The 141897-nt window shown below is 44.1% G+C and overlaps 5 protein-coding genes, 1 long non-coding RNA gene and 2 pseudogenes across 16 annotated transcripts; 1 reads left to right on the forward strand and 7 right to left on the reverse strand.

Moving 5' to 3' along the window:
- Window positions 1–19059: 19059 nt before the first annotated feature.
- LOC105482603 (uncharacterized) lies at window positions 19060–27503 on the forward strand. Its single transcript, XR_987726.3, has 3 exons — window positions 19060–19118; window positions 26799–26871; window positions 27368–27503. It is a non-coding gene; the product is annotated as an uncharacterized lncRNA (long non-coding RNA).
- LOC105482604 (butyrophilin subfamily 2 member A1) lies at window positions 25105–41000 on the reverse strand. Of its 4 annotated transcripts, none has more exons than XM_071097465.1 (8): window positions 40605–41000; window positions 40028–40142; window positions 38919–39266; window positions 35234–35515; window positions 33335–33556; window positions 32767–32787; window positions 32645–32671; window positions 25105–26936 (listed from the first exon to the last, which is right to left on the reverse strand). In XM_071097465.1, exons 2-8 carry the CDS (start codon window positions 40110–40112, stop codon window positions 26806–26808), a joined length of 1116 nt encoding a protein of 371 aa, XP_070953566.1. In that variant the 5' UTR covers window positions 40113–40142; window positions 40605–41000; the 3' UTR covers window positions 25105–26805. The 4 variants fall into 4 exon arrangements, with proteins under 4 accessions (XP_070953566.1, XP_070953565.1, XP_070953564.1 ...); XM_071097464.1 differs by having other exon boundaries at window positions 25105–26939; XM_071097463.1 differs by lacking the exon at window positions 25105–26936 and adding an exon at window positions 30060–30807 and having other exon boundaries at window positions 40605–40981.
- Window positions 41001–45200: 4200 nt separating this feature from the next.
- Window positions 45201–58028, reverse strand: LOC105482605 (butyrophilin subfamily 3 member A3). 4 transcript variants are annotated; one of them, XM_011742804.3, is made up of 11 exons: window positions 57863–58025; window positions 55099–55158; window positions 54882–54971; window positions 54275–54622; window positions 52587–52868; window positions 50136–50336; window positions 49935–49955; window positions 49814–49840; window positions 48889–48915; window positions 48464–48490; window positions 45201–46946 (listed from the first exon to the last, which is right to left on the reverse strand). In XM_011742804.3, exons 3-11 carry the CDS (start codon window positions 54964–54966, stop codon window positions 46240–46242), a joined length of 1725 nt encoding a protein of 574 aa, XP_011741106.2. In that variant the 5' UTR covers window positions 54967–54971; window positions 55099–55158; window positions 57863–58025; the 3' UTR covers window positions 45201–46239. The 4 variants fall into 4 exon arrangements, with proteins under 4 accessions (XP_011741106.2, XP_011741110.2, XP_011741114.1 ...); XM_011742812.3 differs by lacking the exon at window positions 45201–46946 and adding an exon at window positions 46953–47389 and having other exon boundaries at window positions 57863–58028; XM_024793016.2 differs by lacking the exon at window positions 45201–46946 and adding an exon at window positions 47396–47651 and having other exon boundaries at window positions 57863–58028.
- A 6987-nt stretch (window positions 58029–65015) lies between these two features.
- LOC139363478 (butyrophilin subfamily 3 member A1-like) lies at window positions 65016–68709 on the reverse strand (annotated as a pseudogene).
- A 7206-nt stretch (window positions 68710–75915) lies between these two features.
- On the reverse strand, window positions 75916–106637 carry LOC105482642 (butyrophilin subfamily 2 member A1-like). The gene is made up of 10 exons (XM_071097462.1): window positions 105599–106637; window positions 105154–105180; window positions 86814–86902; window positions 86240–86357; window positions 85120–85467; window positions 81424–81705; window positions 79524–79745; window positions 78641–78661; window positions 78519–78545; window positions 75916–76661 (listed from the first exon to the last, which is right to left on the reverse strand). The coding sequence occupies exons 3-10, from the start codon at window positions 86832–86834 to the stop codon at window positions 76060–76062; spliced, it is 1641 nt and encodes a 546-aa protein (XP_070953563.1). The 5' UTR covers window positions 86835–86902; window positions 105154–105180; window positions 105599–106637; the 3' UTR covers window positions 75916–76059.
- LOC105482606 (butyrophilin subfamily 3 member A1) lies at window positions 101847–116006 on the reverse strand. Its single transcript, XM_011742813.3, is given in 13 exon segments — window positions 101847–102943; window positions 102946–103017; window positions 103019–103587; window positions 105154–105180; window positions 105599–105625; window positions 106642–106668; window positions 106759–106779; window positions 106939–107139; window positions 108747–109028; window positions 110444–110791; window positions 111655–111799; window positions 111872–111932; window positions 115840–116006. Coding segments are annotated over 11 exon segments (1728 nt in total). The 5' UTR covers window positions 111740–111799; window positions 111872–111932; window positions 115840–116006; the 3' UTR covers window positions 101847–102874.
- A 7478-nt stretch (window positions 116007–123484) lies between these two features.
- On the reverse strand, window positions 123485–135127 carry LOC105482607 (butyrophilin subfamily 2 member A2). Of its 5 annotated transcripts, none has more exons than XR_987727.3 (9): window positions 134890–135088; window positions 134307–134418; window positions 132842–133189; window positions 129919–130200; window positions 128013–128219; window positions 127523–127543; window positions 127401–127427; window positions 124610–125864; window positions 123485–123950 (listed from the first exon to the last, which is right to left on the reverse strand). XR_987727.3 is itself a non-coding variant. In XM_011742818.3 (9 exons), the coding sequence occupies exons 2-9, from the start codon at window positions 134386–134388 to the stop codon at window positions 125861–125863; spliced, it is 1026 nt and encodes a 341-aa protein (XP_011741120.2). In that variant the 5' UTR covers window positions 134389–134418; window positions 134890–135087; the 3' UTR covers window positions 125730–125860. The 5 variants fall into 5 exon arrangements, 4 of the variants coding, with proteins under 4 accessions (XP_011741117.2, XP_011741116.2, XP_011741120.2 ...); XM_011742818.3 differs by lacking the exon at window positions 123485–123950 and adding an exon at window positions 126719–126773 and having other exon boundaries at window positions 125730–125864; window positions 134890–135087; XM_011742816.3 differs by lacking the exon at window positions 123485–123950 and adding an exon at window positions 126719–126815 and having other exon boundaries at window positions 125730–125864; window positions 134890–135086.
- A 4927-nt stretch (window positions 135128–140054) lies between these two features.
- The window catches only part of LOC105482616 (butyrophilin subfamily 3 member A3-like), a 9993-nt pseudogene continuing 8150 nt past the window's right edge, over window positions 140055–141897 (reverse strand).

Genomic DNA, 141897 nt, shown 5'->3' on the forward strand with positions numbered 1-141897 from the left:
TTGTTTTTTTTTTTCAGACGGAGTCTTGCTCTGTCCCCCAGGTTGGAGTGCAGTGGCACAATCTTGGCTCAATGCAACCTCCACCTCCTGGGTTCAAGCAATTCTTCTACCTCAGCCTCCCAAGTAGCTGGGACTACAGGCGCACACCACCATGCCCGGCTATTTTTTGTATTTTTAGTAGAGACGGAGTTTCACCATCTTAGCCAGGCTGGCCTCAAACTCCTGACCTCGTGATCTGCCCGCGTTGGCCTTCCAAAGTGCTGGGATTCAGGTGTGAGCCACAGCACCCAGCCAGTCTTTTTTCAAATACAAGAATTTGGTATTTGCTTTTGGCAATGATAATAAAGATAAGGGTATAAAGGCAGAAATGGAGTTCAAGGAAATGAATTGGAGGAGAAGAGAGAAAAGATGGGAAGAGATGGCACAGGAAGCAGGAGCTGAAGCAAGCAAAAGGGCTTGAAGAGTAGAGGGCTAGGACCAAGGAGAAAAGAGCTGGAGAGAGAGAACTATGCTATGCCCTCCTGGCTTCTCACTCCTTCAGGGAACTGAGAGTAATGGCACATACTGACCTGGGTGATCTTGGAGAAAAAGGCACAAGAGGCCACCGCTACCAAGTGAGAAAGTGGCCCCCCGGGCAAAAGTTAAAAGCCAACAGGAAAAGGAAGGGGGAGGTGCTCTCAGGAAAGCCTGCCTCCAGGTGGCCTGGTATATTCACTTTGAGAAAAAAAAAAGGATATGAAAAATTTTTCAGAGAGATGGAAAACTGGATTTGTGGTCTTCAGCTCAGTAATCAAGATATGCATTGATGAGCTGGACCAAATGAAAGGGGGAAAAGAGAAAAAAACAAGAGAGGCAAGGAAACACACAAATGAGATGTGAGGGTGTCAGCCAGTTATTTCCTCTTTCCAAGCCTCAGTTCTTTGATCTCTAAAATGGTAATAATGTTGAACATACCTTTCTTGAAGAGGTGTTGGGAGGATTAAATGAGATTAAACAGGTAAACTGCTTAGCACATAGTAGGAACTCAGCAGAGGATAAATTGTTATTCTATTATTATTTATGTGGGTTGAACAATGAAAGTCCAGAGGCCAAGGTAGCAGTAGCCTCTGGCTATAGCCATCTTCGTTACTGGAGTGTCCACTGAAGGTGCTGTGTCTGTTGGCACAACTCCATTAAGGGCCGGTCTTAAGGGTAGGCTGTGAATGTGCCAGCTCATGAAGTGTAATTCTGTTTATAGGGCCCCAAAGTTGCCTCCCTGACAATTATTTCTCTTGAAGCAACTGATCATGAGACCCACAATTCCTGAATTTATACTAAACCTACCTCTCATTGTTATGAAAAAAATTAAAAATACAGAAAAATATTTTTATGAAATGGAAGTCACACTTAATCTACCAACTAATGATAGCCTCAATTCACATTTTGGCATATTTCCTTCCAAGATTTATTTTATGCTTATGTATATCATAAAAACAATCAATTAGACTTTTTGTGTAACTCAAAATATTGTTAATAGTTGTAAAATTGCCATGGTTGTGGGACATTTGGGATTTTTGTCCTATTATAAATAATACACTTTATATATAAGTCTTTATTTACAAATTGGATAATGTCCTGATAAGCTGTTTGATAAATTTCCAGAAATAGAGTCATCAGATCAAATGGTATAAGAATATTTCTTTTCTCTTTTTTTTTTGAGACGGAATCTCTCTCTGTCGCCTAGGCTGGAGTGCAGTGGTGTAATCTTGGCTCACTGCAACCTCCGCCTCCGGGGTTCAAGGGATTCTCCTCTTGCCTCAGCCTCCCAAGTAACTGAGATTACAGGCCGTGCCACCATGCCCAGCTAATTTTTGTATTTTAGTGGAGACGGGCTTTCACCATGTTGGCCAGGCTGGTCTCGAACTCCTGACCTCCAGTGATCCACTTGCCTTGGCCTCCCAAAGTGCTGAGATTACAGGCATGAGCCACCATGCCTGACATGGTATCAGCATATTTCTACAGTCCCTTCCTGAAATGTTGAACCCATCACACCCTCAATGTAAGTGCCGTCACCTAATCCCTGCTAGCACTGAGAAGTTATTATTTCACATCCTTACTATTGGGATGGGTCAAGTTAATTATTGTTATTTATTGTGCCTTTATATGATAGCGAGGCTGGAGTCTTTATGTGTTAATTAGACATTTAATACATTCTAGAAATGAGCTTTACAGGCCAGTTGCCCATTGTTTTCAAGACTAGTGCTGGTGCTAGTTCTTAGCAATCTGTGTGAACTTTTAATAACTTAAAAATATCAATCCTGAATTATAGTAACAAACATTCTTCCCAGTTTTGTTATTTATCTTTGAGTTGGAATTGTGATTAAGACGAAAGACAGTTACTCCATTTCACCCACAAGACTGCCAGGAGAATGATCTTTCTGAAATGCTAATCTGATCATATTGCTTTTTGCCTAAAAATCCTTCCACTTCTCCCTAGTGACTTCAGCATCAAGTTTATGCACCCTAATCTGGTTAGGAAAATGCTGTAGGTCTAGCTTGATCTGGTCAAGAAAATACTCTGGCAGTCTCCCTGCTTCTTTCCTGAGGGCCTTTCATTGTTATGAAAAAAATTAAAAATACAGAAAAATATTTTTATGAAATGGAAGTCACACTTAATCTACCAACTAATGATAGCCTCAATTCACATTTTGGCATATTTCCTTCTCCTTCCCTGCCTATCCACCCACAGGCTGAATTTGAAGTGGGTGTGGTTACCTCAACCCACAATGCCTCTCAGGCCTCCAGATAGCAGTGCTTGCCTTCCCTCTTCCTGAATATTCTGTCCCCTCTTAACTTTTTTTTGTTTGTTTGTTTTTTTGAGATGAAGTCTCATTTTGTTACCCAGGCTGGAGGGCAGTGGCACAATTTCGGCTCACTGCAACTTCTGACTCCCAGGTTCAAGCGTTTCTCCTGCCTCAGCCTCCCGAGTAGCTGGAACTACAGGCGTGCCCCACCACACCTGGCTTTGTTTGTATTTTTTGTAGAGGTGGGGTTTCCCAATTTTGGCCAGGCTGGTTTTGAACTCCTGACCTCAAGTGATACACCCGCCTTGGTCTCCCAAAGTGCTGGGATTACAGGTGTGAGCCACCGCGACTGGCCTGTTCCCTCTTATCTTTATGATGAACTTCTATTCTTCCCTCAAAAGCTCATGTAAGGGCTGCACCTTCTGCAATGTCTTTCAGACATTGCATCAAGCAGATGCAACCTCACTTCTAGGGCTTCTCCTGATTAGCCTTTGTCCCCTCCAAGAGAAGTAGACTTTCCTGGAAGATGGGCCAGGTGTATCCTGTGACACTTGGTCCCTTTCTCATGGCAGACACCTGATCTGAGCCCTAGTTTCAGAAGCAGATGTGTTTATTGTCATCTCTTGTTTCCAAGCTTATCTTCCCCTCTTAAACTGAGCTTTTCTAGTTCTTACTCCCTGTCTTCTCATCAGCATATAGACTGAAATATAATTTGTGGCTTTATTCAAACCCATCATTCCTTAGGCTTCCTAGTTTGAGAGGCTCCTGTCCCATTTTCCTCTTCATGCTTAACTTGCTGATCATATCATCTATAATCTATTTCCCCTTCCTCATCTCACTTCTCTTATCAGCCCCTTTCAATGAGATTTTTGTCTCATGCTTTATATTCTCATAAGAGATTGTTTTCAGGGGGACAAAAGAGCTTTTACTTGCAACTTAGGGAGCCACACTGAAAAGAAAGGGTCTGGGGGAAAGAAGAAAGTACTTAGAGCTCAAGCTATTGCGTAACAGACACTATTTTGATTGGATAACATCTGGGTCATTTTGACAGAAACCAAGTCATCATCTTACACAATGAAAGACAGGATCTCTGAATTTCCCAAGGTTTAGAGAACAGAACCTCTAGGATGCCCCTAGAATGCCCCTGCCTGTCATGGTTCCTGACTGGGAGAGGCCTTGTGAGGTGGGGCTGCTCTTAGGAAGTTCCTGCTCTTCCCAGGCCCACTGGGAGATGGAAACAAAAACTTCTTCCTTTTAGACATGAAATCATTTGGGCTGAGGAATATAATATGCTTCATATGGAACCTAATGATAAAACGTCAGCATTTATTTCCCCTCCCTGCTTTTCACTATAATCTGTTGAAATTTCTCAGTGTTATCCTCTTGTCAAATTCAATGGTTACTCTCATTCTCATCTTACTTGACTTTCATCACTGAGGCAACCATTTGTGTTTATTGATTGATTGATTGATTTAGAGACAGAGTCTTACTCTGTCACCCAGGCTGAAGTACAGTGGCACAATCTTGGCTTACTGCAACCCCCTGGGTTCAAGCGATTCTCGTGCCTCAGCCTCCCAAGTAGCTGGGATTATAGACATGTGCCACCATGCCCGGCTCATTTTTGTACTTTTAGTAGAGGTGGGGTTTCACCTTGTTGGCCAGGCTGGTCTTGAATTCCTGAACTCATGTGATCTGCCCGCCTTGGCCTCCCAAACTGCTGGGAATACAGGTGTGAGCCACCACGCCTGGTCAATGTCTTTTCTTTTTAAATGTGGTTTTTAAACAGTTTACTGTAGATCAGTTGTGTTATGTGGTACTTACCTACATATTTCTCAAGACAGTATCATATTCTGTCAAAGTAATACATACAAACGGGGTTTTTTTTTTTTTTAAAGGACAAAGAGCTTTTAAGAAATGTCAATCCCACTTCCCACTTCCAACCTATTACTCCTGAATCCCCAGAAACAGCTTCTTTAAGTGCTCAGTTGTTTTATCTGGTACTCATCTGCATGTTTCTAGAGACAATACCATATCTATGCTGCTATTTCTCTATATATACATTTCTAGATATTACTTTTCTATACCCTATTATGATCAATTATGATTTAGCTCTGTTATACCACCAGTAGTATACATCACAACTTCTGTTCCATATTTCCAATACTGTGGCTATGTAACTATAGTTTTACGGGACCAAGTATCATATATGATTACATTTATTTTCATGTACAACGTCTTGTTTTTTTAGGAGTAGGGAGGGGGTGAAATGAATCACTTTTGTTCCTTTGTTTAGTATTCTTTATTCCCCTCACAGGTTTTTCCCACTCCTCTAATTGACTCTAAGCACAGTTTCCATAGTCAAGCATATCAGGTAATTTATCAATCCTCTCTCTTCATTCTTCCCAGAGCAGCACTTCGGTCTTACTTAAAAAGAGATTCTGATTTAGTAGGTCTGGAATAGGACCAGGATTCTCACTGCTGGTTGCTCTGGTCCACAGGTCCACAGGGCAAGATCTACAGCCTACAGCTCTTTTTTTTTTTTTTTCTTTCTTGAGATGGGGTGGGGGAGGTGTAGGGTGCGAGGTTGGGGGGTGGTCTTGCTATGTTGCCCAGACTGGACTCAAACTCCTGGGCTCAAGGGACTTCCCACTTCAGCCTCTCCAGTAGCTAGGAATACAGGCACATGCCACTGCACCCACCCAGCTATGGCTCTTGATCTTGCTCCTTATTCAGAAGCTTTCTGTGAAGAGGCAGCTACCAGCTCTGCATAAATTATGGAGATGCCTCTGAGGGATGATTCTGGCTCGAGGTCTTAGGCTTGTTTTACATGTGGCCATGCTGAGCCAAGACAAAGGACTGGGGTGAATGGGCATCATGTAAATACTGTATTCTTCTGTGGCTTGCTAGTGAGCTTTGTGGTCAGCTGCTCTTTCTTGGGGGCACACACTATTGATATGGTAGTAATAATCAGATATGACCTAATGGCACTTCAACATTATTATAGTGACATAATTCAGCTATTTATCAAGCCCGTGTTAAAATTATACATACAGAGTTTATATAATGTTATAATTATAATTTATATAATTTATGCACAACAGTTTGCGTATGTGAAGGTGGAGGGGAAGTGAAGTGAAGATGGTGTGGAGATGAAGATGGTGGACTTCTGTGTGGAAGAGGGGTTAGCAGGGGTTTGCCCTGGGGAAGCAAAAGGCTGAGATCTGGTGGAGTGTGGACATCCCTGAATTATATTCTTGGAAGTGCTTTCGAAATGGAGAGTTCCTAGAACAAGAGAGGTAGACAGGGAACTTACAGGAGCCAATAAATTGAGGTTGGATTGAGCAAGAGAGAAAGAGTTCAGGGAAGGGATCAAGGTTTGTGGACCACTGTTTGAGTTCTGCCCAGAATTTATCCCATTGCAGCCTCTGAGCTGTCTTCCATATCTGTTCATCTTAGTCTTTCTTCCTGTTACCTGGTGGGGTAGATCCTTCCAAAGCAGGTGTACATTCTCCCGCGGGAGGACAAGCTATGATAAATGTGAAAATGCAAGACTTAGACATCTTAGGAGCCGCCTACGAATTCATTGTTGTCCTGACTTCATCCTACTTTCCTTTTTTTGGTAGAGACAGGGTCTCAAATATTCTCCATTTTCATATATCCTGAGGCCTTGAGCCCTTGGGAGGAAGGAGGTCAGAATCCTGGAGAAGTGAAGAGCCTCTGACCTGGACACAACTGTGCTCTTTTCCATTTTGCAGTAACAGAGGGGTTTGTAAAAGGTTTGTTGTTTGTGGAACAATAGGGGGAAAAACTCAGAATTTTTCAAGCCCTTTGATGAGTGTATTTAGAAAATGAAAAAAAATACAATTATCATTTGAGTTAAAGACGTGAGAAGGGAGATGGAATGTGTGCATGAAACATACAGTGAAACAACTGGTCCCTTCTGTGAATACCTGATTACTGAAACATTTTCAGTAAACCATGAACATGCTTTTTGTTTCAGTTTTTGTTCTTAGAAATCTGTGGGAAGTTCCTTTTGGCTTTAGATGCTAGGAAATTTTGCTGTACCTGGGAACGAAAAGTCTTAGGGCCAAGTTTGGGGTGGGTAGAGTGGCACTGGGAGGATTATAGTGGGCACTGAGCTGTGGCCATGCTGAACCTCATCAGCCAGAGCCCCCTGGAACCCAACCAAGTGGGTTTATGGATACTTGTTACAGCAGCCTGGATTCCACACCCTGTGGGCAGATCGCACACACCATGGGGAATTGGAAGGTGAAGCACATCACCCACGAGAAAATATGGGAGGAATTTGTTGTAAGTGATTTGGGAGATGTTCAAGGAAGCAATGGATTTATCTGGATGAATATCATCAAGCAGTAGACAATTTTTTGTGTGTTTTTGTTTTTGAGACAAGGTGTCACTTTGTCACCCAGGATGGAGTGCAGTGGCGCCATCTCAGGTCACTGCAACCTCCACCTCTCAGGCTCAAGCGATCCTCCCTCCTTAACCTCCTCAGTAACTGGGATTACAGGCGCGTACCATCAAACCCAGCTAATTTTTGTATTTTTGGTAGAGATAGAGTCTCACTATGCTGGTCTCCAACTCCTGGGCTCAAGCGATCCTCCTGCCTCCGCCTCCCAAAGTGCTGGGACTACAGGTGTGAGCCACCGCGCCTGGCCCTATTCCAGTGCTTTTTATTAGGAGGTGGGAGAACAGAGAAGGCTCAAGTTGTAGTTGGTAAAGAAGCAGCAGTTACTCTGGTTAGCCAGGAGAGGGGGATGTATGGTCATTTTGTCTGTGCTCTGGAATGGTTATGAAGTGGTCTTGTTTTTATCTCACTCAATCACAGTCACAGAATAGCCTTGTTTGATATTTAGTGCTCTGTGAAGTTTCTTATTTTCAGTAGGAAACACACAGCCTAGCTGGGAGTGCCTGACCTGTTCTCAGCTGATAGCTGTCAGGCCTGCTTTTTTTCTTTCTCAGTCAGAGCCCTCATTCTCTTTCAGGTCTAAAAGGTTTTGGCTTTTTTTTTTTTCTTTCTTTCTTCTTCTTCTTCTTTTTTAATTTTTTTAGACAGTCCCACTCTGTACTGCAGGCTGGCGTGCAGTGGCTCGATCTCTGCTCACTGCAACCTCTGCCTCCTGGGCTCAAGCGATTCTCCTGCCTCAGCCTCCTGAGTAGGTGGGATTATAAGCGCCCGCCACCACGCCTGGCTAATTTTTGTATTTTTAGTAGAAATGGGGTTTCACCATGTTGGCCAGGCTGGTCTCAAATTCCTGATCTCAGGTGATCTGCCCACATCGGCCTCCCAAAGTGCTGGGATTACAGGTATGAGCCATTGAGCCTGGCCATATTTGGCTTTTATAACTTTTATTGTCCCTTCCAATTTTGAAAAACTTAGAATCATTTTCTAGATTCTAGATGTAACATTTAGATGACTTTTGACTGGAAATCATCACAAAGGGTATGAATCCAAGCACATGCTTAAGGTTTAAATCCCCACCAGGATGGAACATTCCTGACAAATAGCCTGGTATGGTGAAATGGATCAGGAAGTAAATTCATCGTTTCTCTGTTTCCCCCTCATTTCATTTCTGAAAGAAAAATTATTGTCTAAATGGGAAGTCTGAGGCATGTTACAGCCACTGAGCAGAGAATCACTCTTAGAGTAAGGGAGCTAAAACAAAATACCCCAGAAAAGTTGATGAGAAACTCTGAGGAAGCATTTTCCCCCTAACTGTGTGGTGGTGTGGAGGTCGGGGGCGACTCAGGGCCTTCTGTGCCTGCTGCATCTGTGCTCCAATCCATTCTTCCCTCCTACAGCAAGAAACAGTGGCTCCAAGTCCAACCTGATCATCTCAAAAAAGTTTTGAATCTTTCTGAGAGACAGAAGGAGGGAGATAAGAGAGATTATGAGAAAGGACTTGTGAAAAAAAAAAACAAAAAATGAAACCATTGATGTTTGGTGTTGATGTTTAAATCCCTCCAAACTAATAAATATAGTATGGGAAATGAGGAGAATCAGGAAAGTGAGAATAAGGGGAGGTGAGTAGGAATGGGGAAAATGTGACATGAAGTGGGAAGGGGTCTCGCCTTTGGAGATTCTTCTGTCTTCCCTTTCTCTACCTTTTCAAGAGTCACATAGAATCAGGAATAAGTCAGCTTCCTGAGGAGCCCCTCTCTACTTTTTAAACAGGCACTATTGAGATGTTACTTTCCTTCGGGTATTGGTTATTTATTTATTTATTTATTGAGATAGCATCCTGCTTTGTTGTCCAGGCTTGGTTACTGCAGCTTCAACCTCTAGGCTTAAGTGATCTTCCCACCTCAGCCTCCAGAGTAGCTGGGACTACAGGTGTGCACCAACACACCCGGCTATTTTTTTGTTTGCTTTTTTAAAATGGAATCTCACTCTGTCACCCAGGCTGGAGTACAGTTGTGATAACCTACCTTGTTCTAACTTGAATTGACTCTTCCTTAGCTGACAGAGCCAGACAAACTCCATTTTGGCTCCTTCACTTGCCGCCCCTTACCCAGCCCCCTTCCTCAAGGACTTAACTTGTGCAAACTGACTCCCAGCACATCCAAGAATGCAATTAACTGATAAGATACTGTGGCAAGCTATATCTGCAGTTCCCAGGAATTCACCCAGTTGATAGTACCTTAAGCCCCCGCATTTGTATCCGGTTGATGGTACCCAAAGCCCCTGCGTCTATCACCTTGTAATGGATTTAAAGCCTCTGCACCTGGAACTGTTTGTTTTTCCGTAACCATTTGTCTTTTTAACTTTTTTTGGTCTGTTTTACTTCTGTAGGATTGCTTCAGCTAGGCTCCCCCTCCCCTTTCTAAACCAAAGTATAAAGGAAAATCTAGCCCCTTTTTGGGGCTGAGAGAATTTTGAGCACTAGCCGTCTCTCAGTCACCAGCAATAAAGGACTCCTGAATTAGTCTCAAAGTGTGGCATTTCTCTATAACTCGCTCGGTTACAACACAGTGGTGCTATCTCAGCTCACTGCAACCTCTGCCTCCTGGGTTCAAGCAATTCTCCTGCCTCAGCCACAGGAGTAGCTGGGACTACAGGCATGTGCCACCACTCCCAGCTGATATTTGTATTTTTGTAGAGACAGGGTTTCACCATGTTAGCCAGGCTGTTTTCTTAAAATTTTTAGTAGAGACGAGGTCTCACTCTGTTGCCCAGGCTGGTCTTGAACTCCTGAGTTGAAGTGATCCTCCCGCCTTAGCCTCCTAAAGTGCTGTGATTACATGCCTGAGCCACTGCACCCAATCTGTGTTTTTTGTTTTGTTTTGTTTATTTCTTAATTTTCAGTTTCTTTAAATGGAGATTTTTGGAGCAAGTTTCATATCTTTAAAAACTCTGGAATAAGTGGCTAACTCTGGCCATGTGGTCACCGCTAAGAAGGTGTTGGTTTTGTTTTGTTTTTTAATTTAGGCAGGTGTTGGAAGGGGGGACCCTGAAGGCATTAGAACTCATCATCAGACTAGATCAGCCACACTCAGCTGAGACCCAGAAGATGAATAATAATAAGAGTTGTTGTTGTAAGTCAGTGAGTTTGGAGTGATTTTTTACTCAGCGATAGCTATGCAATACAGAAATTGATACTTGAAAGTGAGGTGTTACAATATTGAAAACCAAAAATATGTGGCATTGATTTTGGATAGGCGGGAGCTAAAAAAATCTTAATGGGAAGCTGAAAATGGTTGGAAACTGTTATGGAAGGTGTGGTATAATACGAAATATATTTGGTCTTTGTACTGAGCAAAAAACCCTTGAAATGTCCTGAGTGAAAATTCATATGAGTGTCTTTCGTTATTCATAGCGAGCCAATTAGATAACACCTGAGCTATAAAATGCGATGTTAGGGTAGGGCCCCTAGATAGCCTCAGGACAGGGCCAATCACCAGAAGGACTAAGTGATCAGAGGATTAGAGGGTTAGAACTTTTAGCCCCACTGGCCAACCTCCAGGAAATGGTATGGGGTTTGCAGACAAAGCTCTATACAAACTATACAACTATATAACTGTCATGCCTGTCCTCCGTGTGAAGAGACCACCAAACAGGCTTTGTGTGAGCAACAAGGCTATTTATTTCACCTGGGTGAAGGCGGGCTGAGTCCGAAAAGGAGTCAGCAATCATTAGTTCTTATAGGTTTGGGATAGGCATACGAAGTACATTCTTAAGGGTGGGGGAGAATATTACAAAGTACCTTCTTTTTTTTTTTTTTTTTTTGAGACGGAGTCTCGCTCTGTCGCCCAGGCTGGAGTGCAGTGGCCGGATCTCAGCTCACTGCAAGCTCCGCCTCCCGGGTTCATGCCATGCTCCTGCCTCAGCCTCCGGAATAGCTGGGACTACAGGCGCCCACCACCTCGCCCGGCTAGTTTTTTGTATTTTTTTTAGTAGAGATGGGGTTTCACCGTGTTAGCCAGGATGGTCTCGATCTCCTGACCTCATGATCCGCCCGTCTCGGCCTCCCAAAGTGCTGGGATTACAGGCTTGAGCCACCGCGCCCGGCCAACAAAGTACCTTCTTAAGGGCCGGGGAGACTATATTGTATAAGTTAGGGTGGGGCAGGAACAAATCACAAGGGTGGAATGTCATCAGTTAAGGCTATTTTCACCTCTTTTGTGGATCTTCAGTTGCTTCAGGTCATCTGGATGTATACGTGCAGATCACAGGGGATATGATGGCTTAGCTTGGGCTCAGAGGCCTGACAATAACTATACAACTACAGCTCTCTGTGAGCTTCCAGACTGTTTAGCACATGGAGGTGCTTAGAGAGTGGTATGCCCAGAAAGGGCATGGACACTCCGTGTCACCCTCCCATCCACGCGCATACCTTGTCCTGTCCATCTCTTCATCTGGCTGTGGAGCTTATCCTTTGTAATATTCTTTATAATAACCCAGTAAATGTCTGCAAGGAGATGTTCAGCAAAAAAAAAAAAAAAAAAAAAAAAATTTAGAGAAATACCTCTTTCTCTAAATCTTATTTGTGGTATTTTGGGCACAGCAAGCTGTTATGGGTCCACACCCTTTAAGCTACCCAGAAGCCCTCTTGTACATCACCTTATTCCTTTCAAGGGATTTGAAAAGTATTTTGGTCTATAAACAAGTATATTTTGTCTATAAACAAGTGAATAAACAAGTAAATGTAAGTAACCATTTCTCTGAGTTTTGTGAGTCATCCTAGCAAATTTATGAACCTCCCCCCTAAAAAGAGGTCGTGGAAACCCTGGTTTGTAGCTGTTGGGTCAGAAGTATGGGTGGCCCAGACTTTAGAATGGCATCTGAAGTGGGGGCAGTCTTATTGGACCCAGCCCCCAACTTGTGAGATCTGACACTATCTCCAGGTAGATGGTGTCAGAATTTAATTATAAGATACCAAATTGGTGTCCACTGGATAATTACCTTGTGGTTAGCAGAGGCCAACCCCATAGGTCTGATCACAAAAGTGTTCTGTGTTTGAGTGTGTGAGTAGAGGGAGAGAAAAACTGCTTTTTCCCCAGAGAAGGCTAGAAGAAATGGCGGCCTGTGTTATGTATTTACCAAATATTTATTCAAACTGTTACCTGTAGAACTTGAGAGATATAAAATGTTACCTAATGAACTTCTGGATTTAGGCAAAGAAATTTCCAGGCAAAATGTTGGACATGTGAGTTAACTGCTTTTAGTTGCATATAAGATACTGCAGGAAAGAGATGGGCTCAGGAAAGAATGGGCAAGTTTTTTTTCTTTTTTTTTTTTTTTTTTGAGACAGAGTCTTGCCCTGATGTCCAGGCTGGAGCTCAGTGGTGCAATATAGATCTCTGCTCACTGCAACCTCTGCCTCCCAGGCTCAAGTGATTCTCGTGCCTCAGGCTCCCAAGTAGCTGGGACTACAGGGATGAACCACCATGCCCACCTAATTTTTGTATTTTTAGTAGAGACAGAGTTTTGCCATGTTACCCAGGCTGGTCTTGAACTCTTGGCCTCAAGCAATTCCACCCTCCTCGGCCTCCCAAGGTGCTAGGATTACAGATGTGAGCCACTGGGCATGGCCCAGGCAAGTTTGTAAGTAGAATTTATAAGATGAAGAGCTTTGCGCTTCTGGGTTGAAAAATAAAACTGTTTTTCATCTATGAGTGTAGATGAGACAGTAGATCTCCAGCCAGCAGTTGACATACTCTGGGAGCAAAGATGAAATCCAGGGACTGCCATGTAAGGCATGGCTTCTGGCTTAAGATCAAATGATGGGTGTGACTGTAACATACTTCTTTATTATTATTATTGTTATTATTACAGCCCAGTGTAGACCAAAATACTTTTCAAATCCCTTGAAAGGAATAAGGTAATGTACAAGAGGGTTTCTGGACAGCTTAAAGGGTGTGGACCCGTAACAGCTTGCTGTACCCAAAACACCACAAATAGGATTTAGAGAAAGAGGTATTTCTCTAAAATAATTTGGGTGTTGCTTTTGACATGTGAGTGAACTAAAATCAAATACAAAGAAAACTCACAAAGGTTTGAGAGAACTGCATTGACAGTCAGCCTACATTAGAAGAGACTGAGATTGTTTGGATCCCCAATTTGAATGCCATGAAGCTGGCAGAGAAAGTTACTCGGCAGCCCAAAATGGTTTATTCTCCAAAGTTCTCTTCAGAAGGGGCTAAGGAGGATGGAAAATGAAGACCCTCCCAAAGGGTGGAACCAAGAGCTGTGGAGGACAAGGACACCAGAGCCACTCCCAGTGAACAGAACCACAGCCTAATCAAGGAACAGGCTCTATCACAAAGTAAGGAAGAATGGCAACATTTGCCCAGTGGGATTTCATTTCATAATTGCTGTGGAACGGTGACAGCTATGGTTCTCCAATAATTCTCTCTCAAATGGAAGTTAATGTGGTAATTCTACCTCTATTCCACCATTGTACATTGTGTGTGTGTGTGTAATGCAGGGATCCAAGTTGATGGTGGGTGGACTTATCTTTTTTTTGTTTATTGATCTCCAGATCAAGAGAAGCTGGATCAAGCCTCAGGTAGAACATGAGGTGCTGGACCTTAAGAATGATGACAGGATGAGTAAGACTTTTGAAGGTCCTGTGATTGGGATTGAATGTATTGATATTTTTGTATGTGTGAGAGACATGAATAATTATGGCCTGGAGATACGTTGTGGTTGAAGGACTTATTGGCCATCCCTGAAACCTTTACGATGCTTCTTCATGGGTGAAATGTATGTCCTACCTCTTGACTCTAAGCTTGCCCATATGACTTTTTTGGCCAGTAACATGTGGGTGAGAATGATAGTGTACCAGTTCTAATCATAAGACTTAAAAGCCTCATGACCGTCACTTCTCATCCTCTTCTGTCTCTGCCAGCAGCATGAGAAGTAGATACCTTGGCTTGCTTACTGGTCCCAGGTAGATTCATAAAGCAGAGGCATTCCAGTTGACACATAAACTGGCAGGTGAGAAGTAGAGCACCCTATCTGAACTCCACTTAGATTAGCTAACCCAAGTCATCTTGTAGAAATGTAAGCAATAAATATGCTTGCTTTTTAAAGCCATTGAGTTTTTGAATAGTTTACTAAGCAACAATAACTAATTGATCTAGATGAGTAGGATTTAGAAAAGAAAAAACAAAAGTTTATTTTTTATTTGATCTGGAAATATTCAGAAAGGAAAAAGACTTAAATTTTCTAGACCTCAGTTTTAACATCCACAATATGGACTTAATAATCTCTATTTCAGCCTGGGCAACATAGTGAGACCCTGTTTCTACAAAAAAATAAAAAATTAGCTAGGTGTGGTGGCATGCACTTTCAGTCCCAACTACTCAGGAGGCTGAGGTGGGAGGATTGCTTGAGCCCAGGAAGTTGAGGCCACAATGAACCGTGATTGTACCACGGCACTCAAGCCTGGGCAAGACCGAGACTCTGTCTCAAAGAAAAAAAAAAAATAAAATAAAATAAAAAACTCTGTCTCACAGGGTTGTCATGAGAACTCTAACAGAGTGATAGAAACATTTTATAACTTAAACACATATGCACACACAAATTCATTTTAAAAAGTCCTCAGGTTTAACTCACTCTTTGTACAGATGAAGAAACAGAGGCACCATGAAGATATGACTGATATTGTTTGGCTCTGTGTCCCCACCCAAATCTCATCTTTAATTTTAATCCTCATGTGTTGAAGAAGGGACCTGATGGGAGGTGATTGAATCATGGGGGCAGTTTCCACCATGCTGTTCTCATGATAGTGCATGAGTTCTTAAGAGATCTGATGGTTTAAAAGTGTGACACTTTCCTTTTCACCCCTCCCTCTTTCTCTCCTGCTGCCTTGTGAAGAAGGTGCTTGCTTTTCCTTCACCTTTTGCCACAATTGTAAGTTTCCTGAGGCCTCACAGCCATGCAGAACTATGAGTCAATTAAATCTCTTTTATTTATAAATTACTCAGTCTCAAATAGTTCTTTATAGCAATGTGAAAATGGTCTAATACAATGACTTTAAAAAAATACAACCAGTGAGACCACGGCTGAATTTCTCTCTTCCTGAAACTTAGTGTTGTACCTTTTCTTTAAACAAAACTGTTCAAAGAGTATCAGCAATACCACAAATAAATGTAAAAAGCATACAACTCCTCTAGAGCTGCAGCCATAAAAGATCTATTTTTATACTTTCCTATCAAATATTTCCAGATCTGACTATCTGAATTAATGATGGTTTTGACCAACATTGATAAATGTACTTTTTAAAAACTTTTTCCTGGTCATTATTACAAAAATGAATTATTGAATTGGCTTGAATCCAAACACTACCCTTGAAGTCATCATTTTAGATGCCTGGCTCACTTTCAGTCCCCTCCGGCTACTGAGGATTCACCTAATGATAGCCCGGGTTCACTACTTACTTGCTTGCCAGTAAGCTCAAACTCAGGTCATGGGTAACCATGCCTACAGCCTTAGTTATTCTAGGAGCACCTGAACCAAGTCAGCTTATCATGAGTTTGTTCTCATAGAAACTTAGAATACAATATTTCTTCATCCCAGTTCTAGGCCTGGAGATTTCCAGTGTGGACTGGAAATCTTTGAAGTTGGGTGGAAATGGGCTGTCAGCTCCTGGGCCTCATAGCTGTCACAATGGGATTTAATCAGGCTCACAGCTGTTTTTCCCTTCCCAGCTCTCTGTCCACTTCTGTCTCTGACCTTCCTTTGTGGTTTCCTCTTCTCCTTAGGAGGCCCCATAGTTCTCTCTCTGTCTCTCTCTCTCTCCCTCTCTCTCTCTCTATATATATTTATCTTCATATGTCCTATTTTCTCCACTCTAAGTCCAAGCATACAGTGTCCATCAAGCACTAGGTTGAATGTGCCACCCTGATGTTAAAGCAAGTAGTTTACAACATGTCATTTTCTCACACTTTTCTCCTTGGTTGACAACCCTGTGGCAGCAAGAGTTTCCCTGAGACCGCCCATAGGATTCCGCCCTATGGTTATAAGCTAATGAGCTACTAAGGCAACAGTTTAATTAGGAAGAGAGGTGGGTTTCGGGTCTAAAATGGGTGTCAATGGGAGCAACTGGAAGAGGTCCTTTTATGTGACCAGAGGGAAGAGCTCATTTACCACCAGGCATGGGGTAGAGTGTGCTGTGCTATGGTAGTCAAGATGGCCAGGCCCTCTCTACATTACTCTGAGACCAGGAATTTGGTAGTGGTGGCAGTGGGTCCCCATCCTGTGAAGGATGAGGGCACACAGAGCCTCAAGATCAGCTAGAGTGAGAACTAGGGCCTTCTCAGGTCTTTCCAGAGCACGCACACGGCCCTGGGCATGGGCACAACCCTATATATATGTGTGGACTTCTAGAATCCCAGAAATATGTCAGAGATTTTCAAAGCCCTCTGTATATATTTCACTCCTCAGCCTTTCTTATTAAGCTTTTTAGCTATTGTTTGCTCCAATGATTATCCACCATCTCAGACAGCTGTGATGTTAAACAATTGTCACTGATTATTGTCAACAAATGCTCCCAGAGAAAACCCTGTTCACACTTGGTGAGCTTTGAGTCAGATCAAATAAGGACAAAGTTTGCAAGTGACGTCTTCTGGGTGCTGAGTTTCAGGACACACCATCCAAAAATATGAGTGCAGGAGACCAGAATATGCCATCTCAAAATATGCCACCCTGGCATATTGATCTTTTTGAGCTAAAAGAAATTGAAGACCAGCCAACATAGAAAAAGCTCTTTGCCTTCCCTTCAATCATCTAAAATGAAGTCTAAAACACCCCTTTTGTAGAGAAAAATTTACATCTATAAAAGAAATTTTTACTAGTAGAGGTATTTATACCAGGAAGAGAACTGCCCTGAGACAAGTTTTATCACTTGAGGGACTTTTATCTATAACAAGGTAACCTTTACTCACCATACATTTTCTCCTCTCACCATCCCATAATTTGTCTCCATCATTTCCCAGAAGCCCTGACCCCTCCTTTCTGTAGCTCAGGATGCTACATTAGCTTCAATCATCTGGCCCTTCTTTGAGTCTCATATTTTGAGATTTGAGGGACTCCTGTACATACACATGTAATTAAAATGGTTTTTCTCCTGTTAATCTGTTTTAGATCAATTTAATTTATAGCCTAGCCAAATAACCTATAGGGGTAGAGAGAAGCAGATTTTTCCCTCCCCTACACAAAGAATGACCAGGCAGGTCTAGTAACAACAATTCTCTAGGAATGGGGTTTTGAAGGAGCCCTAACCCCTTTCTATTCCTTCCAGTGACTGTCAGGAGCTGTTTTTCATTGTAATTGTGGGGTGGTTTCTAGGCTACAGAGAAACCACCAGAGCTGTGGTTTCTCTGCAGAGCTGTGGTGGGGTGGTGGTGGTGTAATAGGACATGTTAAAATGTCTATAAAACTTACTGTTCTTACTGAGGTTCAGCCATTGTTCTTGAATAAATTTCACTCTGATTGCTGCAAGCCTTAGGTTAATTTACAGAGTTCTGAGAAAGTTGATTCTGGCAATTTTTTTTTTTTCGAGATGGAGTTTCGCTCTTGTTGCCCAGGCTAGAGTGCAATGGTATGATCTTGGCTCACCAAAACCTCCCCATCCTGGGTTCAAGCGCTTCTCCTGCCTCAGCCTCCCGAGTAGCTGAGATTACAGGCATGCACCACCATGCCTGGTTAATTTTGTATTTTTAGTAGAGATGGGGTTTCTCCATGTTGGTCAGGCTGGTCTTGAACTCCCAACCTCAGGTGATCCGCCCGCCCTGGCCTCCCAGACGGCTGAGATTACAGGCGTGAGCCAGCGCACCTGGCCTTTTTTGGCAATTTTTGCCAGTGTTTATTGTTTTTATGGAGGGAGGGATTTTCAGAAGTCCTCACTCTGCCATTCTCACTGACTTCTCTACGTGTGTGTGTGTGCACACGTGTGTTTAATGTCTAAAAGTATAATTTGAAAATAACTTGTGCTTTAAAACCTAAGCCTTTTCCTCCCAGGGTAGATTTGGTTATCTTAGAGCAACAATTCTCAGATGCTTTGGTCTCATGACCTTCTTATACTCTTGAAAGTAATTGAGAACCCCAGAGAGTTTTTATTTATGTGAGTTATATCTATCAACACTTAGCATTTAAAAATTAAAACTGGGCGGGGTGTGGTGGTGCACATCTATAATTCCAGCACTTTGGGAGGCCAAGGTGGGTGGATCACTTGAGCTCAGGAGTTCGAGACAAGCCTGGGCAACATACAAAAAATGCAAAAATTAGCTATGTGTGGTGGCATGCACCTGTAATTGCAGCTATGTGGGAGGCTGAGGCAGGAAGATCGCTTGAGCCTGGGAGGTGAAGGTTGCAGTGAGCCTAGATGGCGCCACTACTCTCCAGCCTGGGCAACTGATTGAGACCCTGTCTCAAATAAATAAATAAAACAACCTTGTTTTTTTTTTAAATGAGACAGAGTTTCGCTCTGTTGCCCAGGCTGGAGTGTAGTGATACAATCTCGGCTCACTGCAACCTCTGTCTCCCAAATTCAAGTGATTCTCCTGTCTCCATTTCCTAGTAGTTAGGATTACAGGCACGCACCACCATGTCTGGCTAATTTTTGTATTTTTCATAGAGACAAGGTTACACCATGTTGGCCAGGTCTCAGACTCCTGGGCTCAAGTGATCGACGTGCTTCGGTCTCCCTAAGTGCTGGGATTACAGGCATGAGCCACCATGCCCAGCCCTTAAAACACAGCATTTTAAACACAATAATACACATTGTGACATACATTCCAATAGGTGTCAGAGGGATGATGTCATCATGTCTTTAACATCTGGAAAACTCCAATGCATACATGTGGGATTATGTGAGTAAAAGAGGAAAATAACTTTAAAAAATTTATTTATTTTTAAAAATAGAGATAGGGGGTCTCACTATGTTGCCCAGGCTGATCTTGAATTCCTGGGCTCAAGTGATCTTCCTGCTTCTTTTTTTTTTTTGAAAAAGAGTTCTCACTCTGTCACCTAAGCTGGAGTCTAGAGGCGTGATCATGGCTCACTGCATCCTTGACTTCCGAGGCTCAGGAGATCCTCCCACATCAGCCTCCTGACTAGTTGGGACTACAGGCACTTACCACCACACCCAGCTAATTTTATGTATTTTTTGTAGAGATGGGGGTTTCACCATGTGCCCACGCTGGTCTCGAACTTCTGGTATCAAGTGATCTGCCCACCTCGGTCTCCCAAAGTGTTGGGATTACAGGCATGAGCCACCATACTCAGCCACAAATAACATTTAAGTATCATTATAAAAATTGTCTTGGCCAGGTGCGGTGGCTCACACCTGTAATCTCACCACTTTGGGAGGGAGAGGTGGGTGGATCACCTGAGGTCAGGAGTTTGAGACCAGCCTGACCAATGTGGTGAAACTCCACCTCTACTAAAAATACAAAAATTAGCTAGAGTGGTGATGTACACCTGTAATTCCAGTTACTTGGGAAGCTGAGACAGGACAATAGCTTGAACCCAGGAGGCAGAGGTTGCAGTGAGCTGAGATCACGCCACTGCATTCCAGCCTGGGCAACAGAGTGAGACTCTGTCTCAAAAAAAAAAAAGAGTCTTCACCTCATGAATCCCCTGAAAAGATCTTAGGGTGAGACCACACTTTTGAGAATCCCTATCTTAGGTGGTTCCAGAGAAATAGACTATAGGACGTTCATTGGGGAGCTCCTCAGCATCAATACTTTGGGGAAGTTAAGGAAAGAGGATAGACAGAAGTTGAAATATAATGCAGTCTCACAATGAACTCTGGAACTGGGGTGACCCTTCAGAGTTGTGCACCTTGTGCAAGGGGTCCAGGCCCTTTACACCTACCTTGTCCAGTCACTGGATGTGGTCCACTCACTGAGAGGTGGAATAACATTGGGCAACAGGGCTCTCTTTGGCTCTTTAACAATTCCATGATATGGAGTCAGTTGAGGGCCCTGAGCCACCAACACTCTCTGCAGCTGGTTGACTGTGTGTCTCAGTCCAACATGGAGTGATCAGGGCAGTGCTTCCACAGCATCCACCTCAGTGGGGAAATGAGAATGGACTGCACAGTTTGTGTGGAAGGGGGCAGGCAGAGAGAAGAAAAGGTTTTGGTGCTGGAAATAGCATAAAATGAAGGAGGAAGGAATATTTCTCTGTTTCTTAGGTACAGCTTGCAGTTCTATCCAAAGTTGGCCCCTAAGTTCATGTGAGAGAAATCACATTATTTCTCTTCCTCTGCATAAGAATTCCTTGAACCAAAGGGGACATTCTCGTGGATTTCCCTAGAGAACTTTCTGACAACTCTGGCTCCAGATTAGTTTAATCTGTTCTTATTCCCATTTGTAGTTCAGTCATTTTACTGCATGAATAGCTGGGAGACTGGTTTACTTGCAGCTCAGTCTCTTACTATGTGTTTTTAACTAAATACTTTCACTTTTCTTGGCCTCAACTTCCCCTCTAAAAAAAAAAAAAGATGCTTAAAATTCTGGAACCAAGCATTTATCCAAGCATTTATGGGATTTTAGAGAAAATAAAGTATGTGTTTCCACAATAACCCAATATATTATTTTATTTTCCTGGGAAAAAAAAACCACCAAACACTTTGAATTCTTCAAAATCATGCACCAAAAACACCAGGGCTTATAAAAAAATAGAATTGGGCTTAGACAACTAAAAACCCATGCAGGTTTGTTTTCAAAACACTAATAAAGCCAACCAATCAGGCAGCACCCATTCCCTAATGCCTACCAAATTGTCCATAAAAACCCTTAAAAAGAGAAAAAAAGAACACTAATAAAAACATCAGTAATAGTAATAATTTTAGCACAGTTATCCAAACTCCTAATAACTAAAGGTGTTTAATAGTAAATGTAGGGCTTTACCTGAAGGTAGGTGAATGTAGCTTAATAGAAAGTATACTGGCCGGGTGTGGTGGCTCACACCTGTAATCCCAGCACTTTGGGAGACTGAGGCGGGCAGATCACCTGAGGTTGGGAGTTCGAGACCAGCCTGACCAACATGTGGAAACCCCATCTCTACTAAAAATACAAAATTAGCTAGGCATGGTGGCGCACACCTGCAATCCTAGTTACTCAGGAGGCTGAGGCAGAAGAACCGCTTGAACCCAGGAGGCGGAGATTGTGGTGAGTCGAGATCACGCCATTGCACTCTAGCCTGGGCAACAAGAGCAAAACTCCATCTCAAAAAAAAAAAGTATACCAAAAAGATGAGTTTGCCGAATTTGGGAACAAAGCAGTGGTGGGCTAATAAATCGTATGCAGGAAGAAATGCCTTGTTTTGTATTGTTTGGCAATTTCTGTGGTGTAAATACTCCTACTATGAGTGATTTTTGCTCACTACTTTCCTGAAAATTTAACAATCAGCTCTCTTAAACTGGTGCAAGCTGGCTGGCTCTAGGACATCAACAGGAGTAAGGGCTGAGTAACATTGTGACAACAGGCTAAAGGTGGAGAAGTTGTCATCTTTGTACAAAATGTGATCTACAAAGCTATGGTCTTGTGTTTCTTTTAAGCCAAAAGGAAAACCATGGGGCTAAAAGGCATTAGATATGCTAGCGCATTTCTCTGAGGTTTGCTGAGCTCAGCTATTGGTGTATTTTGTACTCAAATAACTCTTCCTCAATGGCATAAAACATTAATTTGGGAGAAAATTGAGTGTGAGTAAAAGGAACACTGACATTATAATGCTGTCATAATTCCAGGATTAACAAAAAGCACATGAGCTAATTCCTATTATAGAAACACAATCTGTAGGTAGAAGAGGTTTTGTATATGTGAAGGGTGGGTTGGGGATGGGTTGTTTGAAAGATGGTGACTAATTTGATAGCATGTCTGTTGGAGTGGTGTAGCACAGGGATGTTAGGCTAAATTGGCCTAGGGAGCAGGAAGCTGAGCTCTCATAGTGATGATGCATTGCAAAAAAATTCCTGAAAATGCCTCTAAAATGGAGCGTTGCTAAATCCACAGGCAAAGAGAAGACCAGAGAACTTCTTGGACACAATGAAGTGAAGTTAGATTGAGATCTGAGCAAGGGTTGGACAGGCAGAAGATGGGAGGGATCAGGGTTGGATATAAATTACACAGATCACTGTGGAGTTTTGCTCAGAATCTCTTCAACACTGTTACTCCTGAGCTCCTCCTCATCCCTGCATCTCCCAACCCCTTGTCTTTCTGTTAGCCTGATATGGAGACTCAAAAGAAGTCCTGGATTTTGCTGCTCTGTTGGACATAGAACCAAAAACTTAAGAATGCAAGTTCTTGAAATTCCAAGGCGACTTCCTAATTTCACTGTCAGCTGGGTTTCATGTCATCTCTGCTAACACAACTGTTTCTGTGTTTCCTCTGTGTACCTTTCTTGGACTTCAGTTTGGGATGCTTCCTTTCCCACTAATGATTTTTTTTTTCCTTTTTTTCTTTTTACGTGCATAACACAGAGAATACTCCTCCACATCAACCCTGTTCTCAACACCAAGATATTTCCTCTCACACTCCTAAGTCACTCAGTCTCAATCCTTTATATGTCTTCAGAATTATTTCCAAATTGCCAAAACCTGTTTTCAGAGATAAAGCAGCAATAAAAGCACATTAAGAAGTCCCCCATAATATGCCAATCTAGATGTATCTCCATTTTCTCAAGCCTAATCCCTGCTCATCAGAAGTAACTGAGGGTCTGACAGTAACAGCTGAAGCCTCAGGAGAGGAAATGGACTTTGGACGAGAGAGGTTAGAGAGCAAAGACTATCAGTTGACATGAGGTGGCTGCTTAAGGGAGCCTGTGGCTACATTGTGTTGTCACTTGTTTAGAAAAGAGCATATTTGTATTTCTGGAGGCAGAATTTTCTGAATTCTGGATAACAGAATCTCCTTAGGCCCCCGGCTTCACAAGACTGACCCCTAGAAAGTCCATCAACAATTGGGTGGGTGGTCAGGGGCTTTTTATCACATGACCACAAGAAGAATAAAGATCGAAGGGGGCCAGAGAAAGAGCCTTTGGGGAAAGCATAGATAAGGGGTTCTGTCATTCATGTTGTAGAAGGAGATGCCTCCTGCTTCACAGTCCAGGAAAATCTCAACCTGGGGGCTGGGCTCTGACAAGAATACAAGGGTCCTGAGAGGATAGAGGGCCCAGTACCCATTTACAGATGACTCCACAGCCCAGATTCCATTCTTAGAAGCAAGGAGAATTTTCTTCATATTCTTCCTACAGACTCCAACCAACCATTATTTCCCATCTCCCACCTCCACCTCCTAGTAATGTCTCTCCGAGGTGAAGGCTTCCAGGCCTAGCACACAGGGCCAGGAGTCACATCTCTCTGGTTTTTCAGGCAGTTTCTGACACGAATCTTCCAGTCAAACAGATTTGAATCCTAATAAAGAAAGAGGTGAGGGTGGGCTGTGTTTGGGTCAAGAGTCACTTCAACTGGAGAGAAAGACAGAAACAAAAAGTCTGACCATTGGTGAGTGTTAGTGGTTACAGGACTATTTTGCTTCTAAGAAACAGCACTGCTGTAGGATTTTTTAGAGATGAAGTCTCACTATGTTTCTCGGGCTGGTCTAGAACTTTTGGGCTCAAGTGATCCTCCCACCTCAGCCTCTCGAAGTGCTGAAATTACAGGCGTGAGCCACTACGCCCCGCTGATCCTGTACATTTTTCGAGCTCATTGTACCAACAGTTCCTCCATTAGTTTGGTTAAACATTCACAAAACGAAACGAAATGCCTCCAAATATGACAACTGAGTCCTTGTAGGAGAAATCCTTAAGTGAAGCTTAGTATCATGGAGTTCGCTGCATATTCATATATACATACTTGGGGACCCATGCACTAAAAAGACAGACTCCTTTTGTTTATAATAATTCAGCACTTGCTGTTAAGGTGATTAAGGCAAGTGGGTGTGGGTGGCAGAGATAGTGACAAAGGAAGTGAACTAGAGGAAGAAAGATCAAGAGATGGGAAGTCACAGTTAGGCAAGGGAAAGAAGGCAGGAACTGGCCCTGTTGCACTGATATACGTGGTTACCTGGGCAGGGCGTTGACAGGCTCTTGGGGGGATGTTGGGGGCACCTAGAAAATATGGAGTTGAAAATTTACAATATACATATGAATCTTTAAGGCACATCTCTTTTTAGAACCTTTTGGAATACATTCCTAAACATAACCAGGAGATATTTTAGGAGTCTTTTCCTCTCCTGGCTGGGGGCAGTGGCTCATACCTGTAATCACAGCACTTTGGGAGGCCAAGGTGGGCGGATCACTTGAGGTCAGGAGTTCAGGACCAGCCTGGCCAACATGGTGAAACCCCGTCTCTATTAAAAATACAGCAAATTAGCCAGGTGTGGTGGCGTATGCCTGTAATCCCAGCTACTCCGGAGGTTGAGACAAGATAATTGCTTGGCTGGGGAGGCGGACATTGAAGTGAGCCGAGATTGTGCCACTGCACTCCAGCCTGGGCAACAGCGAGACTCTGTCTGACGAAAAAAAAAAAGAAAGAGTCTTTGCTCCTTTCTGATCGTAATTAGTTCCTAAGAACATGCAGTTGGAAGGTTTCTCCATTCAGGTTGTCCCTCTTCAGCCAAATCTCAGCCTCTTCAGTTCCTCACCCTATGCATTCTACCCTCTCCATCCTCACCCCTTTCTCTGTGCCAGTTCCCCTCTCAGCTTTTCAGTCCCTCTTCTTCCAGGCCTTGCAGCCCTGGCTCTAAGCAATTTTCCCCACTTACTCCTTAATATTCCTATCTGAAAATCATAGCCCACAGAAAAAAGGTAATCAATAGTTCTCTGTTGTTAATGAAAACTTTAGACAAATTAAATTTAGCAGTTTAATTTGAACAAAGAACAATTTGCAAACCATCAGAATGATCAGGAAGCCATCAGAGAGGTTCAGTAAGCTCATTCCACAAGGGAAGCGACATACAGAAACAGCTTAAATGGTTACAGCTCAGAGTTGGCCTTATTTGAACATAGTCTGATCACTGGCTGCAGGGTTGACTGGAGCCGACTGAAGTTCGGCTACTGGGATTGGCTGAGACTCAGCTATTTGTTACAAAAGTATACTCCTGTGCCTTAAGCTTTCAGTTAGTTTACATACTAAGTTAGGTTGCAGTTCATTATTTAAGGGCTCAAGTAAGGAGCCATCCCTCAGGCTAAATGTAGGTATTATCTCATACCAAATTTAGTTTAATTTAACACAATTATTTCTGCTTTAGTTAAGATTCTCTGATCCAGAATAAAGGAAAAGAAAGCATGTGCTGTACACTCGATCTGAGAAACAGTAAGATAATCCTCTTTGTAGGAATTTGTGTTTTGATTGGCTCAGAGTTACCATTTCTCATCAGTTGCTGGGCAGAAGCCACTGGGGAAGGTTAGAATGAAAACTGAAACTATATTGAATTGTACACATTGATGAAAAATTTCAGCCCTACCTCTCAAAGTGTGTGCAGCTCTCTGTGTTTACCTATTTGAATCATTAATGTGTGTGTTATGTGTAAAATCAGTGTTTCTTCACATTCACCTGTCTTTCATATCGTAACAGAAATATCAGGAGAACTGGGTGGAAAAATGAAATGATTTTAAGAAGAGAAGATAGGTATTAATTAAAATGATACTGTGGCAGTTTGCAGACATCCCCTTGCATGTAATTGTTACATAGAGGATATTATCATCCTTTTTTTTTTTTTTTTATATTACCATCTTTTACCACAGAGCCAAATGAAAGTATGAACAGAATGAAAACTAGATCTACTGAATCTATTTTAGTACCTCCAAAATTCAGGTCTCAGATCCATTACTGAATTATAGAATTTTCTGGTATCCAGAGTTAGTGCTGTCAGTAACTGCGTATTTTATATTTTTCACAAAATTATTTTGGGTGTGACTGAGCCTTTCTTCACCTCTTGCTCCTTTTTTGTGCCATACTGTATTTTCACGTGTATTTGTTTCTCACTCTGACAATGAAATACGTTCTGAGGTTAACCTTTGGGTAGACTGTGGGGGATGTCTTTGTAAGGGGTCCTTGCTACAAACCTTGGGACCTAGTGATAGCAGACAGGAGGCAGTCAGATGCAAAGGCAGGTAGCAATGGGTCCCTGGTGAAACCCCACCTCCAAGCTGAAGACAGTTTAAAGCCTGAAAGTCAAACTACAAGGTAAATCCTCAGCCCTGATTGAGAACTTGTTGAGAACTTGTCTTCATGTTTGGTGCATTTTCCTCTTATTGGTCCCCACCCTTCAACTACTTTCCATATACTCACCCTTTCCTAATTGGTTTTTTACAGCGTTGTGGCCACCTTTGAGTGGTGTCTTCACTTTAACCTTTTTTGCATACTCACAAACCAATCAGCACACACTTCCCATTATGAGTCCGTAAAACAGGCCTGGACCCAGCCACACAGGGGGAACTTTCCCGCCTTCGGGTAGGGGTGCCAGCATCCCCTCTCTGCTGAGTGCTGTTCAGTCGCTTGATAAAATTCTTCTCATCCCTCCTCACCCTTCAATGTCTAGTGTATCCTCATTCTTCTTGGGCATGGCACAAGAGCTCAGGAACTGCCAAACGTGGGTACACGCTATAACTCAGGTGAGCTGGGGCATGCCAGTGTAGCCAAGCAAGGCTTGGGTGGGGTGTTGCCGGCCAGAGGTCCCCTGCTTGCAAAGTGATAAAGAAGAAAAATCCTACATCACTAGCACTTGCAACTTTAGTTGGGTCACAAATAAAATATAAAGGCCTATCATTTGTTTATGACATAAAACAGACACTTAAAGTAATGAAAACCCCTAGGACTTAGCTGAAACCTTGACTGACAGAAAATGATACTACAACAGTTTGAATTGAGGCTCTTGGTAGAGTTGGCTGGCTGCTTGCTCAATACCAGATCCACTTTTCTCAGTAATAAAATCCCATTTTCTTATTGCAAGGTATCCATCTCATTTGTAGACAGGGCAGGCCAAGGGACTAGGTTTGAGCCAATTGCTTGAGGGTGGAAGTTTTGTTTATCAGAGAGATTATTTAAGGGGAGGCTAAAACAGCTGGTAGACCCTTACACTCCCCCTATGTTCTACTTCCTCTTATGTAGAATATGGACTTTGGAGTTGGGCAGCCCTTTTGTGACCATGAGGCAACACTGAAGATGCAAGCCACATGCTAAGACAAGAAAATAAAGACAGAACTAAGCTGGGGCATGTATGACATTTCAAGTTCTCAGATCAGCCCTTGATGGCCACCATCCATATTTATTGACATGAAAAGCGGTCCTCATTTTGTCAAAGCCAATGGTATTCAGGACTCTGTTATTAATAACAAAATGCAATTCTTCCCTCTACCCACTACAGTTTATCATGAAACTCTTCAAACACATAGGAAAGTTGAGTATGGAATTTCTATCTCCAGCCTTGAGGTCTCACCTGGACTCCTGGTTATTCAATGGACTACTCTGCATCTCCATGTGCATCTCTAATAGCCTCCTCAACCTTAATGTATCCACAACTAAACCTTTGGTTCTGCACCACCCCCATCTTGCTCCTTGTCTCTCCATTTCCCCATCTCAGAAATTCACAACTCCATCTTTCCAGTTACTTTTTCTTCCTTCCTCCCTCCTTCCCTCCCTCCCTCCTTCCTTCCTTCCTTCCCTCTTTTCTTTTTTGACAGATTCTCACTCTGCCACCTCAGGGCCACTGGTGTAAGTCTCAAAGACCAGAGGCTGGAGACTCTGGAGTTGTGATATTGAAGAGCAAGAGAAGAGTGTTCCAGAGAGAGAGAGAGAGAGAGAGAGAGAGAGATCACCTATCCTCTGCCTTTTGCTCTGTTGGGCCCACAGCTGATTGGAAGGTGCCCAAAGATATTGATGGCAGATCTTTTCCACTCAGTCCACTGACTCGCATACCAGTCTCCCCTGAAAACACCCTCAGAGATACATCCAGAAATAATGCTCCATCAGTTGTCTAGTATTCCTTAACCCAGTCGACACCTAAAATTAACCATCACATTGATTTATTTCCCAAATCCTCTATCCCAACTCCCAAATATGGTTTGAGGATTCCTGGGGTGGGGTGGAGGGTCTCTGACATACGTTTTTGTCCCCCGACCTTTGTTTGAGACGTGAGTTTCACTCTTTCACCCAGGCTGGAGTGAAGTAGCGCAATCTTGGCTCACTGCAACCTCCGCCCCACTGGGGTTCGAGGATTCCGTCTCAGCCTCCTGAGTAGCTGGGATTATAGGCGACCACCACCGTGCCTGGCTAATTTTTGTATTGTTAGTGAGACGGGGTTTTGCCATGTTGACCAGGCTGGTCTTGAACTCCTGACCTCAGGTGATCCACCCTCCTCGGCTTCCCAAAGTGCTGGGATTACAGGCATGAGCCACCGTGCCTGACGCGTTTTTTGTTTTTTTTTGAGACAGAGTCTCCCTCTGTTGCTGAGGCTGGAGTGTAATGGCAGGCTCACAGCTCACTGCAAACTCCAATTCTTGGCTCAAGCAATCCTCCATTTTAGTCTCCTGAAGCAAGGACTACAGGTGTGCGCTACCACACCTAATTTTTTGTTTGTTTTTGGTAGAGACAAGGTCTCACTTAGTTGGCCAAAACTGTTTTAAGGGGCCTGCAAGGTTAATAATCTTATTTTCATATTAATAATAAAACACAGTTTGTGGTTTTTAATCTCATTCTGTCACTAGGATAAAGTTTTTTTGAGCCTATATAGTCTATGATATCTCAACAGAGTGAGTATAAAGGCAGATATGAGAATCCAGTCATATTCTTTTAAGCCACACATTAGATTTGAAAAAAGTTAATCAATGCCACACTTCTCAATAAAATTTATTTTGCTTTGGATACCTTACTTATTTTTTCACAAACATTCTACTTATATTAACCTAGAGTTGGCTTATTCATGTTACTTTAATATAAATTAATAAACGTTGTAAATGTATATAATATAAATAACTGTTGTAAAGGTAATAAATTACAACATTTCTTAGTTTCATTCTCTAATGCCTTAAATACCAACAAATATTAACTCAAATAAACAAAAACTCTTTGGAATCCTCCATCATTTGTAAGGTGTCTAAAGACATCATGAGACCAGGAAGTTTGAAGCCACTGGTGTCCCCATTGAACCTGAATGCTGAGGTAGACCTGGTCCATTACTCCTCGGCTCAGCCAAGACCTCAAACTTCACCCACACTCAGGGACTGAGTACTGACTCCTTGCCAACTACAGAGACACCTGAGCCAAACCACATCCACATGAGTCCATGTTCTTCATTCATCTTTGTCCCAGGTCCAGGCCTGTGGCTGTGTGCTCTGGAAATCCTGGGGTTGGGTGGAAATGAGCCATCATTTCCCAGGTTCCCTTGGATGTTATGGTGGGACTTAGCCACCCTTACAACCTTGGTCCCTCCCAGTTCTCTGGTTCCACTTCCTCTATCTCTGACCTGCAGATCTGGTTCCCTCTCCTCTCTGGTGGTCCTGTGGATTCCTCTCTCCTCTTACATCCTGATGAACCCTGTTGGCCTCATTCCAAGTCCATATCATCTGGTGCCAACTGGCATACTGGACTCAGTGTGGTCACCCTGATGTTAAACAGCAGGTTTGCTGCCCATCAACTTCTCACACTTTTTTCTTGGCTGGGAGCTATGAAACAACTAGTTCCCTATGTGTGGATCCCGTCCCATAGTTACAACCAAAGGAACTACTGAAGCCACAGCCTAGTGAGGAGGAGAAAACTGGGGCTGAGGGCTGGAGTGGGTGTCAAAGAGGCAGCTGGAAGCTGTTCTCTTACCAGAGGGGAGAAGGGCGTGTCTTCCACCTGGGACGTGACCAGAGGGGAGGAGGGCGTGTCTTCCACCAACAACATTATGCAGTGGCTGCTGAGATGACCAGGGCTTATCTGCACGGCTGTGAGACCAGGGAATTGATTCTACAGGCTCTGATTGGTCCTCACTCTGTGAAGTGTCAGGCCCTCTTCAGGCACCGTGACCCCATTGGCTCCTGTGAGTGCAGGGCAGATGAAGATGGGGCTGTCATCAGACCCTATCCTGAAGAAGGGCCTCACAGGCACGGAAAAGGGTGAACGGGGACACGTGTAGATGTGCGATCTGTCCCTCATGTTGTAGAAGGAGACATCTCCAGCTTCATAGTCCAGGAAGATGCCCACACGGCAAAGGGACTCCTTCAAAGGGAGAATCCTCTTAGGTGAGGACAGGGCCCGGTATTGCCCTTTATGCATGTCCAAAGTCCAGAAGCCATTCTGAGGAAGCAGCAGGACCTCCTCTTTCCTCTCAACACTGTCTCTGCAGACCCCCACAGTCCACTCAATCACGTTTTCCACCTCCACCTCCCAGTAATGTTTCCCTGAAGCGAAGCTCTCCCGGCCCAGGACACAAGGCTCACTGTCGAATCTCTCTGGGTTGTCAGGCACCCTCTCCCCTAGGTGCCTGAGGGGGCACCTTCGCACACTTCTCCGGTCCTCTGACAGCAAGAGATCAGGATGAGCAGTGTCTGGATCCAGGACCACATCGACTGCAGAGGAAGTTTCAGGTTTAGGCCTGGGGTCTCAGGAACCCTGGGGATTGTGTGGTTCCTGATCCCCAGAGAGGTCTCAGATATCTGTGGGGGGATCCCCAGGTAGTGGCCACTTCCATGAAGGCTCTCTGATCCTAGGCAGCTCACACACTGAGAATTACTGAAGCTGCCCTTCTATCTCTCCAGCAGTTCCCTCAGTTTGAGAAGAATTGGAGCTCTAAGAAATCCAGACAGTTTAGCAAATGAGGCAAAATTAATCATTCTTACTTTCTCTCAGCATTCTAAGATGTGTTCCCTTTTCTATTCAAGACATAGGATCTCTGGCCGGGCACGGTGACTCACGCCTGTATCTCAGAACTTTGGGAGGCCGAGGCGGGTGGATCACCTGAGGTCAGGAGTTCGGGACCAGCCTGACAACATGGTAAAACCCCATCTCTACTAAAATTACAAAAATTAGCCCGGCATGGTGGTGCACGCCTCTAATCCCAGCTAGTCAGGAGGCTGAGGCACAAGCATTGCTTGAACCCAGGAGGCAGAGGTTGCAGTGAGTCCAGATTGTGCCTCGGCACTCCAGCCTGGGTGACAGAGCGAGATATCATCTCAAGAGAGAGAAAAAAAAAAAAACAACCCAAAACAAAGACCTATGATCTCTGGATTTTCTTTAGTTAGAAACTTTCCAACTTGGCTCAAACCAGCACAGAGGCTTTATGTTCTGCTCCTCCTCTCCCCAGTGGATCAGGTAAGGTGAGTGTTTCCCTTTACACTATCCCCAAGGGTAAAGGGTCTCTTCATTGGTCCTATGTGTTCCTTTTACCAGATCACAACTGACTTAAATGACTGACAAGGGCACCCTTCAAAAAATAAAGGAGAATAAATGTCCCCAAAAGAAAACCTGCTTCCTGAGAGATCTGTAGGCAAATGTGGGGAGGAACTATTCCCATCCAGTTTTGCTTCAACAGTGTGGGTCTGATGTCTTCAGGTATCACTTCTGTAGGTATAAGAAATGCTCCGGATACTGGGCATTCTGCAGGCCTCTCCCATCTGTATTTAATCTTACTTATTCAGTCTACCTTTCTATTGTGTTAAAATGATTTCCTCCATTCCCCAAGTTAATAGGTCCGGCTGTGACAATTTGCTATTTTATTCCACATTGACAGTGGCAATTCTGAAATTCACCTAAAGAGGAAAGGTCCATGTGCCATAGCATCTGGTAAAGCCTGGATTCTGTGGTGCTTATGGGCAGAGGGGCAGAATCACAAGATGAAAAGTGCTCACTGAGAGTGGGCAATTGGGTTCTGTGCTCTCCCACTCACCGGAACCCCCTCCCCCGGCAGTCTGTACACAAAGTATCAGTGCTCTCTTAGGAGCAGAAAGGCATTTCTGGCCACATACTGGTACACCCTTAGGTCAGGCTTACTAGGGACCCTCATGGCCTCTTCCCCACATGGGTCTGCAACTTAGCACAGTCTACACCATCCCCAGGATATAAGCTGCTAAGACAGCAATGTCTATTTTCAAATTTATCCAGGATCAAAGAGCAACAACTACTGAAACGTAACTCTACTATATATGTGACACTTCTGGTAATCATGTATTAAATTATTCCAAAAGAGAAAGGATCCTGGGATGTAAACCATAAGGTGGATTGAGAGATGTCAGGATTCCCTCACAGAAGAGCCATGATGCATCATTGCTGGGACACTGTTGATGAACTGACCCCAGCTCCCTGCTGTCCCTGCCTAGCCCTGGTCCCCTTGCCCATCTCCTCTAAGGAGTCCTGTTAGCTGGCTGGCAGGAGAAAGCTGAGATCTAAGGGAACATCAGAGGCACTCACCAGCATGTAAGACTGTTCTTCTCCATCCTGCAAGGGACAGACAGAGGCGAATGTCATGAGATGTTGCTAACTGAGCAGAACTCAAATTGTATATGGATTAGTTCAGGAAAGGCTAAACTTACGCAATTCTTCTTGAAGTTGCTCTGAAAAACAAACAGAAAGAAAATCATGTCTTCCACAGAAGAACGAAAAGAAGTTGGGTTTATAGTAAACAATGCAGGAACTGTCCTTTCTATGAACAGCAACATCTCCCTTGCCTCATGCCTAGGGCACTGTCAGAAACCAGAAATGATATGTCATCAGGTGGTGGGTAGTGCCGGTACATTGTTATACTTGCTTTTGCTCAACCATGTAGTACTTCATGTAGCCAGATGAATGGATGCAAGGCGGGCAGAGTGAAAGAACAAAAGCTCTGAGAGATTCATTTCAAGGACGTCAGAGTTCCAAGTCCTTGCTACTGCTGCTGTGCATTTCCTCTCTCTTCCATATGCTGGTACCTGGGAGAGTTGTGTCTTTTCTATGGTGCTGAACTGTCCTCCTACTCTTCTACTTTTTTTTTTTTTAATTAAACGGGGTCTCACTTTATTGCCCAGGCTGGTCTCGAAATCCAGGGCTCAGGTGATCTGCCTGCCTCAGCCTCCTACAGTGCTGGGATTCAAGCCATGAGCCACCATACTCAGCCTCTTTTACCTTTTACTTGAAGTTCTTTCTCTTTTTGCACACGTTCCTTCTCCAGTTCCTTTACAGCCATTTCTCTTGTTTCCACTACAAACTCCTTTTCCCCTGACAGAATCTTTGTTTCCTTTTGGAGTCTGTTGATCCAGTAGATGCATACGGCAATGATTATCATCAGAAAGACCACAATGATAGGCAGGGCCACCACACAGGGAGACATGCTGGGCATAAAGGATTCTGAAAAGGCAGCCAGAAATGTCCACTTAGTTTGAAACAGAACATCTGGGGTAAGAGTGCCCTTAGGAGCACAGCTGAAGGGCTCCTCAGCCACCTGCTCTGTTGCTTTCTCCCTCAGAAAACTCAGATGGAGAAAGTGATGCTGGCTCAGATCTGGCTGACACCTCAGTGGCTTCCAGGGCCAAGGACCAGAGGTAGCAAACCAGTCACCATGGGAAGGGCCAGGGTGAATAAAGCTAACCTGTCATGCTGAGTCAGCACAGCCACCATCCTGCCTCAAGCTACCATCACTCACGCCTGGAATACTGCAGTGCCCTCCTTCTTATTCTGCCCTCACCTTCTGTAGTCTACTCTCAACAGACCAGTCTAAGTATAATCATGTTAATTCTTAGCTCAAAACCTTCCAATGCTTTCCACGTCACTTGTCCTAAAAACCAAAGACTGTTTGTGGCTTACAATGCCATGTAGAATGTGTTTTCATTGTCTCTGTGAATTCATCTCCTCTCACTTCCTGCACTCACTCCATTTCAGCCACACCAGCATCGCCTTCTGGGGGTCCTGGAAACTGCCAGAGATGTTCCTTCCCCAGGTCCTTTGCATATGCTTTTCCTGTAGCTGGTTGCTCAGTTCTTAAGCATCTGATGATTCCTTACCATCAGACGGGATGGCTCAATTCCCATCTCTACAGCGAATTCTTCCCTGACCATTCTGTTAAGAATTGCAATGTCTCACACTGCCTCTTTATTCCTTCCTTGCTTAATGTTTCCTATAGATGTTCATCACCATCTGATAGAATATATGGTCAACTAATTATTTAATCACTTTTTGAGGGAAGAGTTCTTGATGTTATTTGTTTAATGATTTACCCTTGGTTTCTAGAACAGTGTCTTAAACATATGATATGCTTCTTGACCATCTGTTGAATGAATTATGAGTGTGTGTCAATAGGGAATTTCCGCAGCTCTGTCCCGTGGAAAATCTCCTACGCAGGAAGGGATGGCTGCAGCATACAGGAACACCAAGTGTAGAGAGTCACTTATCCACACCACCCTCCATGTGTTATGGCTGTTTTCAATGTCTAAAAATTGCTGGCCGGGTATGGTGGCTCACGCCTGTAATCCCAGCACTTTGGAAGGCTGAGGAGGGAAAATCACTTGAGGTCAGGAGTTCGAGACCAGCCTGGTCAACAAGGTGAAATCCCCATCTCTACTAAAAATACAAAAATTAGTCAGGTGTGGTGGAGCGTGCCTATACTCCTAGCCTTTAGGAGGCTGAGGTATGAGAATTGCTTGAACCCGGGAGGCAGAGGTTGCAGTGAGCCAAGATTGTGCCACTGCACGCTAGCCTGTGTGACAGAGAGAGAACTGGTCTTAAAAAAAAACAGTTGCCACAGTGTGAGGACCTTATCGGGGGAAATACAACAACAACAACAACAACAACAACAACAACAACAACAAACCAGGTTCACCCTCAGAGAAGAGGCTCCTACTCCTGAGTTTTGGGACTCTTTGAATCTCCTTTTGAGAAGCAGAGAGGCCTCAGCTCAGCTGCAGACTCCTGGTCCTCAGGGCCCAGGACCATTCCACCCACACTGCTGCCCCCATCCCTGCTCTGGGCTCCATCTGTGTGCTGAGGATCCCCATGCACCCAACGAGTCTCAGAGGGCAGAGAACTAACCTGGAATAAAAATGACACTTTCTTTCTTCTGGTTGAGCAGAGTGTCATTGATAGAGCAGGACATGTTCCTCATCGACTTATCTCTGATGATCACAGCTGTGGTGACCATGAAGAGGCCGTCTGTGTCAGGGGTCACGACCTCCTTCAGGGCAGGCACAATCCCACCGTAGGGGTCCCTCCACACTGTGAGGGGCTTTGGGTACCACCCTCTAGATATGCACTCCAGCCGGATGCCTCCGTCCTCGTGGCCCCTCATTTCAATGAGGGGCTTAGAGCCCAGTCCTGTGGAGAGATACCAGAGTTCAGACAAAAGTCAGTGCCTTTTGCATCTCTTCTGTGCCTATTGCATCTCTTCTGTGAAACTAGAAAGTAAAGGTGAAAGAGGGAGGTAGGAAGCAAGAAATAGGAAGGAGGAAAAAAAGGAGGAGGGTAAGGAAGAAAGAACGTTGATGTTAGAGAACACCAGGAGACCAATGGGCCACATAAACTAAGAGCAAATGATCCCATTGTACCCTTTTCTTTGTGGTCCACGTACAGACCCCATCACAGCACCAAACATCTATCTGTCTGCTATAAATGCTTATTCAATTTATCCTGCCAGACTAATTTTCTCACTTCAAGATGGGTGTGTCGACTCCAACTTCAAACAGGCAGGTTTTGGATTTCACTTTCTGCTTCTGGGACGACTTCTCAGTAGACCTTAGCTTCCAGAAGCTCTAGAATAATAACGAGAAGGACAAAAGTCTGCCAGGAGGGCAGAATCCTAAGAAACCTTTTGATCCAAAGTCGCTGACCCTTCTGTCTAGTTCAGAACTTCACATAACCACCGTTCTCTACCACCCATAGGAGGTGATGGTTTTTAGGAGACTTGACAGATCTAGCCCGCAAAGCCAACTCTAATCCTAATTCACACTATTTACCTCCCAGAGGCTCCATCCATTAGGCAGTATTGCTTTTCTTTTTTAGAGACAGGGTTTGAGCTCTATTGTCCAGGTTGGAGCACAGTGGCAAAATCATAGCTCGCTGTGCCTTGTACTCCTGGGCTCAAGAGATCCTCCCGCTTCAGTCTCCCAACTCACTAGGATTACAGGCATGTTCCACCATTCTTGGCTAACATGTTGCCCAGGCTGGGTGATTTTCTTACAGTACTTTGAGAACATCAACTTATTAGAAAGATCTGGATAATCCAGGGACTAAGATAACCATACTACCTTTTCAATATCAGAGATTATCACCAAAAATTCTAAGAAACTAGACTCGCCCTAACTACAATCCATCTTTAAATGAATCTTCCATAAGAGTGAACACTGGGTATGAAAGAGCTGCAAAAGCGTGGTCCTGGGAGACCTTTCAGCCATGTGTGACCATCTAAACTTCTTCTGAGTAATTCTTTTGTAAAGTCTCCCAAAGAATTTTACCAAAGACAAGAAATGAAACCGATAACTTAAGTCTGGTGTGTTGGCTCAATTTAATAATAAAAAATTTTTTTTGACACGGTCTGACTCTATCACCTCGGCTGCAGTGCAGAGGCATGATCATAGCTCACTGCATCCTCAACTTCTGAGGCTCAGGTGATCCTCCCACCTCAGCCTCCCAAGTAGCTGAGACTACAGGCATGTGTCACTATGCCCAGCTATTTTTTTGGTATCTTTTTGTAGAGACTGGATTTTTGCCATGTTGCCCAGGCTTACTTTAATTTTTTTTTTTTTTTTTAGACAAAGTCTTGCTCTGTAGCCCAGGCTACAGTGAAATGGTAGAATCTTGGCTCACTGTAACCTAGGCCACCAGAGTTCAAGTGATTCTCTGGCCTCAGCCTCCCAAGTAGCTGGGACTACAGACATGTGCCAGCATGGCTGGATAATTTTTGTAGTTTTAGTAGAGAAGGGGTTTCACCATATTGGCCAGGCTGGTCTCGAGCTCCTGACCTCAGGTGACCCACCCGCCTTGGCCTCCCAAAGTGCTAGGGTTCCAGGCAAGAGTCACCGCACCAGGCCCAGGATCACTTTAATTTTTATCAAGAGAAAAAACTACTTGTACATTTAAAGGCTCAGTAGAATAAGAATTAAAATAACTCAGCAAATTGGAAAACAAAGTTCTTCAAAACATTCCATGAGGTTCAACACAGGAAGCATGACAAAACAGATTTAAGGGCAAAATCAGTCACCAACCAACCTAACAAAGAGAATACAGTAAACAAACCAACAAAAAGTCCTACGCAACCCAATTCAGAGTGGGGAAGGCCAGGCCAGTGTCAGTTTTACAGGCAAAGAATGGCAGATTCCTGCCGCACAGAAACCATAACTGGTCAACCCTGGAGTGCTGTTATGAACACAGTGAGGATGCAGTGTCAAGAAACCTTCCCTCCATGATATTCTGTTTTAATCAGATGCAAGGTTGCCTTTGTGTGTAGCAAAGATGGGTTCTCCTACCTGTTACGATTTGAGGCCCCCAGGGAAGGACCCAATTCCTTAGTCCTCACATCCTCTGGTCTGATGGAGTGAAATGCCACCACAGATTCCTGCACCCGAAAGGCTTTTTCAGTCCTCAAATATATCTGTTTGTTGTTGTTGTTTAATTTTTGATACAGAGTCTTGCTCTGTCGCCCAGGCTGGAGTGATGTGGTAAGATCTCGTCTCCCTGCAACCTCTGCCTTCTGGGTTCAAGCAATTCTAATGCCTCAGGCTCCCAAGAAGTTGAGATTACAGGCACACTCCACAAAGCCTGGCTAATGTCTTTGTATTTTTAGTAGACATGGGGTTGCACCATGTTGGCCAGGCTGGTCTCGAAATCCTGGCCTCAAGAAATCCACCTGCCTCTGCCTCCCAAACTGCTCTTATTACAGGTGTGAGCTACTGCGCCCAGCCCAAATATACATTTTAAAGCATAATACACTAACCCCAAATTGAATTAATCACTTAATGTCATTTTAACAAACTCCTAGAAATCTCAGTAAATGCATTTTTACGTTGAAGGCTTCCCTATTACCTCCCAGTGAACTTTGTACTCTTTCTCTATGGAGTTAGCAGGAACTATATATAATTTTGCTTCTGTATTTTGTCTTGCTTTAATGAAACCATCTATTTACAATAAGTCAATCTCTATGCAATCAGCATTTTGGGAAAGAAGTCAAAGGTTAATATTTATCAAGAAATAAGATTTGATATGTTGCAGTTCTCTGGGTAATCGTTGTTTATTCCAGTTGTCTTGGAACAATTATTGACAGTGTCTCCTCTCACTCTCAGAAGTGCAACCTGGGAAGTAGAGGTTGCAGTGAGATGAGATCGTGCCAGCAAGGGTGCAATAGAGCAAGACTCTGTTTCAAAAAGAAAAAAAAAAAAAAAAAACAAAAGAAGTGCACAGCTCAATGGTAAGACAGGCATAAGACTTCTCTTCCGAGACTGACCATTTTCCCCTGCTCATGGCCTCAGCTGAATTCTGCGTGTGCTTCTCAAGAAGTGAAGCCATTGCCTTAGCAGGGCAAACCCTCTCGTGCGGCCCTTGTGCAGGAGCAAGGATTTTTCCCTGGAATTCCGTTTCCACAGGAAGAGTGTCCCTGTGGTATCTCCCTGTGGAAAGGGGATTCCAGACAAAAATTTGCTGGTCTGCAATGCGCCTGAGGTTAGGAGACATACTTTCCCCAGAGTCACACTGTGCCAAAGCAACAAAGCAAAATGAAGCAACGCACCTGCCACCACGAGGTGCAGGATGGCCTCATCGTAGGACCTGCCTTCTTGGAAGTAACAGCGGTAGGTGCCGTTCTCTTGGGCTGTGACGTTGTGTATGACCAGGGCCACGCTGCCCCTGCTGATGTCTTTGCTCACAAAGGTGGTTCTTCCTCGGTACTCCTCCATCTGCTCCTCTGTTCTCTCCCTTCCACCCTTATACACAAACACTGCGGGGAAGAACTGAGACCGGAACCACCGCACCTCCATGTCCTCAGCATTTTTCTCGGGTGACAGACGGCAGCGTAACGTAGTGTTTTCTCCGACCGTGGCCAGGATGGGATCAGTTGGCCCTACCACAATAAACTGGGCTGTTCAACAAAGGGGTAGAGTCAGACAAAGACACCAGCCATCACATCTCTAAGGCAAGAAAGGGAAGCAGATATTCCAGGGACAAACATATTTTTTCCATGGCCATATGGTCTCTTTGGGCTGAGAAATCTGGGGACCAGTAGCTGTGGGTAGTCGACAGCACCCCTGGGAGCAGTAACTATAAAATGTGCTTCTGCTTCATGAAGGAAACCCTGGGGAGCCCGCCCTGAGCACCCTCTGTACACCCTGTGCCCTTGAGGGGTTTTTCCTCCATTCCCCAATCCTGCGCTGTGCCTGAATGTAGTGTAAACTTGAGCCGTGCAATAGAGCACCTACCCACTAGCTAGTTCCAACTGAAATGAGCTCTAAGTATAAACCATACACAGGATTGTGAAGATTTAAAATTTCAAAATATTGACTATCTTATTGGTAATACGGTGTATTAACTATTTAAATATTCATATTTGATTATTTGGGGCGAAACACAACATAGTATACAGATTTATTTCATGTTTCTTTTTACTTTTTAAAATAAAAAGTAAAATTTAATTCTTTTTTGAAAATTTGCAACTGTACATGCACTTGGCCTTTGTGCCTCGCTGTGTTTCTTTTGGACAGTGCTGGTATAAATTCAGTGAACATGACCAGAATGAAAGGATAAGTCAGCAACTCCACAATCCTTTCTTTCTTTCCCTTTGCAGACCACAGGGTTGATGTTCCTTTCTGATAGGTGACAGCAGCAAGTGGGACACATCGCTACCTGAGACCAGTGCACACAGTCGGAGAAGGAGGAGGAGGATGAGGGAGGCTGGCAGGGAGAAGTGCAGGGCAGCAGCTGGTTCCATGAGCACCCAGGGCAGGCAGGGACGGGAGGCCTAGGGTTACAGAGGAGAATCAGCCTAGGAGTCTTGGCACCTCAGTGCTGGTCGGGCCCAACCTCTCCCGTTACTCAAGTAGGTCTCATCAGTGCCCCAAAGTCATGGAGTCCCCTGCATCCGAAGGCTCAGGTATCTCCCGAGAGAGGGATTCCTTAAACATTCCATGAAGTAAGCCATGAGTACAAAGATAAATGGGCCCTTTTCCGCCCTCCTCGGCTCACTTCTCTGGCCAGAGCCCGGTTTCTTCAGTTGTCGCTGGATTCTATCACACCCTCCTCCCTTCACTTCCCCTTCCCGAGACTCAGGCCGGGCAGCCTGAGGTAAAGCCAGGCGAGGCCGCGATCCCCCACCGGTGGCCTTCCCCTCTCCCAGAACCCCGTCTCGTGTCCACAGCAGATTCCGCTTCTCACACCTACTGTGCCCACCCCGGAGCTGTAGCGCCTTCCTTCCCTTTCCTACCTTCTAGAATTAACGTTGCGTTTTCTTTTCTCCTCTGGTTCTGAAATGACGATTTTCCAGTCGCCCCTCTTCTCTCCAAGCTGCCCAGGGGCACAGGCACTACTAGACGCAAACCGTCCCAAAAGAGGAGAAAAAATTGTACTTCCCCTTCCCCTAGGTCGCCATGTCTGGAGATGCAGGAACCGAGATCTGGACCACTGGGCTTCCCCAGCCTCAAGATTTCCTTAAAGAGTTTAGAGTCCAGGATTGGCCGGGTGTGAGTGAACCAGCCAATGGTGTTGAGCCTTATTTCTCAGCAGTTACTAGGTAGAATACACGGAATCAAAAATTTCAAGCAGCAAATAACCTTTCGAGATTATCGGGCCTTTTTATTTCCTTTTTCTTTGTTGGAAAGCAAGACTCTCTCTCTCTCTCTCTCTCTCTTTAAGATTCCTTGGGGAGATTCCCTTGGGTTTGTCACCGAGGTCGGTGGCTTTGCTGGTGTCCGCGAGGAGAGGCTCTCTATGCAGAGGGCAATTTTGCTGGGGAGGAAACATGAGGAGGAAAACATAAGCCACCCTCTTTCCAAAGCCAGAGGACTCTTGTTCAAGTCGCTGGCTTTGGAGGTTGGGCCTGGAGCACGGGAGGGCTTGGGGAAAGCAGGCATGGCTGGAGGGGGAGGGGTAGCAAAGGAAAGGAGACAGCAGTTGCAGTGGCTGTTATGAAGGCCTTGTCATTCGTTCCAAAGCTATTGGATAAGAGGTGCTGAGAATCCTGAGTGAGGATCAAAAACCCTTTCCTTCAGGGAGGTGGCATTCTGGTGGCGGCAGAAGATGGAATTGAGCAAAACTTTCTAGTTGTCCTTCATCTTCTAGATAGTAGGTGGTCAGGTTGGGTCCAAGAGCCACACACACACACACCAGCACACATACCATCCTCCCGTCAACATCATCCCTCTCCCAGAGGCTCCAATTTGTAATTGTAAAGATATCTTCCAGAATAATCTTCCCGAGGCCCAGTTGTCAATATTTCCCTCAAGTGTCTAAATGCTTAGTCTGTAGGCCTCCAATTCCCTTCTGATTCAATTCAAAACTGTGCAGTTAATACGCTAGCAATGGCTCCACAGTGGCCTTGCATCACAACATTGCACTCCCTGTGGCCAGCACTCCCTTTCCCACGCCATGCCTTTCACTTGAATTGTTTGCTCCATCTCTGCCCCTTGAAATCCTGCCCAGGCTTCGTGACTACTTCCTCCAAAAACAACTCTGAATGTTCCTGCCTGAAGTGTTCTCAGCCGCTTCTGACACCTAAATCTTTTGCTGTTCCCATGTCTTGTCTTGTATTATTGTTACTCAGGTATGAACTGTGTCTTTGCTGTGATGGGTGTACCTGCTTCTCAGGACAGACTTCTGCAGGATGTGATTCCTCTCACCTTACAGGGCCCAGCTCTAAGCTCTAAGCTCTGCTTTCAGCTGTTGTTCAATGCATGTGTGACATGCTCAGTGTAAGGTCATTCCCACCACATTATGGCCCAGTTCCTGGAGTCATTTGGCACCAGAGTGCAAGAGAGAGGTGCTAGTAGGATTAAACCACTCTAGGTCAGGATTTCTAGGACTGGGAAGGAGGAACCAGTAGGTTCCTTCTGCAGAGAAAGCTCTTTGATGAGAAACTAAAGAAAGCTCGGAGAACTATTTTTTCCATTGAACTGACCCTTAAACTTTCTCTTTCTCATACAGTAGTCTCACACATGACCTGATGTTTCTGGATTATCATTCAAATAAGATTCTGGGTTGAGTGGCTCATGAGGGTAAATACATCAGTATTAGAACATTCCAAACAGGACTGGGCAGCTGTTGAGAAGAGGCAGAAGAGAAGGATGCAAGGGTCTAAGAGCATGGTCAGCCAGGATGAGATCTGACTTTATATTTTTTTACCTGAAGAAATAAGGCCCAGGGCTTTGAAGCAGCCCTTTTGCCAGAAGCATCCAGCTAAGCCAGGCCTCAGCCTCTGCCAAAGTTGATCTGAGCCAGAGGGAAACATGTGTGTTCTGACAAGAAAGAGGATCAGTTGAAGATGGGGTAGCTTAGAAAGAAATCAAGTTCTACTGGGGTGTGCCCGGTTAGATAGTAACAACCTAACCCAATCATGCTCTGTAGTAGGAGGGATAGAGACAGGAAGGGTTACTTCAGCAAGGTTCTTTATGGACCTGCCAACCCTGGAAGAACCAGGACACAGGGTGAGCACTGATTCCCTTTTGCTTTGCAATAAACTACCGTCTTTGAAGGTAATATGGGTGTGTCATCTCCAGCTATGGAGTACTCCCAGGGGAGGCCTAGACATCTTGGCACACAAAAAATCCATTCCTACTCTGCCCTGTTCAAATTCTAGATTCTTGACCCACAGAATCACTGAACATATTATAATAGTTGCGTAAGCTTCTGAATATCAGGACTATAGCAATATTAATGAGTACATTTATCTTGCCTCAAAAGAACAATTTTTTTCAAAGAGAAGAAATGATACTGAGTTTCTAAAAGAACCAAACACAAGAAATTTGCCTAAATTCTTTCCATCTTGTAGCCTTCTCTCTGCTCATCGGCCTTGGTGTTCTCTCTGCAATCCACCATCGTTTACTCCACACCATGAATGGAACAGTTCTTCCCACAGCTCCCATGCACATCTGCTACAGGTGTAACTGGTCACATGTCACTTGGTCCTCTGGCCTAGCCTGGGTCAGGTGTCCATCCCAGACCCAGTCCATGTGGTGAGGCTGCAGGGCCACGTGATATGGACATGTATTGGAAGAGAAGAGGTCACTATTGCTAAATATGGTACAGGGAGGGTAGAGAGACCTTGAAAGGTGTTCACTATATTCTCAGAGGCAGAGCCCTTAGAACAGGCACTGTTGATGTCCCATCCCATATTCTCTTGGCCTATCACAGTTTGCCAATAGCTAAGGCACAGTTTTCTGCAAGGATGACAACCTCCCCACCTCCAGTGAGTATTTCCCTTCTCCTTTGCCTGTGAGCTTTATCACACCCATGATAGTTGCTTTTCTGCAGTTACATAGCCCAATCTTAAAGTGCGTTAGAATTAACACTCCCAGGCCAACCTTCAACCAATTCAAGCAAAGGAGGATGGGAAGTGGAGATAAAGTCTCAGGCCCTGTAGTCCTTAGGAAGATTCTGAGCTATATCACACATTTAACATGGTTTCTTACGGAGTCCTAAAAGGGATTGAGCCAAGTTATCCACATGGTAACTGACTCATGAGTGAACCCGTTATCCCATTTGTCATGTAAGTGGCTTTCTTTCATTTCTCAATTTGTTTCTGCACTTGTGTTTCCTGGGATCACTTCCCAAATCAGTGTGGTGAGCTGAATAGTACTCCCCCTACCCACCCTTTGAGCTATATCCACTACGAAACTTATGAAAAGAATGTATAACACGGTAAAATGAATTTTACACAGAATTAAGGTTATGGACCTTAAAATAGAAAGATTATTCTAAATTGTCTGGGTGATCTCAGTTTAATCATAGGAGTCTTTAAAAGTAAAAGGCAGACTGAGCGCAGTGGCTCATGCCTATAACCCCAGCACTTTGGGAGACCAAGGTGGGTAGATTTCTTGAGCTCAGGAGTTTGAGACCAGCCTGGGCAACTTGGCGAGACCCTGTCTCTACAGGAAAATACTCCGGCATGGTGATGTGGGCCTGTGGTCCCAGCTACTTGGGAAGCTAAGGTGGGTGAATTGCTTGAGCCCAGGGGACAAAGTATGTGGTGAGCCGAGATCACGCCACTGCACTTCAGTCTGGGTGACAAAGCGAGTCCTTGTCAAAGAAGGAAGGAAAAAAAAAAAAGGAGGAGGTAAAAAGAATCAGAGAGATACAATAGAGAAAAAGATCTAGGAGATGAGCCTCAATGCACTGTTACTGCTTTGAAGATGGAGGAAGGGAGCTAGGAGCCAGAGTGTGGCAGCCTCTAGAAATGGGTAAAAACCAGGAAACAACTGGGACCTCAGTCCTATAGATGAAAGGATCTGATTCGGACAACAGTCTGAATAAGCAAGGAAACAGATTCTTCCTTAGAGACTCCAGAAAGGAATCCAGCCTGCAGACACCTTGATTCTAGCCTGGTGAGATCCCTGTGGGACTGACTTCTCACCTACAGAACAGTGAGATAATACATTTGTGTTGCTTTAAGTTTATGAATTTCTGAGGCGAGGCGCGGTGGCTCATGCCTGTAATCTCAGCACTTTGGGAGGCCGAGGTGGGTGGATCACGAGGTCAGGAGATTGAGACCATCCTGGACAACATGGGGAAATCCTGTCTGTACTAAAAATACAAAAAATTAGCTGGGTGTGGTTGCACGCACCTGTAGTCCCAGCTACTTGGGAGACTGAGGCAGGAGAATCACTTGAACCTGAGAGGCAGAGGTTGCAGTGAGCTGAGATTGTGCCACTGTACTCCAGCCTGGGAGTAGAACAAAGAGAATATATCCAATAAGGGTTTTGTGAAAATGCTGCAGTGAGGTAAACTGAGACTGTGGTGAGTGCAGTGAGTGTGCAGACTACTTTACTTTACTGTGCTGAGTAGACACCACAGTCTAGAAAAAGCCAAGTTGAAGAGTAAGCATTATTAACACTTTATTAAACAGCTAGAACTTGACAACCACTTGCCAAGTAGAGGGGATACAGTGGTGAGCATTAATAGTGATGACAATGAGGAGTAGTTTTCCCTAGCAGGCATCAGTTGAAAGGAATATGGGTTTAACATCCACCAATGATCAGGGTGGACAGACCTATTTCCAGAAGACTGAGTCCATAGTGGGATTAAAACCATCCCTGTAATTCTTCTAGCTTCCTTCATCCAAATTTCCTATATCACAGAGAGTCTTTAGGGTATTTGTTCTGCCTGGAAACCTTGACTGTAGGAAGGCTGGCTCTGGCTGTGCAATCACTTATCACATTTGTTGGATGGGCACACATCTCTTTCACGTGATTTATCAAGTGTGGCCTCTAGTCTCTTTCCAAGTCACATGTCATGTGGGTACTATGAGGTTATTCTCTCAACCAAGACACTCTGCAGAGCTAATCTAAGGAGTGTTGTGTCTAAGGCTCTGATAATCAGCTGGGAAGGAGTCAATAGGGGTGTCAACTCCACAACCACTTACAATTATCTCTACCCTGGTGCTGTTCTGGGAAGAAAACCTCAGGGCTACATGGGGGCTCTTCCCAGGCAAAAAAATCAGGCTGGAAAAGAATGGGCAATTAGCCAGGGACTGAGGCTGAACATCTCCTAACTACACAAATTACCGTAGGAGTTATGTAAGTTACTTAACGTTGCCCTGCCTCAGCTTTCATACTTGCAAAATGAGACCACCCCATGGGGTGTTGTGACGTTCAAAGGAGTGACATCCACCAAAGCGTACAACACAGCACTCGGAACAGTTTAAATTGTCTGTTAATATTAGCTATTGCTGTTTAAATCCCAGCTCTGTTGTTCACTAGTCATGTCTACTTTGTAAAGTTAATTCACCTTTCTGCACCCCAGTTTCCTTATTTGTATAAAGGGACAATAGGTGGTACCAAACTCAAACAACTGTCATATGGAATAATTGAATGAATATCAGTAAAGTGCTTCAGTGCGTGCCTGTAGCTTTATGGTTCTGATTGGTTGTTGTGGAGGGGGAGGCCATCAACTCCAGGGTGGGCAGGGAGAAGCAGAGATGTTGCTTCAGCCTGAGGCTCCCCACTTTCATTAGCTAAATCCGGGGCCACTGGTGTCTCCAGGGAATGATCAGGCACTAGGCCAGGATCGGGGGAACTCTCTACTTGTTTTGGTGTTGGGCAAATGGTCAGGGCAGTGGGCTCCAAGGTCAAAATTCTGAATACAGGATACAGAGGCTCAGAGAAAGAGGTGTGCGGAAAGGTGTAGATATGAGATCCATCCGTGGCATTGTAGAATGAGATATCTCCAGTCTCATAATCCAGGAAGATTCCCACTTTCCAAGGGGGCTCAGGAAGTTTCAAGTTTGTTCTGGGATCAGTGAGAGCCCGATACTTATTCCCATCAGTCAGCCCCATGGTCCAGTATCCATTCTCTGGTGTCATTTTGACCCAACCTTTTTTCCTCTCCACGTTTTTACTACACACCCCAATATGCCACTCTTTTCTGTCCCCCACTTCCACTTCCCAGAAATGTCTCCCTGATGTGAAGTTTTCACGGCCAAGCACACAGTAACGCCATTCAAATCTCTCAGGGTTGTCTGGAAGATCCCGCGGCTCTTCGGCACGCTGCACACTCCTCTGGTCCTCAGAAACAAGGAGGATGGCATTTGCGGTGTCTGGATCCAGAATCACATCCGCTGCAGAGAGTTTGAGGAGGTGTCCATGGGGTCAGCCATTTTTCCTGGATTTCAGAGCCTCAGCATGCAAGGCCTGGACCATGCTGAGGAGGTCCTTACAGAACCTGGAGTCCCTAGCCTGCCCTGAATTTGACTGTCTCATCAGTGTCGTGGGAGAAAGCTCAAGGGGTCTTGTGTCCAGAGGGGAAATGAAAGTAAGGTCAGTATCTGCCTAATCCAATACCCTGATGCTGCCCCAGGAAGCAACAAGGATCCTCTTGCTACATTTTTCTTGTTTCCCTCCCCACATTGACTCTGCCCCTGAATGCTTTATAATCAGAGGTTACTTTTCAATCTTCACTCTACCACTCATGAACTAAATGAGTTCCCCTTTTCTGCAGTCTATTTTTCTGTACATCCAATTTATTTAATAAGTTGGAGCCTCATCTGAAGCATTTCCTCACCTGAAAAATGGGGATAAAAATATGAATCTCTAGCGTAGGGGAATCATTTATTCAGCCCACGGCAGGGCGTGAAGGAAGCTCCTGATGTTCTAATAGCTGCAAGGCAGTCTCTGTGCTGGGCTCTGTGGGGGGCCCCAGATTCACTCTCCAACCTTCAGCTTTCTCCACCCTCTTCTGGGCCCCAGGAATCTGTACTCTAAGGACAGTGCCACTGGGCTCCCTTGTCCTCTGGTTTGCTGTTGGGTTTGGCCAATGGGAGGCCCTGATAGAAGATTGGAAGGAGACAGAAAGGAGAGACACACCGTTTATTTTCCTGCTTCCTCCCTGCCAGCAGCAGCTGGTGTGGCTCTAACAAGGCCTGATGACTCTTCTCAGGAAGCCCTGTCTTTGTGCTACTTTTCTCTGGGTTCCAGTAACTGCCTCCCCTCCCTAGGAGTGGAGACAGCTCCCCAATGTTGGGAACCATGGGGGCACTGCACTTTTCCTTGTTGCTTTCCCTTAACCCTCCTTTCTGCAAACCTTCTTCAACCATGCAGTGTGAACACGTCATCTCTTTCTAACTAGGTTTTTAACCAATGGATATTTATTATTCCTTCAGTCTTCACCTCAACCCCAACAAAACACAGATTGCAATTTTCGTTTAAAAATGTGGAGGCCAAAGCTCAGAAGCATTAAATCCTTTGAGGTGACACAGGCGGTAGGTGGCATGAGAAGCCTAGGAAGGGCAAAGTTCTTTGGGCAGGCATCGCTTCCTCTCCTTGGCATTTCCACCCTCACTCTCCCTGCAGTATCACTCAGTGTGTGTCTCCTTCCCCTCATCTCCACCCTTTATGTGTCTTCCTTCCCAGGAAGGTCTGAGGAAGCCCAAGAGAGCAATTCTTTCTGGTTCCCCGGGCTCTTAGCAGGAAGGGTCTTGGAGATGGGCCCACTTTTCAGATTGGGATTTAATGTTGTCTATCCCAAACTCTCTTAGTCAAGGGAAGTTTTCTTCCCCAAATCACAAGAGTTGGAGGAGGAAAAAGGCATACGGTCCCTCAGGTTGTTGGTCCAGGGAACATACAGTGATTTACTCACCAGGCTTGAAGAGGGCCATTTTCCATTCTGAAAGGAAGGAGACACAGATAAGAAAAAGGTCAGTAGTTTTGTTTTTTCTCCACTCGATTCTCCTTTCACTACACGTTTTCTCTCCTTTTCTTCAGCGTCTCTTCTAGGGTTCAGCCTCCCTCCTGTACAGGTCTGATGGATCAGAGGTGGCACCTTCTAAACAATGTCATGAGGGGTGCAGGCTGCACGGCTATGCTTTGCCTGGGCATGTGCAGGGTCAGGAGTCTCTCAGAGGCTCCAAAAAAGCAGAAGTCAACCCCGTACCATGCAAGATTGGGTCTATGGGTTAGAACTGATTAATCCAACTGAGAACGTCAATGAGTCACAGCAGAGAAAAGGTTGAAATGTTCATGGTACATGACCCGGCAAACCCCGAGAGCATCAGGCTCACTCACCATGATAGGCCAAAGACTTCTCTCCCCCTACAATGAAAGAAAGACAGAGATGTCACATGAACACTGCCTTTGCTCTGTTGGTCCCTTCCCCTTCCTTTCGCGTCCATCTAGTCTTTCTTTTTGACCATTCCACCCTTCCCTATGGTCTCACTCTGCATGCTGAATTCTCTCTTCACCTCTTCTTCTTAATATCCAGTCCGGGAACACTGGCTGAATGCTAGTGGCAATGCAGTCACTGTGAGAGTTCCTTCCCAATGGAACCCACCTAATCTATTTTGAATCTGTCTATACTCCTGTGCCTGGGCATAGGTTTCACCATGTCTATATGTGAATGTCTAGGAGTACAAGATCCATCCTTCTCAATCTGTATCATTTCCTACCTTGCTCTAAAAAGAATTTGGGAAATTTAATGCACAATTTCAGGGACTAGTTTTGAAAGCAGTTATGATAAATCTGTAGGAACTGAGCCACTGTAGCTACTCCTCTTTATTAGACACACTTTTCTCCTGCTCTCTTTTCTGATTTTCTTATCTCTTAAATCTTCCCTTCTTGTTTTCCTTTCAACCTCCTCTAGATTATGGAAAACAATATGTAAGGTTCCTGCCATAGAAAATACACCTCATCCTTCTCTTCCCTCTCCCTTTTGAAGTGCACCCCTGGATATTCCTCAGTGCTTTTTAGGGCATAAATGTCTGTGGCCCCTAGTACAAAGAGATGGAAGATCTCTTTTTCTTTTCTTAGAGAGAGAGAGAGAAGAGAGAGACTCCTTCTGGGTGGTTTCTCCAAAGAGCCACACTTATTTTCTTTTCCTGAGTAAGGGGATCTAACCAGTTTTCAATCCTGGGCAAAGACTTATGGGCTGGAAAATTTCCAAGCAGAAGAGAGTCCTAGATTCAAATTCAGAGAAAATGTCAGAGTCACTCACGAGCCATGTACTGGATTTTTCTCCACTCTGCAATGGAATGAACAGGGAAGGAACAGTTATCAAGGTGCTCAAAGTGGGGATAAGAAGACATGCCTGGATCTCTGGGGGAATGGGAACTTACTGAGTTCCTCCTGGAGCTTCTCTGAAAAATAAGCAAAAAGAGAGAGAGAGAGAAAAAAAAAAAAAAAGAACAGTTATGGGTGAGGGGGATTTCGGGAAAATAAACCTTAAACATGATGCAGCGCCAGGACGGGTATGGGGGTGAGATCTTCAGGCTGGGCATGCAAGCCTGGGGCTTAGATTCTCTGTTCGCTTTGGATACCTCTTAGGCTTATTTCCTGCTTTGTTGCAGCATATCCCATTTCTTTCATCTCTCGCTCTCTTTCTGTCTCCCTGGACAGGGCAATTTTTTCCTTCTGTTGTCTCCACAAGAAGTAACTGGCTCCTGCGAGAAGCAGCAGTGAGATAGGCAGGGTCCCTGCCAGGGCTGCGATCCAGGGCTGGGCGTTCCTGAAGAAGGGGTCTGTGAAAGGGAGAGCTGTGAGTCATGGGCGCTGGTGCACTCAGCCTCCCCAACCTTAGCACCCCAAGCTTTAGCTGCTCAGCCCAGGTTGGGGGCATGGAATCTATCTCATTAGGTTAAATAAGTGCCCTCTCCCTAAAGTCTCAGAGGACTGTAGAGAACACTTTGGTAAACCCTCACTATAAGCTACTACTGTTACTATCTTGAGATGTCTGCCTCTCATATGGAAATTAACTTGGGCAGAGTCATACTCATTTTTTTCTAAGTATTTTTTCAACCAGTAACACATTTACATAAAAATGACGTACACGTAGAGTCATGCAACTCTCCCATCTACCTAGTACTCCCTCCCTCCATGTATTAACTTCTCCTTGGTTCACTTAATATGCTGCTTAGGGACATAAACTGTGGAGTCAGAGGGCATGGGTTTAAATGGTGTCTCCCCCATGTGACTAGCAGTGTGATGTTGGACTACTTATATAATCTCTCTGTTTGTAGTGGCCTATTCTATTAAATGAGGGTAATGATAATACCCATCTCCTGAGGTTAGAAGAATTAAATTAATACTTATAAAGGGTCTGATGGGCTTGGCACGGTGGCTCATGCCTGTAATCCCAGCACTTTGTGAGGCCAAGGCAGGCAGACCACTTGAGGTCAGGAGTTCGAGACCAGCTTGGCCAACATGGTGAAAACCCATGTTTACTAAAATTACAAAAATTAGCTGGATGTAATGGCATGTTTCTGTAATCCCAACTACTAGGGAGGCTGAGGCTGTAGAATTGCTTCAGCCCGGGAAGCAGAACTTGCGGTGAGTCAAGATTGTCCACAGCATTCCAGCCTGGGTGGCAGAGTGAGGCTTTGTCTCTAAATAAGTAAATAAAGTGCCTGATGTACAGTGAGGGTTACAAAATCGCTTGTTAAATTTTAAAAATGTAAATTAAATAACACAATCAAGAACTAGAAAAGTCCATTAAAATATGTTCCTATTTTTCCTCTTGTTTAAACTAAAAATAACATTCTATACACATCACTCTGCATCTCACTCTTCTGTGTAAAGTGTGTCTTGGAGATCTTTCCACATTAGTATATAGAGAATTATCTCTTTTCTTTCACAACTGGGCAGTATTCCCTTGTATGGAAGTTCACCATCAGTTAGCATCTGTATAGCTTCTAACGTTTTACAATCATAATCAAGAAACTTCTTACAGGCTAGGCTGGTGACTCGCACTTGTAATCCCAGCACCTTGGGAGGCTGAGACAGGCAGATCCATTGGGGTCGGGAGTTTGAAACCAGCTTGGCCAACATGGTGAAACCACATCTCTAGCAAAAATATAAAAATTGGCCAGTTGTGGTGGTGCATGCTTGGCCAGCTAGGGGAGGCTGAGACAGGAGGATCTCTTGAATTGAAGAGGAGGAGGTTGCAGTAAGCTGAGATTGCACCATTGCACTCCAGCCTGGGCAGAAGAGTGAGACTCCCTCTCCAAAACCAAACAAACAAACAAACAATCAACAAACAAACAAAAAAAACCCAGAAACCTTTTACATGGATCATCTCATACAAATGGAAGCGCATCCCAGAACTGGAATTTTGGATCAATAAATGTGTAGTTTGGATAGATCCCCCAATAGAGCTTGAGCTAATGCACACCAAAAATACAAGTGACACGACCAAATGACTGAGAATCACTGCCTTCCTACATTCCTGCCATAACCATGGGTTATCAAGCAAGGCATTGTGGTTTTGAGTTTTGCCAGTATCATAAGTGAAAAATGATTTCCTATATGTTTCCCTAATGAGTGAGATAGAACACCCTTTTGTGGGTTATTTCCTTTCCTGTAAATTAACAATTCTGGACCTTTAACATTTTTTACTCAGTTTTCAGAATCTTCTGTTTCAAAAAGATTAGCTCTTTCTCTATGAGTTTGTAAATATATGTTTTCCCATTTTGTCATTTGACTTTACATAAGGAGCTTATCTTAACGTTTCTCCCCAATTCCCACTGCCTGTCACACTTTCTGTTTCTGTCAGACAGGAAGTGATCAGTAAATGTTTGTGGCGTGAACAGCTCTGTGGAGTGGGGAAGCTCCTCTGGAGCAGGGAGTGGCCTCCAGGTCCCTGCTTTGAGCCTTACACGGAGTGCAGAGACCCAGGTTGACCGCAGAGACTCGCACAGTAGAGACTCACACATTCCCTTTCATCAACTGCCACAGCTCAGCTCAGTAAAGCTGAGGCCAAGCAGGGTACCGACCTGTGATGGAAATGCTGGCTGTCTTTTCCAGGCCGAGGAGGGAATTTCTGATGATGCAGGATACACCCTCCCCAGAGCTGCCTCTCATGATCACGGATGCTGCTACTGCATACAGGCCCACTCCATCTGCAACCACAGGTGCTTTCACAGCCGGGATGTGCTGTCCCTTGGTGTTGCTCCACTGTATTTGGGGTTGTGGGTACCAGCCAGTGGACCTGCACTCCAGATGGATCCCTCCATCCTCATAACCCTTCACTTCAATGTGAAGATCAGAACCCAATGCTGTGGAAGGTTAAATTGACATAAATTCTTGAGAACTCCTGTATCAGGGAGAGTCTCAATAGGAATCAATGGCAGACTCACATTTGATAATTCTAGAAAGATTTCATTCAGGAGTTATTTACACAAGTGTGGTCATGATGAGAAGAAAATTAAATGGGCTAGTGCAGTATCCCAGGGTCAGTAAGGTGGGGCTATTCCCACCCACCCCAATTACCAGAGGGAGGAGAAGAGGGATGTGTTCCGTAGACATAAAAGAAGAGATTGATGCATTGAGGACTTTCTTGAGTTGACCTGTGACCTTCAGCAAGGCAATGTAGCCAGCCTGAGGGTATCTTGCAGTCAGGAAGCCAGGGAATAAGCACCCAGACCTCTCCCTTTTCTCTTCTTCCTACCATTGTCTTCTATAGCTCCCCTTAAACCAAACCCAACCAGAAGCCATGAGGCAAGGGATTGCACTGAGAAAGAAAAAAGCTGTCCTCGGCATCTGGAACCTGACACCAGGTCTTGGTATCCTCCTGTTGAACATGAACAATTTCACAGAACACAAACAATAGTACTTTATCACTGTGACAGATCATGGGAAATACAAGACCACCCCACATCATGTGTGAGTGCAGAGAAAAACATGAACATTGTCCAAACCACAACAATGACCGAACATCCCCCATCGGCAATAAGGAATTTCTGCCTCTTCATCAGTTACAGCTTTAGTTTCACCCTAGTCTCCTTCCTCCTGGATAAGCTTGATTAAGGCTCCCACTCGTAGAATTCGTCTCCCGACACCTTCCCGACAGTATCTCATCCAGAGCAGAGTGCTAAGTCTATAAACCATCCCCCAAATCCCCTAACAGAAGCCCACATTGTATAATAAGTCTGCTCTAAAACTTCCTTACTGAGATACTGCCAAAGCTCCCATGATGTGTGTTCTTCCTCACTGCAACAAGTAAGAAACATGCCTCATTCTACTACAAAAATGTTTCTGGGAGTCACTGATTGGAAAACACTGGCAGCAGATACAGTCACTATTCCACCTCCCAGGGCCCATGGTAGTGTGCACTTGGAGACACAACAGAAGCCGTCTGTTACACAACTAAACCAAAATGACTGTGTACCAGTCACTGAAGAGGTGATTTCTAATGCTTCCTATCCTTCGTCCTTCATTTCCCTTATATCTCTGGTCTCCAGCGGGAGGGAGTTGTTTACTTGAGCATGTATGGTATAGCAGGAATTCTTTCTAAAGAAGGAGTGTGTCTTTCTTAAGGGCCTCAGGAAAGCTAAGTTGGAAGGCAGTGCAGTCAATTGCTAGTGATCAGCCAGGAGTGTCTGCAGTGCTTTTGGAAGAGGGACTCTGCCTCTGCTCTAGATCCTACAGAGAAATGTTCTCAGAACCAAACCTGGAGGCTCACCTGCAACCTTCAGCTCCACCAGGGCTTTTTCATAGAAGTCACCATCTTGGAAATAACACAAGTACTTTCCACTGTCAGAGGCTGTGACGTTGTGTATTCGGAGAGCAGCCTTCCCTGCAGTGATGCCATCCCGTAGAATCGAAGTTCTCCCACGATACGGTGCACTCTGCCTGTCTTCCACTTCCTTTCCATCTGAATACACGTTCACCACCTGCCTTAGGCTGGAACTCACCCACCTCAGCTCCATAGTCTCTGCACTCATGGTCGGGAACAGGTGACAGGGCAGATCAACGTCTTCACCTACCATGGCCAGGATGGGCCCATGGGGTCCAAGCACAGCAAACTGAGCTGTCGGCACAGAGGGAGGTTCTGTCAGTGGGTGTTGGAGTTGGGGTCGTGAGAGGAAGGGTACTTCTCAGACAGGGAAGGCGAGGTGCAGAGAACTTTGAGGGGAAACCAATCCTAACAGAAGCACCCTTTGTCTCTTTGTGACAGGTGATCCTTCAGGTTGGAATGGACTTCCAGGTATGGGAAGGAGTAAAAAGTTCTATGAGGACATTCATAGGTAATTGTCTGCTTCAGAAACAAGCGTTGCATCATTCCCTACCTGAGCAAGGAGTAAGCAGCTGGACCAAGAGGAGGCAAACACGAAAGTTGAGCAGAAGAAAGGCCAGGGAACTTGCCATTTTCATCTGTGCTGCATATCAGGAGACACCAGAAGGTAAGGGACAGACACAATGGCCCAGAAAAAGCTTTAGGATTCCACATGGAAACGTCCACTTCCCCAGGGGCAACTCAAGTATGGTGACCAAAGAAGATCTTACCTCTGCCAAAAAGGTCTGTCCTCAGTGTCTTTACCTTTGAGTCTCAACATGGAAAATTACCTGTAAAACCATGTCTATGTATAATGCACATGTTATTCAATTGAGAAATCCTTGACTGTACTGCTTGAAAATATTCAGAATCCTATCACTTCCCCAAACTTCACCTACCATTTCCAACCCTCTGCCATCCTGCTCTGTTTCATGCAGGACCCTCTTTACTGGGCTCCCTGGTTCCACTGGGATCCACCACTGTGGGTGTCCACCACTGTGGACTCCTCAAAGCCCCAACTCTTGGCCATCACCATGGTCAAGTCATGGCCCAGTGGACTCCTGGTGGGATTCAGGAAGACTGCCTGGTGGGGGCTCTGGAATCAGTCAGGGGTTGAACCCACCACATTTAATCCAAGGCTAGTGATCAGAGAGCTGCAAATTAAGACCAGGACTTACTCATCATTTCTTTCTTCCCTTCATAAAGTCATTCAACAAATATTTACTGAGCACCCACAATGGGTGAGGCCTACTATATTAGTGTTAAGGACATAAAGAAGGTAAGCTATAGGTAAAGGCTCTAAGATTCACAAGCTGTGTGACCTTGTTCATGGGACAAAACCACTGGAACTTTCTTTATTCATACAATACCATGAAGTATGAAATTTAGAAAGTGCACAATTGGTTGAGCAATTCCACTTTCTGATGTCTAGTCCAGCAAAGTACTTGCATGGGTGCAGTGAGAAGCCTCTGTGAGAATGGCATTGCAGAACTATTTTTAAAGTATAAAAGTGGTAACTAATTGAACCATCCACTCAACAGGAGACTGCTTAGAGGAATGACAGCTCATCCCTCAGAGGGAATTCAATGCAGCAGGTAAAAAGAGTTGATTTATTGTCATGAACCTAGGTAATGGTGATACACTAAGCGGTCAAAAAGCACATTGCAGAACTATACTAATGATTCGATTGAAAAACAAAAGCTAAGCTATACATTTCTGCATATTTATAGATGTAAATGCCTGCAAAAGTCTAAAAAGATGCATGCTAAACTGAAGATCGGAGGTTAAGTGAGCGAAAGATCACTTTGGCCTTTTGCTCCCTTTACTTTTAAAATATTGAAATGCTTTAAATTTAAAATTTTTCATGTGCTACTTAACAGTAATTATTATGAGTGATAATACTGACTGGAACATATTAGCTGCTCAGTAAATACTAGCTTCTCAACAGCTTCTTCCAAAGCAAAGGAGCATGAGGTCTGCAGCCATAACACCCGCTGCTGTGGCCACCTGAGTCTGGGAATGGCCTCTGAAAACAAGGTCTGCAGACAGATGTGGGGAGGGATGAAGAGGAAGCACTGGAACAGAGGTCTGTGCAGCCGGCCATCCTCCACCCCTACCTGCATCTTGCACCCACCCAGACTAAACATTGCGTTTCACATCTTCTGTTCCTCAAAACTGCTCTTTATGTTGCTACAGAAGGGGTATCATTTTTATTATCATTGGTTTCAAAGTTAACAATTTCTCTGCTCTGCTTAAAGTGAGACATATGTTTTCATTCTTTTTAAAGGATGTTTATATTTTTCTTCCTGATTATAGTCAATATTGCAAATGAAGAAAAGCATAAAGGAATAAAAGTTTAGTAGTGGCTCATGCCTGTAATCTTTGCAATTTGGATGGTCAAGGTGGGAGGATTCCTTGAGACCAGGAGTTTAAGACCAGCCTGGGTAACATAATGAGATCCTCATTTCTACAAATTAATCAATAAAATTAAAAATCTGTAGTTGTAATCATATACTTTGGTAGTAGAAACATAAATACTTCTTGAAGCATTTTGATCATATATACAGCAAGCTTCTTTAAAAAGTTACATGCTCTACCAAGGAAACGCTATTAAAAAAAAAGAAGTTTTATGCTTTACCCAAAAGTTCCACTTATAGGAATTATTGTTGAAGGAGAAAAAAAGTCAGAAATTAAGACAAAAGTTTATGTCTGAGGCTGTTAAATATAATAAAATCTACAGTAGCCAAATGTAAATAATTGAAATAGCCAAAATTAAGAAAGTTTTAAAAAATAATTATATATTCATACAATGAAATAGATTGTGTCCATTGAAACACATATATTGGGTTATGAGGAAATGTTTAATAGTAGAAAAAACAGATACTGTACCTAAATCATACAAAACAGGGTTTAATGTATGGATCTAATGATGTTAAAATGATAAATAATTGCCGTTCATTAAAAACATGATTCCTAAAGGCTGCATGGGAATCTCTTTTATGATTGAACCATGTATTGTTTGTCTATCCCCCGCCTGTTGTATGTGTATGCTGGTTCAGATTTTTCTATATTATAAATATATCTGTAATGAACACATTTACATATGAATCTATAAGGCACATCTCTTTCTAGAATCTCTTAGAATAGACGGCTTGAGTTGGCCAAAACAGATTTTAAAGATTTTTTGCCTTTTTCTGACCACAATACGTTCTTAAGAACGTGCAGTTGGAATATTTCTTCATTTATGTTGTCTCTGTTTTCTTCCACCAAATCCCAACATCTGCAGGTCTTTATTCTTTGCACTACTTGCCTCTTCCCCATGTGCCCACATGTGTGCGTGGTTGCCCATGTGCGCATGCACGCACACACACACACACACACACACAGGCACCTCACCCTTTCTCAGGGTGAGTACTCTTCCTGCATGCCCACTCACCACTCTCAATGATTCAGCAGGCATTGTAGCGCAGGCTCTAATCAATATCCCCCACTTACTTCTTAGTATTCCCCTCTGAAAATCACAGCTCACTGAAGAAAGGCGGTTAATAGTTCTCCATTCTTTCTATTATGGTTGAATCTCCATCTGGAAGAAAGGAAAAAGAAAGCAGAAACTGTCTGGTCATCCTGAGGAATAATAACAATCTCTCTTTGGAAGAATTAGTTTTTTGATTGGCTCAGAGGTGGTGTTTCTCATCAGTTGCTGGGCAGAAACCACTGAGGAAGGTTGAAATGAAAACTGAAAGTATGCTGAATTGTACATGTTGAAGAAAAATTCCAGCCCTACCTCCCTTAGTATTTCTGTTTCTGTGTTTATATATTTGAATCATTCTTGCATGTACATGTATATAAGTATTTCTATGTATTTACTTGTCTTAAGTCTTTTATCATAATAGAAATATCAGCAGAACAAAATGAGAAAAGATTATAATGTGGTGAAGACAGAAAGATGTGCACTAATTAAAATGCTACTGTGGCAGTTTGTTAACATTTGCTTGCATGAATATGGGACATGAAGGAGGAGGAGATTTTACTACAGAGTCAAATAAATGTATACATGGAAAGAAAGCCAGACACAGTGCACATTTTTAAGCACCTTCAGCATCCAGGCTTAGGATCTGTTATCAAATAATATAATTTTTCTGGTTTCCAGAGGCAGTGCTGCTTGTCATGTTTTAGCTTTTTCAGCAAATTTTTAGTGTGGGTGTTTCTGAGCATCTTCATTCACCCTCAGCTCCTGGTTTGTGCTATATTGTATTTTCCTGTGTATTTATTTCTCGTGCTGCCAGTGGAGTACATATTATCTGAAGCTGGACTCTAGATAGACTGCGAATACCATCTCTGTAAGAGGTCTGTGGGACAAGCTGGTTCTTCCTGTGGCCTAGGACCTCAAAACACACTTTTGGGATTTGCAAGTCAGTGATCAAAACTCCTAAGATGAAGATGTGACTGGGGTTGGTGAAATTTGATTATATTGTAACAGTTTGAATTTAGGCTGTGCAGTATCTGGTTGAGATGACTGGTCGCTTCTGCATCATGCAGTCCCCCTTTCTTCTTGGTGATAAGACCTAATTTTCTTGGGTACTGCAATAGGCTCTGCTGTCTCATAGATACCAGAGAGCAAGGGACTAAGTTGGAATCAATAGTTTGTAGGTGAAAGTTGTGGGCTTGTGCTTCTCTCAGAGAATGCTTAGTCTGGAGGCCTCCAATTCCCTTCTGATTCAATTCAAACTTTGCAGTTAATACGCCAATAATGGCTCCACAGTGGCCTTGCATCACAACATTGTACTCCCTGTGGCCAGCGCTCCCTTTCCCATGCCATGCCTTTCACTTGAATTGTTTGCTTCATCTCTGCCCCTTAAAATTCTCCCCAGCCTTCGTGCCTGCTTCCTCCAAGAATGACTCTGAATGTTTCTGCTTAAAGTGTTCTCAGCTTCTTGTGACACCCAAATCTTTTGCTGTTCCCATGTCCTGTCTTATATTATTGTTATTCAGTTATTCACTGTGTCTTTGCTGTGGCTACAGTACCTGCTTCTCTGGACAGATTTCTGCAGGATGTGATTCTTCTCTCCTTATAGGGCTCAGCCTTAGCTCTGCACTCAGCTGATATTCAATGCATGAGTGACATGCTCAAGGTAAAGTCATTCCCACCATAGTATGGCCCGGTTCCTGGAATCATTCGGCACCACAGTGTGAGAGAGAGATGGCAGCAGGATTAAGCCACTCTAGGTTAGAAGTTCAAGGACCAGGAAGGAGGACCCAGTAGGATTCTTCTGTAGAGAAAGCTCTTTGATGAGAATAAGCTAAAGCAAGCCCTGAGAAGTGCTTTTTCTTTTGGACTAACCCTTAAACTGTCTCTGTCTGAAACAGCAGCCTCACCTATCACTTGGTGCTTCTGGAGTATAATTAAAATTGGATTCTAGGTTGAGTGGCTAATGAGGATAAAATCATAGTAAGTATTGGATCATTCCAGCCAAGCCTGGGCAGTTCTTTGGAACAAACAGAAGAGGTGGCTGTAAGGATACAAGAACTTGGCCGGTCAGGATAAGATCTGGCTTCAGATTTTTTATCTGAAGAAATAATGTCCAGGTCTTCTGACACAGCTTGTGCCAAAAGTATCCAGCAGAGCCAGGTTTCACCCTCTGCCAAAGTTGATCTGAGCCAAAGGGAAACATGTGTGTTCTAGGTAAGAAGAGGGTTGATTGCTCATCAGGTAGCTTAGCAAGAGACCAGCTGATATGGTTTGGCTGTGTCACCAGCCAAATCTCATCTTGAATTGTAGTTCCGATAATCCCCACATGTTGTAGGAGGGACCTGGTGGGAGGTAATTGAATCATGGGGGCAGTTACCTCTATGCTATTCTCATAATAGCGAGATCTTAAGACATCTGATGGTTTTATAAGGGACTTTTCCCCCTTTTGCTCAGCACTTCTTCCTGCCATCACGCGAAGAATGATGTGTTTGCTTTCACTTCTGCCATGATTATAAGTTTTCTGAGGCCTCGCCAGCCATGGTACTGTGAGTCAATTACACCTCTTTCCTTTACAAATTACCCAGTCCTTCATAATAGCATGAGAATGGACTAATACGGTATATTGGTACCAGTAGAGTGGGGTGCTGCTATAAGGATACCCGAAAATGTGGAAGCAACTTTGAAACTAGGCAACAGGCAGAGGTTGGAACAGTTTGGAGGGCTCAGAGGAAGATAGGAAAATGTGAGAAAGTTTGGACCTTCCTGGAGACTTGTTGAACGGCTTTAACCAACATGCTGATAGTGATATGGACAATGAAGTCTAGGCTGAGGTAGTCTCAGATAGAGATGAGAACTTGTTGGGAACTGGAGTAAAGGTCACCCTTGCTATGCAAAAAGACTGGCGACATTTTGTCCCTGCCCTAGAGACCTGTGAAACTTTGAACTTCAGAGTGATGATTTAGAGTATCTGACGGAAGGAATTTTTAAGTGGCAAATATTGTTAATATCCTCTCAAATATCTAAATGCTTAGCCTGGAAGCCTCCAATTCCCTTTCACTTCAGTTCAAAACTTTGCAAGTAATACACTAACAATGGCTTCACAGTGGTAGAGGAAGCAGAGCGTAAAAGTTTGAAAAATTTGCGGCCCGATGATTAGATAACAAAGAAAAATCCATTTTCTGAGGAGAAAGGCAAGCTGGCTGCAGAAATTTGCATAATAAGGAACCAAATATTAATCACCAAGACTATGGGGAAAATGCCCCCAGAGAATGTCAGAGGTTTTCCTGCTAGACCCTTCCATCACAGATCCAGAGGCCTGGGAGAAAAAAATGGTTTCCTAGGCTGGGCCCAGGGCCCCCCTAGGCTGTATGCAGTCTAGGGATTTTGTGCCCTGCCTTCCAGCAGATTCAGCTCTGGCTGTGGCTAAGAGAGGCCAACATACAGCTCAGATTATTGCTTCTGAGGATGCAAGCCACAAGCCTTGGTGACTTTCACATAGTGTTGGGGCTATAGGTGCACAGAAGTGAAGAATTGAGGTTTGAGCACCTCTGCTTAGATTACAGAGATTGTTTGGAAACTCCTGACTGTCTTGGCAGAATTTTGCTGCAGGGGCAGAACCCTCATGGAGAACCTCTGTGAGGGCAGTTTGGAACAGAAATGTGGGGGTGGAGCCCCTACACAGAGGCCTCACTGGGGCACTGCCTAGTGGAGGTATGAGAAGAGTGCCATCATCCTCCAGACTCCAGGATGGGGATCCACTGACAGCTTGTACTTTGCACCTGGAAAAGCAGCACTCAATGCCAGCCTGTGAAAGCAGCCAGGAAGGGGGCTATATCCTACAAAGCCACAGGGGTGGAGTTGCCCAAGGCTATGGGAGCCTATCTTGCATCGGTGTGACCTGGATGTGAGACATGGAGTCAAAAGAGATTATCTTGGTCCTTTAAAGTTTAATGACTGTCCTATTGGATTTTGAACTTGTATAGAGCCTGTAGCCCTTTTGTTTTGGCCAGTTTCTCCCATTTGGAATGGGTGTATTTACCCAATGCCCGTACCCCCATTGTATCTAGGAAGTAACTAACTTGCTTTTGAATTTTCAGGTTCATATGGGAAAGGGACTTACCTTGCCTCAGATGAGACTTTGGACTTGGACTTTGGGTTAATGCTAGAATGAATTAAGATTTTGGGGGACTGTTGGAAAGGCATGATTGTGTCTTGAAATGTGAGGATATAAGACATGGGAGGGACCGAGGCAGAATGATATGGTTTGGCCGTATCCCCACCCAAATCTCATCTTGAATTGTAGTTCCCATAATTCCCACATGTCATGGGAGGGACCCAGTGGGAGGTGTCATGGGGTGGGAATCTTGGGGATGGTTACCTCCTTGCTCTTCTTTTGATAGTGAGTTCTCACAATATCTGATGATTTTATAAGGGGCTTTTCCCTCTTTTGCTCAGCACTCACCCTTACTGCCATCATGTGAAGAAGGACCTATTTGCTTCCCCTTTCACCATTATTATAAATTTTCTAAGGCCTCCCCAGCCAGGCAGAACTGTGAGTCAATTAAATCTCTTTTCTTTATAAATTACTCAGTCTCAGGCAGTCATTCATAGCAGCGTGAAAACAGACTAATACACCAGGTTGTACTAAAGTGGGTCACATTAGATAGTGACAACCTAATACAATCATTCCCTGTCATGGGAGGGATAAGCACAGAGGAAGGGTCGCTTCAGCAAGGTTCTCTGTGGATCTGGTGCACGTGGCAGTCGTGGTAGAACCAGGACTCAGACTGAACACTGATCCCTTCTTGATTTGCAAATGATTTTCAATTTTTGATGGCAATTTGGGCAAGTCTCTTCCTTTGAGTCACCTCTAGCTATGGAGTCCTTCCAGGGGAGGCCCAGACTTTTTGTTGAAGAGAAAAACCATTCCTACTGTGCCCCTTTCAAATTCCAGATTCCTGCATTACTGAATCAATGAGCATAGTGCCATGATTGTGTAAGTTGGTAATTTTCCAGATTAAAACAATATTAGCCAATACATATACCTTATCTCAAGAGAACAAATTTCCCAGAACATACTAGATGATACTGGGACCCTAAGGGAAAAAAAGATGAGAAAATTGCCCAAAGTCCTTCCATCTTGAAGCTTCCTCTCTGCACATGTGCTTTGGTCTTCTGTTTCCGCAGTTCACCTTCTTTTCCTCTTTTGGACCATAATGTGAGTGGAAGAGTTCTTCCCACAACTCCCATGCATTCTTGCTATAGGTACAGCTAGTCACATGTCACTTGAAGGTTCCCTGGCCTAGCCTGGGTTGGGTGTCCATCCCAGACCCAGTCCATGTGGTGAGGCTGCAGGGCCATGCTATATGGACATGTATTAGAAGACAAGAGGTCACTAATGCTAAAGGAATGTGGTGCAAGGAGGGTAGAGGGACCTTGAAAGGCCCTATATTCTCAGAGTCGGAGCCCTTAGAACAGATGCTGTTGATGCCCCGTCCCATATTCTCTTGACCTATTACAATTTGCCAATAGTGGATGAACACAGCTTCCTTCAAGGGTTACAACGTCTGACCTCAGTTATTTGTGTCTCTCCTCCTCTGCTTTCTCTAACACCAGTCGTATTTGCTTTTTCTTGCAGATACACAACCCAACCTTGAAGTACAGCAGAACTAACATTCCCAGGGGCAGCTTTCAACCAGTTTAAGCAAAGGAGGATGTGAGATGTTGATAAATGTGCCAGGGTCCCCAGCCCTTAGGAAGATTCTGACATATATTCCACAATTTCACATAATTTCTTAGTGTCCTGGGATAAGCTGAGTTGTCCATATGGTGACTGAAAACCTAATGAACTCTTTAAGCCATTTCTCACACAATTGGCTTATCTCCTTCTCTGATTCTCTCTTTCTGCACTTGTGTTTCCTGGGATGATTTCCCAAATAAGTGGTAGCTTCAATAGTTCTCCTCCCTCCATACACACCTAGTGATATTTATTGTGAAACATGTGACAACGATATATAACATGGCAAAATGGACCTTATAGAACTAAGGTTATTGACCTTAACATTTAGTGATTATTCTAAATTATCTGGGTGGACTTAATCGAATCACAGGAGTTCTCAAAAGTAGAAGGCAGAAGAATCAGAGAGATGCAATGGAAAAAGAACCAGAACAACTTCAAAGATTGACAGGTCCTCAATGCACAGTTGCTGCTTTGAAGATTGAAGAAGGGAGCTGCGAGCTGAAAAACAGCAGCCTCTAGAGATGGGAACAGTCTTCAGCTGTAAACTAGTAAGCAACTGGGACCTCCGTCTTGTAATTGCAAGGAATTGAATTCTGCCAGCAATCTGAATAAACAAGAAAACATATTGTTCTCTACAGCCTCCAGAAAAGAATCCAGCATGCAGACACATTGATCTTAACCTGGTGAGATCCCTGTTGAACTTCTGACCTATAGAACTGTGAACCAAAAATTTGTGTTGCTTTAAGTCTCTGAATTTGTGGTAATTCATCATAGCAGCTGTAGAAAACACATACAATAAAGGTTTTATGAAAACGCTGCAGTGAAGTAAACTGAAACTGTGGGGAGTACAGCGGGTGTGTGGACCACTCTACTGTCCTGAGTAGACACCACAGTCTAGAAAAAGCCAAGTTGAAGAGTAAGCATTATTAACAAATTAACTGAACAACTAGAACTTGACAAGCACATGCTAAGTAGAGGGGATACCGTGGTGAGCAATAATCGTGATGATAATAAGGAGCAGTTCTCCCTAGCAGGCAGCAGTTGAAAGGAATATTGGTTTAACATCTACCAATGAGCAGGGGTGGACAGACCCCTTTCCTGGAGAGAGAGTCCATAATGGGATTAAAAATATCCCTGTAAGCCGGGCACCCAGTGGCTCACACCTGTAATCCCAGCACTTTGGGAGGCCAAGGCAGGTGGATCACAAAGTCAAGAGATCGAGACCATCCTGGCAAAAATAGTGAACCCTCATCCCTACTAAAAGTACAAAAATTAGCCGGCCATGGTGGTGTGCACCTGTAGTCCCAACTATTCAGGAGGCTGAAAGCAGAAGAATTGCTTGAACCTGGGGGGCAGAGGTAGCAGCGAGCGGAGATCGCACCACTGCACTCCAGCCTGGCAACAGAGCAAGACTCTATTTAAAAAAACAAAAAAATGACACACAGAAAAAATCCCTATAGTTCTTCTAGCTTCCTTCATCCAAATTTCCTATATCACAGAGAATCTTCAGGGTGTTTTCTCTGCCTGGAAACCTTGACTGTACGAAGGCTGGCTCTGGCTGCGTGATCACTTATCACATTTGTTGGGTGGGCACACATCTGTTCTCCATGATTTATCAAGTGTGGCCTCTAGTCTCTTTTCAAATCATGTGTCATGTGGGGACGGCGAGGTTATTGTCTCAACCAAGACACTCTGCAGAGCTAATCCAAGGAGTGCTGGGTCTAAGGCTCTGACAATCAGCTGGGAAGGAGTCAACAGGGGTGTCAACTCCACAACCACCTACAATGATCCTTACCCTGGAGCCATCCTGGGAAAAGAACCTCAGGGCTACAGGTGGGTTCTTCCTATCGGGGAAGAATCAGGGTGGAAAAGAATGGGCAAATGGCCAGGGACTGAAGCTGACCATCTCCCAGCTGCACAAATTACCATATGAGTTATGTAAGTTACTTAATGTTGCCCTGCCTCAGCTTCCATACTTGGAAAATGAGACTACCCGATACGGTGTTGTGAGGATTAAAGGAGTGGCATCCAACAAAGCTCATAATACAGCACTCAGAACATTTTAAATTCTCCATTAATGTTAGTTATTGCTGTTTAGATCCCAGCTCTGTAGTTAACTAGTGAATTCTACTTTGTAAAGTTAATTCACTTTTCAGCATTCCAGTTTCTTTATCTGTATAAGGGGACAGTAAGGTGGTACCAAACTCAAACAAGTGGCCTATGAATAATTGAATGAGTATCAGTAAAGTGCTTCATTGCGTACCTGTAGCTTTATGGTTGTGATTGGTTGCTGTGGAGGGGAAGGCCCTCAGCTCTGAGCTGGGCAGGGAGAAGCAGAGACAAGTTACTTCAGCCTGAGGCTCCCCAGTTTTGTTAGCTAAGCCCGGGGTCACTGGTGACTCCAGGGAATGATCAGGCACTAGGTCAGAATTGAGGAACTCTCTACTTCTGGCACTGGCTAAATTGTTAGACCAGTGAGCTCCAAGGTCAAAATTCTGAAAACAGGATATAGAGGCTCAGAGAAGTAGTTGTCCAGGAAAGTATGAATATGCGATCCATCCACAGCATTGTAGAATGAGATATCTCTAGTCTCATAGTCCAGGAAGACCCCCACTTTCCTAGGGGGCTTAGGAAGTTTCAGGTTGTTTCTGGATTCAGTTAGAGTCTGATACTTATTCCCATCAGTCAGCCCCATAGTCCAGAATCCGTTCTCAGGTGTCATTTTGACCCAACCTTTTCTCTGCACATTCTTACTACACACCCCTATATGCCACTCTTTCCTGTCCCCTACCTCCACCTCCCAGTTATGTCTCCTGACATGAAGCTCTCACAGCCGAGAACACAATAATGCCAATCAAATCTCTCAGGGTTGTCCGGTAGATCCTGGGGCTCCTTGGCACGCTGCACACTCCTCTGGTCCTCAGAAACAAGGAGGATGGGGTTTGGTGTTTTTGTATCCAGAATCACATCCACTGCAGAGATTTTGAGGAAGTGTCCATGGGGTCAACCATTTTTCCTGGATTTCAGAGCCTCAGCATGCAAGGCCTGGGCCATGCTGAGGAGGCCTGGGTCCAGAGCCTGGAGTCCCTAGCCTGCCCTGAATGTGACTCTCTCATCAATGTCAGAAGAGAAAACCCCAGGGATCTTGTGTCCAGAGGGGAAGAGGAGGGTGAAGTGAGAGTTGCATTAGGATCTGGCTAACCCAACACCCTGATGTGGCCTCAGGAAGCAGCAAGGATCCTCTTTCTACATTTTTCTTGTTTTTCTCCCCACATTGACTCTGCCCACTAATGCTTTATGATCAGAGGTTAATTTTCAACCTTCATTCGACCACCCATGAGCTAAATGAGTTCCCCTTTTCTGCAGTCTATTTTTCCATACAGAGAAAAGAAAAGAAAGATTCACTCTCTGCCCTTCAGCTTTCTCTACCCTTTTCTGGGCCCCAGAAATCTGTCCTCTAAAGACAGTGGCACTGGGCTTCCTTGTCCTCTGGTTTGCTATTGGGTTTGGCCAATGGGAGGCCCTGATAGGAGATTGGAAGGAGAAAGAAAGGAGAGACATACCGTTTAATTTCCTGCTTCCTTCCTGCCAGCAGAAGCTGGTGTGGCTCTAACAAGGCCTGGTGACTCTCTCAGGAAGCCCTCTCTTTGAGCTACTTCTTACTCTGGGTTCCAGTAACTGCCTCCCCTCCCTATCCCTCCCAGGCTGGGGTGGAGACAGCTCCCAAATGTTGGGAACCATGGGGGTACTGCACTTTTCCTTGTTGCTTTCCCTTAACCCTCCTTTCCACAAACCCTCTTCAACCATACAGTTTGAACTCGTCATCTCTTTCTTACTAGGTTTTTGACCAATGCATATTTATTATTCCATCAGTCTTCACCTCAACTCCCACAAAACACAGATTGCAGTCATCATCGAAAAATGTGGAGGCCAAAGTTCAGAAACATTTGTCTGGGCACACAGACAGTAGGTAGCATGGGAATCCTAGGAAGGGCAAAGTTCTTTGGGCAGGCATCCCCTCCTCTGTTTGACATTTCCATCCTCACTCTCCCTGCAGTATCACTCAGTGTGTGTCTCCTTCCCCTCAGCTCCACCCTTTATGTGTCTTCCTTCCCAGGAAGGTCTGAGGAAGCACAAGAGAGCAATACGCCCTGGTTCCCTGAGCTCTCAGCTGGAAGGGTCTTGGAGATGGGCCCACCTTTCAGATTGGGATTTAATGTTGCCTACCCCAAACTGTCCTGGTTATGGGGACATTTCTTCCCCAAATCACAGGAGTTGGAGAAGAAAAAAGGAAAAAGGAATATAATCCCTCAGGTTGTTGGTCCAGGGAACATACAGTGATTTACTCACCTGGCTTGAAGAGGGCCTTTTTCCATTCTGAAAGGAAGGAGACGCAGATAAGGAAAAGGTCAGTATTCTTGTACTTCTCCCCACTGCATTCTCCCGTCACTACCTGTATTCTCTCATTTTCTTCAGAGCCTCTTCCAGGGTCCAGCTTCCCTCCTCTACAACTCTGATGGATCAGGGGTGGCATCTTCTCAAAAATGGTGGGCTCTGTTCCCTCTGTCATGAAGGGTACAGGCTGCATGGCCAGGCTTTGCAAGGGGGTGTGTAGGGTCAGGAGTCTCTCAGATTCTCTAGAAAAGCAGAAATCAACCCCACACCACACAGAAATTGAGTATTTTGGTTAAATCTGATTCATGCAACTGAGAATATCAATGGGTCACAGCAGAGAAAGGTTGAAATGTTCATGGCACGTATCCCAGCAAACTCAGAGAGCATCAGGTTCACTCACCATTATAGGCCCAAGGTCTCTCTCCCCTACAATAAGAGAAAGTAGAGATGTCACCTTAACTTGCCATGTTTGAGTTTGCCACATTCCCTTACTTTTACATACATCTTATCTTTTTTTTTGACCATCTGTATCTTCTTCCTCTGCAGGTTCAATTCTCTCTACTGTGTCCTTCTTAATATCAAATCCAGGAACATCAGTCGAATGCTAGTGCATGGCAGTCACTTTGAGAGTTCCTTCCTGATGGTGTTCAGCTGATTCATTGGGAATGTATCTAAACTCTTGTACCTGGGCATAGGTGCCACCATGTCTATATGCATATATACGTGTGTGTGTGTGTGTGTGTGTGCGCGCGCAAGATCCTTCTACTTCAATCTGTAATTTCTTACCTTACCCTGAAAAGAATTTGGGAAATTTAATGAGCAATTTCAGGGAGTAGTTTTTGAAGCCAGTTAGAATAAATTGGTACCAACTGAACAACTGTTCAAGCCATTTTTGTTTATTAGGCACACTCTCTTTTCTTATTTTTTTGTTCTTTATTATTTTCTATTCTTTTTCTTCTCTGGAGCCTATAGATTACGTAAAATGAAGAGTGAAGTTCCTACCATAGAGAATGCACTTCATCCACCTCTTCCCTCTTCCTTTACAAGTGTGCCCCTGGATATTCTTCAGTGCTTTGCAGGGCTATGGAGTTTTGTGGCCCTAGTAGAGAGAAATTGAAGGCATTTTTTCTTTGAGACTCGGCAAGAGAGAGAGAAAGAAAGGGAGAAAGAAACACTCCTCCTGGGTGTTACTCCAATGAGTCACACTCTTTGTCTTTTTTCTTTTTTTTTTTTTTTTGGCAATGACTAGGAATGGCACATTTATTTTCTTTCCTTAGTCAAAGGGATCTAAGACCACTTCCTAACCTTGGGGAAAAAGTTAAGAGTGGAAACTATTCAAGCACAGACAGTTATAGATTCAGATTCAGAGAAAATGTCAGAGAGACTTAACGAGACGCGTACTGGATAATTCTCCATCCTGCAATGGAATGAACAGGGAAGATGCATCAAGGCTCTTAAAGCAGGGACAGAAAGACATGCCTGGGTCCCTGGGGGAATGGAAACTTACTGAGTTCCTCCAGGAGCTTCTCTGGAAAATAAGCAGAGAAAATAATGAACTGTTACAGGTGAGGGAGTTCTCTAAAAAATAAACCTTAAAAACAACCCAGCTCTGGAGTGGGGATAGGCGTGAGGCCTTTGGGCTTTGGCCTGTAAGCTAGAGGTTCAGATAAACTCCCAGGGTCAGCTACCTCTTGTGATTCGTTCTTGCTTTATTGTGCTCCATGCCATTTCTCTCAACTCTTGCGCTCTTTTTCTTTCTGAACAGAGTCTTTTTTCCTCCTGCTGTTGCCACAGGAAGTAACGGGCTGCCCCGAGAAGCAGCAGCAAGATAGGCAGGGTCCCTGCCAGGGCAGCGATCCAGCTCTGGGCGCTCCGGGCGCTCCTGAAGAAGGGGCTTGTGAAGGGAAGGGCTATGGGCCATGGGGGCCTGTGCACTCAGCCTCCCCAGACTGCAGCGCCCCAAGTGTTAGCTGCTCACCCCGGGTCACAGGGCACGGAATCTATCTCACGGGGTTAAATAATCTTTCTCATTCTAAAATCTCAGAGGACTGTGGGTAAGACTTTGATAAACCCCCACTAGAGGCTGCTACTATTACTTGTCTTGGGATGTCTGCCTCTCATGTGAAAAGTGAGTGACTTGAGCAGATTAGACACAGTTTTTTCTATTTCAACTTTTTGATAGGTAACACATGTACATGGTTCAAAAATACATATATAAAAAGTCACACAAGTCTCCCATCCATCCAGTCCTCCCTCCCACCCTCCCTTTCTTAGCTTCAAATCAGTCTGCTTAATATGATGCTTAGGGTGTCAATGCTGGCTCCTTTAGGTGACTAGCAGTGTGACTGTAGAGTAATTATTTAACCTCTCTATTCCTACTGCCCTTCTCTTTGAAATTGGGGTAATGTTAATACCTACCTCCTGAAGTTACAAGGATTAAATTAATAAAGTACCTGACACCTAGTGAGTGTTATGACATTGCTTGTTAACATAAAAAGTGTAAATAAAAATGTATTCTTGTTTTTCCTCTTATTTGCACTGAAGATAGCATTCCATACACACCACTCTGCATTTTGCTCTTTCTGTGCAAAGTTAATCTTGGAGATCCTTCCATATCAGTATAGAGATAATTTTCTCTTTTTTCTTTCACACTTGAGTGGTATCCACTGCGTGAAAGTTCCTTAGCTGTGAACATCTCCATAGTTTCTAACCTTGTGCAGTCATAATCAGTGCTATAAAAAATAACTTTTTACTTGGATCATCTCACATAAATGCAAGCTTATCTACCAAATAAATCCCCAGAAGTGGAATTTTGGATCACTAAAGATGTAATTTGGGTAGATAGTGCTATATAGCCCCCAATAAAAGTTATGCTAATGCACACCAAAAATAGTTACTAGTTAGTTGGACAAGTTCTTTAGCAGGAAAGAGGATACTGAAATGCTAGAAACTGAGCCAGTAGAGGATGGGAAGCTTGGGGAGAGAGGAAATGAGGAAAGATTTCTGAACAACAGTGGGGAGTTCCTCTGTAACAAGCAGCTGGAGTCCATAGGCATCCCGTGGTTTCACAGTCCAGTTGGGTCACCACTTAAGTCAATACAGCCCACATTAACACCTTCTGCTATGAAATCTTCCCCTCAAATTCCTCATAAAACATGCAGCAGTATTCTGAAACATCTGAACTAAAACACTCAGCAGACATTTATCTTTGTATTCTTCATGAAATGTGTTTTGTCTTTTTTTTTTTTTTTACTAGTGTTTAAGTCATTTTTTACTTGAATCAGATGGTGTCATTTAATAAGGATTTTATGAGTTCTTGGTTTTTAAATTCCAGACTTTCCTTTTCTACATGTGAGATAGTTTTCATTTTAACTGGCATGTTATATGCACACAGAAACAAAGACTAGAGCAAAATGTTAACGCAAGGGGAGAAAAGAAATGCACAAAGTAAAGAACATTCTCTCATAGAACAATGATCTGTTTTACAGGAAACAAATCTTGCCTTGAAATTTACACAGTGAGACTGTACATAACTCCATGAAAATAGCTATTTTTTAAGACATTTTTCATTCATGAGTATTTTCAAATTTTTCACACTGTACACATTTCTTAAAACATGATACCAGCAGCAACTGAAAATGAACGCCAATTTTAGTAAATATGCGTTATCTACCTTAAGGTAACAAAAGTATGTGGCAAAACATATACCACTCACAGTGCTTCAAAATATGCATTTCTATTTAACCAGCGTTTGTTGTAGGAAATATTCCTAATAAGACTCATTCACTGTTTATAAATGTTCTGGTATGCATTCTTTATAGTGAAGTGTTAATACATCACATCTTATTTATTTTAGCAAATCATTATATTTTCTGCATTTAATTATAAAACTTAACATAGTTTAAAAAATTTATTTGCAAATACACTTTTTCCATTTGGCACTATGGTGTGTTGCCTACCTAGCTGAATCTATAATGTCAGCTTATCCTAAGGCTGTCCATATACTTAATTCATGTAAGTGTTCATTTTAAGTAATGTGCTCATGGTGTACAGGAATTCGTATTTTGGAGGTGCTTGATCTATCTACAAAGAAAAATTAGATAGGAATTACTTTATTATGAAATGCTCCCAGAAGTCTTGTGTGTGTGTGTGTGTGTGTGTGTGTGTGTTTAAACGAATGTTAGACTTGTGTGCATGGAAGTAATTTAGGTACATCATTAATATAGTTTAAAAGTTGTACATGATAAGACACTTTGTTTTTACTGTATGTTTTTACTGAATGATCTATTCCCCATCCCAAGGCCAGCATGAATAAAATTAGGTTAAATGTAAATAATAATAATAATAATAATAATAATTGTATAGGCCTGGCGTGGTGGCTCATGCCTGTAATCCCAGCACTTTGGGAGACTGAGGCAGGCGGATCACCTGAGGTCAGGAGTTCAAGACCAGCCTGGCCAACTTGGCAAAACCCGTCTCTACTAAAAATACAAAAATTAGCTGGGCGTGGTGGCATGCACCTGTAATCCCAGCTACCCAGGAGGCTGAGACAGGAGAATCGCTGGCACCTGGGAAACAGGGGCTGCAGTGAGCTGAGAATGCACCACTGCACTCCAGCCTGGGTGACAGAGCAAGACTCCATCTCAAAAACACAAAAAACAAAAAACAAAAAAACCTGTATATTCATACAACAAAATAGATTGTATCCATTGGATAATATTCGTTAGGTTTTGGGGAAATGATGAATAAAAGGAAAAACACATACTGTTCCTAAAAGACACAAAACAAGGTGTAATGTATGGATCTAATGTTGTTAAAATTATAAATAATTGCCCTTCATGAAAAACACGATTCCTAAAGGCTGCATGGAAATCTCTTTTATGACTGAAACATGCATTGTTTGTCTATCCCTCGCCTGTTGTATATGTATGCTGGTTCAGACATTTCTATATTTTTAATATTTCTGAAATGAACAGATTTACATATGAATCTATAAAGGACATCTCTTTTTAGAAATTCTTAGAATAGATGCCTTGAGTTGGCCAGAAGAGATTTTAAAGATTTTTTGCCCTTTTCTGACCACAATACATTCCTAAGAACATGCAATTAGAATATTTCTTGACCAAATCCCAAACTCTGCAGGTCTTTATTCTTTGTACTACTTCTCCACTTTCTGTGTGTCCACAAGTGTGTGTGCACACCCCCTCAGGCACACCCCTCAGACACCTGACACCTTTCTCTGCACAAGTACTCTCCCTGCATGCCCACTCACCACTCTCAGCGATTCAGCCCCTGTCCTCCCTGACATTGTAGCCCAGGCTGTCATCAACTTCTCCCACTTACCTCTTAGCATTCCCATCTGAAAATCACAGCCCACGGAAGAAAGGTGGTTAATAGTTCTCCATTCTTTCTATTATGGTTGAATCTCCATTTGGAAGATAGGAAAAAGAAAGCAGAGGCTGTCTGGTCATCGTGAGGAATAATAACAATCTCTCTTTGGAAGAATTAGTTTTTTGATTGGCTCGGAGGTGGTGTTTCTCATCAGTTGCTGGCCAGAAACCCCTGAGGAAGGCTAAAAGTACATTGAATTGTACACGTTGAAGAAAAATTCCTGCCTTACCTCCCTTAGTGTTTGTGTTTCTTTCTTTCATCCTTGTGTGTATATGAGTATTTCTATATATTTACTTGTCTTAAATCTTTTATCATAATGGAAATATCAGCAGAACAAAATGAGAAAAGATTTTAATGTGGTGAAGAGAGAAAGATGTCCACTAATTAAAATGCTATTGTGGCAGTTTGCTACATTTGCTTGCATGAATATGGGTACATGCAGGAGGAGGAGATATTACTGCAGAGTCACATAAATATATGAATGGAAAGAAAACCAGACACAATACACTTTTTTTTTTTTTTTTTTTTTTTTTGAGACGGAGTCTCACGCTGTTGCCCAGGCTGGAGTGCAGTGGCGCGATCTCGGCTCACTGCAAGCTCCGCCTCCTGGGTTCACACCATTCTCCTGCCTCAGCCTCCTGAGTAGCTAGGACTACAGGCGCCCGCCACCGCGCCCGGCTAATTTTTTTTGTATTTTTAGTAGAGACGGGGTTTCACTGTGGTCTCGATCTCCTGACCTTGTGATCCGCCCGCCTCGGCCTCCCAAAGTGCTGGGATTACAGGCTTGAGCCACCGCGCCCGGCCCCACTTTTTTTTTTTTTTTGAAACGGAGTTGCACTCTGTCACCCAGGTTGGAGTGCAGTGGCAGGAACTCGGCTTTATGAGCAGATTTATGAGCAGACATTTATTAAGGAAATTGGCTGATGTGAATATAGAGGCTAAGAAATCACACAACAGGCCGTCTGTAGGCTGGAGACCCTGGGATGCTGGTAGCATGGCTCATTTGAAGTCCGAAAGCCTCAGAACCAGGGAAGATGATTGTGTAACTCTCAGTCCAAAGCCAAAGGCCTGAGAACCCAGGGCCTCCTGGTACAAGTCCTGAAGTTCAAAGGCTGAAGAGCTAGGAGTTCTGATGTCCAAGGGCAGAAGAAGAAGAGTGTCTCAGCTCCAGAGGAGAGAAGAATTTGTCTTTCCTCTGCCTTTTGGTTCTATTGGGCCCCCAGCCAATTGGACGGGAGAATTTCCCACTGACTCACATGCCAGTCTCTTCTGGAAACACACTCACAGACACATCCAGAAATAATGTTGTACCAGTTGTCTAGGTATTCCATAATCCAGTCAAGTTGACATCTAAAATTAACCAGGACATGGATTAACTTCCAGGATCCACTATTCTAGTTTCCAAATGCGGTCTTGGGATTCCTAGCACGAACTCTGATATACTCTTAAGGAGTCCCCAGTGTTAACACTATTTTCACAATAATAATAATGAAACATTAACCATTTTTCATCTCATTCTCTCAGTAGGGTGCAGTAAAGTTTTTTTTTTTGAGAAAATATGACCTATGATAAACCAATAGGTTTAATACAAAGGCAGATATGAGAATACAAACATCTTCTATTAAGTCAGACATTAGATTTGGAAAAAGTTAAGCAGGAATAAAAGAACTTCTAGTTCTTTTATTGGGACACAATAGATTGCTTTTTCACAAAACATCCTGTTTATATTAAACTATAATTGATTTATTCATGCTATTTTAACATGAATTAAAAGATAACATTTCAAATTTTGTTTCAATGTCAAATGCCGTAACTATTAACAAATATTAACCCAAATAAACAAAAGTTCTTTAAGGTCCTCAATGGTTATTAAGTGTCTAAAGACATAATTAGATCAGGAAGTTTGAAGCCACTGGTGTCCCCATTGAACCTGAATGCTGACGTAGACCAGTTGCAGTACTTCCCTGCTCAACCAGGACCTCAAACCTCAACCACACTCAGGGACTAAGTACTGACTCATTGTTTATTGCAGGGACACGTAAGCCAAACCACATCCACACGAGTCCATGTTCTTCATTCATCTTCATCCCAGGTCCAGGCTTGTGGGTGTGTGTTGTGGAAATCCTGGGGTTGGGTGGAAATGAGTCATCATCTCCCAGGTCCCCTTAGCTGTTATGTTGGGGCTTATCCACCCTTACAACCTTGGTCCCTCCCAGCTGTCTGGTTCCACTTCCTCTATCTCTGACCTGCATATCTGGTTCCCTCTCCTCTCTGGTGGTCCTGTGGATTCCTCTCTCCTCTCTCATCCTGATGAACCCTGTTGGCCTCATTCCATGTCCATAACATCTGGTGCCAACTGGCATACTGGACTCAATGTGGTCACCTTGATGTTAAATAGCAGGTTTGCTGCCCATCAACTTCGCACACTTTCTTCTTGGCTGGGAGCTATGACACAACTAGTTTCCTATGCGTGGATCCCATCCCATAGTTACAACCAAAGGAACTACTAAAGCCACAGCCTAGTGAGGAGGAGAAAACTGGGGCTAAGGGCTGGAGTGGGTGTGAAAGAGGCAGGTGGAAGCTGTTCTCTTACGTGACCAGAGGGGAGAAGGGCGTGTCTTCCACCAACAACATTGTGCAGTGGCTGCTGAGATGACGAGGGCTTGTCTACATGGCTGTGAGACCGGCGAATTGATTCTACAGGCTCTGATTGGTCCCCACTCTGTGAAGTACCAGACCCTCTTCAGGCACTGTGATCCCACTGGCTCCTGTGAGTGCCGGACAGATGAAGATGGGGCTGTCATCAGACCCTATCCTGAAGAAGGGCCTCACAGGCACAGAAAAGGCTAAACGAGGACATGTGTAGATGTGCGATCTGTCCCTCATGTTGTAGAAGGAGACATCTCCTGCTTCATAGTCCAGGAAGACGCCCACACGGCAAAGGGACTCCTTCAAAGGGAGAATCCTCTTAGGTGAGGACAGGGCCCGGTATTGCCCTTTACACATCTCCAAGGTCCAGAAGCCAGTCCGAGGACGCAGCAGGACCTCCTCTTTCCTCTCAACACTGTCTCTGCAGACCCCCACAGTCCACTCAATCACGTTTTCCACCTCCACCTCCCAGTAATGTTTCCCTGAAGCGAAGCTCTCCCGGCCCAGGACACAAGGCTCACTGTTGAATCTCTCTGGGTTGTCAGGCACGCTCTCCCCTAGGTGCCCGAGGGGGCACCTTCTCACACTTCTCCGGTCCTCTGACAGCAAGAGATCAGGATGAGCGGTGTCTGGATCCAGGACCACATCGACTGCAAAGGAAGTCTCAGGTTTAGGCCTGGGGTCTCAGGAACCTGGGGGATTGTGTGGTTCCTCATTCCCAGAGAGGTCTCAGATATCTGTCGGGGGATCCCCAGGTAGTGGCCACTTCCATGAAGGCTCTCTGATCCTAGGCAGCTCACACACTGAGAATTACTGAAGCTGCCCTTCTATCTCTCCAGCAGTTCCCTCAGTTTGAGAAGAATTGGAGCTCTAAGAAATTCGGAAAGTTTAGCATATGAGGCAAAATTAATCATTCTTTCTCTCAGCGTTCTAAATCTGTGTTCCCTTTTCTATTCAAGACACAGGATCTCTGGCCAGGCACGGTGACTCACGCCTGTAATCCCAGAACTTTGGGAGGCCGAGGCGGGTGGATCACCTGAGGTCAGGAGTTCGAGACCAGCCTGGACAGCATGGTGAAACCCCATCTCTACTAAAAATACAAAAGTTAGCCCGGCATGGTGGTGCACGCCTGTAATCCCAGCTACTCAGGAGGCTGAGGCACGAGAATTGCTTGAACCCGGGAGGCAGAGGTTGCAGTGAGTCCAGATTGTGCCTCGGCACTCCAGCCTGGGTGACAGAGCAAGATATCATCTCAAAACAAACAAACAAACAAAAAAACAAAAACAAAACTCAAAACAAAGACCTATGATCTCTGGATTTTCTTTAGTTAGAAACTTTCCAACTTGGCTCAAACCAGCACAGAGGCTTTATGTCCTGCTCCTCCTCTCCCCAGTGGATCAAGTATGAGTTTTTCCCTTTACACTATCCCAGAGGGTAAAGGGTCTCTTCATTGGTCCTGTGTGTTCCTTTTACCAGATCACAACTGACTTAAATGACTGACAAGGGCACCCTTCAAAAAATAAAGAAGGAGAATAAATGTCCCCAAAAGAAAACCTGCTTCCTGAGGGATCTGTAGGCAAAAGTGGGGAGGAACAATTCCCATCCAGTTTTGCTTCAACAGTCTGGGTCTGATGTCTTCAGGTATCACTTCTGTAGGTATAAGAAATGCTCCGGACACTGGGCATTCTGCAGGCCTCTCCCATGTGTATTTATTCTTACTTATTCTGTCTACCTTTCTATTGTGTTAAAATGATTTCCTCCATTCCACAAGTAAATATGTCTGACTGTGACGATTTGCTATTTTGTCCCAAGTGGAAAGTGGCAATTTTGAAATTCACCTAAAGAGGAAAGGTCCATGCGTCATGGTATCTGGTAAAGCTTGGATTCTGTGGTGCTTATGGGCAGAGGGGCAGAATCATAAGATGAAAAGTGCTCACTGGGAGTGGGCAATTGGGTTCTGTGCTCTCCCACTCACCGGAACACCCTCCCCTGGCAGGCTATACACAAAGTATCAGTGCTCTCTTAGGAGCAGAAAGGCATTTCTTGTCACCTATTGGTACACCCTTTTGTCAGGCTTACTAGGGACCCTCATGGCCTCTTCCCCGCATGGGTCTTCAACTTGGCACAGTCTACACCATCCCCAGGATATAAGCTGCTTAAGACAGCATTGTCTTTTTTCAAATTTATCCAGGATCAAAGAGCAACAACTACTGAAACGTAACTCTTAGGAAGGCTACTATATATGGGATACTTCTGGTAATCATGTATTAAATTATTCCAAAAGAGAAAGGATCCTGGGATGTAAACCATAGGGTGGATTGAGAGATGTCAGGATTCCCTCACAGAAGAGCCATGATGCATCATTGCTGGGACACTGTTGATGAACTGACCCCAGCTCCCTGCTGTCCCTGCCTAGCCCTGGTCCCCTTGCCCATCTCCTCTAAGGAGTCCTGTTAGCTGGCTAGCGGGAGAAAGCTGAGATCTAAGGGAACATCAGAGACACTCACCGGCATGTAAAACTGTTCTTCTCCATCCTGCAAGGGACAGACAGAGGCGAATGTCATGAGATGTTGCTAACTGAGCAGAACTCAAATTGTATATGGAGTAGTTCAGGAAAGGCTAAACTTACGCAATTCTTCTTGAAGTTGCTCTGAAAAACAAACAGAAAGAAAATCATGTCTTCGACAGAAGAACTAAAAGAGGTTGGGTTTAGGCCGGACGCGGTGGCTCAAGCCTGTAATCCCAGCACTTTGGGAGGCCGAGACGGGCGGATCACGAGGTCAGGAGATCGAGACCATCCTGGCTAACACGGTGAAACCCCGTCTCTACTAAAAAAATACAAAAAAACTAGCCGGGCGAGGTGGCGGCGCCTGTAGTCCCAGCTACTCAGGAGGCTGAGGCAGGAGAATGGCGTAAACCCGGGAGGCGGAGCTTGCAGTGAGCCGAGATTGAGCCACTGCACTCCAGCCTGGGCGACAGAGCGAGACTCCGTCTCAAAAAAAAAAAAAAAAAAAGAAGTTGGGTTTATAGTAAAAATGCAGGAACCGTCCTTTCTATGAACAGCAACATCTCCCTTGCCTCATGCCTAGGGCACTGTCAGAAACCAGAAATGATATGTCATCAGGTGGTGGGTAGTGCCGGTACATTGTTATACTTGCTTTTGCTCAACCATGTAGTACTTCATGTAGCCAGATGAATGGATGCAAGGTGGGCAGAGTGAAAGAACAAAAGCTCTGAGAGATTCATTCCAAGGACGTCAGAGTTCCAAGTCCTTGCTGCTGCTGTGCATTTCCTCTCTCTTCCATATGCTGGTACCTGGGAGAGTGGTGTCTTTTCTATGGTGCTGAACTGTCCTCCTACTCTTTTACTTTTTTTTTTTTTTTTAAATTAAACAGGGTCTCACTTTATTGCCCAGGCTGGTCTCGAAATCCAGGGCTCAGGTGATCTGCCTGCCTCAGCCTTCTACAGTTCTGGGATTCAAGCCATGAGCCACCATACTCAGCCTCTTTTACCTTTTACTTGAAGTTCTTTCTCTTTTTGCACACGTTCCTTCTTCAGTTCCTTTACAGCAATTTCTCTTGTTTTCCGTTCAGACTCCTTTTCCCCTGACAGAATCTTTGTTTCCTTTTGGAGTCTGTTGATCCAGTAGATGCATACGGCAATGATTATCATCAGAAAGACCACAATGATAGGCAGGGCCACCACACAGGGAGACACGCTGGGCATAAAGGATTCTGAAAAGGCAGCCAGAAATGTCCACTTAGTTTGAAACAGAATATCTGGGGTAAGAGTGCCCTTAGGAGCACAGCTGAAGGGCTCCTCAGCCACCTGCTCTGTTGCTTTCTCCCTCAGAAAACTCAGATGGAGAAAGTGATGCTGGCTCAGATCTGGCTGACACCTCAGTGGCTTCCAGGGCCAAGGACCAGAGGTAGCAAACCAGTCACCATGGGAAGGGCCAGGGTGAATAAAGCTAACCCGTCATGCTGAGTCAGCACAGCCACCACCCTGCCTCAAGCTACCATCACTCACGCCTGGAATACTGCAGTGCCCTCCTTCTTATTCTGCCCTCACCTTCTACAGTCTATTCTCAACAGACCAGTCCAAGTGTAATCATGTTAATTCTTAGCTCAAAACCTTCCAATGCTTTCCATGTCACTCTCCCTAAAAACCAAAGACTGTTTGTGGCTTATGATGCCATGTAGAATGTGTTTTCATTGTCTCTGTGAATTCATCTCCTCTCACTTCCTGCACTCACTCCATTTCAGCCACACCAGCATCGCCTTCTGGGGGTCCTGGAAGCTGCCAGGGATGTTCTTTCCCCAGGTCCTTTGCATATGCTTTTCCTGTGGCTGGTTGCTCAGTCCTTAAGCATCTGATGATTCCTTACCATCAGACGGGATGGCTCAATTCCCATCTCTACAGCGAAGTCTTCCCTGACCATTCTGTTAAGAATCGCAATGTCTCACACTGCCTCTTTATTCCTTCCTTGCTTAATGTTTCCTATAGATGTTCATCACCATCTGATAGAATATATGGTTAACTAATTATTTAATCACTTTTTGAGGGAAGAGTTCTTGATATAATTTGTTCAATTATTTACCTTTGGTTTCTAGAACAGTGTCTTGACATATGATATGCTTCTTGACCATTTGTTGAATGAATTACGAGTATGTGTCAATAGGGAATTTCCGCGGCTCTATCCCGTTGCAAATCCCCTGTGCAGGAAGGGATGGCTGCAGCATACAGGAACACCAAGTGTAGAGAGTCACTGATCCACACCACCCTCCATGTGTTATGGTTGTTTTCAATGTCTAAAAATTGCTGGCCGTGTATGGTGGCTCACGCCTGTAATCTCAGCACTTTGGAAGGCTGAGAAAGATGGATCGTTTGAGGTCAGAAGTTCGAGAGCAGCCTGGTCAACAAGGCGAAATCCCCATCTCTACTAAAAATACAAAAATTAGCTGGGTGTGGTGGCGTGTGCCTGTAGCCCTAGCCTTCGGGAGGCTGAGGTATGAGAATTGCTTGAACCCGGGAGGCAGAGGTTGCAGTGAGCCAAGATTGTGCCACTGTAGGCTAGCCTGTGTGACAGAGCGAGAACTGGTCTTAAAAAAAAAAATATGTTGCCGCAGCCTGAGGACCTTATCGGGGGAAAAACAACAACAACAACAACAACAACAACAACAACAACAAACCAGGTTCACCCTCAGAGAAGAGGCTCCTACTCCTGAGTTTTGGGACTCTTTGATTCTCCTTTTGTGAGAAGTGGAGAGGCCTCAGCTCAGCTGCAGCCTCCTGGTCCTCAGGGCCCAGGACCATTCCACCCACACTGCTGCCCCCATCCCTGCTCTGGGCTCCATCTGTGTGCTGAGGATCCCCATGCACCCAATGAGTCTCAGAGGGCAGAGAACTAACCTGGAATAAAAATGACACTTTCTTTCTTCTGGCCGAGCAGGGTGTCACTGATAGAGCAGGACATGGTCCTCATCGACTTATCTCTGATGATCACAGCTGTGGTGACCATGAAGAGGCCGTCTGTGTCAGGAGTGAAGACCTCCTTCAGGGCAGGCACAACCCTACCGTAGGGGTCCCTCCACACTGTGAGGGGCTTTGGGTACCACCCTCTAGATATGCACTCCAGCCGGATGCCCCCGTCCTCGTGGCCCCTCATTTCAACGAGGGGCTTAGAGCCCAGTCCTGTGGAGAGATACCAGAGTTCAGACAAGAATCAGTGCCTTTTGCATCTCTTCTGTGCCTACTGCATCTCTTCTGTGAAACTAGAAAGTAAAGGTGAAAAAGAGGGAGGTAGGAAGCAAGAAATAGGAAGGAGGAAAAAAAGGAGGAGGGTAAGGAAGAAAGAACGTTGATGTTAGAGAATACCAGGAGACCAATGGGCCACATAAACTGTGAGTTCTCTAAGAGCAAACGATCCCATTGTGCCCTTTTCTTTGTGGTCCACGTACAGACCCCATCACAGCACCAAACATCTATCTGTCTGCTATAAATGCTTATTCAATTTATCCTGCCAGACTAATTTTCTCACTTCAAGATGGGTGTGTCGACTCCAACTTCAAACAGGCAGGTTTTGGATTTCACTTTCTGCTTCTGGGACGACTTCTCAGTAGACCTCAGCTTCCAGAAGCTCTAGAGTAATAATGACAAGGACGAAAGTCTGCCAGGAGGGCAGAATCCTAAGAAACCTTTTGATCCAAAGACGCTGACCCGTCTGTCTAGTTCAGAACTTCACATAACCACCGCTCTCTACCACCCATAGGAGGTGATGGTTTTTGGGAAACTTGACAAGATCTAGCCTGCAAAGCCAACTCTAATCCTAATTCACACTATTTACCTCCCAGAGGCTCCATCCATTAGACAGTATTGCTTTTCTTTTTTAGAGACAGGGTTTGAGCTCTATTGTCCAGGTTGGAGCACAGTGGCAAAATCATAGCTCGCTGTGCCTTGTACTCCTGGGCTCAAGAGATCCTCCCGCTTCAGTCTCCCAGCTAGCTAGGATTACAGGCATGTTCCACCATTCTTGGCTAACATGTTGCCCAGGCTGGGTGGTTTTCTTATAGTACTTTGAGAACATCAACTTATTAGAAAGATCCGGATAATCCAGGGACTAAGATAACCATACTACCTTTCCAATATCAGAGATCATCACCAAAAATTTTAAGAAACTAGACTCACCCTAACTACAATCCATCTTTAAATGAATCTTCCATAAAAGTGAACACTGGGTATGAAAGAGCTGCAAAAGCGTAGTCCTGGGAGACCTTTCAGCCATGTGGGACCACCTAAACTTCTCTGAGTTATTCCTTTATAAAGTCTCCCAAAGAATTTTACCAAAGACAGGAAATTAAACCAAAAACTTAAGTCTGGTGTGTTGGCTCAATTTAATAATAAAAAAAATTTTTTTTGACACGGTCTCACTGTATCACCTGAGCTGGATTGCAGAGGCATGATCATAGCTTACTGCATCCTGGACTTCTGAGGCTCAGGTGATCCTCCAACCTCAGCCTCCCAAGTAGTTGAGACTACAGGCATGTGCCACCATGCCCAGCTTTTTTTTTTTTTGCATCTTTTTGTAGAGACTGGATTTCACCATGTTGCCCAGGCTTACTGTAATTTTTTTTTTTTAAGACAAAATCTTGCTCTGTAGCACAGGTTAGAGTGAAATAAATGGTACGATCTCGGCTGACTGCAGCCTAGGCCACCTGAGTTCCAGTGATTCTCTGGCTCAGCCTCCCAAGTAGCTGGGACTACAGGCATGTGCCAGCATGCTTGTATAATTTTTGCAGTTGTAGTTGAGAAGGGGTTTCACCATGTTGGTCAGGCTAATCTCGAGCTCCTGACCTCAGGTGAGCCACCCGCCTTGGCCTCCCAAAGTGCTAGGGTTATAGGCATGAATTACCGCACCGAGCCCAGGGTCACTAATTTTTATCAAGAGAAAAAACTACTTGTACATTTAAAGGCTCAGTAGAATAAAAATTAAAATAACTTAGCAAATTGGAAAACAAAGTTCTTCAAAACATTCCATGAGGTCCAATACAGGCAAGCATGACAAAATAGATTTAAGGGCAAAATCAGCCACCAACCAACCTAACAAAGAGAATACAGTAAACAAAAAGTCCTACGCAACCCAATTCAGAGTGGGGAAAGCCAGGCCAGTGTCAGTTTTACAGGCAAAGAATGGCAGATTCCTGCCGCACAGAAACCATAACTGGTCAAACCTAGAGCGCTGCTATGAACACAGTGAGGACGCAGTGTCAAGAAACCCTCCTTCCATGATATTGTGTTTTAATCAGATGCAAGGTTGCCTTTGTGTGTAGCAAAGATGGGGTCTCTTACCTGTTATGATTTGAGGCCCCCAGGGAAGGACCCAATTCCCTAGTCTGCACATCCTCTGGTCTGATGGAGTGAAATGCCACCACAGATTATCCTGCTCCCGAAAGGCTTTTTCAGTCCTCAAACATATCTGTTTGTTGTTGTTGTTTAATATTTGATACAGAGTCTTGCTCTGTCGCCCAGGCTGGAGTGATGTGGTAAGATCTTGGCTCCCTGCAACCTCTGCCTCCTGGGTTCAAGCAATTCTCATGCCTTAGGCTCCCAAGAAGTTGAGATTACAGGCACACTCCACAAAGCCTGGCTAATGTTTTTGTATTTTTAGTAGAGATGGGGTTGCACCATGTTGGCCAGGCTGGTCTTGAACTCCTGGCCTCAAGAAATCCACCTGCCTCTGCTTCCCAAAGTGCTCGTATTACAGGTGTGAACCACTGCGCCTGGCCCAGATATACCTTTTAAAGCATAATACACTAACCCCAAAACTGAAGTAATCACTTAATGTCATTTTAACAAACTCCTAGAAATCCCAGTTTAAATGCATTTTTATGTTGAAGGCTTCCCTATTACCTCCCAGTGAACTTTTTAGTCTTTCTCTACGGAGTTAGCAGGAACTATGTATAGTTTTGCTTCTGTATTTCGTCTTGCTTTAATGAAACCATCTATTTACAATAAGTCACTCTCTCTGCAATCAGCATTTTGGGAAAGAAGAAGTCAGGGTTAATATTTATCAGGAAGTAAGATTTGATATGTCGCCATTCTCTAGGTAATCGTTGTTGATTCCAGTTGTCTTGGAACAATTATTGACAGTGTCTCCTCTCACTATCAGAAGTGCAACCTGGGAGGCAGAGGTTGCAGTGAGACGAGATTGTGCCAGCGAGGGTGCAACAGAGCAAGACTCTGTCTCAAAAAGAAAAAAAAAAAAAAAAAAAAGAAGTGCACAGTTCAATGCTAAGGCATGCATAAGACTTTTCTTCTGAGAGTGACCATTTTCCCCTGCTCACGGCCTCAGCTGAATTCTGCGTGTGCTTCTCAAGAAGTGAAGCACTTGGTTTAGCAGGGCAAACCCACTCATGTGGCCCTTGTGCAGGAGCAAGGATTTTTCCCTGGAATTCCGTTTCCACAGGGAGAGTGTCCTTGTGGAATCTCTCTGTGGAAATGGGATTCCAGAGAAAAATTTGCTGGTCTGCAATGGGCATGAGGTTGGGAGAGAAACCTTCCCCAGAGTCACACTGTGCCAAAGTAACAAAGCAAAATGAAGCAACGCACCTGCCACCATGAGGTGCAGGATGGCCTCATCGTAGGACCTGCCTTCTTGGAAGTAACAGCGGTAGGTGCCGTTCTCCTGAGCTGTAACGTTGTGTATGATCAGGGCCACGCTGCCCCTGCTGATGTCTTTGCTCACAAAGGTGGTTCTTCCTCGGTACTCCTCCATCTGCTCCTCTGTTCTCTCTCTCCCACCCTTATACACAAACACTGCTGGGGAGAACTGAGACCGGAACCACCGCACCTCCATGTCCTCAGCATTTTTCTCAGGTGACAGATGGCAGCGTAACATAGTGTTTTCTCCCACCATGGCCAGGATGGGATCAGTGGGCCCCACGACAGTAAACTGGGCTGTTCAACAAAGGGGTAGAGTCAGACAAAGACATCAGCCATCACATTTCTAAGGCAGAAAGGGAAGCAGATATTCCAGGGATAAACATATTCTTTCCATGGCCATAGGGTCTCTTTGGGTGAGAAATCTGGGGACCAGTAGCTGTGGGTGTCAGTAGCACCCCTGGGAGCAGTAACTATAAAATATGCTTCTGCTTCATGAAGGAAACCCTGGGGAGCCCGCCCTGAGCACCCTCTGTGCACCCTGTGTCCTTGAGGGGTTTTTCCTCCATTCCCCAATCCTGCGCTGTGCCTGAATGTAGTGTAAACTTGAGCCATGCAATAGAGCACCTACCCACTAGCTAGTTCCAGTTGAAATTAGTTGTAAGTGTAAAATACACACAGGATTATTAAGATTTAAAATTTCAAAATATTGACTATCTCATTGGTAATATGGTATATTAACTAAGTATTTAAATATTCATGTTTGATTATTTGGGGCAAAACAAAATATAGTATACAAACTTATTTCATATTTCTTTTCACTTTTTAAAATAAAAAGTAAAACTTAATTTTTTAAAAAAACATGCAATTGTACCTGCAATTGTACAATTGGCCTCTGTGCCTCACTGTATTTCTTTTGGACAGTGCTGGTGTAAATTCAGTGAACATGTTCAAAATTAAAGGATAAGTCAACAACTCCATAGTCCTTCTTTCTTTTTTTCCCTTTGCAGACTACATAGTTGATGTTCCTTTCTGATAGGTAACAGCAGCAAGTGGGACACATCGCTACCTGAGACCAGTGCACACAGTCGGAGAAGCAGGAGGAGGAGGATGAGGGAGGCTGGCAGGGAGAAGTGCAGGGCAGCAGCTGGTTCCATGAGCACCCAGGGCAGGCAGGGACGGGAAGCCTAGGGTTACAGAGCAGAATCAGCCTAGGAGTCTTGGCACCTCAGTGCTGGTCGGGCCCAACCTCTCCCGTTACTCAAGTAGGTCTCATCAGTGCCCCAACGTCATGGAGTCCCCTGCATCCGAGAGCTGAGGTATCTCCTGAGAGAGGGATTCCTTAAACATTCCATGAAATAAGCCATCAATGCCAAGATCAAGGGGGTGTTTTTCTGCCCTCCTCGGCTGACTTCTCTGGCCAGAATCTGGTTTCTTCAGTTGTCACTGGATTCTATCACACCCTCCTCCCTTCACTTCCTCCTCCCCGAGACCCAGGCTGGGTCACCCGAGGCTAAGCCAGGCCAGGCCGCACCTACCCACCAGTGGGCTTCCCCTCTCCCAGAACCCCATCTCATGTCCACAGGAGATCCTGCTTCCCCCACCTCCTGTGCCCACCCTGGAGCCTCCCCTCCCTTTCCTACCTTCGAGAATTGACGTTGCATTTTCTTTTCTCCTCTGGTTCTCAAATTAAGGGAGGAGACCACCCCTCATATTGTATTATGCCCGATTTCTGCCTCCAAAGAAAGAGCAAGTAAAAATTAAAGGCAGAAATGCAATCCATAGGCAGACAGCTCAGTGCTGCACCCTGGGCCTGGTAGTTAAAGATTAACCCCTGACCTAACCCGTTATGTTATCTATAGATTCCAGGGGTTGTATGGAAAAGCATTGTAAAAATTCCTGTCCTGTTCTGTTCCGTTCTGATTACCGGTTCTGTTCTGTTCTGATTACCATTTTTGAAAAAAAAAGAGAGGATGTTTGCAACAAGTGAAAAAAATTAAGGCATGTCAAAGAATTATCTGTGAAAGTCGTAAGAAAATGGTTATAAAAAGAAATTCATGCAAGAAATGTTGTATAATTTAAAAGTAAGTAGGCATCCTAAATGTAAAACTATTAAATAAACAGTTTATGTACAAGGTATATAAGAAAAGTAAAATATACTTTTGGTAGAATAATTATAAGGAGGCATAAGAATGTAAAGTTGTACCTACATTAAAAGGTTAAAAATATGTATATTTTGTTTTAAAGGTTTAATCAAGTTTTAAAATGTTAATTGGAAACAAAAATTCTGTGTGTAAACATTGACTAAAGTTAAAGAGGTATCATCCAGTTTTTCTGTAAACTGGACATTAAAATAAAAACATAACAGGTTTTTCTTAAAGTACCAACCTGCTCTTTAGCAAAAATTATAAAAGGTTAAAAAGAGTCTATAAAATCTTATCTTATGGTCAAACATTAAAAATTGGATAAATATGTCTACAAGGTTTTATTAAAATTGGGTTTAACATTAATAACACCCTAATATAAAGGTAAAATTTAGCTTATCTGGTATAAAAATCATACAGGAAGCATTGTTAAATGTAAAATAGTATTTGACTTTCTTTGGTTTAAAAACTAATAAAAATATGTGTTAAAGAAAATTTCTCAGTAAAAAGGTACTGAGGACAATAAAGTCCACTGCCAAAGTCCCCACATTGAAAACAAAAGGTCAATTTCTTAAAAATTATATACTTGGTTTAGTCTTTTAGCACATGTACCACCCCTAGAATTTCCGGTAAATCAGCACCAGCCTGAAGATCACGTTCTCATCAAAGGGTGGAAAGAAGAAAAACCCCAGCCAGCCTGGGAAGGACCCTACCTTGTGCTGCTAACTACCAAGACTGCTGTTCATACAGCAAAAAAGGATGGACTTATCACACCGCAGTCAAGAAAGTGCCACCCCCTCCAGAGTCGTGGGCCATAGTCCCAGGGGAAAACCCTACCAAACTAAAGCTAAGAAAAATTTAACTCTTTTCATCTATTCTGTTACTCTTTCTTCTTTCCTCATTCTATTACTGACCATCTAGTTATTAACATAACCAAGTCAATTTCGCCTCAAACTACTGCATTTAATGCTTGCCTTGTTATACCCTGTGGAGACTTGCCAAGTCAAAGACAGCTTTCTATTTCAGAAAAGTACTTCTGTCCTTCCTGACTCTCCTCAGACTGGGCAATAGTAAAGTATTTGAGACTCCATCTCAAAAAAAAAAGGATCAAATATTCCATCTGCACGTTAAACATAAGCAATTGTTATGCTTCTGCACATGGCAGGCCAGAGGCCCAGATTCACCCCTTCCACTAAGGTGGTCCTCCAGTCGACCAGGCATAGGTTGTATGGTAGTTCTTTTCCAGGAATCTACAGCCTGGAGTAGTAAGTCATGCCAAGCTCTCACTTCTATATCCCGAAGTCCGGCACCCTGTGGGTCAGCCCCTGAGGGCCATCCAGCTTCCATCTCCCAACACTAAGTTCACTTCGTGTCTCTCACGAGAAGGAGGAAACTTAGCATTCCCTGGAGACCTGAAGGGATGCAATGAGCTTAAGAATTTTCAAGAGCTTATCAATCAGTCAGCCCTTTCTCATCCCCGAGTGGATGTGTGGTGGTATCGTGGTGGACCTTTACTGGGCACTCAGCCAAATAACTGGAGTGGCACTTGTGCTTTAGTCCTTTTGGCTATCCCTTTCACCCTGGCATTTCATCAACCAGAGGGAGGAAAAATAAGACATCGTAAAGCAAGAGAAGCCCCTTATGGGTCTTTTGACTCTCACATCTATTTAGATGCAATTGGAACCCCGCAAGGAATATCAGATAATTTTGAAGCTTGAAATCAAATAGCTACAGGATTTAAGTCAATATTTTAGTAGATGACAGTTAATAAAAATGTAGATTGGATAAACTACATCTATTACAACCAACAGCAATGAGTTTTTCATGAGTTAAAAGAAAAACTCAGATCGGCCCCAGCCCTGGGGCTACCTGACCTGACAAAACATTTTACACTCTATGTGTCAGAAAGAGAAAAAATGACAGTTGGAGTTTTAACTCAGACTGTGGGGCCCTGGCCAAGGCCAGTGGCTTATCTCTCAAAACAACTAGACAGGGTTTCCAAGGGCTGGCCCCCATATCTAAGGGCCCTGGCAGCAATGGCCCTGTTAACACAAGAAGCAGATAAGCTAACTCTTAGGCAAAACCTAGACATAAAGTCCCCCCATGCTGTGGTGACTTTAATAAATACCAAAGGACATCATTAGCTAATGAATGCTAGACTAACTAGATACCAAAGCTTGCTCTGTGAAAATCCCCACATAACCATTGAAGTTTGCAACACCCTAAACTCTGCCACCTTGCTCCCGGTATCAGAGAGCCTAGTTAACATAACTATGTAGAGGTATTGGACTCAGTTTATTCTAGTGGGCCCTACCTCCAAGACCATCCTTAAACATCAGTAGACTGGGAGCCATACGTGGATGGGAGCAGCTTCGCCAACCCCTGCAAAGCGACTCTGAAAAAGACAACAAGCCCTGCTCCAGTCACACCCAGAAACTGACTGGTCTACGCAAGGCCGAAGCATGAGGAAACTCATTGCGGGATTCATTTTTCTTAAAATTTGTACTTGTACAGTAAGGACTTCAACTGATCTTCCTCAGACTGAGGACTGTTCCCAGTATATGCATCAAGTCACTGAGGTAGGACAAAAGATTGCTACAGTCCTATTATTTTATGGTTATTATAAGCATACTGGGACTCTAAAAGAAACTTGTTTGTATAATGCTATTCTATCCAAGGTATGTAGCCCAGGAAATAACCAACCTGATGTGTGTTATGACCCATTTTAAGCCTCCCATGATCACAGTTTTTAAAATAAAATTAAAGACTAGTCCTTTTCTAGGTGATAAAAGTAAAGTAATAGCTAGGACAGAAGAAAGAGGAGTCCCCAAGCATATAACCCTAAAATTTAATGCTTGTGCCACTATCAATAGCAATCGGCATGGAATAGGAGGCGGTTCTTTAAATTGAGAAACAAAAAGTTATACGGCAGGAAATAAGTATATCTGCCATGAATTAGGCTTATGTGCAAATGTGTGTAATTACTGTCTTGTGTCTTCTAGGCTACTTAGAAAAAGGATGAAAAATATCCTGTTTAGCTCCAAAAAGGAGAAGGCAGCCCCTCCTGTACAAGTGGAAGCTGCAACCCCTTGAAATTAGTAATTACAAATCCCTTAACCCCAAGGTGGAAAAAAGGAGAACATGTATCTCTGGGCATCGATGGAAAAGGACTAGATCCTAGAGTAAATATCTTAGTAAAAGAGGAGGTTCGTAAACTCTCTCCAGAACCAGTATTTTGGACTTTCTATGATGAACTAAATGTGCCAGTACCAGAGACTCCAGGAAAAACCAGAAATTTGTTTTTGCAATTAGCCGAGCATGTAACCCAGTCTCTAAATGTCACTTCATGTTATGTTTGTGGATGAACTTAAATGGGAAATCAATGGCCATAGAAAGCCCGAGAATTAGTGTCTACAGACCCAGTTCCTGATGAATTCCCAGCCCAAAAGAATCACCCTGATCATTTCTTGGTTCTAAAAGTCTCAATTATTGGACAATATTGCATAGCTAGAAAAGGGAAAGAATTCATTCATCCTGTAGGACGACTTAGTTGCCTGGGACAAAAACTGTGTAACGGTACCACAAAAACAGTTACCTGGTGGAGTTCAAACCACATAGAGAAAAATCCATTCAGTAAATGTCCAAAGTTGCAGACCGTTAAGGCCCACCCAGAATCCCACCGGGACTAGACGGCCCCCACTGGGCTATACTGGATATGTGGACATAGAGCCTACACTAAGCTGCCTGATCAGTGGACAGGTAGTTGTGTTATTGGCACTATTAAACCATCTTTCTTCCTACTGCCCATAAAAACAGGTGAACTCTTGGGCTTCCTTGTCTATGCTTCCCATGACAAGCGAAACATAGCCATAGGTAATTGAAAAGATGATGCACGGCCTCCTGAAAAAATTATACAATACTCTGGATGAGATGGCTCATGGGGATACCAGCCCCCCATTTACGTGCTCAACAGAATCATGTAAATGGGAGTCTGTTGCAAGCTGTCTTGGAGATCATCACTAATAAAACTGATAAAGCCTTGACTGTTCTGGCCCGGCAAGAAACTCAGATGAGAAATGCTATCTATCAAAATAGATTAACTCTCGACTACTTGCTAGCAGCTGAAGGAGAAGTCTGTGGAAAATTTAATCTTAACAATTGCTGCCTGTATGTAGATGATCACGGGCAAGTAGTCAAAGATATAGTAAAGACATGATGAAACTGGCACATGTACCTGTACAAGCATGGCACAGATTTGACCCTGAGGCTATGTTTGAAAATGGTTCCCGATTGACGGTTCAAAGATGGCCGAATAGGAACAGCTCCAGTCTACAGCTCTCAGCATGAACGACACAGAAGATGAGTGATTTCTGCATTTCCAACTGAGGTACCGGGTTCATCTCACTGGGGCTTGTCAGACAGTGGGTGCAGGACAGTGGGTGCAGCCCACCGAGCATGAGCCAAAGCAGGGCGAGGCATCACCTCACCCAGGAAGCACAAGGGGTCAGGGAATTCCCTTTCCTAGCCAAGGGAAGCTGTGACAGACGGCACCTGGAAAATTGGGTCACTCCCACCCTAATACTGCACTTTTCCAATGGTCTTAGCAAATGGCACATCAGGAGATTATATCCTGCACCTGGCTCGGAGGGTCCCATGCCCATGGAGCCTCACTCACTGCTAGCACAACAGTCTGAGATTGAACTGCAAGGTGGCGGTGAGGCTGGGGAGGGGGGCCCGCCATTGCTGAGGCTTGAGTAAGTAAACAAAGCAGCCGGGAAACTCGAACTGGGTGGAGCCTACCGCAGCTCAAGGAATCCTGCCTGCCTCTGTAGACTCCACCTCTGGGGGCAGGGCATAGCCGAACAAAAGGCAGCAGAAACCTCTGCAGACTTAAATGTCTCTACCTGACAGCTTTGAAGAGAGTAGTGGTTCTCCCAGCATGTAGTGTGAGATCTGAGAACGGACAGACTGCCTCCTCAAGTGGTTCCCTGACCCCCAAGTAGCCTAACTGGGAGGCACCCACCAGTAGGGGCAGACTGACACCCCACATGGATGGGTACCCCTCTGAGACGAAGCTTCCAGAGGAACAATCAGGCAGCAACATTTGCTGTTCAGCAATATTTGCTGTTCTGCAGCCTCCGCTGGTGATACCCAGGCAAATAGGGTCTGGAGTGGACCTCCAGCAAACTCCAACAGACTGCAGCTGAGGGTCCTGACTGTTAGAAGGAAAACTAATAAACAGAAAGGACATCCACACAAAAACCCCATCTGCACGTCACCATCATCAAAGACCAAAGGTAGATAAAACCACAAAGATGGGGAAAAAACAGAGCAGAAAAGCTGAAAATTCTAAAAATCAGAGCACCTCTCCCCCTCCAAAGGAACACAACTCCTCGCCAGCAACAGAACAAAGCTGGACGGAGAATGACTTTGACGAGTTGAGAGAAGAAGGCTTTAGACGATCAAACTTCTCTGCACTAAAGGAGGAAGCTCAAACCCATCGCAAAGAAGCTAAAAATCTTGAAAAAAGATTAGACAAATGGATAACTAGAATAACCAGTGTAGATGGAGCTGACAACCATGGCATGAGAACTATGTGACAAATGCACAAGCTTCAGTAGCTGATTTAATCAACTGGAAGAAAGGGTATCAGTGATTGAAGATCAAATGAATGAAATGAAGTGAGAAGAGAAGTTTAGAGAAAAAAGAGTAAAAAGAAACGAACAAAACCTCCAAGAAATATGGGACTATGTGAAAATACCAAATTTACATCTGATTGGTGTACCTGAAAGTGATGGGGAGAATGGAACCAAGTTGGAAAACACTCTGCAGGATATTATCCAGGAGAACATCCCCAACATATCAAGGCAGGTCAACACTCAAATTCAGGAAATACAGAGAATGCCACAAAGATACTCCTCAAGAAGAACAACTCCAAGACACATAATTGTCAGATTCATCAAAGTTGAAATGAAGGAAAAAATGTTAAGGGCAGCCAGAGAGAAAGGTCGGGTTACCCACAAAGGGAAGCCCATCAGACTAACAGTGGATCTTTTGGCAGAAACTCTACAAGCCAGAAGAGAGTGGGGGCCAATATTCAACATTCTTAAAGAAAAGAATTTTAACCCAAAATTTCATATTCAGCCAAACTAAGCTTCATAAGTGAAGGAGAAATAAAATCCTTCACAGACAAGCAAATGCTGAGAGATTTCGTCACCACCAGGCCTGCCCTACAAGAGCTCCTGAAGGAAGCACTAAACATGGAAAGGAACAAGTGGTACCAGCCACTGCAAAAACATGACAAATTGTAAAGATCATCGATGATAGGAAGAAACTGCATCAACTAACGAGCAAAATAACCAGCTAACATCATAATGACAGGATCAAATTTATGCATAACAATATTAACCTTAAATGTAAATGGGCCAAATGCTGCAATTAAAAGACACAGACTGGCAAATTGGATAAAGAGTCAAGACCCATCAGGGTGATGTATTCAGGAGACCCATCTCATGTGCAGAGACACACATAGGCTCAAAATAAAGGAATGGAGGAAGATCTACCAAGCAAATGGAAAACAAAAAAAGGCAGGGGTTGCAATCCTAGTCTCTGATAAAACAGACTTTAAACCAACAAAGATCAAAAGAGACAAAGAAGACCATTACATAATGGTAAAGGATCAATTCAACAAGAAGAGCTAACTATCTGAAATATATATGCACCCAATACAGGAGCACCCAGATTCATAAAGCAATTCCTTAGAGACCTACAAAGAGACTTAGACTCCCACACAACAATAATGGGAGACTTTAACACCCCACTATCAACATTAGACAGATCAACGAGACGGAAAGTTAAAAAGAATATCCAGGAATTGAATTCAGCTCTGCACCAAGTGGACCTAATGGACATCTACAGAACTCTCCACCCCAAATCAACAAAATATACATTCTTCTCAGCACCACATTGCACTTACTCCAAAATTGACCACAAAGTTGGAAGTGAAGCACTCCTTAGCAAATGTAAAAGAACAGAAATTATAACAAACGGTCTCTCAGACCACAGTGCAATCAAACTAGAATTCAGGATTAAGAAACTCACTCAAAACCGCTCAACTACATGGAAACTGAAAAACTTGCTCCTGAATGACTACTGGGTACATAATGAAACGAAGGCAGAAATAAAGATGTTCTTTTAAACCAATGAGAACAAAGACACAACATACCAGAATCTCTGGGACACATCTAAAGCAGTGTGTAGAGGGAAATTTATAGCACTAAATGCCCACAAGAGAAAGCAGGAAAGATCTAAAATTGACACAGTAACATCACAATTAAAAGAGCTAGAGAAGCAAGAGTAAACACATTCAAAAGTCAGCAGAAGGCAAGAAATAACTAAGATCAGAGCAGAACTGAAGGAGATAGAGACACAAAAAACCCGTCAAAAAATCCATGAATCCAGGAGCTGGTTTTTTGAAAAGATCAACAAAATTGACAGACCACTAGCAAGACTAATAAAGAAGAAAAGAGAGAAGAATCAAATAGATGCGATAAAAAATGATACAGGGGATTGCACCACCGACCCCACAGAAATATAAACTACCATCAGAGAACACTATAAACACCTCTACCCAAATAAACTAGAAAATCTAGAAGAAATGGATAAATTCCTGGACACATACACTCTCCCAAGACTAAAACAGGAAGAAGTTGAATCCCTGAATAGACCAATAACAGGCTCTGAAATTGAGGCAATAATTAATAGCCTACCAACCAAAAAAAGTCCAGGACCAGACAGATTCACAGCCGAATTCTACCAGAGGTACAAGGAAGAGCTGCTACCATTCCTTCTGAAACTATTCCAATCAACAGAAAAAGAGGGAATCCTCCCTAACTCATTTTATGAGGCCAGCATCATCCTGATACCAAAGCCTGGCAGAGACACAACATAAAAAGAGAATTTTAGACCAATATCCCTGATGAGCATTGATGCAAAAATCCTCAATAAAATACTGGCAAACCAAATCCAGCAGCACATCAAAAAGCTTATCCACCATGATCAAGTGGGCTTCATCCCTGGGATGCAAGGCTGGTTCAACATACGCAAATCAATAAATGTAATCCATCATATAAACAGAACCAAAGACAAAAACCACATGATTATCTCAATAGATGCAGAAAAGGCCTTTGATAAAATTCAACAGTCCTCCATGCTAAAAACTCTCCATAAACTCAGTATTGATGGGACGTATCTCAAAATAATAAGAACTATGTATGACAAACCCACAGCCAATATCATACTGAATGGGCAAAACCTGGAAGCATTCCCTTTGAAAACTGGCACAAGACAGGGATGCCCTCTCTCACCACTCCTACTCAACATAGTGTTGGAAGTTCTGGCCAGGGCAACCAGGGAGTAGAGAGAAATAAAGGGTACTCAAAGGAAAAGAGGAAGTCAAATTGTTCCTGTTTGCAGATGACATGACTATATATTTAGAAAACCCCATCGTCTCAGCCCAAAATCTCCTTAAGCTGATAAGCGACTTCAGCAAAGTCTCAGGATACAAAATCAATGTGCAAAAGTCATGAGCATTCTTATAACCCAATAACAGACAGAGAGCCAAATCATGAGTGAACTCCCATTCACAATTGCTTCAAAGAGAACAAAATACCCAGGAATCCAACTTACAAGGGATGTGATGGACCTCTTCAAGGATAACTACAAACCACTGCTCAGTGAAATAAAAGAGGACACAAACAAATGGAAGAACATTCCATGCTCATGGATAGAAGGAATCGATATCGTGAAAATGGCCATACTGTCCAAGGTAATTTATAGATTCAATGCCATCCCCAACAAGCTACCAATGACTTTCTTCACAGAATTGGAAAAAACTACTTTAAAGTTCATATGGAAGCAAAAAAGAGCCCATATTGCCAAGACAATCCTAAGCCAAAAGAACAAAGCTGGAGGCATCACGCTACCTGACTTCAAACTATACTACAAGGCTACTTTAAGCAAAACAGCATGGTACTGGTACCAAAACAGAGATATAGACCAATGGAACAGAACAGAGCCCTCAGAAATAATACCACGCATGTACAACCATCTGATCTTTGACAAACATGACAAAAAGAAGAAATAGGGAAAGGATTCCCTATTTAATAAATGGTGCTGGGAAAACTGGCTAGTCATATGTAGAAAGCTGAAACTGGACCCCTTCCTTACACTTTGTCCAAAAATTAATTCAAGATGGATTAAAGACTTAAATGTTAAACCTAAAACCGTAAAAACCCTAGAAGAAAACCTAGGCGATACCATTCAGGACATAGGCATAGGAAAGGACTTCATGTCTAAAACACCAAAAGCAATGGCAACAAAAGCCAAAATTGACAAATGGGATCTAATTAAACTAAAGAGCCTCTGCGCAGTAAAGGAAACTACCATCAGAGTGAACAGGCAACCTACAGAATGAGAGAAAATTTTTGCAATCTACTCATCTGACAAAGGGCTAATATCCAGAATCTACAAAGGACTCAAACAAACTTAACAAGAAAAAAGTCAAACAACCCCATCAAAAAGTGGGCAAAGGATATAAACAGACACTTCTCAAAAGAAGACATTTATGCAGCCAACAGACACATGAAAAAATGCTCATCATCACTGGCCATCAGAGAAATGCGAATCAAAACCACAATGAGATACTATCTCACACCAGTTAAAATGGCGATCATTAAAAAGTCAGGAAACAACAGGTGCTGGAGAGGATATGGAGAAATAGAAACACTTTTACACTGTTGGTGGGACTGTAAACTAGTTCAACAATTGTGGAAAACAGTATGGCGATTCCTCAAGGATCTAGAACTAGAAATACCATTTGACACAGCCATCCCATTACTGGGTATATATCCAAAGGATTATAAATCATGCTGCTATAAAGACACATGTACATGTATGTTTATTGTGGCACTATTCACAATAGCAAAGACTTGGAACCAACCCAAATGTCCATCAATGATAGACTGGATTAAGAAAATGTGGCACATATACACCATGGAATACTATGCAGCCATAAAAATGGATGAGTTCATGCTCTTTGTAGGGACATGGATGAAGCTGGAAACCATTATTCTCAGCAAAATATCGCAAAGACAAAAAAACAAACACTGCATGTTCTCATTCATAGGTGGGAACTGAACAATGAAAACACTTGGACAGAGGAAGGGGAACATCACACACCGGGGCCTGTCGTGGGGTTGGGGGGACGGGAGAGGGATAGCATTAGGAGATATACCTAATGTAAATTATGAGTTAATGGATGCAGCACACTAACATGGCACATATATACATATGTAACAAACCTGGATGTTGTGCACATGTACCCTAGAACTTAAAGCATAAAAAAAAAAAAAAGGTTCCCAGCACTAGGAGGATTTAAAACTCTTATCATAAAAATTATAGTAGTAATAGGAACCTGCTTACTGATCCCTTGTTTACTACCTGCACTCATTCAAATGGTAAAAGGTTTCATCGCTACTCTAGTTCACCAGAATGCTTCAGCACAAGTGTACTACATGAATCACTATTGATCTGTCATGCAGAAAGACATACGTAGTGAAGATAAAGGTGAGAACTCCCACTAATAAAATGAGAGACAGTCTCAAAGGAGGGGAATAAGGGAGTAGAACACCCCTCATATTGTCTTATGCCCAATTTCTGCCTCCAAAGAAAGAAGTAAAAACTAAAAGGCAGAAATGAAATCCACAGGCAGACAGCCCAGCACTGAGCCCTAGGCCTGGTAGTTAGAGATCAACCCTGACCTAACTGGTTATGGTTATCTATAGATTACAGACATTGTATAGAAAAGCACTGTGAAAATCCCTGTCCTGTTCTGTTCCGTTCTGATTACCAGTGCATGCAGCCCCCAGTTACGTACCTGCTGTTTGCTCAATTGATCACAACCCTCTCACACGGACCCCCTTAGAGTTGTGAGCCCTTAAAAGGGACAGGAAATGTTCATGCGGGGAGCTCAGCTATTGGGACAGGAATCCTGCCAATGCTCCTGGCCGAATAAACCCCTTCCTTCTTTAACTTGGTGTCTGAGGGGTTTTGTCTGCGGCTCTTCCTGCTACGTTCCCATGTCATGTCTTGTATTATTGTTACTCAGGTATGAACTGTCTCTTTGCTGTGATGGGTGTACCTGCTTCTCAGGATAGACTTCTGCAGGATGTGATTCCTCTCACCTTACAGGGCCCAGCTCTAAGCTCTAAGCTCTGCTTTCAGCTGTTGTTCAATGCATGAGTGACATGTGCAGTGTAAGGTCATTCCCACCACATCATGGCCCAGTTCCTGGAGTCATTTGGCACCAGAGTGTGACAGAGAGGTGCTAGCAGGATTAAGCCACTCTAGGTCAGGATTTCTAGGACTGGGAAGGAGGAACCAGTAGGTTCCTTCTGCAGAGAAAGCTCTTTGATGAGAATAAGCTAAAGAAAGCTCGGAGAACTGTTTTATCCATTGGACTGACCCTTAAACTTTCTCTTTCTCATACAGTAGTCTCACACATCACCTGATGCTTCTGGATTATAATTCAAATAAGATTCTGGGTTGAGTGACTCATGTGGGTAAATACATCAGTATTAGAACATTCCAAACAGGACTGGGCAGCTGTTGAGAAGAGGCAGAAGAGAAGGATGCAAGGGTCTAAGAGCATGGTCAGCCAGGATGAGATCTGACTTTACATTTTTTACCTGAAGAAATAAGGCCCAGGGCTTTGAAGTAGGTCTTTTGCCAGAAGCATCCAGCTAAGCCAGGCCTCAGCCTCTGCCAAAGTTGATCTGAGCCAGAGGGAAACATGTGTGTTCTGACAAGAAAGAGGATCAGTTGAAGATGGGGTAGCTTAGAAAGAAATCAAGTTCTACTGGGGTGTGCCCGGTTAGATAGTAACAACCTAACCCAATCATGCTCTGTAGTGGGAGGGATAGAGACAGGAAGGGTCACTTTAGCAAGGTTGTTTATGGACCGGCCAACCCTGGAAGAACCAAGACACAAGGTGAACACTGATTCCCTTTTGCTTTGCAATAAACTACCGTCTTTGAAGGTAATATGGGTGTGTCATCTCCAGCTATGGAGTACTCCCAGGGGAGGCCTAGACATCTTGGCACACAGAAAATCCATTCCTACTCTGCCCTGTTCAAATTCTAGATTCCTGACCCACAGAATCACTGAACATATTATAATAGTTGTATAAGCTTCTGAATATTAGGACTACAGCAATATTAATGAGTACATTTACCTTGCCTCAAAAGAACAAATTTTTTCAAAGAGAAGAAATGATACTGGGCTTCTAAAAGAACCAAACAGGAGAAATTTGCCTAAACTCTTTCCATCTTGTAGCCTTCTCTCTGCTCATCGGCTTTGGTGTTCTCTCTGCAATCCACCATTTTTCAGTCCACACCATGAAAGAAACAGTTCTTCCCACAGCTCCCATGCACATCTACTAAAGGTGTAACTGGTCACATGTAACTTGGTTCTCTGGCCTAGCCTGGGTCGGATGTCCATCCCAGACCCAGTCCATGTGGTGAGGCTGCAGGGCCACGTGATATGGACATGTATTGGAAGAGAAGAGGTCACTAATGCTAAATATGGTACAGGGAGGGTAGAGAGACCTTGAAAGGTGTTCACTATATTCTCAGAGGCAGAGCCCTTAGAACAGGCACTGTTGATGTCCCATCCCATATTCTCTTGGCCTATCACAGTTTGCCAATAGCTGAGGCACAGTTTTCTGCAAAGATGACAACCTCCCCACCTCCAGTGAGTATTTCCCTTCTCCTTTGCCTGTGAGCTTTATCACACCCGTGATAGTTGCTTTTCTGCAGTTATATAACTCAATCTTAAAGTACATTAGAATTAACACTCCCAGGCCAACCTTCAACCAATTCAAGCAAAGGAGGATAGGAAGTGGAGATAAAGTCTCAGGCCCTGTAGTTCTTAGGAAGATTCTGAGCTGTATCACACATTTAACATGGTTTCTTACGGAGTCCTAAAAGGGATTGAGCCAAGTTATCCACATGGTAACTGACTCATGAGTGAACCCTTTATCCCATTTCTCATGTAAGTGGCTTTCTTTCATTTCTCAATTTATTTCTGCACTTGTGTTTCCCGGGATCTCTTCCCAAATCAGTGTGGTGAGCTGAATAGTGCTGCCCCCACCCACCCTTGGAGCTATATCCACTATGAAAGTTATGAAAAGAATGTATAACACAGTAAAATGAATTTTACACAGAATTAAGATTATGGACCTTAAAATAGAAAGATTATTCTAAATTGTCTGGGTGATCTCAGTTTAATCATAGGAGTCTTTAAAAGTAAAAGGCAGACTGAGCGCAGTGGTTCACGCCTACAAACCCAGCACTTTGGGAGACCAAGGTGGGTAGATTGCTTGAGCTCAGGAGTTTGAGACCAGCCTGGGCAACTTGGCGAGACCCTGTCTCTACAGGAAAATACTCCGGCATGGTGATATGGGCCTGTGGTCCCAGCTACTTGGGAAGCTAAGGTGGGGGGATTACTTGAGCCCAGGTGACAAAATATGTGGTGAGCTGAGATCATGCCACTCTACTTCAGCCTGGGTGACAGAGTGAGTCCTTGTCAAAGAAGAGGAAAAAAAAAAAAGTAAAGAAGTGAAAAGAAAAAGGAGAAGGTGAAAGAATCAGAGAGATACAATGAGAAAAAGACCTAGGAGATGAGCCTCAACGCACTGTTGCTGCTTTGAAGATATAGGAAGCGAGCTAGGAGCCAGAGTGTGGCAGCCTCTAGAAGTGGGTACAGCCCTTAGCTAAAAACCGGGAAACAACTGGGACCTCAGTCCTATAAATGAAAGGAACTGATTCTGTCAACAATCTGAATAAGCAAGGAAACAGTTTCTTCCTTAGAGACTCCAGAAAAGAATCCAGCCTGCAGGCACCTTGATTCTAGCCTGGTGAGATTCCTGTGGGACTTCTCACCTACAGAACAGTGAGATAATACATTTGTTTTGCTTTAAGTTTATGAATTTCTGAGGCCAGGCGCGGTGGCTCATGCCTGTAATCCCAGCACTTTGGGAGGCCGAGGTGGGTGCACCACGAGATCAGGAGATCAAGACCATCTTGGACAACATGGTGAAACCCCATCTGTACTAAAAATACAGAAAATTAGCCGGGCGTGGTGGCACACACCTGTAATTCCAGCTACTCAGGAGGCTAAGGCAGGAGAATAGCTTGAACCTGGGAGGCGGAGGTTGCAGTGAGCTGAGATTGTACTCCAGCCTGGGAGTGGTATGATCCAGTCTCAAAAACAAAACAAAACAAAACAAAACAAAAAAAGAATGTTTATAAATTTCTGATAATTCAGATGGCAGCAATAGAAAATGCACCCAATAAGGGTTTTGTGAAAATGCTGTAGTGAGGTAAACTGAGACTGTGGTGAGTACAGTGGGTGTGCAGACTACTCCTCTTTGCTGAGTAGACTCCACAGTCTAGAAAAAGCCAAGTTGAGGAGTAAGCATTATTAACACTTTATTAAATGACTAGAACTTGACAACCACTTGCCAAGTAGAGGGGATACAGTGGTGAGCAATAATAGTGATGATAATGAGGAGTAGTTTTCCCTAGCAGGCATCAGTTGAAAGGAATATGGGTTTAACATCCACCAATGACCAGGGGTGGACAGACCTATTTCCAGAAGACTGAGTCCATAGTGGGATTAAAACCATCCCTGTAATTCTTCTAGCTTCCTTAATCCAAATTTCCTATATCACAGAGAGTCTTTAGGGTATTTGTTCTGCCTGGAAACCTTGACTGTAAGAAGGCTGGTTCTGGCTGCGATATCACTTATCACATTTTTGGGTGGGCACACATCTGTGCCCCATTATTTATTGCGAGGGGCCTCTAGTCTCATTCCAAGTCACATGTCATGTGGGTACTATGAGGTTATTCTCTCAACCAAGACACTCTGCAGAGCTAATCCAAGGAGTGCTGGGTCTAAGGCTCTGATAATTAGCTGGGAAGGAGTCAACAGGAGTGTCAACTCCACAACCACCTACAATGATCCTTACCCTGGAGCTGTCCTGGGAAAAGAACCTCAGGGCTACAGGTGGGTTCTTCCTATCAGCGAAGAATCCGGTGGAAAAGAATGGGCAAATGGCCAGGGACTGAAGCTGACCATCTCCCAGCTGCACAAATTACCATATGAGTTATGTAAGTTACTTAATGTTGCCCTGCCTCAGCTTCCATACTTGGAAAATGAGACTACCCGATACGGTGTTGTGAGGATTAAAGGAGTGGCATCCAACAAAGCTCATAACACAGCACTCAGAACATTTTTAAGTTCTCCATTAATGTTAGTTACTGCTGTTTAGATCCCAGCTCTATTATTAAGTAGTCATGTCTACTTTGTAAAGTTAATTCACTTTTCTGCACCCCAGTTTCCTTATCTAAGAGGACAATAAGGTGGTACTAAACTCAAACAACTGGCATATGAATAATGGAATGAGTATCAGTAAAGTGCTTCAGTGTGTGCCTGTAGCTTTATGGTTGTGATTGGTTGCTGTAGAGGGGGAGGCCCTCAGCTCTAAGCTGGGCAGGGAGAAGCAGAGACAAGTTACTTCAGCCTGAGGCTCCCCACTTTCCCTAGCTAAGCCCAGGGTCACTGGTGTCTCTAGGGAGACACCTAATGATCACCACTCGGTCAGAATTGGAGGAACTCTCTTCTTCTTTTGGCGCTGGACAAATGGTCAGGGCAGTGGGCTCCAAAGTCAAAATTCTGAAAACAGGATATAGAGGCTCAGAGAAGGAGACGTCCAGGAAAGTATGAATATGGGATCCATTCACAGCATTGTAGAATGAGATATCTCCAGTCTCATAGTCCAGGAAGACCCCCACTTTCCTAGGGGATTCAGGAAGTTCCAGGTTGGTTCTGGGCTCAGTTAGAGTCCGATACTTTTTCCCATCAGTCAGTCCCATAGTCCAGAATCCGTTCTCAGGTGTCATTTTGACCCAACCTTTTCTCTGCACATTCTTACTACACACCCCTATATGCCACTCTTTCCTGTCCCCTACCTCCACCTCCCAGTAATGTCTCCCTGACATGAAGCTCTCACAGCCGAGAACACAATAATGCCAATCAAATCTCTCAGGGTTGTCTGGCAGATCCTGGGGCTCCTTGGCACGCTGCACACTCCTCTGGTCCTCAGAAACAAGGAGGATGGGGTTTGCTGTTTTGGGATCCAGAATCACATCCGCTGTAGAGAGTTTGAGGAAGTGTCCATGGGGTCAACCATATTTCCTGGATTTCAGAGCCTCAGCATGCAAGGCCTGGGCTGTGCTGAGGAGACCTGAGTCCAGAGCCTGGCATCCCTAGCCTTCCCTAAATGTGACTCTCTCATTGATGCCAGGAGAGAAAGCCCCAGGTATCTTGTGTCCAGAGGGGAAGAGGAGGGTGAAATGAGAGTTGCCTCAGCATCTGCCTAACCCAACACCCTGATGCTGCCTCAGGAAGCAGCAAGCATCCTCTTTCTATGTTTTTCTTGTTTTCCTCCCCACATTGACTCTGCCCACTAATGCTTTATGATCAGAGGTCAATTTTCAACTTTCATTTGACCACTCATGAGCTAAATGTGTACCCCTTTTCTGCAGTCTATTTTCCCACACATCCAATTTATTTAACAAGGTGGAGCCTCGTCTAAAGCATTCCCTCACCTGAAAAATGGGGATAAAAATATGAATCTCTAGCATAGTATAGGGGAATCATGTTATTTATTCAGCCCACGGCAGGGCACAAAGGAAGTTCCTGATGTTCTAATAGCTGCAAGGCTGTCTCTGTGCTGGGCTCTATGTGGGGCCTTATATGACCTAGATTCACTCTCCACCCTTTAACTTTCTCCACACTCTTTTGGGCCCCAGGAATCTGCCCTCTAAGGACAGTGTCACTGGGCTCCCTTGTCCTCTGGTTTGCTGTTGGGTTTGGCCAATGGGAGGCCCTGGTAGAAGATTGGAAGGAGAAAGAAATGAGAGACACACCGTTTATTTTCCTGCTTCCTCTCTGCCTGCAGCAGCTGGTGTGGCTCTAACAAGGCCTGACGACTCTTCTCAGGAAGCCCTGTCTTTGAGCTACCTCTTTCTCTGGGTTCCCGTAACTGCCTCCCCTCCCTACCCCTCCCAGGCTAGGGGTGGAGACAGCTCCCCACTGTTGGGAACCATGGGGGCACTGCACTTTTCTTTGTTGCTTTCCCTTAACCCTCCTTTCCGCAAACCTTCAGCCACCCAGTTTGAATTCATCATCTCCTTCTTACTAGGTTTTTGACCAGTGGATATGTATTATTCCTTCAGTCTTCACCTCAACCCCCACAAACACAGTTTGAAATCATCACTTAAAAATATGGAGGCCAAAGCTCAGAAGCATTACGTTTTTTGAGGAGGCACTGGCAGTAGGTGGCATGAGAAGTCTGGGAAGGACTAAGTTCTTTGGGAAGCCATTGCCTCCTCTCCTTGGCATTTCCATCCTCACTCTCCCTGCAGTATCACTCAGTGTGTGCCTCCTTCCCCTCAGTTCCACCCTTTCTGTGTCTTCCTTCCCAGGAAGGTCTGAGGAATCCCAAGAGATCTAATCACCCTGGTTCCCTGGGCTCTCAGTGGGAAGGGTCTTAGAGATGGGTCCACTCTTCAGATTGGAATTTATTGTTGCCTACCCCAAATTCCTAGTCGTGGGAGCTTTTCTTCCCCAAATCACAACAGTTGGAGAAGCAAACAGGAAAAGGAATATAGTCCCTCAGGTTGTTGGTCCAGGGAACATACAGTGATTTACTCACCTGGCTTGAAGAGGGCCTTTTTCCATTCTGAAAGGAAGGAGACACAGATAAGGAAAAGGTCAGTATTCTTGTACTTTCCCCACTGCATTCTCTCCTCACTACATGTTTTCTCTCCTTTTCTTGTGAATCTCTTCCAGAGTCCAGCCTTCCTTCTCGACAACTCTGATGGATCAGAGGTGGCACTTTCTAAAAAATGGTGGGCTCTGTTCCCTCTGTCATGAAGGGTACAGGCTGCATGGCCAGGCTTTGCAAGGGGGTGTGTAGGGTCAGGAGTCTCTCAAATTCTCCAGAAAAGCAGAAATCAACCCCCCACCATAGAGAAATTGAGTCTTTTGGTTAAATCTGATTCATGCAAATGAGAACATCAGTGGGTCACAGCAGAGAAAAGGTTGAAATGTTCATGGCACGTGTCCCAGCAAACTCAGAGAGCATCAGGCTCACTCACCATTATAGGCTGAAGGTCTCTCTCCCACTACAATGAAAGAAAGGTAGAGATGTCACCTTAACTTGCCATGTTTGATTTGGCCCTATTCCCTTGACTTTATATTAATTTAATCTTTTTCTTTTCTTTTTTCTTTCTTTCTTTCTTTTTTTTTTTTTTAACCACCTGTATCTTCCTCCTCTGCAGGTTCAATTCTTTCTATGGTGTCGTTCTTAATATCAAATCCAGGAACATCAGTCGAATACTAGTAACATGGCAGACACTGTGAGAGTTCCTTCCTGATGGTGTTCAGCTGATATATTTGGAATGTATCTATACTGCTATACCTAGGCAGAGGTGTCACCATGTCTATATGCATATATATATATGTGTGTGTGTGTGTGTGTGTATGCAAGATCCTTCTATTTAAATTTGTAATTTCCTACCTTACCCTGAAAAGAATTTGGGAAATTTAATGAGCAATTTCAGAAACTAGTTTTTGAAGCCAGTTAGAATAAATTGGTACCAACTGAGAAACCATTCAAGCCACTCTTGTTTATTAGACACAGTTTTCTCCCTCTCTCTTTTCTGATTTTCTTGTTCTTTGTTATCTTTTGTTCTTCTTTGTCTTCTCTGGAGCCTATAGATTATGTAAAATGAAGAGTGAAGTTCCTAACATAGAGAGTGAACTTCATCCACCTCTTCCCCCTTCCTTTACAAGTGTGCCCCTGGATATTCCTCAGTGCTTTGCAGGGCTATAGAGTCTGTGGCCCCTGGTAGAGAGAAATTGAAGGCATCTTTTCTTGGAGAGTAGTTGAGAGAGAGAAAGAAAGCGAAAAAGAAACACTTCTCCTGGGTGTTATTCCAATGAGTCACATTCTTTTTCTTTTTTCTTTTCTTTCTTTTTTTTTTTTTTGGCAATGACTAGGAATTGGCACATTTATTTTCTTTCCTTAGTCAAAGAGATCTAAGACCACTTCCTAACCTTGGGGAAAAAGTTAAGAGTGGAAACTATTCAAGCACAGACAGTTAAAGATTCAAATTCAGAGAAAATGTCAGTCACTTACAAACTGTGTACTGCATACTTCTCCACCCTGCAATGGAAGGAACAGGGAAGATGCATCAAGGCTCATAAAGCAGGGACAGGAAGACATGCCTGGGTCTCTGGGGGAATGGGAACTTACTGATTTCCTCCAGGAGCTTCTCTGGAAAATAAGCAGAAAAAATAATGAACTGTTACAGGTGAGGGAGTTCTCTAAAAAATAAACCTTAAAAACAACCCAGTTCTGGGGTGGGGATGGGTATGAGGTCTTTGGGCTTTGGCCTGTAAGCCAGGGGCTCAGGTAAACTCCGGGGTCAGCTACCTCTTGTGCTTTTTTCTTGCTTCACTGTGCTCCATGCCAGTTCTCTCAACTCTTGCTCTCTCTTTTTCTTTCTGAACAGAGTCTTTTTTTCCTCCTGCTGTCGCCACAGGAAGTAACCAGCTCCCCCAAGAAGCAGCAGCAAGACAGGCAGGGTCCCTGCCAGGGCAGCGATCCAGCTCTGGGCCCTCCTGAAGAACGGGCCTGTGAAGGGAAGTGCTGTGGGCCATGGGGGCCGGTGCACTCAGCCTCCCCAGACTGCAGCACCCCAGGTGTTAGCTGCTCACCCCAGGTCACAGGGCACGGAATCTATCTCACAAGGTTAAATAATCTTTCTCATCCTAAAATCTCAGAGGACAGTGAGTAAGACTTTGATAAACCCCCACTAGAGGCTGCTACCATTCCTTCTCTTGAGATGTCTGCCTCTCATGTGGAAAGTGAGTGACTAGAGAATATCATACACTTTTTTTCTAATTCAACTTTTTAATAGGTAACACATGCACATGGTTCACAAATACATGTATAAAAAGTCACACAAGTCTCCCATCCACCCAGTCCTCCCTCCCACCCTCCCTTTTTTGACTTCAAATTAGTCTACTTAATATGATGCTTAAGAACAGGAACTTTGGAGCTGGAGGCCCTGGATGTCAATGCTGGCTCCTTTAGGTGACTTGCAGTGTGACTTTAGACTAATTACTTAACCTCTCTGTTCCTACTGCCCTTCTCCTGAAGTGAGAAGGATTAAATTAAAACTTATAAAGTGCCTGACACCTAGTGGGTGTTATGACACTGCTTGTTAACTTAAAATTGTGAATAAAAATATATGCTTGTTTTTCCTCTCATTTGCACTAAAGATAGCATTCCGTACACACCACTCTGCATTTTGCTCTTTCTGTGCAAAGTTAATCTTGGAGGTTTTTCTTCTTCAGTATAGAGAGAATTCTCTCTTTTTTCTTTCACACTTGAGTGGTATCCATTGCATGCAGTGAACATCTGCATAGTTTCCAACCTTGTGCAGTTATAATCAGTGCTATAAAAAATAACTTTTTACCTGGATCATCTCACACAAATGCAAGTTTATCTACCAAATCAATTCCCAGAAGCAGAATTTTGGATTACTAAAGATGTAGTTTGGATACTGTTATGTAGTCCCCAATAGAGGTTGTGCTAATGCACACCAAAAATACAAGTCATCCCTGCATATGCCTAGGAGTCACAGTCTTCCTACATTCCTGCCATAACCATGTGTTATCAACCAACAGATGTTTGTTTTGATTTTTGCCAATACCATAAGTGAAAAATGATTCAGTATGTTTCTCTAATGAGTGAGAATGAGCACTCATTGGTGGGTTATTTCCTTTTCTGTAAATTAAACAATGTATGACCTTTGTTAAAATGTTTTACTCAGTTTTTAAAATCTTCTGTCTCAAGGAGATTAGCTCTTTCTCTATGATATGGGTTTGTAAATATATATATACACACACACACATATGTATATACACACACACATACATACATGTTTTCCCTTTCTGTCATTTGACTTTACATAAGCAGCTTATCTTAACAATTATTCCCCAATTCCCATTGCCTGTCACATTTTCTGGCAGACAGAAAATGTTCAGTAAATGTTTGTGTCATGAACAGCTTTATGGAGGAGAGAAGCTCCCCTGGTGCAAGGAGGAGTCTCCAAGTCCGTGCTTTGGGCCTTATATTCAGTGCAGAGACCCAGGTTGACTGCAGACACTAACACCTCCCCCTTCATTCAACTGCCACAGCTCAGTTCAGAAAATCTGAGGCAAGCAGGTACTGACCTGCGATGGAAATGCTGGTTGTCTTTTCCAGACCGAGGAGGGAACTTCTGATGGTACAGGAAACACCCTCCCCAGAGCTGCCTCTCAGGATCACAGATGCTGCTACTGCATACAGGCCCACTCCATCTACAAACACAGGTGCTTCCACAGCCGGGATGTTTTCTCCCTTGTCGTTGCTCCACCGTATTTGGGGTTGGGGGTACCAGCCAGTGGACCTGCACTCCAGATGGATCCCTCCATCCTCATAACCCTTCACGTCAATGTGAAGATCAGAACCCAGTGCTGTGGAAGGATGAATCAGCCTAAATTCTTGAGAGCTCCTATGTCATGGAGGGTCTCAAAAGGAATCAGGGCACGCTCACATTCCGTAAGTCAAGAAGAATTTCATTTCAGAGCTGCTTACAAAAGTGTGGTCCTGGTGAGGAGAAAGCTACATGAATGAGTGCAGTATCCCAGGGTCAGTGACAGTGGGGCTATTCCCACCCACTCCAGTTACCAGAGGGAGGAGGAGAGGGAGCTGTTTTGAAGACATAAAAGAAGATATTTATGCATTGAGGACTTTCTTGAGAGGGACAGTGACCTTCAGCAAGGCAATGCAGTCAGGCCGAGGGTACCTTGCAGGAAGGAAGCCAGGGAATAAGCACCCAGACCTCTATTTTCTCTCCCTCCCTTCTGCATCTGCTACAGATCCCTACTGACCAAACCCTTAAACAGAAGCCACAGGGAAAAGGATTGCACTGAGAAAGAAAAGGGCAGCCCCCTCATCTGGAAGCAACAACAGGATTCAGTGTCCTCCTGTTGAACAAAAGGGATTTCACAGAACACCAGCATCAGATGATGGCACTTTGTGACTATGATGGATCATGGGAAAAACAAGACCACCCCACATCCTGTGTGAGCATAGAGAAAAACATGAACACTGTGCAAACCACAGCAATGACCAAACATCCCCCATCGACAATCAAGGATTGCTGTCCCTTCATCAATTACAGCTTCAGTCTCACCCTAGTCTCCTTCTTCCTAGATAAGATTGATTAAGGTTCTCACTCATAGAATCAACCTGTGCACACCTTCCTGACAACATCTCATCCAGAGCAGAGGCTGAAGTCTATAAACCCTCCTCCCAAATCCCCTAACACAAGCCCAAATTACATACTAAGTCGGCTCTAACAGCTTCTCACTGAGACTCCGCCACAGCTCCCCATGATGTGTGTTCTTCCTCAATGCAACAAGTAAGAAACACAGCTCCCATGACTACAGGTATATTCTAGGGTCATTGGCTCGAGAACATTGGCAGCAGATACAGTCCCAAAAGCCCAGTCTTCTAGGGCCCACAATAGCATGTACCTAGTGGGGCCACAGAAGCCACCTGGTACACAACTATACACGAATGACTGTGTACCTCTCACTGAAGAGATGATTTCTTATGCTTCCTATCCCTCCTCCCTCACTTCGCTTATTTCTCTGGTGGCCAGCAGAAGGGATTTCATTACTTGAGCATGTAGGGCACAGCAGGAATTCTTCCTAAAGGAAAACCTGTGTCTTTCTTAAGGGCCTCAGACAAGCTAAGTTGGAAGGCAGTGCAGGCAATTGCTAGTGAGCAGCCAGGAGTGTCTGCAGTGCTTTTGCAAGAGGGACTCTGCATCTGCTCTAGATCCTACAGAGAAGTGTTCTCAGAACAAAACCTGGAGGCTCACCTGCAACCTTCAGCTCCACCAGGGCTTTTTCATAGAAGTCGCCATCTTGGAAATAACACAAGTACTTTCCACTGTCAGAGGCTGTGACGTTGTGTATTCGGAGAGCAGCCTTCCCTGCAGTGATGCCATCCCGTAGAATCGAAGTTCTCCCTCGATACGGTGCACTCTGCCTGTCTTCCACTTCCTTTCCATCTGCATACACGTTCACCACCTGCCTTAGGTTGGAACTCACCCACCTCAGCTCCATGGTCTCTGCGCTCATGGTTGGGAATAGGTGACAGGGCAGATCAGCATCTTCACCTACCATGGCCAGGATGGGCCCAGGCGGTCCAACCACAGCAAACTGAGCTGTTGGCACAAGGGGGAGGATCTGTCAGAGGGTATTGGAGTTGGGGTCAGGAGAGGAAGGGTGCTTCTCAGACAGGGAAGGCGAGATACCAAGAATCTAGGGGGAGGCTGGGCGCGGTGGCTCATGCCTATAATCCCAGCACTTTGGGAGGCCGAGGAGGGCTGATCACAAAGTCAGGAGATCGAGACCGTGGTGAAACCCCACCTCCACTAAAAAATAAAAAAAAAGAGGCTGGGCGCTGTGGCTCAAGCCTGTAATCCCAGCACTTTGGGAGGCCAAGATGGGCGGATCACGAGGTCAGGAGATCGAGACCATCCTGGCTAACACGGTGAAACCCCGTCCTACTAAAAAAATACAAAAAACTAGCCGGGCGAGGTGGCGGGTGCCTGTAGTCCCCGCTACTTGGGAGGCTGAGGCAGGAGAATGGCGTGAACCCGAGAGGAGGAGCTTGCAGTGAGCTGAGATCCGGCCACTGCACTCCAGCCTGGGTGACAGAGCAAGACTCCATCTCAAAAAAAAAAAAGATTTAGCCGGGTGCGTTGGCTGACACCTGCAGTCCCAGCTACTCAGAAGGCTGAGGCAGGAAAATGGCGCGAACCCGAGAGGCGGCGCTTGCAGTGAGCTGAGATCGCGCCACTGCACTCCAGACTGGGTGACAGAGTGAGACTCTATCTCAAAAAAAAAAAAAAAAAAAAGAATCTAGAGGGGGAAACCAATCTTAACAGAAGCACCATTTGTCTCTTAGTGACACGTGAACCCTCAGGTCAGGATGGACTTCAGGTATGGGAAGGAGTCAAAAGTCCTATGAGGACATAATCAGGTAATTGTCTGCTTCAGAAACAAGTGTGGAATCATTCCCTACCTGAGTGAGGCATGAGCAGCTGAAGCAAAAGGACGCAGACATGAAAGTTGAGAAGAAGGAAGGCCAGGAAATTTCCCATTTTCATTCATGCTTCATATCTGGAGACACCAGAAGGTGGGGGGTAGACTCTATGACCTGGAAGAAGCTATAGAATTCCAGATGGAAACCTCCACTTCCCTACAGTTAACTCAAGTATGGTGACCGAAGAAGATCTTACCTCTGCCAAAGATTTCTGTCCTTTAGTGTCTTTACGTTTGAGTCCCAACATTGAAAACCACCTGCAAAAATATGTCTATGTGAAATGCACATCAGTTATTCGATCATAAAATCCTCACTCTACTGTTTGACAATATTCAGAATCCTATGACTTCCCCAAACTTCCCCTGCCAAGTCCAACCTACCACAATCCCCTCTGATTCATGCAGGACCCTCTTCGTTGGGCTCCCTGGTTCTACCAGGGTCCACTACTGTGGGTGTCCAACACTGTGGACTTCTCAAAGCCCCAACTCTTGGCCATCACCATGGTCAAGTCATGGACCAGTGGACTCCTGGTGGGATTCAGGAAGACTGCCTGGTGGGGGACCTGAAGTCTGTCAGGGGCTGAACCCACCACATTTAATCCAAGGCTAGTGATCAGACAGCTGCTAATAAGACCAGGCCTTACTTATCTTTTCTTTCTTACCTTCATAAAGTCATTCAACAAATATTTACTGAGCACCCACAAGGGGCCAGGCCCACGATATAAGGTTTAGGGACACAAAGAGGATAAGCAATACGTAAAGGCTCTAAGATTCACAAGCTATTTGGTCTCAGACATGGGACAAAACCATTGGAACTTTATTTACTCATACAATATCATGAAGTGTGAAACTTAGAATGTGCACAATTGGCTCAGCAATTCCACTTCCTGATGTCTAGTCCAGCAAAGTACTTGCATGGGTGCAGAGAGAAGCCTCTGTGAGAATGACACTGCAGCACTATTTTTAAAGTATAAAAGTGGTAACCAACTGAACCAGCCACCCAACAGGAGACTGCTTAGAGGAATGATGGCTCATCCCTCAGAAGGAATTCAATGCAGCAGGTAAAAAGAGTTGATTTATTGTCATGAACCTAGATAATGGAGACACTCTAAGTGATCAAAAAGCATGTTGCAGAACTATACTAAAGATTCAATTGAAAAACAAAAGCAAAGCTATACATTTCTGCATAACTGTTTATGTAAATGCCTGAAAAACTCTCAAAAGATGCATGCTAATCTGAAGATCAGAGGCTAGTGAGTGAAAGGACTCTTGGCCTTTTGCTCCCTTTACTTTGAAAATATTGGAATGCTTTAAATGTAAAACTTTTCATGTATTACTTAACGATAATTATTATGAGTTACGATAGTGACAGGAACATATTAGCTGCTCAGTAAATACTAACTCCTCAACAGTTTCTTCCAAAACAAAGGAGCATGAGGCCTGCAGCCATAATCTCTCTCGCAGTTGGCCTGGGAGTGGCCTCTGTGAACAAGATCTGCAGAGGGAGGTGGGCAGGGATGTAAAGGAAACAAGGGAACAGAGATCTGAGCAGCCGGCCATGCTCCACACCTGCCTGGATCTTGCAACCAACCAGAGCAAACATTGCATTTCACCACATCTTTTGCTTCTGGAAACTGCTCTTTATGTTGCTATAGAGGGGGTATCATTTTTATTATCATTTTCTCTGAGTTAACACGTTCTCTGCTGTCCTTAGAGTGAGATATACCTTTTTCTTCTTCTTTTTTTTTTTTTTTTTTTTTTTTTGAGACGGAGTCTTGCTCTGTTGCCCAGGCTGGAGTGCAGTGGCCGGATCTCAGCTCACTGCAAGCTCCGCCTTCCAGGTTTACGCCATTCTCCTGCCTCAGCCTCCCAAGTAGCTGGGACTACAGGTGCCCGCCACCTCGCCCGGCTAGGTTTTTTTTTGTATTTTTTAGTAGAGACGGGGTTTCACCATGTTAGTCAGGATGGTCTTGATCTCCTGACCTCGTGATCCGCCCATCTCGGCCTCCCAAAGTGCTGGGATTACAGGTTTGAGCCACCGCGCCCGGCCCATTTTTCTTCTTCCTAAAGGATATTTATTTTTTTTCCTGATTATAGTCAATATTGCAAATGAAAAAAAGCATAAAGGAATACAAGTTTAAGCAGTGGTGCATGCCTGTAATCCTTGCAATTTGGGAGGTCGAGGTGGGAGGAACCCTGGAGCCCAGGAATTCAAGAACAGCCTGGTCAACATAATGAAACCCCATCTCTACAAATCAATCAATAAATAAAATATCTATAGTAGTAGTCATATACTTTGGTAGTGAAAACATAAATATTTCTCAAAGTATTTTGACTATGTATATATCAAGGACCTTAAAAAAGTTATATGCTTTACTAAGGAACGGCTATTAAAGAAAACAAAAAAGTTGTATACTTTGACCCAAAAGTTCCACTTTTAGGAATTAGTATTGAAGAAAAAGAAAATCAGGAACTAAGACAAAAATTTATGTTTTAGGCTGTTCAATATAGTAAAATGTACAATAGCCAAATGCAGAAAAGAGAAATAGCCCAAACTAGGGAAATGTTAAAAAATATTTGTAAAGGCCGGGTGTGGTGGCTCACGCCTGTAATCCCAGCACTTTGGGAGGCTGATGCAGGCAGATCACCTGAGGTCAGGAGTTTGAGACCAGCCTAGACAACATGGCAAAATTCTGTCTCTACTAAAAATACAAAAAGTAGCTGGGCATGGTGGCATGCACCTGTAATCCCAGCTACCCAGGAGGCTGAGACAGGAGAATCGCTGGAACCTGGGAAACAGGCTGCAGTGAAATGAGAATGCACCACTGCACTCCAGCCTGGGCAACAGAGCAAGACTCCATCTCAAAAAAAAAAATTGTATATTCATACAATGAAATAGGTTGTATCCATAGGTTTTGGGGAAATGATGAATAAAAGGAAAAACACATACTGTTCCTAAAAGATACAAAACAAGGTGTAACGTGTGGCTCTAACGTTGTTAAAATTATATATAATTGCCCTTCATTACAAACACAACTCCTAAAGGCTTTTTGGAAATCTCTTTTATGACTGAAACATGCATTTTTTGTCTATCCCCCGCCTGTTGTATATGTATGCTGGTTCAGACTTTTCTATATTTTTAATATTTCTGAAATGAACAAATTTACATATGAATGTAAAAGGGACATCTCTTTTTAGAAATTCTTAGAATAGATGCCTTGAGTTGGCCAGAACAGATTTTAAAGATTTTTTGCCTTTTTGTGACCACAATAAATTCTTAAGAACATGCAATTAGAATATTTTTTGACCAAATCCCAAACTCTGCAGGTCTTTATTCTTTGCACTACTTCTCCCCTTTCCGTGTGTCCACATGTGTGCGTGTGCACCCCCTCAGCTACCCAGGAGACTGTGGCAGGAGAATCGCTGGAACCTGGGAAACAGGCTGCAATGAGCTGAGAATGCACCACCGCACTCCAGCCTGGGTCACAGAGCAAGACTCCATCTCAAAACAAACAAAATGCATATTCATACAATGAAATAGATTGTATCCGTTGGATAGCATTCTTTAGGTTTTGGGGAAATGATGAGTAAAAGGAAAAACACATACTGTTTCTAAAAGATACAAAACAAGGTGTAATGTATGGATCTAACATTGTTAAAATTATCAATAATTGCCCTTCATTAAAAACACGATTCCTAAAGGCTGCATGGAAATCTCTTTTATGATTGAACCATGCATTGTCTGTTTATCCCCTGCCTGTTGTATATGTATGCTGGTTCAGATTTTTTCTGTATTTTTAATATTTCTGTAATGGACAAATTTACATATGAATCTATAAGGGACATGTCTTTTTAGAATCTCTTAGAATACATGCCTTGAGTTGGCCAGAGCAGGTTTTAAAGATTGTTTGCCCTTTTCTGACCACAATACGTTGTTAAGAACATGCAATTGGACTATTTCTTCACGAAACCCCAACCTCTGCAGGTCTTTATTCTTTACACTACTTCTCCCCTTTCCATGTGTCCACATGTGTGTGTGCACACTCCCTCAGCCACATACCCCTTTCTTTGGGCAAGTACTCTCCCTGCATGCCCACTCTCGGCGATTCAGCCCGTGTCCTCCCAGGCATTGTAGCCCAGGCTCTAATCAACTTCCCCCGCTTACCTCTCAACATTCCCCTCTGAAAATCACAACCCACCGAAGAAAGGCGGTTAATAGTTCTCCATTCTTTCTATTATGGTTGAATCTCCACTTGGAAGAAAACAAAAGGAAAGCAGAGGCTGTCTGGTCATTGTGAGGAATAATCATCTCTTTTTGGAAGAATTAGTTTTTTGATTGGCTTAGAGGTGATGTTTCTCATCAGTTGCTGGGCAGAAACTACTGAGGAAGGTTGAAATGAAAACTGAAAGTATATTGGATTGTACACATTGAAGAAAAATTCCAGCCCTATCTCCCTTAGTGTTTACGTTTCTCTCTTTCATTCTTGCGTGTACATGTATATAAGTATTTCTATATATTTACTTATGTCTTTTTTCATAATAGAAATATTAGCAGTACAAAATGGGAAAAGATTTTAATGTGGCAAAGAGAGAAAGATGTGCACTAATTAAAATGCTATTGGGGCAGTTTGCTAACATTTGCTTGCATGAATATGGGTACATGCAGGAAGAGGAGACTTTACTAGAGTCAAATAAACGTATAAATGGAAAGAAAACGAGACACAATGCACTTTTTTTTTTTTTTTTGAAAGGGAGTGTCACTCTGTCACCCACGTTGGAGTGCAGTGGCAGGATCCCGGCTCACTGCAACCTCTACCTCCTGGGTTCAAGCAATTCTACTGCCTCAGCTCCCTAATAACTGGGATTACAGGTGCTCACCACCATGCCCAGTTACTTTTTGTATTTTTAGTAGAGATGGGGTTTTGCCATGTTGGCCAGGCTGGTCTTGAACTCCTGAGCTCAAGTGATCCTCCTGCCTCAGATCCCAAAGTGCTAGGATTACAGGCTTGAGCCACCGCACCCGGCCAACAGTGCACATTTTTAAGTACTTCCAGCATCCAGGCATAGGATCTGTTAAAAAATAATATAATTTTTCTGGTTTCCAGAGGCAGTGCTGCCTCTGGAAAAAAAAGTGTTTTACCTTTTTCAGCAAATTTTTAGTGCAGGTGTTTCTGAGCATCTCCATTCACCTTCAGCTCCTGGTTTGTGCTACATTGTATTTTCCTGTGTATTTGTTTCTCATGCTGCCAGTGGAGTACATATTCTTTGAGGCTGGACTCTAGACAAACTGTGAATGCTGTCTCTGTAAGATGTCTGTGAAGCAAATTGGTTCTTCCTGTGGTCTAGGACCTCAAAACACACTTTCCGGGATTTCAAGTCAATGATCAAAGTTCCTAAGGCTAAGATGTGACTGCGGCTAGTGGAATTTAATTACATTGCAACAGTTTGAATTTAGACTGTGTGGCATCTGGTTGAGAAGGCTGGTCGCTTCTGGATCATGCATTTCCTGTTTCTTCTTGGTGATAAGACCTAATTTTCTTAGGTACAGCAATGTGCTGTTTCATCTCATAGATAGCAGAGGCCAAGGGACTAAGTTGGAACCAGTGGTTTGTAGGTGACAGTTGTGGTCTTGTGCTTCTCCCAGAGAACCTTCAAAGGATGGACCAAAATAGCTGGGAGTGTGAAGGTACACTCTCCATACTTCCTCTTCCTCTTGCCTACAAGGTAGACTTTTGACCTGGAGGTGCAGCAGCCCTCCTGGGACCATGAGGCAACCTTGAAGTTGGAAGCCACATGTAGAGACAGCAGAGAATGAAGTCAGAAGCAGTCTGGGGCATGAATGACATCTCTGAGGTGCCAGATCAGCCCTGGACTGCCACCACCTGAATTCATTTTACGTGAAAACAAAAAACAAAAAAAACCAAGGAAACCCTTGTTTTGTTTAGGCCAGTGGTATTTCTGGTCTCTGTTATCAGGAGCAGAAGTACAAATTTTTTTCCTCTCCCTTTTTCCTCCTCAACAGTTTATCATAAAACTTCTAAAACATATAGCAAAGGTGAAAGAATTTTCAGTGAATACCAATTACCTACCATATAAATTATATTGATAGAGCTAATATTTTACTAAACTTTCTTACTTTATTATAATATTCCATATCTCTATTAATTCCCTATCCATCCATTATCCTTATTTATTTGTTCATTTGCTTTTTTTTTTTTTTTGAGATGGAATCTTGCTGTGTCTCCCAGGCTAGCATGCAGTGGCATGCTGTTGGCTCACTGTAATGTCTGCCTCACAGTTTCAAGCGATTCTCCTACCTCAGCCTCCCGAGTAGCTGGGATCACAGGCACCTGCCACTATACTCAGCTAATTTTTGTATTTTTAGTAGATGGGGTTTTGCCATGTTGGCCAGGCTGGTCTTGAACTCCTGACCTCGGGTGATCTGCCTGCCTCTGCCTCCCAAAGTGCTGGGTTTTCAGGGGTGAGCTACTGCACCTCATTTACTTATTTTTAAATTCATAGTCTATCAGAAGCTGTGTTGCTTGAAATTATGTCAGTGAGAACGATCACCCACCCTTGCCTGAAGGATCCAAATCACTTTGACACAAAGAAGCAGCTGAGGTGCTAAACTTCAGATTAGGAGTTTCTGGGCCCAATAATTCATATCTCTCAAGTTTGTAATTTCCAAAGTATCAGGCTCCTTGCTCCATTTCTCATACAGTTCTTCACACAGAACTCTGGGAAAGAAGTCTTGTGAAAGAAATGGATGTGAAATGGGGCAGAAATGAATTCAGTGACTCAACAAAGTTTTACTGAGAATCTATCATCTAGTAGGTCTCAGGCACTGAAGTTCAAAATTAGTGAGTAGAGGTTGCATAATGGAGTGGATAAGAGCACTAATTCTCAAGCCAGGTGGCCTGCATGACCTTGAGCCAGTTACCTAACTTCTCTGTGCCTCAGTTTCCCTATCTGTAAAATAACAGTACCTGACTTTTAGGGTTGCTGCTGTGAGGATGGAATGAGATAATGCATGCAGTTTGGTAACAACAGTGTATCAAAAACAGTAAGTCACAAGAATGTATGCTTAGTAAAATTGTACTCAGCTCTCCTTCAAGACCTAGGCCCTTGATGCTATCTTCTCTTTGTCTTTTGCAAGACCTAGTGCAGTGTCCTGCATGCAATAGGTGTGGCAAAATGCCAAGAAATCTGTCTCCTTTATTTAGTTAGTCTCATCAACAAATGTCCATTTCTCATCGTTATTATGCCACCTCTTGTTGCCATTAAGAACTCTCATGAACACACATTTTCTTTATGCTGTATCTAGATACCTGTCAGCACGTCCAAGGCACACTGCCTTACTATGTACTGTCGCTAGGTTTTGTTTTGTTTTGTTTTCTATCTTTATCTGTTCTCATTCACAACTCATTAGCCCTGGAATCCAAAGCCAGTTAACTAATTACTCAAGGTCTCTATTCATTTGTCTGTAGGGTGGAAATGAGATCTGTTCCATAAGTTATTTAAGGAACAGTTAGCACAGGCCCTGCAAGTAGTAACCCTCGATGAATTTCATTGCCTTCCTTTCTGAAAGGTTCAATTCTGATCCCTGCATTGATGACTCCTAAATCCACTTCCCCTGGAGATAACATCAACAGATGTCTGCTGTGGAGTTGGACTTTTAGTGTGAAGATGAAGGGAAAATCTCCGAAAAGTTTGACATGAGAAAATATGTACAGTTGAAATAAGTGAGGTAGGTGCCGGGAAGATGGGAGGTAGGGGGCGCCATTTACATTGTATGCTATGGGATGATGCCTGCTGGGGTTGCACAATATATCCTGTCCTCATCGGTGGGCCAGATGTTAGGAGATAGGGAGACCAGGAAGGAAGCTACTGTGACACTCTAGGCAAGAAATGATGACTGCTTGGAGATGGGGGATAGGAGACTTTATTGATTACTAACGTTAATACTAGGAAATACTTACATAGAACCTGCTACAATGCTGGTATTGTGCTTAGAGATTTACATGTATTAGTAAGACTCACAACAACCCTAAGAGGTAGAAACCTTATTTCCTACATTTAATAGATATAAAATCTGAGGTCCAGAGAGGTTAAATAACTCTGCAAGGTCACATGAGTAATTTCTTTCTAAGCTGGGCTTTGAGTTCAGGCTGTCTTACTCCAGAGTCTGTGCTCAAACCACTGAGCTGGACTACTGAAAGGAAGTACAAATAGCAGGACTTGGCTATCAGTCAGATGTGGTGGGTAAAAGAGAGCAAGAGAAGGCTAAAATGACTCTTAGGTGGTGTCGCTCCTTCAGATAATAATGGGTAGGCAGGGCTGATGGGAATTTAGTTTTGGACACACTCATTGTGAGATGCTAGTGGGCACTGAGTTCAGGGAATGTGTGGGGCTGGAGACAGAAATGCAAGTGCCGGTGGGGTCTGGTTATGGGGTAGAGCTTTGAAAACGAATTAGACCTTGCAAGAGCATATGTGGTGTGAAAAGAGAAGCCAGGATCAAAGCCTAAGGAATTTCAGCAGTTCTGGAGCAAGTGGAGCAAGAACTCTGAGAAGGATCTCCCTAGGAGTAGGGAAAGACCAAGAAGAGAGCCCTGGGGATTGATGAGGCAGATACCACATAGGCAGGAACACCTACTCAGGCAGGTCTATGAAGAACTCAGGGTTGTCCATAAAGAAAGGGCAGAAGTGTACAATGACTAGCAAGGCCCAGTGTCTCACAACTATAATCCCAGCACTGTGGGAGGCTAAGGCAGGAGGATCGCTTGAGCCCAGGAGATCAAGGCAGCACTCAGCTATGATCACACCACTGAACTCTAGCCTGGGTGATGGAGCAAGATCCTGTCTCTCTAAAAAGGGAAGCACAGGGGTGGCAGGGGAAAATAGAAATGTATAACGGATTTAATGGTTGGGAAACCATTAGAAACTGATAGAAACAATGCTTACGGGCCGAGAGTAGTGAATCTCTCCTGTAATGTAGCACTTTAGGAGACTGAGGCGGGCAAGTCACCTAAGGTCAGGAGTTCAAGACCAGTCAGGCCAACATGGCAAAACCCTGCTCTACTAAAAGCACAAAAATTAGCTGGGCATGGTAGCACAGGCCTGTAATCCCAGCTACTCAGGAGGCTGAGTCAGGGGAATTGCTTGAACCTAGGAGGCAGAAGTTGCAGTGAACCAAGATCACGCTGCTGCACTCCAGCCTGGACAACAGAGCAAAAGACTGCCTCAAAAAAAAAAAAAGAAAGAAAGAAAGAAAGAAAGAAAGAAAAAAAAAATGTTTTTGGTGTGGTACAGCAGTGGCCATCATCATGGCAGACAGTGTCTGATGGCCATGTATGTGTTCTCTTTCTGAGACTTTGCTTGTATGGAAGTAGAGACCTAGAGAGAGGCTAGCACAGTTGTATTGCCCAGGGAAAGGGGATGCAGGGCAGGGAGAACCTTGAGTTTCTTCTATGGTGTAGCCAACACAGTCTGGAGTGGACCCCTTATGATTACTTTTTTTGCAGTTTGCAGCCTGTACTTTCCCTGAGTTTGAGCTGAACCTGTGGCATGCTGCTAACCAATAAAATATGGCAAAACTGATGGGATGTCCCTTCGATGACTACATTATGTAGTATAAGACTCTGTCTTGCTAGCTGACCCACTCTAGAGGCTCTATCTTCCTAGCTGGCTATGAAGAGGAAAGTAGTCATCATGGGAAATCTACACAGCAGGGAGCTGAGGAGGCCTGTAGGAGCTGAGAGCAGCCTCCAGCTTCAGCCTGCAGGGAGTTGGGGCTTTCAGTCCTACAACTGTAAAGAAATGAACTCTGTTAACAACCTGAGTGATCTGAAAAGAGGACTCTCCCACAGTCGAGGCTCTAGATGAGGCTACGGCCTGGCCAACACCTTGACTTTTGCTCTGTGAAGTTCTGAGCAGAGAAGCTCACTAAGTTCTGCCTGGACTTCTGACCCATAGAAACTAAAATGATAAATGTGTGCTGTTTTAAACCACTAAGTTTGTGGTAATTTGTTATGCAGCAATAGATCACTAATGCATTAAAGTGAAACAGGCAGTGGCAGCAAACATGAAGATAAAGAAGATAAAGAGAATAACTTGTGTTTACAGCCCTGACCTGTTGCCTGGACTACATATTTATTATTGACTGGCCTACTCTACATCTCCACAGGAATCTCTAGTAAGCTCCTCCACCTGAACATATCCAAAACTGACCTTTGGATTCTATGCTGGCTCCTCCCCTGGCCTCCAAAACCTGCTTCTCCTTCAGTTTCCTCATCTCAGTAAGTGGCAACTCCATCTGTACAGTTTCTTTGGACCAAAACCTGTGGTCACCCTTGATGGCCTCCTTTTTCACACCCCATCCATAAGTTTATCAGCAAAGCCTTTTTACTCTGTCTTGAAAATAAATCCAGCATCATAACATTTTCATGGCTCCTCCCTGGTACAAGTCATCTGCATCTTTCCCCTGGATCACTGCAGTAGCTCCCAGCTGGGTCTTCAGGCCTCCATCCACCAGCCCTACCCACAGCCCATATCAGTCTAGCATGTGAAGTAACTTCTTAAAACATAAGTAAGTCCAGTCCTTTTTCTGCTCAACCTTCCTGTGGCTCCCCTCTCAGAGGTAAAGCCCAGGTCAGCATGATGACTTTCAAAGCCATACGTGATCTGGCCCTCAACCCCCTCTGGTCTTGTTACCTCCTATTCTCCTGGTTACCCTGTGTGCTCTGCCAACCCCAGCCTCATTACTGTTCTTCACACAAACCACAGTGCTTCTGACTCTGTGCTCTGGCACTGCTGTTCTCTCAACTCAGAATGTTTTTCTCCGAGGTATTCTGTGCCTCACTCCTATTGCTCATTACCACCCTTTTAGAAGTTGTGATTTCCTATATTCCTTCCCCAATTTATTTATCTCCTGATCAGTTATCATCATCCAACACACCATATATGTTACTACTTATTTTGTTTTCTGTCTGTCTTCTACAACCATAAGGAATGGGACTTTACGCTTTGTGCACTTCTCTGCCCCCAGTACCAGGAACACTGATTGGCATGTAGTTAGTACTCATTGATTTTTGTTGAATGAATGAATGAACTAAACACAGAAGTCCTGAGGGAAACTGGAGAGTGAGGGTCCAGAGTGTGGATGGAGAATTAGCCTGACACAGGGGAAAGGATACCTGCTTCTTAAATCAGAGAAAATAGATGAGGAGGGGCAGGAGCAGGTCAGGGCACCAGCAGGAAATTTGGAATCTCCTCCTCCTATTTTCTCTCTGAGGTTGAGGGAGCCCTAATGAATGTCATTAGTGTCCCTCCAAAAGAGACCCTAGAGATCTATCTTTATCCTTCACCATGTGAACAAGTCTATGGGCCCTCACCACACACCAATATGCTGGGGTGTTGATCTTAGATTTCCCAGCCTGCAGAATTGCAAGAAATAAATTTCTGTTGTTTACAAACTATTCAGTCTTGGTGGTATTTTTGTTATAGCTGCCCACATAGGCTAAGACATACACATAAACATAAACAACCTTGCTTTCCATCTTTACAAATAGGTATTGAAAAAATCACTCCTGATTCTTTCAATATTGTGTCTATTTTTAACTACAGCAATAAAATTTTTGATTATTTAAAATTTTTCAGTCCAATTGGATTACGGAATTGTCTAAAACCTAAAATACTACCATTCAAGCCAGAATTTTAGATGCCTGATTGTATTAGTCAGGGTTCTCCAGAGAGACAAAACCAATACGATATAGATATAGATATAGATACACATACAGATATAGATATAGATACAGATTTATGAGCAGGCATTTATTAAGGAAATTGGCTCATGTGAATACAGAGGCTAAGAAATCACACAACAGCCCGTCTATAGGCTGGAGACCCTGGGATGCTGGTAGCACGGCTCATTTTAAGTCCAAAAGCCTCACAGCCAGGGAAGATGATTGTGTAACTCTCAGTCCAAAGCCAAAGGCCTGAGAACCCAGGGCCTCCTGGTACAAGTCCCAAAGTTCAAAGGCCAGAGAGCCAGGAGTTCTGATGTCCAAGGGCAGAAGAAGAAGAATGTCTCAGCTCCAGAGGAGAGAAGAATTTGCCTTTCCTCTGCCTTTTGGTTCTATTGGACCCGCAGTCAATTGGAGGGGAGAATTTCCTACTGACTCACATGCCAGTCTCTTCTGGAAACACACTCACAGACACACCCGGAAATAATGTTGTACAGTTGTCTAGGTATTCCTTAATCCAGTCAAGGTGACATCTAAAATTAACCAGCACATGGATTAACTTCCAGGATCCACTATTCTAGTTTCCAAATGTGGTCTTGGGATTCCTAGGGAGAACTCTGACGTACTCTTAAGGAGTCCCCAGTGTTAGTACTATTTTCACAATAATAATAATGAAACATTGATCGTTTTTCATCTCGTTATTTCAGTAGGGTGCAGTAAAGTTTTTTTGAGCCAATATGACCCATGATATACCAATAGGTTTAATACAAAGACAGATATGAGAATACAAACATCTTCTATTAAGCCAGACATTAGATTTGGAAAAAGTGAACCAGTGTCACACTTCTTGTTCTTTTATTTGGACACAATAGATTGCTTTTTCACAAAACATCCTGTTTATATTAGCCTATAATTGATTTATTCATGCTATTTTAATATGAATTAAAAGATAACATTTTAAATTTTTGTTTCAATGTCAAATGCCATAAATATTAACAAATATTAACCCAAATAAACAAAAGCTCTCTAAGGTCCTCAATAATTTCTAAGTGTCTAAAGACATAATTAGATCAGGAAGTTTGAAGCCACTGGTGTCCCCATTGAATCTGAATGCTGACCTAGACCAGGTCCAGTACTTCCCTGCTCGACCAGGGCCTCAAACCTCAACCACACTCAGGGACTAAGTACTTACTCCTTGTTTATTGCAGGCACACGTGAGCCAAACCACATCCACATGAGTCCATGTTCTTCATTCATCTTTGTCCCAGGTCCAGGCCTGTGGGTGTGTGTTGTGGAAATCCTGGGGTTGGGTGGAAATGAGCCATCATCTCCCAGGACCCTTTAGCTGTTATGGTGGGACTTAGCCATCCTTACAGCCTTGGTGCCTCCCAGCTCTCTGGTTCCACTTCCTCTATCTCTGACCTGCATATCTGGCTCCCTCTACCCTCTGGTGGTCCTGTGGATTCCTCTCTCCTCTCTCAACCTGGCGAATCCTGTTGGCCTCATTCCAAGTCCACAGCATCTGGTGCCAACTGGCATATTGGGCTCAATATGGTTGTCCTGATGTTCAGCAGCAGGTTTGCTGCCCAACAGCTTCTCTCACTTTTTTCTTGGCTGGGAGCTATGAAACAACTAGTTCCCTATGCCTGGATCCCATCCCGTAATTACAAGCAAAGGAACTGCTAAAGCCACAGCCTAGTGAGGAGGAGAAAATTGGGGCTGAGGGTTGGAGTGGGTGTGAAAAAGGCAGCTGGAAGATGTTCTCTTATGTGACCAGAGGGGAGGAGGGCGTGTCTTCCATTAGGAGTATTGTCCAGGGCTTATCTGCATGGCTGTGAGACTAGGGAATTGATTCTATAGGCTCTCCTGGGTCCCCCCTCTGTGAAGTGTCAGGCCCTCTTCAGGCACCGTGACCCCATTGGCTCCTGTGAGTGCAGGGCAGATGAAGATGGGGCTGTCATCAGACCCTATCCTGAAGAAGGGCCTCACAGGCACGGAAAATGCTGAACGGGGACATGTGTAGATGTGCGATCTGTCCCTCATGTTGTAGAAGGAGACATCTCCAGCTTCATAGTGCAGGAAGACGCCCACCCGGCAAAGGGACTCCTTCAAAGGGAGAATCCTATCAGGGGAGGACAGGGCCCGGTATTGGTTTCCAAACATCTCCAGGGTCCAGAAGCCATTCTGAGGAATCAGCAGGACCTCCCCTTTCCTCTCAACACTGTCTCTACAGACCCCCACAGTCCACACCATCACGTTTTCCACCTCCACCTCCCAGTAATGTTTCCCTGAGGCGAAGCTCTCCCATCCCAGGACACAAGGCTGACTGTCGAATCTCTCTGGGTTGTCAGGCACTCTCTGCCTGTAGGGGCCCCGTCTCACACTTCTCCGGTCCTCTGACAGGAAGAGCTCGGGATGAGCGGTGTCTGGATCCAGGACCACATCAGCTGCAGAGGAAGTCTCAGGTTTAGGCCTGGGGTCTCAGGAACCCTGGGGATTGTGTGGTTCCTGGTCCCCAGAGAGGTCTCAGAAAGCTGCAGGGGGTTCCCCATGTAGTGGCTGTTTCCATAAAGGTCCCCTGATCCCAGGCAGCTCATACCCTGAGAATTACTGAAGCTGTACTTCTATCTCTCCAAAGACAAGCAGCACCCCCAGGTTGAGAAGAATTGTGGCTCTATGAAGTCCAGAGAGTTTAGGAAATGAGCCAAAATTAGTGGTTCCCAGTTTTTCTCAGCATTCTAAGCTCTGATTCCTTTTCTATTCAAGACATGTGATCTCTGGGACTTTAGTTAGAAACTTTCCAACTTTGCTTAAACCATCACAGAAGCTTTATCTCCTGTTGTTCCACCACACTCCTCTCAATGATCAATCAAGTGAGTCTCTCATTACACAGTGCTAGGTGGTGAAGGACCTCTTCATTGGTCCTATAGGTTGTTTTAATAGGTGACAACTGATTTACGTGACTGACAAGGACACCCTTCAAAGGATAAAGAAGGAGAATGAATGTGTACAAAAGAAAACCTGGTGCCTGAGGGGCGTGTGGGCAAAGTTAGGGAAGAAACACTTCAATCCAGTTTTGCTTTAACAACATGGGTCTGACGTCTACCAAGATGACTTCTCCCATACAGGAAATGCAGGAGCTGAGCATTCTGCAAACCTCTACCATCTGCATGTATTCTTACTAATTCAGTCTACCTTTCTACTGCATTACAATGATTTTCTCCTTTCCGCAAGTTGATATGTCTGATTGTGACAAGTTGTGATTGTGTCCCAAAGTGACAGTGGCAATTTTGAAACTCACCAAAGAGGAAAGGTCCATGGGCCCTGGTATCTGGTAAAGCTTGGATTCTTTGGTGCTGACAGACAGAGGTGCCGAATCACAAGATGAGAAGAACTCACTGAAAGTGGGCGATTGGTTTCTCTGTGCTCTCCCACTCACCCTCCCACTCACCTAAATCCCCTCCCTTGGCAGACTACATGCAGAATATCAGTGCTCTCTTAGAAGCAGAAAGGTATTTCTGACCGCCTATTTGCACACCATTGCATCAGGCTTATTGGGGAGCCTTATGGCCTCTTCCTCACATGGGTCTTCAACTGTGCACAGTCTATACCATCCCCAGGATATAAATTGCTAAAACAGGATTATCTTCTTTCAAATTGATCCAGAATCAAAGAGCAATAACTTCTGAAATGTAACTCTTGGGGAGGCTACTATGCATGGGAAACCTTTGGTAATCACGCATTAAGTTATTCCAAAAGAGAAAGGGTCCTGGGACGTAAACTGCAGGGTTCATTAAGAGCTGCTGGGATTCCCTGACAGAAGAGCCACAATGCATCATTGCTGGGACACTGTTGATGAACTGACCCCAGCTCCCTATTGTCCCCACCTAGCCCTGGGCCCCTTGCTCATCTCCTCTAAGAAGTCCTGTTAGCTGGCTAGTGGGGAGAAAGCTGAGATCTGAGAGAATGACAGAGGCACTCACCAGCATGTAAGAATGTTCTTCTCCATCCTGCAAGGGACAGACAGAGGCGAATGTCATGAGATGCTGCTAAGTAAGCAGAACACAAATTGTACACAGAGTAGTTCAGGAAAGGCTAAACTTACGCAATTCTTCTTGAAGTTGCTCTGAAAACAAAATACAGAAACAAAATCATGTCTTCAACAGAAGAACTAAGAGAAATTGAGCTTGTATTAAACAATGTAGGAACCGTTCTTTCTATGAACACTAACATCACCCTTCCCTTATGCCTAGGGAACAGTCAGAAACTAGCAATGACGTATGATCAGATGGCTGGGGAGTATCAGTACATTGTTAGATTTTTGTCTGAACTTTTGTTCAGCCATGTAGTGCTGCATATAGCCAGGTGAATGAATGCAACGTGTGCAGCATGGAAGAAAGAAAGCTCTGAATGATTACTTCTTATGACATGAGAGTCCCAAGCCCTTGTTGCTGCTGCTGTGCATTTCCTCTCTCTTCCCCAGGCTGGTACCTGTGAGAACTGAGGCCTTTCTATGACAGTCAATTGTCCTCCTACTTATTTAACTTTTTAAATTTTCTTTCTATTTTTCCATACTTTCTTTCCAAATTCCTTACGTGCAATTTCTTTTTCCTCTTGTTCAACTTCCTTTTCCCCTGACAGAATCTTTTTTTCCCTTTGAAGTTTCTTGATGCAACAGATGCTCACAGCCATGAAGATGATGAAAACAGCCAGGATGACAGCCATGGACACCATCCAGGGAGATGTGGTCAGGATGACAGCCAGGGCCACCATCCACGGAGATGTGCTGGGCATAAAGGATTCTGAAAAGGCAGCCAGAAAAGTCCACTTAGTTTGAAATAGAACATCTGGATGAGAGTGACCCTAAGAGCACATCTGATGAGCTCCTCAGCTACCTGCTCTGTTGGCTACTCCCTCAGAAACCTCAGATGGAGGAAGCGATGCTGGCTTTACACTGGCTAACGCCTCAGTGACTGCCAGAGCTGGGCCGAGAAGGGGGCAAAGCAGAAACATCTGGAGTCACCATGGAAAGGACCAGGGTGCATAAAGCTAACCAGCCATGCTGAGTCAGCACAGCCACCACCCTGCCTCAAGCCACCATCACTCATGCCTGGAATACTACAGTGTCCTCCTTCTTGTTCTGCCCTATTCTGTAATCTGTTCTCAGCAGAGCAGCCCAAGTGAGATCATGTTAATTATTTGCTCAAAACCTTCCAATGCTTCCTGTGTCACTCACTCTAAAAGCCAAGGCCTGTTTGTGGCCTGTGCTGCCATATATAACGTAGTTGCATCACCTCTGTGAATTCATCTCCCCCAGCTTCCTGAACTCACTCCATTTCAGCCACACCAGCATCACCTCCTGGGAGTCCTGGAAACTGCCAGACACGCTCTTTCCTCACGCCCTTTGCATATGCTCTTCCTGTACCTTAGCTGCTCAGTCCTTAAGCATCTGATGGTTCCTTGCCTTGATTGCTCAATTTCCATCTTTACAGTGAAGTCTTCCCTGACCACCTTGTTAATAATTATGATGCCTCACACTCCTGGAACTCTCTATTTTCTCTTTGCTTAATTTTTCCTACAAGATCATCACTATGTGATAGAATATATAGATAATTATTTATTTAATCATTTGTTTCAATTATTTCATATCTTGCTCTCTCTCTCTCTCTCCCTTTTTTGCTTTTTCTTTTTTAAGAGAGAGTCTCACTCTGTCGCCCAGGCTGGAGTGCAGTGGCGCGATCTCGGCTCAAGCTCTGCCACCCAGGTTCAAGCGATTCTCCTGCTCAGCCTCCCAAGCAGCGGGGATTACAGGTGCCTGCTACTGCACTCGGCTAATTTTTGTAGTTTTGGTAGAGATGGTGTTTCACCATCTTGGCCAGGCTGGTCTTGAACTCCTGAACTTGTGATCCACCGCCTTGGCCTCCCAAAGTGCTGGGATTGCAGACATGAGCCATCGTGCCCGGCCGCTGTCTCTCTCTAGAATATGACCTCCTTGAGGATAGAAATTTTGATATATTTTGTTCAATTATTGACCTTTGGTTTCCAGTCTTAAACATAAGAAATGCTTGTTGAACATTTGTTGAATACATTTATGAATGTCTGTTGATAGGGAATTTCCCCAGCTCTGTCCTTTGGGAAGTCCCATAGACATGAAGGGATGGCAGCACACAGGAATGCCAAGTGTAGACAGTCACCCATCCACACTACTCTCTGTGTTTGATGGTTGTCCTTAATATTTTACACTTGTTGCAGCATAAAGACCTAATCAAGAAAAAAAGACCAGGTTTACCCTCAGAGAAGAGGCTCCTACTCTTGTGTTTTGGGACTCTTTGAATCTCCCTTTGTGAGGAGGGGAGAGGCCTCAACTCAGCTGCAGTCTCCAGCTCTTCAGAGCCTAGGACAATTCTACCCACACTACTGTCCACATCCTCACTCTGGGCTCCTTCTGTGTGCTGAGGATCCTGCATACACTCGATAGGTCTCAGAGGGCAGAGAACTAACCTGGAATAAAAATGACAGTTTCCTTCTCCTGGCTGAGCAGGGTGTTGTTGACAGAGCAGGATACATTCCTCACAGACTTGTCTCTGATGATCACAGCTGTGGTGACCATGAAGAGGCCGTCTGCATCAGCGATGGAAACCTCCTTCAGGGCGGGCACGATCTCACTGTAGGGGTCCCTCCACACTGTGAGGGGCTCTGGGTACCACCCTCTAGATATGCACTCCAGCCAAATGCTCCCATCCTCTTGGACCTTGATTTCAATGAGGGGCTTAGAGCCAAGGCCTGGAGAGGGAGAAGAGCTCAGTCAAAGGCAGTGGTGTCTTAGCCCCTACTGCACCTTGAAGGAAGGATGCTAGAAAGACCCCTGGTTTTGGAGAACATCAGGAAAGCAATATGCAAAATAAATTGTGAGATCTCTAAGAGAAAAGATCACATTGCACACTTTTCTTTATGATCCACCTGAAGGCCCCATCACAGCGCCAAGCATCTGTCTGCTATAAATGCTTGCTGTGCGATTTATTCTGGCAAAGACTAATTTTCTCACTCCCAGAAGGGTGTGTCCAAATTCTCAACAGGCACGTTGAGAATTTCACTTTCTGTCCTGGGATGACTTCTCTGCAGACCTCAATTTCCTGAAGCTCTAAAATAATACACTGATGACAGAAACCTACCAGGTTGGCAGAATCCCTTTTTTCCTTTTTTTTTTTTTTTGTAGAGATGCAGTTTTGCCATGTTACCCAGGCTGCTCTCAAACTCCTGAGCTAAGGCAATTCACCTGACTTGACCTCTCAAAATGCTGGGATTACAGGTATGAGTCATCATGCTCAGCCTTGGCTAAATCTTAAGAAACTTTTTGAACCAAAGTCACTGACACTTCTGTCTAGTTCAGGGCCTCACATCATCATGGCTGTCTACCTCCATAGGAGGTGATGGTTTTTAGGAGAATGGACCGAGCTAGCTGGCAAAGCCAACTCTTATTCTAATTCACAGTTGTTTACCTCCCAGAGGTTCCACCCAATAGAGAATTTTCTTATAGTTCTTTGAGAACATCAATGTATTAGAAATATCTGGATGCCCCTGGGATCTTAAGATAATCATATCGCCTCCTTAATGTCAGAGATCATCACCAAAAATCCTAATAATTCAGGCTCATCCTAAATATATGCTATCTTTACTAGAATCTTCAATGAAAGAGAATACCTGGAGTGAGAGAGCTGCAAAAGCATGGTCCTGGGAGACCCTTCAGCCGTGTTTGACCATCCAAACTTCTCCTGAATAATTCCTTTGTAAAGTCTCCCAACAAATTATATTAAAGAAAGAAAAGTAAAGCAATCACTTAAGCCTAGTGCTTTCTGCTCTGTTTAATTTTTGTCAGGAGAAAAAAACTAGTTGTGCATTTGAAGGCTCACACAGAAATCTTGAATTAGAAAAGAAATTAAAATACCTCAGCAAATTGGAAAACAAACTCCTACAAAACATTCCATGGGTTCAATACGGGTAACATGACACAATAGATTTAAGGGAAAGATCAGCCACCAACCAATCCAACAAGCAGAATACAATAAGCAAGCAAACAAAAAGTCCTACAGCAACCCAGTTCAGACTGGGGAAGGTCAGGACAGGCTTGGTTTTACAGAGAAAGAGTAGTGGGTCCCTGCCACATAGAAACCATTCATTACTGGGCAACACTGCAGTGCTGCTGTGAACACAGTCATGACAATGGGTCAAGAAGCCCTCCTTCCACGATGTTCTGTTTTAGTCAGATGTAAGGTTGCCTTTGTGAGTAGCAAAGATGGGGTCTCCTACCTGTTATGATTTGGGGCCTCCCGGGAAGAACCCAATTTCCTAGTCCTTGCCTCCACAGGTCTGATGGACTGAAATGCCACCTTGAATTATTCTGCACCTTAAAGGCTTTTTCAGTCCTGAAATATACCTTTTAAAGCAAAATACACTAACCCTAAGACTGAGGTAATCACTTAGTGTCACTTTAACAAACTCCTAGAAATCCCAGTTTAAGTGCATTTCTATGCTGAAGCCTTGCCAATTTTTTCCCAGCTAAATTCTTAGTCTTTCTCTGTGGAGTTAGCAGGAATTACATATAATTTTGCTTCTGTATTTAGTTGTGCTTTAATAAAATCACCTATTTACAAGTAAGTCACTCTCTCTGCAATCAGTATTTCAGGAAAGAAGAAAATGTCAAGATTAATATTTATCGAAAAATAAGATTTCATATGTCGTAGTTCTCTGGGCAGTTCTTATTGATTCTGATTGCCCCAGGACAATTTTTGACAGTGTCTCCTTTCACTCTCAGAAGTGCACAGTTCAATGCAGAGGCAGGCATAAGACTTTCTTTTCCGAGATTAATTATTTTCCCCCGCTCATGGCCTCAGCTGAGGAATGAGTGTGCTTCTGAAGAAGTGAAGCCCAGGCTGGGCGTGGTGGCGCACACCAGTAATCCTAGCACTTTGGGAGACTGAGGCAGGTGGATCACAAGGTCAGGAGTTTGAGACCAGCCTGGCCAACATGGTGAAACCCCGTCTCTACTAAAAAAATGCAAAAATTAGCCGGGCATGGTAGCGCATGCCTGTAATCTCAGCTATTCAGGAGGCTGAGGCAGGAGAATTGCTTGAACCCAGGAGGTGGAGGTTGCAGTGACCCAAGATCGCACCACTGTACTCCAGCCTGGGCAACATAGCAAGATTCTGTCTTGAAAAAAAAAAAAAAAAAAAAAAAGAAGTGAAACCCATAGCTTAGCAGAGCAAACCCACTCATGTGGCCTTTGTGCAGGAGGAAGCCACTCTATCTGTGGAAAGGGGACTCCAGATAGATATCCGTTGGTCTGCAATGGGCCTGAGGTTAAGGGAGAAATTTTCCCCAAAAGTCACACTGTGCAAAAGTAATAAAGCCAAATGAAGTGACGCACCTGCCACCACGAGGCGCAGGATGGCCTCATCGTAGGACCTGCCTTCTTGGAAGTAACAGCGGTAGATGCCATTCTCCTGGGTTGTGACGTTGTGTATGACCAGGGCCACACTGCCCCTGCTGATGTCTTTGCTCACAAACGTGATTCTTCCTCGGTACTCCTCCATCTGCTCCTCTGTTCTCTCTCTCCTGCCCTTATACACAAACACTGCGGGGGAGAACTGAGACCGGAACCACCGCACCTCCATATCCTCAGCATTTTTCTCGGATGACAGATGGCAGCGTAACGTAGTGTTTTCTCCCACTATGGCCAGGATGGGACTAGCTGGCCCCACGACAGTAAACTGGGCTGTTCAACAAAGGGGCAGAATCAGACAAGGACACCAGTTATCACATCTTTAAGGCAAAAAAAAAGAAAAAAATTCCAGGGACAAAAGGAAGCAGATATTCCAAGGCCACAGGGGTTCTGGGGCTGAGAACCCTTCTGGGGACCAGTAGCTGTGGCTGGTCGGCAGCACCCACCCCTGGAAGCAGTAACTATTGAGGCTGCTCCTGCTTCATGAAGGAAACATTGGGGAGCCCGCCCTGGGCACCCTGTGCCACTGAGATTTTCCTCCATTCTGCAATCTAGCACTGTGCCTGAGTGTAGTGTAAACTTGAACTGTCCGTTAGGGCAGTGTTAACAGTTAGTTAACACTTAGTGTTAACAATTAATGTTAACTATCCACTAGACATTTAACAGTTCCAATTGAAATGAACTCTAAGTGTAAAACACATACAGATTATAAAGATTTAAAATTTCAAAATGTCAAATATCTCATTGGTAATAGTTTCCATTAACTAAGCATTTAAATATTGATATTTTATTACATGAAACAAAATACATTATTAAAATGTATTTCAAGTATGTTTTTACCTTTTAAAATAAAAAGTAGACTAGGCACAGGGTCTTGTGCCTGTTATTGCAGATATTTGGGAGGCCAAAGTGGTAGGATCCTTAACAGCTAGGAGTTTGAGACCTGCCTGGGCAAATAGTGAGACCCTGTCTTTACAAAAAATAAAACTTGAAGTTGAGTGTGGTGGCCCTTGCTTGTACTCTCTGCTACTTGGGAGACTGAGATTGGGAGGATCCCTTGAGCCCAGGAGTTCCAGGTTACAGTGAGTTATGATCTCATTCGCCATCTGCTTCATTCTAGCCTGGTGACAGAGCAATACACTGTCTCTTAAATAAACAAACAAATAAATAAAAAGTTAAAAAAAATTTTGAAAATTTGCACTTGTATATGCACTTGACCTTTGTGTCTCACTGTATTTCTTTTGGACTGTGCTGGTATAAATTCAGTGAACATGTTCAGAATGAAAGGATAAGTCAAGAACCCCACAGTCCTTCCTTCTTTCCCTTTGCAGACTACAGGATTGATGTTCCTTTCTGAGAGGTGACAGCAGCAAGTGGCACACATCCCTACCTGAGACCAGTGCACACAGGCTGAGAAGGAGGAGGAGGAGGGAGGCTGGCAGGGAGAAGTGCAGGGCAGCAGCTGGTTCCATGAGCAGCCAGGGCAGGCAGGGACCAGAGGCCTAGGGTTACAGAGGAGGAAAATCAGCCTAGGAATCTTGGTACCTCGGTGCTGGTCGAGTTCAGCCTCTCTTGTCACTCAAGTAAGTCTCATCGGTGCCCCAGCTTCTGGGAGTCGCTTGCATATCTCAAGGCTCAGGTATCTCCCGAGAGAGGGATTCCTTAAACATTCCATGAAGTAAGCCATCAATGCAAAGATCAAGGGGGCCGTTTTCCACCTTCCTCAGCTCACTTCTCTGGCCAGAGTCCGGTTTCTTTAGTTGTCCCTAGATTCTTTCACACCCTCCTCCCTCCACTTCCCTGTCCCCGAGACCCAGGTCGGGACACTCGAGGTAAAGCCAGGAGAGGCCGCGCCTCCCCACCAGTGTGGCCTTCCTCTCTCCCAGGACCCCCTCTCTTGTCCAGAGCAGATCCCGCTCCCCGCACCTACCGTCCCCACCCCGGAGCTGTAGCGCTTCCCCTCCCTTTCCTACCTTCTAGAATTAACCTCTGTTTTTCTTTTCCCCTGTGATCCTCACATGACGATTTTCCGATACAACTCACCCATGGGCACAGTCACCACCAGACAACAAAGCATCCCAAAGAGAAGAGAAAAGTTTTGTTCACCTCCCATTAATTGCGATGTTTGGAGTTACGGGACCCGGGATCTGGGACCTGTTGCCCGGATGTCCTGAAGTCCCAAGATTGCCACTGAACAGTTTAGAGCCCAGGATTGGCCGAGTGCAGCAGAACTAGCCAATGGTGTCTCGAGCCTTATTTCTCAGCAGTTACTAGGTAGAATACACACAAAAAACCCCCCAAAATCTCAAGCAGCAAATAACCTTTTAGGGTTATTAGGTATTTCTATTTCCTTTTTCTTTGTTCTTTCTTTCTTTCTTCTTTCTTTCTTTCTTTCTTTCTTTCTTTCTTTCTTTCTTTCTTTCTTTCTTTCTTTCTTTCTTTCTTTCTTTCTTTCTTTCTTCTTTCTTTCTTCTTTCTTTCTTTCCTTCTTTCTTTCTTTCTTTCTTTCTTTCTTTCTTTCTTTCTTTCTTTCTTTCTTTCTTTCTTTCTTTCTTTCTTTCTCTGTCTCTCTCTCTCCTTCCTTCCTTCCTTCTTTCTCTTCTTTCATGTCTCCCTCGCGCTTTATTCTTTCTTTCTCTCGCTTTCTTCTTTCTTTCTCTTTCTTTTTTTCTTCCTTCCTCCCTTCTTTCCTCTCTCTTCCTTTCTTTCTCTTCTCTTCCTTTCTTCCTTTTCCTTCCTTGCTTCTTTCTTTCCTTCCTTCCTTCTTTCTTTCCTTCCTTCTCTCTGTCTCTCTCTTTCCTTCCTTCCTTCCTTCCTTCCTTCCTTCCTTCCTTCCTTCCTTCCTTCCTTCCTTCCTTCCTTCCTTCCTTTCATTCTTTTACAAAGCCTTGAGATTCCCCAAGGGGTCGGTGGCTTTGCTGGTATCCACAAGGAGAGGGCTCTCTATGTAGAGGGTGATTTTGCTGGGGAGGAAACATGAGGAGGAAAACATAAGCTGCCCCCTTTCCAAAGCCGGAGGACTCTTGTTCAAGTCGCTGGCTTTGGAGGTTGGGTCTGGCACGCTGGAGGGGAAGCAGGCATGACTGGAGTGGGAGTGGTAGCAAAGGAAAGGAGACAGCAGTTGCAGTGGCTGTTATGAAGGTCTGGTTGTTCATTCCAAAGATATTGGATAAGAGGTGCTGAGAATACTGAGTGAGGATTAAAAACCCTTTCCCAAGGGGAGGTGGCATTCTGGTGAGGGCAGAAGATGGAAGTGGGCAAAGACTTTCTAGTTGGTCTTGACCTTCTGCCAGTAGGTTGTGGGGTTAGGTCCAGGGACCACACACACACACCAGCACACATACCCTCCTCCCCACGAACATAATCCCTCCTCCACAGAATCCAATCTTGTCATTGTATAGATATCTTCCTGAGGCCCATTTGTCAATAACCCCTCAAATGTCTAAATACCTAGTCTGGAACTGGTGTGGTGGCTCACACCTATAATCCCAGCACTTTGGGAGAGGGAGGCAGGCAGATCACTTGAAGTCAGGAGTTCAAGACCAGCATAGCCAACATGACGAAACCCCGTGTCTACCAAAAAAAAAAAAATTAGCTGGGTGTGGTGGGACATGCCTGTAATCCCAACTACTCAGGAGGCTGAGGCAGGAGAATGGCTTGAACCTGGGAGGCAGAGGTTAGGATGAACCGAGATCATGCACTGCACTCCAACCTGGGTGACGAAGTGAGACTCTGCCTCTAAATAAATAAATAATAAAATATACATAAATAAATGCATAGTCTGGAGGCCTCCAATTCCCTTCTGATTCAATTCTAAACTTTGCAGCTAACACACCAGCAATGGCTCCACAGTGGCCTTGCATCACAATGTTGCACTCTCTGTGGCCAGCGCTCCCTTTCCCATGCCATGCCTTTCACTTGAATTGTTTGCTTCATCTCTACGCCTTGAAATCCTGCCCAGCCTTTGTGCCTACTTCCTCCAAAAACAACTCTGGATGTTCCTGCCTGAAGGGTTCTCAGCCTCTTCTGACACCCAAATCTTTTGCTGTTCCCATGTCCTGTTTTGTATTATTGTTATACAGGTATCAACTGTGTTTTGCTGTGACTGGAGTACCTGCTCCTCAGGACAGACTTCTGCAGGATGTGATTCCTCTCTCCTTACAGGGCCCAGCTCTAAGCTCTGCTCTCAGCTGTTGCTCAATGCATGAGTGACATGCTCAGGGTAAGGTCATTTCCACCACAGCATGGCCCAGTTCCTGGAATCATTTGGCACCAGAGTGCGAGAGAGAGATGGCAGCATGATTAAGCCACTCTAGGTCAGAAGTTCAAGGACCAGGAAGGAGGAACCAGTAGGTCCCTTCTGCAGAGAAAGCTCTTTGATGAGACTAAGATAAAGAAAGCCCTAAGAACTGTTTTTTCTATTGAACTGACACTTGAACTGTCTCATTCTCATGCAGCCTCACTCATTACCTGATGTTTCTGGATTATAATTAAAATTGGATTCTGGGTTGAGTGACTCATGAGGGTAAATACATCAGTATTAGAACATTCCAACCGGGACTGGGCAGCTGTTGGGAAAGGACAGAAGAGAAGGATGCAAGGGTCTAAGAGCATGGCCAGCCAGGATGAGACCTGGCTTCACATTTTTATCTGAAGAAATAAGGCCCAGGGCTTTGAAGTAGCTTGTGCCAGCTAAGCCAGGCCTCAACCTCTGCCAAAGCTGATCTGAGAAGGAGGGAAACATGTGTGTTCTGAGAAGGAAGAGGATCAGTTAGCCATAGGGTAGCTTAGGAAGAAAGCAGGTTCTACTGGGGTGTGCCAGGTTAGATAGTAATGACCTAACCCAATCATGCTCTGTCCTGGGAGGGAAAAAGAGACAGAAAGGGTCACTTCAGAAAGATTCTTTATGGACATGGTGTACCAGCCAATCCTGGAAGAACCAGGACCCAGAGTGAGCACTGATTCACTGTTGGTTTGCAATAAACTCAAATCTTTGAAAGTAATATGGGTATGTCATCTCCAGCTATGGAGTACTCCAAGGGGATCTGCAGGCATCTTGGCATGCAGAAAATCCATTTCTACACTGTCCTGTTCAAATTCTAGTTTCCTGACTCACAGAATCAATGAGCATATTATAATGCTTATGAAGCTTCCAAATTTTACAACTGTCGCAATATTAACTAGTACATTTACCTTGTCTCAACAGAACAAATTTTTTCAAAGAGAAGAAATGATATTGGGCTTCTAAAAGAAACAAACATGATAAAATTGTCTAAACTCTCCATTTGGAGCCTTCTCTCTACTCATCTACTTTTGTCTTCTCTGCAATCCACCATCCTTTAGTCCACACCATGAATGGAACATTTCTTCCCACAGCTCCCATGCACATCTGCTACAGGAGTAACTGGCCACATGTCACTTGGTCCTCTGGTCTAGCCTGGGTCAGATGTCCATCCCAGACCCAGTCCATGTGGTGAGGCTGCAGGGCCGTGTAATATGGATATGTTTTGGAAGACAAGAGGTCACTAATGCTAAATAAATGTGGTGCAGGGAGGGCAGAGAGACCTTGAAAGGCATTCACTATATTCTCAGAGGCAGAGCCCTTAGAACAGGCACTGTTGATGCCCTGTCCCATATTCTCCTGGCCTATCACAGTTTGCCAATAGCTGAGGCACAGTTTCCTGGAAGGATGACAAACTTCCCACCTCCAGTGAGTATCTCCCTTCTCCTTTGCCTGTGAGCTTTATCACACCCGTGATAGTTGCTTTTCTGCAGTTACATAGCCCAATCTTAAAGTGCATTAGAATTAACACTCCCAGGCCAACCTTCAACCAATTCAAGCAAAGGAGGATGGGAAGTGGAGATAAAGTCCCAGGTCCCATAGTCCTTAGGAAGATTCTAAGCTGTATCACACATTTCATGTGGTTTCTTAGAGAGTCCTAAAAGAGATTGAGCCAAGTTATCCACATGGTAACTGACTCATGAGTGAACCCTTTATCCCATTTCTCATGTAATTGGCTTTCTCTCATTTCTCAATTTATTTCTGCACTTGTGTTTCCTGGGATCACTTCCCAAATCAGTGTGGCGAGCTGAATAGTGCTCCCTCAGCACCCCTTTGAGCTATATCCACTAAGAAACTTATGAATAGAATGTATAACATGGCAAAATGGATCTTACACAGAATTCAAATTATGGACCTTAAAATAGAGAGATTTTCTAAACTATCTGGGTGGACTCAGTCAAATCACAGGAGTCTTTAAAAGTAAAAGGTGTACTGAGCACGGTGGCTCATGCCTATAATCCCAGCACTTTGGGAGACCAAGGTGGACAGACTGCTTGAGCTCAGGAGTTTGAGACTAGCCTGGGCAACATGGCAAGACCCTGTCTCTACAAAAAAAATACCCAGGCATGGTGATGTGGGCTGTGGTCCCAGTTACTCGGGAAGCTGAGGTAGGTGGATTGCTTGAGCCCAGGGGACAGTTTGCAGTGAGCCGAGATCACGCTACTGCACTTCATCCTGAGTGACAGAGCAAATCCCTATCAAAAATAAATAAATAAATAAAATGAAGGAAAAAAAGGAGAAGTTAAAAGAATCAGAGCAATGCAATGGAGAAAAAGAACCAGGAGAGGAGCCTCAATGTAGTGTTGCTACTTTGAAGATGGAGGAGGGAGCTAGGAGGCAGAGTGTGGCAGCCTCTAGAAGTGGGTACAGCCCTTAGCTATAAACCAGGAAACAACTGGGACCTCAGTCCTATAAATGAAAGGAACTGATTCTGCCAACAATCTGAATAAGCAAGGAAACAGTTTCTTCCTTAGAGACTGCAGAAAGGAATCCACCCTGCAGACACCTTGATTCTAGCCTGTTGAGATCCCTGTGGGACTTCTCACCTACAGAACAGTGAGATAATACATTTGTGTTGCTTTAAGTCTATGAATTTCTAGTAATTCAGATGGCAGCAATAGAAGATGCATCCAATAAGGATTTTGTGAAAATGCTGCAGTGAGGTAAACTGAGACTGTGGTGAGTACAGTGGGTGAGCAGAATACTCTACTGTACTGAGTAGACACCATAGTCTAGAAAAAGCCAAGTTGAGGAGTCAGCATTATTAACACATTTATTGAACAACTAGAGCTTAACAAGCACTTGCCAAGTAGAGGGGATAGAGTGGTGAGCAATGATAGTGATAATAATGAGGAGCAGTTTTCCCTAGCAGGCATCAGTTGAAAGAAATATGGGTTTAACATCCACCAATGATCAGGAGTGAACAGATCCTTTTCCAGGAGACTGAGTCCATAGCGGGATTAAAATCATCCCTGTAATTCTTCTAGCTTCCTTCATCCAAATTACTTATATCACAGAGGATATTTAGGGTATTTGTTCTGCCTAGAAATCTTGACTGTAGGAAGCCTTGCTCTGGCTGCACGATCACTTATCACATTTTTTGGGTGGGCACACATCTGTGCCCCATTGAGTGTGGCCTCTAGTCTCTTTCCAAGTCACAGGCCATGTGGGAACTATAACGTTATTCTCTCAACAAAGACACTCTGCAGAGCCACTCCAAGGACTGCTGGGTCTAAGGCTCTGACAATTAGCTGGGAAGGAGTCAATAGATGTGTCAACTCCACAACCACCCACAGTGATCTCTATCCTGGAGCTGCCCTGGGAAGGGAACCTCAGGGCTACATGGAGGTTCTTCCCAAGGGGGAAAAATCAGGCTGGAAAAGAATGGGCAATTAGCCAGGGACTGAGGCTGACCATCTCCCAACTGCACAAATTACCGTATGAGTTATGTAAGTTACTTAATGTTGCCCTGCCTCAGCTTTCATACTTGCAAAATGAGACTACCCAATGGGGTGTTGTGAGGATTAAAGGACTGACACTCACCGAAGCCCATAACACAGCACTCAGAACATTTTAAGTTCTCAATTAATGTTAGTTATTGTTGTTCAGATCCCAGCTCTGTCGTTCACTAGTCATGTCTACTTTGTAAAGTCAATACACTTTTCTACACCCCAGTCTCCTTATTTGCATAAAGGGGACAATAAGGTGGCACCAAACTCAAGCAACTGTCCTATGGAATAATCGAATGAATATCAGTAAAGTGCTTCAGTGTGTGCCTGTAGCTTTATGGTTCTGATTGGTTGTTGTGGAGGGGGAGACCCTCAGCTCCAGGCTGGGCAGGGAGAAGCAGAGATGTTACTTCAGCCTGATGCTCCCCACTTTCATTAGCTAAGCCCGGAGTCACTGGTGTTTCCAGGGAATGATCAGGCATTAGGTCAGGATCCGGGGAACTCTCTACTTCTTTTGGTGTTGGGCAAATGGTCAGGGCAGTGGGCTCCAAGATCAAAATTCTGAATACAGGATACAGAGGCTCAGAGAAAGAGGCGTGCAGAAAGGTGTAGATATGAGATCCATCCGTGGCATTGTAGAATGAGATCTCTCCAGTCTCATAGTCCAGGAAGATCCCCACTTTCTTAGGGGCTCAGGAAGTTTCAGGTTGGTTCTGGGATCAGTGAGAGCCTGATACTTATTCCCATCAGTCAGCCCCATGGTCCAGTATCCATTCTCTGGTGTCATTTTGACCCAACCTTTTTTCCTCTCCATGTTCTTACTACACACCCCAATATGCCACTCTTTTCTGTCCCCCACTTCCACCTCCCAGTAATGTCTCCCTGATGTGAGGTTTTCACACCAAGCACACAGTAACGCCATTCAAATCTCGCAGGGTCGTCTGGTAGGTCATGGGGCTCCTCAGCAGGCTGCACACTCCTCTGGTCCTCAGAAACAAGAAGGATGGCGTTTGCCATGTCTGGATCCAGAATCACATATGCTGCAGAGAGTTTGAGGAGGTGTCCATGGGGTCATTCATTTTTCCTGGCTTTCAGAACCTGAGCATGCAAGGCCTGGGCCATGCTGAGGAGGTCCTTCCAGAACCTGGGGTCCCTAGTCTGCCCTGAATGTGATTCTGTCATCAGTGTAA

Source organism: Macaca nemestrina, chromosome 5 (assembly GCF_043159975.1).
Source record: "Macaca nemestrina isolate mMacNem1 chromosome 5, mMacNem.hap1, whole genome shotgun sequence".
Taxonomy (NCBI): Eukaryota; Metazoa; Chordata; class Mammalia; order Primates; family Cercopithecidae; genus Macaca; species Macaca nemestrina.

Bases quoted from the DNA above. Each gene is read 5' to 3' on its own strand.
- LOC105482607 (XM_011742815.2), bottom strand. From the start codon at position 134,388: ATGGAACCAGCTGCTGCCCTGCACTTCTCCCTGCCAGCCTCCCTCCTC. The intron at 127,544-128,012 runs GTAAGGAATTTG...TTTTGTTTTCAG, and splicing joins AGAGGAAAAAGAAATTGCAC to AGCAACTTCAAGAAGAATTG. The intron at 127,428-127,522 runs GTAAGTTTAGCC...TGTCCCTTGCAG, and splicing joins GCAACTTCAAGAAGAATTGC to GATGGAGAAGAACATTCTTA.
- LOC105482604 (XM_071097463.1), bottom strand. From the start codon at position 40,112: ATGGAACCAGCTGCTGCCCTGCACTTCTCCCTGCCAGCCTCCCTCATC. The intron at 35,516-38,918 runs GTGCGTTGCTTC...ATCTCTCCACAG, and splicing joins CCTGCACCTCGTGGTGGCAG to GACTGGGCTCTAAGCCCCTC. The intron at 32,672-32,766 runs GTAAGTTTAGCC...TGTCCCTTGCAG, and splicing joins GCAACTTCAAGAAGAATTGC to GATGGAGAAGAACAGTCTTA.
- LOC105482642 (XM_071097462.1), bottom strand. From the start codon at position 86,834: ATGCAACGTCAATTCTCGAAG. The intron at 86,358-86,813 runs GTAGGAAAGGGA...CTGTAACCCTAG, and splicing joins TGCAACGTCAATTCTCGAAG to GCTTCCCGTCCCTGCCTGCC. The intron at 78,546-78,640 runs GTAAGTTTAGCC...TGTCCCTTGCAG, and splicing joins GCAACTTCAAGAAGAATTGC to GATGGAGAAGAACAGTTTTA.
- LOC105482605 (XM_011742804.3), bottom strand. From the start codon at position 54,966: ATGAAAATGGCAAGTTCCCTGGCCTTTCTTCTGCTCAACTTTCGTGTT. The intron at 52,869-54,274 runs GTGAGCCTCCAG...AACCTTCCACAG, and splicing joins GGTGGAGCTGAAGGTTGCAG to CATTGGGTTCTGATCTTCAC. The intron at 48,916-49,813 runs GTGAGTGACTCT...CTTTCATTGTAG, and splicing joins AAAAATCCAGTACATGGCTC to GGGGAGAGAAGTCTTTGGCC.